This window comes from Dermacentor variabilis, chromosome 8, assembly GCF_050947875.1.
Source record: "Dermacentor variabilis isolate Ectoservices chromosome 8, ASM5094787v1, whole genome shotgun sequence".
NCBI lineage: Eukaryota > Metazoa > Arthropoda > Arachnida > Ixodida > Ixodidae > Dermacentor > Dermacentor variabilis.
This window is the reverse complement of record NC_134575.1, coordinates 165247073-165371260: the sequence shown is the minus strand read 5'-3', so window position 1 is coordinate 165371260 and position 124188 is coordinate 165247073. Positions and strand designations below refer to the sequence as shown.

At 47.6% G+C, this 124188-nt stretch overlaps 1 long non-coding RNA gene across 1 annotated transcript; it reads right to left on the bottom strand.

Annotated features, from left to right (window-relative positions):
• Positions 1-5863: 5863 nt before the first annotated feature.
• Positions 5864-67979, bottom strand: LOC142591661 (uncharacterized). The gene is made up of 3 exons (XR_012830481.1): positions 67809-67979; positions 34480-34660; positions 5864-6069 (listed from the first exon to the last, which is right to left on the bottom strand). It is a non-coding gene; the product is annotated as an uncharacterized LOC142591661 (long non-coding RNA).
• Positions 67980-124188: the final 56209 nt, after the last annotated feature.

The window sequence follows — 124188 nt, the reverse complement described above, 5'->3', positions numbered from 1 at the left end:
ACTGGCTTCTCACGGCAGCGCTGTACCAGATTAATGAGACCCGAGCGAGACAGCTTTTCACGCAACTTTGTGGAACAATCCAAAACTTCCTTTCCGTTTCGCATAAGCTTGTGCAATATTTCTGGGAAATTAACTAATGTGTCAGTGTAACCGCACATGTAAGTCCACAGGCCTGTGTGCCCCATCTTACCAAATAACACAAATCGGATACGCAGCCATTCCCGCAGATGGTATGATTTTAATCAGCGGCCGATTTTGAGGAGGCCGGTAGGGCGTTGCTGGTACCGCGTCGTCACGGCACAATTATAACAATTGGCCACGTCGACGTTATTACCGGTGTCGGTGCTATCAATATTGCCGCCTTCAGAGAAGCACGATTGAATACCGCGCAAGAGAAAAGTACAGTGTACACCACCGATGCCAAGCTGACATTTTAAAGGGCCGCGACGGAAAGTGCTTCTGTTGCGACTTCAGAACTCTTGGCCGTCGCGACCGAATGTTCCTGTTGCGACGTCAGAATTGCTGTCGTAACGCCAGAAATGTCTGTCGCAACTACAAAAACGTTAGGAACTTCTGTCGTACAACAGAAATTTCTGTAGTTGCAGCAGGAATTCCTGTTGTCTTTTTCAACTGGGCAGGACCGGGAATCGGTTTGAAATTCGCAGCTAGCATATCGCAGTTTGGTCTGTGAATGTTCCGAGGTGGTCGCGCAATTTCTGTAGAGCTTGATAATGGCCCCAATTTAGCACTAGGGGCTAAATTGTCAGGATGTCGAACAATAAAAAAGTTCCTCCCCAGTTCTATTCAAGCATTAAACTGGTATGCATGATACCATCCAGTGTGGTTGCCACAAAGCTCCAGATTAAACCAGCTTTTGAGCCAAACAGGCGACCCTATATGGTGCCACTGCGTCCAGTATAAGCCAGTTTAGTTGCGAACAGGGCCCCTGTTAAGACCCATTTCTGCGTGAACTGGTCGTGCCTATACCTGCTTGCATGCCAAACGGGACCCCGCTCAGACCTGTTCGTGTGTGAACTGGTCCTGTTTATACCTCTTTGCATGCCAAACGGGACCCCGTTCAGACCTGTTCGTGTGTAAACTGGTCCAGTTTATACCTGTTTGCATGCCAAACGGGACCCCGTTCAGACCTGTTCGTGTGTAAACTGGTCCTGTTTATACCTGTTTGTTGCTAAACAGGTCCCTGTTAAAACCAGTTTAAACCTGTATAACCCAGTTTGAATTTAAATAGGATTTTTCAATAGGGAAGGTCCAAAGTTCACAAGCGGAAGGCTGGACATATCCGAAATGGTAATGACAGTGTGAGGAAAAGCGACGTTGTACGAGAGCCGGACATCCGGATTAGGGGATACGATGCAGTCACCGTCTGGTACAGTTGGAAAGGGGGAGACACCTATGTAGGTAACGGCACGGTGCGGGAGGCGAATATAATCACTGGAACATAGCCGTATCGGAGCAATATCGGGAAGCTCAATAGCACCAGGTACATCGAGCTTCACAGCACCAGCAGAACAGTCTATCAAAGCGGAATGTGTAGACAGAAAATCAAGACCCACGATGAGGTCATGAGTGCCAGTGCTCCAGAAAATAAAATAAACAGAAGTATGATTTCCGGTGAAACTCACGCGAGCCGGACATATACCAATAATGGCTGGTGTTCCACCGTCGGCGACTTGGACCACATGCGACGAGGCAGGAGTAAGGACTTTCTTGAGACGATTCCGAAGCTGAGCATTCATCACACATACGTGCGCGCCAGTGTGAATCAGAGCCGTAACAGGTACACCATCCACGTTCACTTTAATAAGGTTCCGATGTGTGGGCATGGTCAGAAAATGATTTTTGCGCCGGGTCTGCTTGGCAGCATCACCTCCAGGTGCTGCACCCGTTAGTTTTCCGGAAGAGTGCGCCGGAAGAAGCTAGGGGACGGTTATCGACGAGATGGGAGAGATCGCGAGAAGCGGTGACGTGGCTAAGGAGAGCGGCTAGAGCGGGTAGGCAGAGGAGTGTCTCCAGAATTTAGTGGCTGTGTTTGCGGGGGAACCAATGAGCAGCTTGAGGGTCGTGGGATTGGAGGTAGGACCAGGGGGTTGAATTCCACGGACACTGGCAGTGACGTGAAATATGGCCGATACGGCCACAAGAGAACCACAGAGGTCTGTCGTCTTGAGTACGCCATTCTGCCGGGTTGTGATACGGCGTTGAGGCATTCATGCTGTGGGTGCGTATGAGTGCTGGGCTGAGTATAGTCAGGCCTATTAACTGAGCAGACGTTGGTCAAGCCAACGTTGGCCAATTCTTGCCGCACGACGGACTGGATCACGGTCGCCTGGCAATTCTCGGGGCCGTGTGTTGGGGTCGTGACAGGAGATGCGGCTTCTATTTAACGTCTGATGATATGTAGGATGTCATCAGAGCGATTGGGCGTGGGCAGACTGCGGGGGACTTCACAGGTGGACGTAGCCGCCGTGTCGGGAAGGCGGGGAAATGGCTGGACAATGCCGCGGCTTGTGCCGTCTTCAAACCACCGGCATTCGGTAATAATGGCGTGCACAGTCGAAAAATTCTTGAACACAAGGAGGCGGAAGGCATCATCTGCTATGCCCTTAATGACATGTGCAACTTTATCAAGTTCGGACATCTTCGGATCCTCCTTGCGGCACAGACCGAGCACATCCTGGATGTACGTGAGGTAGGATTCAGTGCACGTCTGGGCACGCGAAGCGAGGTCTTTTTCGGCGGCGCCCTGACGTCCAACAGGCTTGCGAAACAAATCTTTGAGCTTTTGTTCACAAATGTCCCAGCTGGTAAGTTCCTCTTCGTGGGTCTGAAACCAGATGCGTTCCGTGCCCGGGAGGTAATATCAAATTAGCGAGCATGATGGTTTTGTCCCAGTGGTTGCTGGCGCTCACCCGCTCATATAGCTGAAGCCAGTCTTCAACATCAGTGTCGTCGGTGCCAGAAAAGGTTCCTGGGTCGCGGGGTTGTGCTAGAATAACGGTGGGCGTGGGTGCCGACGAGCCTAAAGCGTCTTCACCTTAAGCTGGCATTGTAGATGCAGACAAGGAGCGCCCGCTGCGTAAATCCGTCTTGATAATGATCCCGCAACCCCCTCGCATAAAAATGTTACGGGTTAAAAACAGTGCGACGTGTATTTACAGGATATTTAAAATAATTGTAGCAGCAGACAATATGGTAGACAGCACGCGAAGTCCCGAGCGTCGTCTTCTTCCGACCAAGATGAAAACATCTTCTTCGTCAGCGTGTCACAATATCATGAGAAGCCAACAAACAATGACACCAATGACAACATAGGAAAAATTACTCGTGCTTGGTAAATAAAGAAACGATCAATCAATGGAAACGAAAGTGGGCGAAAAACAACTTGCCGCAGGTGGGGAACGATCCCACAACCTTCGCATTTCGCGTGCGATGCTCCAGAAATTAAGCCACCGCGGCCCCGTTTCGCCATCCCCTTTCTTGTGTATTTATGTTTCCTAGTAGAATCATGGGAGTGTTAGCCAGCGCCACCCCTCACAGACCTTGGCGGCGGACGTGGAATTTTTGAAAGGGGAGGCTATAGCTCACCCGGACTATAACGAAGGCTTGCACGAGTCTGACCGCCTCTGCTTCTTTGAAGCCTCTTCGTTGTTTTGTGGATAACGTACCATATTTGTTATGCTTTGTTGCAATGTTTCTAGCTTGAGTGATACCTTGGCGTTGTCTTTTATCCACATGCCTAGTATTCCGAGTTGATGTACCTCGGTGTCCGTACAATATTGGGCTTATTTTTGAGTCCTCCGTCCTCCTCGAGTACTTGGCTTTCACTCCAATATGTTCAAATTTTTCAGTGCTCATTTCATGCCTGCCTCTAAAGAAAAGTGTTCGGATTTCTTTATCGCCTTCTGCAGTGTGTCCTGGTTTCCCCGTTTGTGGCTCTGGTTGCTCATAGAGTGATTTCCTCTGCCTATATGGCAGTCCCCAGTTCGTGGTCCTCCCTGATAGTTACTGCCAATTTCTGCACACCTATATTTAAGAGGGGTGGGGATAGGATTGCGCCTGGCCGAGTTCCTTTGTTTGTTATTGAGATATGTGCGGATGTGCTTGGCCTATGCCTATCGTTTTCGTTCTGTCCTATAAGAAATATCTCATGTAATTATATACTCATTCTCTACATCCACTTTTCTCAAGTTCCTCGAGAATAGTGAGATAGGAGATGGTATGGAAAGCTTTTTTTTGTATAGCAATAGGATTATACTATTCGCGCCTCCATTTGATGGGTTGAATGTCTTCTCCTTTAATAGTATGAAGACCTTTTGCGGTGAAAAGTGTGATGAAAAGCCAGACGTGGAGTACGGAAAGACTCCCCAATCCTCAATATGCCTGCTAATGAGCGTTTGGGACTACGTTCTCGAAGTCGTTTAATGTGCACGAAGTGAGTGATACAGGTCGTAAATTTTGCATAATTTTGAGTTTTGCTGGTTTCGGTATGAGAATTATGTTAGCTTCCTTCCATTCACGTGCCACTGTACCAGGGTTCCATACGTTGTCATTAAAAAAGACCGTCCGTTGAGCGAATATGTTGTGATTTAGGTTGCGAATCCAAGTCTTTGGCACCATTTTGGGGCTATCGCGTTTGTTGTTTTATATGCCTCGGTATGTCCACGAAGCGGTGTCCGTACGTGATGTATCTAATGTCTGTTCTGTGTTAACATAAGCCTTCTTGAGGTGTTCTGTGAGTTCACCATTTGTTTCTTTGAACTTATTCCTTATTTCTTTCATGATGGTATTCACTACAGTCTTGGTGTTTGTGATCTTCATCACGCTTCTCAAGATAGCCTGTGTTCTTTTTTTTTTGTGGAGGGTACCCTGTAAGGAGTCACAGAAATGAAGGAACAAAAACTAGCAAAGAGAAAATTATCTCTCGAAGAATCTAAGCTAAAGAACGGTGCGCTCTTGTGTAAACCATAATTCTTCTCCACTAAATGCAGCTGGTGGCTTTAGTCTAGTTGTCCTCTTCCAATTTAACATATTGCCTATAATATTTCCATTCTGTTCTGGTTGTGCTGACTGAACAAAATCGGTATCTCTCTGTTTACATAGCATGCACGTTCCCTTCTATGCTCTGGCAGTTGCCCCAAAAGCACCCAAGGATGACAAGTGTTTCTTTATCTCTGCATTGACACAACGACCAACATACACAAGTTCACAAGACATTGGTAGCCATAATATTTGTCTGTTGAAAGTTGCCAAACATGAAAATTGCCTAGCCTTTGGAACACAGAATGCAACCTGTATTAGCACATAGCCTTCTTTGCACGGCAAGACAAACTCTGACCAGAAAGTTTCTTCAGAGAAATTATAACCTTACGAGCACCCAGTGGCATCACTTCGCATCCTGGCAGCCGGGACTAAAGCTCAGCCTGCGCCTCCCGTCTTCTTTCCTTGCCACTCCCTCATATTGTTTAATGCACACATTGTAGAGTGAATATAAATAATTTAAAAAGAACGCGCTGCAATCTTTGTCTGTAATTCAGCGTTTATATTTATCTTTTGTGCCCTACTAACAATGCAACTTGCCGTTTTGCTTGGGACTTTATTGCGTATTCAGCATTTTCTGCAGGTTCAGGCATTGAAATGCAAAATTTATTAGCGCTGCTGCATGAACATCTTGCTTTGTATATTTCGATGGTAGGTAAATAAATAGGAACCTGTGCTTTAAAGCATGTACCTTAATTGCCAAGATTCATTGCACCTGTTATATGAAACAGGTGATGAATTATATTGCGTTGACCATCACGCAGACTTCACAAATTATATTGAACATTTTTCTTTAAATCTTAGCATACAGTAATTGGCCCACCATTTACATCTGTGGTAATGGAGTAGCAATTTTCTTGAACTTCAGTATTGAACACAACCTTCGGGCTTTCTGCTCTTCAAGACATCTCTGCTCGTGGGAGCACAATGCTGAGCATGTATGTACAATATTTAGTGACAGGGTTAGCAGAATCAAGCAGACGATGCATTTGATGGTCAGCCTTGTTTATTCTGAAAATAGGAGGCGGTAGAGTGTTAGATTTGTAAGTTGTGTTCCCCAGATGCGTTTGTTTATCATAAGCAGCGCAGGGTGATGTCATTTTTCAGCGGCAATGCCGGTGTGTCTTATTTATTTTCCCGTTTTAAACTATAATGAACAACCGAAGATAATACAGAAAATGTGAAATAATAAATGCACAAAATATGCATATTGGAAAGAGTAGTTGCTTAGACTGGCTGCAGCAGTTATCTCTTGGACAAGCTGCACTCTTGGTCTATTAAAGTTATCTCCTTATAAATACCAAGAAAACAAAAGCCACATTTTCAGAGCTAGAAATCAAGCTCTTTCTTTAAGCGCTACTCATACCTTAGAAGAAAGTGCTTTAGAAGGCGCAAACACAGTCAATCTCCTGGGTTTAAATTTCAATCATTTTATGTTATGTGATGATCACACTGAGTACTTGGAGGGTAAGCTTGCCCGTGTACGGAATCATTATGAATATTTTTTTATTTATTGTACGTAAAAGCAAAGCTTGAGTTATATGAAGTATTATTTGAATTGCAATTGAGATATTGCATTTTGGTGTGAGGCAGTACTACACAGACAAGCATCATGTAGGTCTCGTTGATGCAGAACATTGCACCTAAAGCAGTTGCTGCCGTGTCTTACAGAACAAAAGCAGAATCACTGCATACCACCTCTTGCATCATGCGATTATCCAACACGTGTCCTTAGCATCCTTTCCAGCTACACAAATCACAAATTTAACGCGGCATAATATTATTACGATATTATCGAGCCATGTTCAAGGGACGAGCCACCGCGAGGACGACGGCGATGTGGGTCTGTGCTAATAACAGGTGGGACCCAACGCTCATGCTGGCTAATGTCATCTTTTATCTCGGTGGCACCCCACGCGTGTGGCACCAAACGCATGACGACGAGATAACCAGTTGGAACAGTTTTAAAGAAAAGCTCAGGAAACTGTTCGGAGACTCCATTGGGCGCAAGGCTGCCGCGAGAAAGGCTCTTGTGTCTCGTGTTCAGACATCTACAGAGCCGTAATCTTCATACTTCCTCGACGTCTTGGCTCTATGTCACAAAGCTGGCGATACTATGTCTGAAGCATATAAAGTGTCGCATGTCCTAAAATGCATCCCCGACGATGCTTTCAATTTGCTTGTTTTCGGCCAAGTCTCCACTATCGACGCCATCAAAAAAGAATGCCGTTGCCTGGAACCAGCTAAGAGCCGCCCTAACACACATCACATCATGCGGCTACCCAACACTGCTGCTACGTCGACATGTGAGGGTCGACCGCGTCAGACCACCCCCTATGACTGCCTAACCCGTAATGTCCGCCGCGACCTCGAGGCCGCCTGTTCGCCAGCTTTCTCCGGGACGCTTCCCAATCCACCGGCAACCACGATTGCGTTGATTCAGGCCATCGTCAGACAGGAATTTGAGAACGTGGGTCTCAACTCCGTGTGTTCATCGTCTCCACCCACGGTTCCCCAGTTCTCTAGCAGCCCTCCTCGTCCATGCAGTCCTTTTCTGCCATATCTCGCCGCAACCCGTCCGAATGGCGTACCTCTGATGGCAGGCCGATCTGCTTCCACTGGTCACGTCTCTCGTCACTGCCACAACGTATGGGCACCACCTCCTCGGACATACACAGCCGCTCATTCCCGCCCCTTTAGACCTTCTGTTCCCTACGGCACGTGCCATGAACGCACTGCCGCTGACGCTACTGCTCCGAGCCTTCGCTACAGCCGCTCGCCCTAACCTCGACGCCATCAGTCTCGTTCGCCCCTACCCCGTCGCTTCTCTCCGTCGCCTATCGCCTCCCGGATCCAGCCGGAAAACTAGGCACTGCAGCTTCTGTAGGTGAAGCTGCGTTTTCCACCCTGCCCTCAAATCCTCTGCTCACGTTACATACGAACCAAAACCTCCTTGACATTGACGATGATGGCTATCCTATCACGGCACTCATCGATACAGGTGCACATCTGTCTATTATGAGTGCAGCCATCCGACGACTCAACAAGCTGCTCATCCCAGCGTCGGCACGCGTCGTCCGCGTTGAGGGTGGCGGTATGTGCCTATCATCGGCATGTGTACGGGACGTGTTAGCATCGCCGGCCCCCACACTCCTTACCTCTTCACCGTGATTGCCCATTGCCCCCACTACCTCCTTCTCGGCCTCGATTTTCTCTACGCGCATTCTGCTCTTATTGACTGTTCTGCCAGTACCCTTCGCCTTGAGTTGCCGATTCTCGCAGAACCTTCTGACACACCCCAGTGCCGCCTACGCCCCACCGGCTTTATTCGCCTGCCGCCAAAGTCAACAGCCTATACTGAAGTATTGTCTTCCCCACCAGTTCCTCATGGCGAGTACCTCGTCACTCCTCTGCCCGACATTCCACTACAGTACGGCTTTACCGTGCTTCAGAGTATAATTACTGTTACTCCAAACCGCACTTTCATGCCTATCTTTAACCTTCAATTGGCAAAGCGAATTCTACCGGAAGGTATTTGCCTTACCAACGTTGATTGTCTCGGCGACCATCACGTGGCAACTTTATCGATCGATGCTTCTTGCGAGCTTAACAGGCACATCGTGCCAGCCTTGGCCGCCGATCCCAAGATACAGAAAATGGTTGCGACGGACCTGTCTACTGCACAGGCTGAAGACCTTTAATAAGTATCATGGTCCTACCGAGATATCTTCGACTTCGACGATCACCCTTTAGGCCAGACGCTCGCGGTCAAGCGTCGGATTTTTACTGGCGATGCTACTCCTATTCACCGACGACAGTATCGAGTTTCTGGGTCGTAACGCCGAGTAATTCAAAGTGAAGTGAACAAAATGCTAGATAAAAACATCCCTGAGCCTTCTTCGAGTTCCTGGGCGTAACCTGTAGTGTTGGTTAAGAAGAAGGATGGCACGTGGCGCTTCAGTGTAGACTACCGTCATCTGAACAACATTTCTAAGAAGGACGTCTACCCGCTCCCACGTATAGATGACACCTTCGACTGCCTCCACGGTTCCAGCTATTTCTCTTCTATTGATCATAGTTTTGGATACTGGCAGATTGCTGTTGATGATATGGACAGAGAAAAAAAACGCGTTCATCACACCTGATGGCCTATACCAATTTAAAGTAATGCTGTTTGGATTATGCAACGCCCCTGCCACCTTTGAGCGTATGATGAACTCCTTGCTCCGAGGTTTCAAATGGTCCACATATCTCTGCTACCTCGATGACGTCATCCTCTTCTCGCCCACGTTCAACACTCACCTTGAGCGTCTCACAGATATGCTTGTTGTATTTCGAAAGGCGAAGCTGGAACTTAACTCGTCCAAATGTCGTTTCGGCCGCCGCCAAATTACTGTTCTGGGCCACCTCGTTGACACTTCCTGAGTACAGCCTGATCCCGACAAAAGTTGCGCGGTCCGAGACTTTCCGGTTCTGAAGACAGCCACAGACGTTCGAAGTTTTGTAGGGCTATGCTCGTACTTTCGTCGTTTTGTTCAAGATTTTGCGGCAATTGCTAGACCCCTCATTAATCTTTTGAAGGAAGGCGTACAATTCTCGCGGGGTACTGCAGAAGCCGCCGCCTTCTCTCGTCTCGTCGCTCTTCTCTCCTCACCACCCTTCCTCGCCATCTTCGACCCTCATGCCCCTACAGAATTGCATACAGATGCTAGTGTTCATGACGTAGGTGCCTTCTTAGCCCAGGGTCAGCGTGGCCAGGATCGCGTTATTGCTTATGCGAGCCGCCTCCTCACACCATAGGAGCGCAACTGTTCCATTACGGAACGAGAATGCCTTGCTGTAATCTTGGCGGTTGCGAAGTTCCGTCCTTACCTTTACGGTCACCATTTTTCCGTAGTCACTGACCATCATGCTCTTTGCTGGCTCTCATCGCTAAAAGATCCTGCAGGCCGGTTCGGTCGATGGGCTTCGAGGCTACAAGAATTTTCATATTCCGTGGACTACAAGTCTGGCCGCTTGCACCAAGACGCTGACAGCTTGTAGCGTGAACCTGTTGACGACCCTGATTCCTCCAAAATTACCAGTGCTGCTTGCGTATTCTCTGTATCGTAGCTGCTTCATTTCGCCGACAAGCAACGCCGTGACGCCTACGTCAGAGCACTCATCGACCGTTTTGAACACTCTCAGGCCGATGTCACTCTACGCCTCTTCGTCCTCCGCGACGGTACTCTGTACCGTCGTAACCTTCATCCGGATGGCTCCGAGTTCCTACTTGTAATACCTGAACCTGAGCTCAACCGTTCTAGAGGAGCTTCACGACGCACCAACGGCAGGACACCTCTGCGTTTCTCGTACCTATAACCGTGTACGTCACCGTTTTTTGTGGCCGGGCCTTGCCCGGCCACAAAAACGTTACGTCGTTACGTAACGTTACGACGTTACGTCGCCGCTTGTAAACATTGCCAACGACGCAGAAAGCCTTCCCAGCTCCCCGCTGGTTACCTGCAACCGCTCGACATTCCTGCCGAGCCCTTTCGTCGCGTCGGCTTAGACCTTCTCGGCCCATTTCCGGAATCTACATCAGCAAACAAGTGGGTTGCAGTCGCGGCGGACTACGCTACCCGCTACGCCTTAACCCGCGCTCTTCCGACAAGTTGCGCAGCTGATGTTGCGGACTTCCTCCTGCATGATATCATTTTGATTCATGGTGCTCCCTGTCAATTGCTAACAGACCGTGGCCGTACGTTCTAAGCCAAAGTCATTAACGACATCATGCGTGCCTGCTCAATACAGCATCAATTTACCACCTCCTACTACCCTCAAAGGAACGGCCTCACTGAGCGTTTGAACTGCACCCTTACAGACACGCTATCTAAATATGTTTCGGATGACCTCCGTGACTGCGCCCAGGCTCTACCTTACATTACCTTTGCGTACAACTCTTCCCGTCTCGAAACTGCTGGCTTTTCGCCTTTTTACCTCTTGTATGCGCGTGAACCGACGCTACTACCGGACACTGTGCTTCCGTCCACCACCGCTTCAACTAGCGCTTATGCCCGTGATGCTATCGCCCATGGTGACCATGCTCGCCAACTTGCGCGCGCTCATCAACAATTCTCTCAAGGAAAACGAAAGGAACGCTACGACCTCCGTAACCATGATATCCATTTTGTGCCCGGCACCCTCGTGTTGCTTTGGTCACCATCGCGTAAAGTTGGCCTGCGTGAAAAACTGCTTTCCTGCTATACAGGCCCGTATCGCGTGCTCCGCCAAGTAGCCGATGTCCCCTATGAAATCGTTCTAGCCACGCCCACTACGTCCTCCGCTGTGACAACCAGTCACATTGTCCACCTCGCCCGACTCAAACCCTACAAGTCTCCACGCGCCTTGGATATTTAACAGCACCGTGACGGCGCTTTTGCCGCCGGAGGGTAGTATTACGATATCATCGAGCGATGCTCAAGGGTTACGCCACCGCGAGAACGACGACGAAGTGGGTCTGTGCCCATGGCGCGAGCGAGTGTCGGCCTGGCGGTCTGGCTCCAGCGTAAATAGCCTGTATATAGCTTCTTTCATCTGTATCTTTCCACACGCAACAATATATTTATCTTAAGTTGCAACTTCCACAACAACATTGACTGCTACCCTACACGAAACAACGAATACTGGCCTGTGTCTCACCCACGTACGAACTACGATCTTCAAGACTCTAAAATATACTTTGCTTTCTTTACTAAACAGGCCTGACTTAGCCTTAGCATAAAATTTCTTGTAACTTCCTTGGAGACATCTATCGTTACATTCAAATTTTGCGCATTGCGCTGCCACTATTTCTCTTTTATTTGAAATAAATGTCTACAATGAAATGGTATTCTATTTGTTTTATGGTTCATTTTATGCTGCATGGCGTGTTTTGTTTTTGAGTCTTCCTTCTAAATAGATTTGCTCTGTGTTGTCTGTTTTTTATGCGTGCCGCCGCAGCAATGTACACACGGAGGAAGGGAGCAACGTCAAGCTTAAATTAGTGACTTTTTCCCTTCTAAGCCGTTTACATGTGTATGCATGTCTGGAATAAAGACTCGGAATGAGGAAATGGAGCATGCAACAATGCAATGACTATTTTCCTTTTCAAGCTTTGCGAGGTGTCACAACATCATTCTATCTCCCATTATCACCACGATCAGCAGGTTATTACTGGCAAATGATAAACAAATATTCACAATATACCATCTAATAACAGCCTTGCTCAAGGTGAACAAGTGAATGATTTCATGGTAGGGGTGATTGGAACTCTGCTTCAATATTAATTGAACCAAATGCTATTTTGTTTCCGTCACCTAGGAAGAACTAGGAGAAATGGGCTTTGTCTTTTGGCGAAGATGCGTGTCTGCTCTTAAATGAATGGAGTTGCATTTGCCCATTCAGAATGAAAACAGCAGAAGTTAATAAGACATTCAAAAGATACTTCAACATTGGAGTGGTTGTTGCACTTGTGAAGGGCACCACAGCTCCCCTATCATTCCTGTTTATCGTTTCAAAGATGGTTGCTACCTTGGTTTAGGTATTTCACTCCTGCCTTATATTCCACTTCACATTATGTGTTCTTGTTGCCCCTGCCTTGAACCCGATCTTTTCTGTGCGTACATTTGGCCACATACAAAAGAATAACAGTCAAACCTAGATATAACGAACCTAAATATAACAGTATTCTCAGTATAACGAAGTATTTCCCATTTTTTAACCTCTTGTCCATAGAACACGGTGTATTTAGGACCTCAATATAACGTAGTGTGTTTGTATGTGATTTCACTATAAAGAAATTTCACTGACGCCACAAACTAATACCGAGGCAATAAAAGGAAACTTCTGCGGACGCAGATGGTCAAAGGATTGAATTACAAATGGCTGTTCGCAAATGCGCCTCTCAGCTCGCCCGCCGCGGAACACGAGCGAATGTTGAAGTGGAGCCGCACCAACTGCGTCCCAGCCCACCCGCGGTGTGATTTAGGTGCGAGTGAAAGCGTGCGAGGGTGAGAGGAAGATGTTGGCTTCACGGGTGCCGCTTTCCCGCGAGGGCAAATGGAAATAGGGGAGGGGAGCGAGGTCGCAGTAACGAGTGAAGGGGCAGGCGGAGTGGGAGGCAAGTTGGCGCGCCTCTCGGTTTCTTAGCCTAGCCCAATATGCGCGCATTTGGCCGCGGCGGCGCATGGCTGTGAGCGTGACTGAGTGCATGCGCAACCGCGCAGTCTGCTTTAGAGGTAATCTGCGGCGTGTGCAAAGAGTCGGCGCGCTGAAACGGGGTGGTATCATGTAAGCTATCTTCCCGAGCGCTTACTGTCGGAGGTTGCACTCCGAGACTTCTATTTACCTTGGTTTTACTTGCCTTTTTTTTTCCAACTACATTTTTTCAGTAAAATATTCGAAAAACTTATTCACCTTGGCTTTACAAAATGCAGCAAAAAATTTCGGATTGTATCACCTTCCCAATTTGGATTTCGTGAAGCATATTCAAGTGACCTCGCTTTGTCATCTTTAACTGAAATGCTAAAGAAAGCAATTGATGGAGGCTACTATGCATTTCTATGCAGGTGCAGCAGTGGCGTAGGGTAGAGCATCCGCCACGCGTGCTAGAGGACTGTGGTTCGAAAGCCGGTGCCGCGCTATCTTCCACTGGATTAAAAAAAATACCGCGTATTGATAAAATTGAATAAACAGGCCCGGAGAGCAGCCTCATCCCGTTGACCAAAACCGGTAACGCACTCCCTCACCAGAGCAGCATTGGCCATCCAGGTGCAGTACTTGGCCACAACCTCCTATATGAATACAACAATCAGGAGGAAGAAGAAGAAGTAGAAGAAATGTAGAAGTACCTCACATGAGCTCCGGCTTTTTCCTCTCACAGCGACCGTCAACCTATAGATTTCCTGGAAGTAACCATTGCCACTACTGCGGGAAGTCATCCGGACAACGAAGAGATCAACATCTGGGCAAGTGCTTCCATATCGATCCATAAAACGCCACATTTCGTGCCCGGTTCGCCGGCGGCCGCGTTAACCCTAACGCCAGTTCGGCAGCCCGGCATCTCTACCAACTCATCAAGCAGCCATGGAAATAGAAGTGGAGGGGACTGAAATCGCCCCAGAAGAACTAAATGAGGCAGGATGGCTCGCCGCCCATACGAACCTACAGCGAAGCAAACCAAGCCTTAACGAATCCAACGCCATACCGCGTACAAGAACTAATTCGGTAGCGCAGACGCCGTCGTCCCGTCCACGTCGGCAAGTGCCGAAGCCCCCACCGCTGCCGGAAGCGACTTCAAAGGGGTTCTCCGACCCCCTGACGGATTCAATACTGCCAGCTGGAGCTCTGCGCTCATCACCGACAACGTCATGAGAACGGCCGCTCTGGAAGCGGCGACGCAACTAGAAGACACGATCCGAATCAACACCAGCCAAAGTATTATTATTGTCAGCACACCAAGAGAAGACAACGCTATCAAGTACAGCCAAATCAAGGAGCTCAAATTACAAGAGAAGAGATTCAGCATGACTACCTACATTACGGCGCCCGAAAACTCGGCTAAAGGTATCATCCATGGGATTCCGGACTACGACACACAAGAAGACATTATTAGAAGTTTGGCGCGTAATACCCTCCGAGTCCTGCACGCCACGCGCATGGGCAAGACCTCCTCAGTTATCATCGTTTTTCAAGGTGAAGATGTACCACACTACGTAAACTACCGAAATACTACGTACTGATGCCTTCTGTACAAGAAGAAGATCGAAGTGTGTGGAATGTGCCGAAAAGTCGGCCACCGGGATGATGTGTGCCCCACCCCGAACGAAAAATGTTGTATCCGGTGCGGCAAACAAAACCCGCCAACGGACCATGATTGTGAAATAGCATGCGCTATCTGCAACGGCAACAATCTCTCCGGCTCAAAGCAATTCAAGAAGCGTTTCCAAATCCCCTGCATCATCCGACAACGACAGTGGCAGAAACTCTCTGTGGAAGAACAGAACCACCCCAACGAGGGCAGGCAAAGTAGATCGCGAGAACGCCGATCGACGCAGAACAGCCGAGAAACCAGTGCAAGCATTTTTTCCCGGAGGATCGAGCAGTAGGAGCCGATCTCGATCTTACCCGAGACTAAGCTCAACTCCGAGTGACGCCCACTCCGACGGGACGTCGCGGAACCGGTCGAGTTCCGGGAAACGAACGACCCTGACTAACAGCGCTCCACAGGTGAGCTGGGCTAACATGGTCTCTTCTCCCAATGCTCAGTATCCTAAGATGCATGCTCTCGAGGCAGAACTTCAACAATCGAGGCAGTTAATAGAACAACAGAGAACCGAAATAACTAAGCAGCGGGCACAAATCACCCGACTGCACTAAAGGCAACAGAAGCGCAGTCAGACGCCGCGCCCCACCATCTAATCCCTCCCACAACACCACAGCACCACCACAGAAACGTAAGGCAGAAGATCATACAGACAACTCTTCAGACATATTCCCAAGATTCGAGAAACTAGAACATATGATTACTGAACATGCCAACCAGATGCTTCAGCAACATCAGGAGAATGGTGACCACTTGCAACAAATAAGCGCACGTCTAGGAGCTCTGGAATCCAGAACCACCAACCTAGAGTCTCGGGTAGCCGCGACCGAAGCCAAAGTACTTCGCTGGGAGTCGAGAATTATATCCACGGCCTCCGGCTCCCTTAAGGGCGTTGCATCCAAACCCTATGACCGTCCATCCCTATGCGAAATCTCCAAACCGATCGCTGAACCCCCGCCACCTCAAGATGGCTCACACTCCTAACTACAAGATCTGGCAGTGGAACTGCCGTGGGTTTCGCCGCAAACGGGAAACCTTCAGCAGTTCCTTGGGGGTAAGGCGGCCCCGGATATCATTGCCCTTCAGGAGACGGGAGGCCACGCAAAATTGGCAGGGTACAAATCCCATAATGCTTTTGGGACGGATTCCACCACCGCTATTCTAGTTCACAGAAATCTAACAGCCATTAAACATGATATTGAAGAAGTCGACATAGACCACGTCTTTATTGAACTCATCCCTAAACGTAAGGAGGATGAAAGCATATTCCTTCTTAATGTCTATAGTAGCCCAAAGTGCCGATGTCACAAGTTCGGAACTCTATTCAGGAAGGCTCTCAGAATCTCCCAACAAAAGGCCATATTATTATTAGGTGACTTTAACGCTCCCCACACTGCATAGGGATACCGCACAGAGGTAGTCAAAGGTCGTAATCTTTGGCTAGAAGCCCAACAACAGGGACTGACTCTCATCACAGACCCCCAGACACCCACCCGTATCGGGAATAGTGTCTGTGTTGACACCACTCCCGACCTAACTTTGATCAAAAACATAGGCAACTATGATTGGACTAATACCGTGGAAAGCCTCGGTAGCGATCATTATATCATAGAAATCCACATTCAGGCGGGTCCACCCCGCAAGAAGGGCAAACGGGTTTCGCTCACGGAATGGGACCACTTTCGCCAGATTCGGGAGACAACCGCCACCGAGCATATAAACGATCTAGAGACCTAGATCGGGGATCTCAGAGATTGCGTGAAACGCACCACGAAGGAAATCCCTCAAGACGATGGTCTGGTCGAGGTGGATAGCCGCCTCCTACACTTGTGGGAAGCCAAAAAGAGCATGCAAACCCGCTGAAAAAAAAACTAAACCGTACACTCCGCTTGCGCATCGCGCAAATCAACATAGAAATCGAGGAATACGCTAACCAATTAACCAAAAACCAATGGAAAAAGGTGTGCGACAGCATGCAGGGACAACTCGGTCTAGCCAAAACGTGGAATCTACTCCGGTATCTTATGGACCCGGATAAGAGTAAATCCGAGCAGAGGAAATGCCTCAATAAGATCACTCACCAATACCAGGGCACGAACGACGAGCTCCTAACAGAGCTCAAAACCCGGTACATAGGCACAAATGCACAAATCCCCTAGAAGCCATACACTGGTCCGGAGAATCTTAACCTAGACGCACCCATCCTAGAGGCTGAAGTACGAGCCGTCTTGCTGAAACTCCAAACTAAATCTGCACCAGGCCCCGATGGCATAACAAATTAGACCCTCCTAAATCTAGACGACGTATCTATCACTGCCCTAACAGAGTAGTTCAACCGCGGTTGGGAAACAGGCTCTATCCCCTCGCAATGGAAGCATGCACAAATAATATTCATACCTAAACATGGCAAGAGACTGCAGCTCGAGAACTTACGCCCGATCTCTCTGACCTCATGCGTAGGAAAACTCATAGAGCACGTTATGGACGTCATACTCTGGAGTTTTGCAGGACGCGTAGCGCCACCTGCTGGTGCGAAGAGGCAGTAATTGAGTAGTGCGAAGCCCGACACTCTTGCTAGGTTGCTTATGCAGCTAGCGAGTGCGAAACAACGATTTAACTGGATTTTGGTCCATATTGCGAGTGTTTTGCGCATTTAACACCCAGACAGAGAGCTATAAATTTCTACGCTAGTCTGACACGCCGCCGAACTGCCATAAAGCGTTGCTGGCTCACTTTTCAGACTGATGGAGGAAGCGACGGCAACCGCGATACCTCCGCGCGCTATGAAGAAACGCAGCAATCGTCGCTACTGTTGTGTTGTAAATTGCCATGAACGTGAAGGACGGAATAACAACGTTCAGTTTTACCGATTTCCATCGCGATCGTATGAAGGGGAAAGGCGAGAGCGCTGGATACGGGCCGTTCAACCTGTTGGGTAATCGGATTACTTGCATTCCCCACAACACAGCGGCTCGCATGAGAAAGTGCGACAATTTTATTCTTCTGTAATTTTGCTGCGTAGCCCTGACGGAGGACCGTGGCAACCAAGCGAAAACTCAAGAATTTGCAGCCGCCACCTCGTTGGTAACGGAAAAAACAACGTTGCGAACCATCCTGCTTATGTGCCATCGATATCTCCACCTTTTAACAGACGTCCGCCTGCGCTTGACTCAACAAGTGGAACGGAGAGATTTGGCAGGTCAGCTTAACCAAACATTTTGGTTCGTTCATGAATTCAAAATCCTGTTCTAGAGCATCGTTGTATCGCGAGCTCATTTCTACTTTCGGTATTTTGTGTCGTGCGCCGATAGAACAAGCACGCTTCGCAATGTGCTGAGCCTGCTCCACTGCGTTTTTCAAATGTGAGCAATGAAGTTGCTGTAGGAGTACTGGACAAGTAATTGCGAAGTAACGCACGTGTGTAAAGAAAAAGATGTCACGTTAATTTACATTTATTTGTGCGCGCTTGTTGCTCGAAGCGTCTGCGAAAAGTCCACATTAAGGTACGAGCGATGTTGTAGCTCCTGCGAGAAAGAAAGATGCAGCGCGTAGGCACTGTAGGAAGCTTCTCTCGTTATGATCGCACGCTGTTTGCTGCCCCTGCCTTATAAAACGTTTTCTGTTTGCTGCCCTGGAAAAGGTTATGAAAAGATTTACTCTGTAAATAATTGCGAGATAAAACATTACGCTAAAATACATAAATGTATAAGATATACTTAAGTCTTGTGTTCAGGACACATTCAATATGAACCAATTTGAAATGCTTAGATTTTTATGCTGATATGCCTATAGACAAATCTGATACTATCTGTACTTGCGAGCTGCAGCACGCCGAAATAACACTTGAGACTTTATTTTATATTGTACACGTACATCGCCCTGCTGAGCTTCCTTTCCGAAGCGTGGATGAGCGGAAGACGCTTTCCAAGTCCTTGATTTTTAGGAAACCGTGCCTCAACACAAACGAAAGAGAAGAGTCCATTGTGGCCTATGCACCTTCGCTTGCGGACAGCTCTCCTTGCACTACTCAGTCCGCGCCAAGACTCCGATGGCGACTTCTAGCTGGTGACGGGTTTTTCCGCAGCGCCGCCTGGGCAGAGTCTGAGGTCTATGCTTAACCGCCTCCACAATTTTGCGGAGGACAACTTATTTCCGAACACCACAATTGGCTTTCGTACAAAACTTTCCACGCAAGACACCATGCTTCAGCTTAAACATCAAGTTCTGGACCACATACCCACGAATGGTACCCGGGCTGTCCTGGGCCTTGACCTTACAAAGGCCTTTGACAACGTAGCACATCAGGCTATACTAGAGAATCTGCAGTACCTAGGTGTGGGCCAGAGGACCTACATCTACATCAAAGATTTCCTCAGCCACCGCACATCGGAACTGAGAATAGGAGAACTACAATCGGACAAGATCCCTCTTGGAAGTCGTGGTACACCGCAGGGATCAGTCTTAACCCCCTTCCTCTTTAATTTAGCGATGATCCGATTACCGGAACAACTTAATCAGATTCCAGATCTACACCACAGTCTGTATGCCGACGACATCACCCTGTGGGTGGTTAAAGGTAGCGATGGAGATATAGAAACCACGCTGCAACAAGCTGACGACACAGTTGAAAAGTACGTTAGCGACAAAGGCCTCTTCTGCTCCCCGCAAACATCAGAACTCTTCCTAGTCAGAGCCCCTACAAACCGCAAATCGGACACTGTGCCACCCCCAGAAATCACTGTGCGAGCCGGAGGAGGCGCGATCCCGGTGGTGACCACCATTCGTGTACTCGGCCTCTTCACGCAAGCTCACGGGCGCAACGGCAACACAATTCATAAACTGGAAGCATGCGTTCAGCAGGCTATGCGACTCATTTCAAGAATTGCCAACCGACACTCTGGCATCAAAGAAGCCAACCTCATTAGGTTGGTACAAGCCTTCGTTCTCAGCCGCATCACCTACATCCCCCCCAACCTCTGCCTCAAAGCGGCTGAGAGAGAGAAAATAGAGGGAATTATCCGGAGGGCCTATAAACAGGCTCTTGGGCTACTTATAAGAACGGCCAACGTTAAATTGCTAGCCCTAGGTGTGCACAACACACTCGATGGACTTGTAGAAGCGCACCTTATATCTCAATACGAAAGGCTACCTCAGAGTGCCGCCGGGCGAAACATCCTCCAGACTCTCGGCATCAACTACGAGTCGATGCAAAGCATTAAAATAGACTTTCCTCACGATCCCAGGCGCCATTTCAAAATTAATCCATTCCCTAAAAACATGCACCCCGAATTCCACAAGGAAAGGAGGACCGAGCAGTCCAAAGCCCTACATCAGAAATTCCACGCCTTCAAAGACGTAGTCTATGTCGACGCAGCAGAATACATAGAACGCAACTGTATGTCCCTTGCTGTGGTGGACTCCTCAGGACAAATACGCGCTGGTGGTTCAATTCGCACCAGAAGCTCCGAAACAGCGGAAGAGGCGGCTATCACTCTGGCAATAGCCTCCACACATTGCCATTACATTATTAGCGATTCCAGAGCAGCAGTACGCAATTTTGCGAAAGGTCGGGTCTCGGCTCATGTAAAACACATAGTAGACACCAGCCAACACCCACTACCAATCCAGATCATTTGGGCACCAGCACACTCCTCCCTACCCGGCAACGATGCCGCCCACACCGCCGCTCGAGGACTCGCCAACCGAGCACCCGGACGGCTCACGCTAGGATCAGAGAGGGATTGCATGGTCAGTTACCAGGAAATAACTCAGCACTACAGGTTAGCCAGGGCAGTGTACCCGCCAGCACACAAATCGCTTAACAAGCGACAAGAAGTAGCTTGGAGACGCCTTCAGACGAAAACCTACCCCAACCCCGTAGTCTATCACTACTGCTACCCGGACCAATACCCTAATACATGTAAGCATTGTAAACAAAAAGCGGATCTATTCCATATTATGCGGTCGTGTCCAGCCGAAAATCACACAAATCACGAAATAAGTAATACTGAGCATTGGGAGGCGGTGATGCTCAGCTCCGACCCTGACCTACAGGCCAAGGTCATCGAGAGAGCTGAAGAAGCCGCCCGGGCCCAGGGGCTCGTAGCTGCCTAACAACAATGTCATCCGTCAATACCTTGTTTTTAAATAAAGTCTTTACTCACTCACTTACTCACAACAATGAAACCCCGGTCCTCAGTCCCTAGCAGCTGCGAAGCAACTGACAACGGCGGCGGCCAGACCTGTGACGCAGCAGAGGGTGCTAAAAATGTCTGGATCCGGACAGGCCGCCATTGAAATCTGAACCTGGCAATGTTTAACGCTAGAACGTTATCTAGTGAGGCGAGTCTAGCAGTGCTATTGGAGCAATTAGCGGGCAGTAAATGGGATTTAGTAGGGCTCAGTGAGGTTAGGAGGACAAAAGAAGCATATACAGTACTAACAAGCTGGCACGTCCACTGCTATCGGGGATTAGAGGAGAGACGAGAACTAGGAGTCGGATTCCTGATTAATAAGGACCCAGCTGGTAACATACTGGAATTCTATAGCATTAACGAGAGTGTGGCAGGTCTTGTTGCTTAACCTAATAAGACGCGAAATTAAAGGACGTACAGGTCTACGCCCCTACATCCAGTCATGATGACCGGGAAGTCAAAAGCCTTTATGAAGACGTGGAATCAGCGATGCGCAAAGTCCAAACTAAGACACTATAGTGATGGGCGACATCAATGCCAGAGTAGGCAAGAAGCAGGCTGGAGAAAAGTCAGTAGGGAAATATGGCATAGGCTCTAGGAATAGCAGGGGAGAGTTCTTAGTATAGTTTGCAGAACGAAATATTATGCGGATAATGAATACTTTCTTCCGCAAGCGCGATAGCCGAAAGCGGACGTGGAGGAGCCCGAATGGCGAGACAGGAAATGAAATAGACCTCATACTCTGTGCTAACCATAGCATCATATAACATGTGGACGTGCTCGGCAAGGTGCGCTGCAGTGACCATAGGATGGTATGAACTCGAATTAGCCTAGGCTTTAGGAGGGAACGGAAGAAACTAGTACACAAGATGCCGTTCAATGAGTTCGAGGTAAGATGAAAAGTAGAGGAATTGCGGATCAAACTACAGAAGAGGTATTCGGCTTTAACTCAGGAAGAGGGCCGTAGCTTTGAAGCAATGAACAAAAACCTTATGGGCATCACTAAGGTGTGTGCAATGGAAAATGGTGGTAAGGATACCAGTACGCTATCGCAAGAGACCAAATATCTGATTAAGAAACACCAATGTATGAAAGTACCTAGCCCTACAGCTAGAACAGAACTGGCAGAACTTTCCAAGTTATTCAACAAGCGTAACACATTTGACATAAGGAAGTATAATTTGGAAAGAATTGAACATGCTCTCAGGAACGGAGGAAGCCTAAAAGCAGTTCAGAAGAAACAAGAATCAGATGTATGCTTTACGAGACAAAGCCGGCATTATCATTACTAATATGGTTAGGATAATTCAAGTGGCTGAGGAGTTCTATAGAGATTTGTGCAATACAAGTAGCAGCCACGACGATAATTGAAGCGGAGATATTCAAGAGGAATTTGACATCCCACAAGTAACGCCGGAAGAACTAAAGAAAGCCTTGGGGGCTATGCAAAGGGGGAAGGCAACCGGGGAGGATCAGGAAACAGCAGATTTGTTGAAGGACGGTGGGCAGATTGTTTAGAAAAACTGGCCACCCTGTATACGCAATGCCTCATTACCTCGAAGGTTGAAGAACGCCAACATAATCTTAATCCATAAGAAAGTGGATGCCAAAGACTTGGAGAAATATAGACCGATCAGCTTACTGTCCGTTGCCTACACAGTAGTTCCTGAGAATCAGGAACACCTTAGACTTCTGTCAACCAAACGGCCAGGCATGATTTCGTAAAGGCTACTCAACAATGGACAATATTCACGCTATAAATCAGGTGATAGAGAAATGTGCGGAATATAACCAACCCTTATACATAGCTTTCCTTGATTACAAGAAAGCGTTTGATTCTGTCGAAACCTCAGCAGTCATGGAGGCATTACGGAATCAGGCTGTAGACGAGCCGTATGTAAAAATACTGAAATATATCTCTAGAGGCTCCACAGCCACCGAAGTCCTCCGTAAGGAGAGCAACAAAATCCCAATAAAGAAGGGTGTCAGGCAGGGAGATTCGATGTCTCCAATGTTATTGGGGAGATTGCGATAACTTGCGATTCGCTGATGATATTGCCTTGCTTAGTAATTCAGGGGACCAATTGCAATGCATGCTCACTGACCTGGAGAGGCAAGGCAGAAGGGTGGGTATAAAAATTAATCTGCAGGAAATTAAAAGAATGTTTAACAGTATCGGAAGAGACCAGCAGTTTACGATACGTAGCGAGGCACTGGAAGTGGTAGGGGAATACATTTACTTAAGGCTGGTAGTGACCGCGGCTCCTGATCATGAGACTGCAATAATCAGAATAATAAGAATTGGCTGGGGTGAGTTTAGCAGGCATTCTCAGATCATGAACAGCAGGTTGCCATTATCCCTCAAGAGAAAAGTGTATAACAGCTGTGTCTTACGAGTACACACGTACGGGGCAGAAATCTGGAGGCTTACGAATAGGGTTCTACTTAAATTGAGGACGACGCAACGAGCTATGGAAAGAAGAATGATGGGTGCAACGTTAAGGGATAAGAAAAGAGGAGATTGGGCGAGGGAACAAACGCAAGGTAATGACACCTTAGTTGAAATCAAGAAAAAGAAATGGCCATTGCCAGGGCCATGTAAGGAAGTTAGGTGGGCGGATGATATTAGCACATGATTAGCACATGACCGGAGTAGTTGGAGAAGTATGGGAGAGGGCTTTGCCCTGGGCCGTAGCTAGGCTGATGATGATGATGACTGGTGATCTGTAGATCTCACCAAAGCATTCGACACTATAAATAACCACATTTTTTGTGCAGCTTGACGCAATAAGCATAGTTGGTCCCACACTCTCCTTACCAAAAATTACTTGCTCAACGGAAGTCATGTTGTTTGTCTGTTAGGTAATAAATCTAGACCTAATGTAACAAGTATAGGAGCACCCAAGGTTCCATTCTGGGCCCTCTTCTTTCATAATCAATAAATTATTTGCGAACTTCCACTACGACTTCAGAACGCTTACATTATGCAGACGACGCAACAATTGTTAACACGGATATTTGCTTACAATCTCTGTTAACCCTGTTAACAGCACGTCCAAGGCGCGCTGGAGCGTTGCAGGCGCAGATCACAGCCCGAATGGCATGACCTTGAACTCGTAGAGGCCGTCTGGCGTGATGAAGGAGTTCTATTCGCGATCTCACTCCTGGATTTCTGTTTGCCAGTAGCCAGACTTGAGATTCATCGACGAGACATATTTAGAGTTACAGAGCCGTTCCAATGCGCTATCTATAACGTGGGAGGGGGCATATGTCCTTCTTAGTGATCTTGCTCAGTCGACGATAATCGGCGCAGAAACGTAGGGTTCCGTCGTTTTTCTTCCCCAAGACAACACAAGATACCCATGGGCTTCTCGACGGCTGGGTGGTGTGGTCGCGCTGCATTTCATCGACTTGTCTTATATCTTCACGTTCTCGCGTCGAAACTCGTTAAGGGCTCTGGCGGAGTGGTCGAGCACACTCTTCGGTTATTATGCGGTGCTTCGCGACTGGTGGTCATCGGGCCCCCGATGACGTCAAAAGGCCGTCTTTATATCGTCGGAGAAGGCTCCTGAGCTGTAGCTGCTTGCTCATGGGGAGACTTGGATTAATGTGGAAGTCTTCTTCGGAAAGTATGGTCGTCGCGGTAGATGCGGCAGATTCCGTGAGGACAAAGGCACTGCTGGTTTGCACAATTTCCTCGGTGTACGCGGTTATCGAGCCTTTGCTAATGTGCTTCAAATCCTGACTGAAAATATTTAGCATCACTTCCGCTTTCCCTCCGTGGAGTCGAGCGATCCCTCTTACGACGCAGTATTCTGGGTCGAGCAGTAGACGTTCGTCGCCCTCGATGACGCCTTCTATGTCAGCGGTTGGTTTGGTGCCTAAGGAAATAAAAATGGTGCGAGGTGAGATGCTCCTTTGGTCTTCGAGCACACTCCAGGCGTGGCAACTACGAAAGCTCTCCGGGAGTATCGCTCCATCTTCCGCAGCGTTATCAACATCGGCTTCAGGTTGATGATTTGCACCGTGTTGGTTAAAGAAGTACATGCCGAGAATGACATCGCATGAAAAGTGTTGGAGGATAACGAAGGTAGCAGGGTAGATCCGGTCATGAAGGGTAAATCGTGCCGTGCAGATTCCAGTCGCCATTATGAGGTGTCCTCCAGCGGTCCGAATTTGAGGGCATTCCCATGCAGACTTAATTTTTGCAACTGGGCGGCGATAGGTCCACTCATGCCGGAGTAATCCGCTCCTGTGTCTACTAAAGTTGTGACTGCGTGGCCATCGAGAAGCACGTAGAGGTCGGTGGTTCTTTGTCTTGCGTTACAGTTAGGTCTTAGTGTCCGATCATGGCTGCGTCGTGTTGACTTGTGGCTTGTACGTGACGTCATCAGGTCATCGTTCGCCAGCGTATTCTTAGCTCCCAGACTTCACCGGGATGGCGTCATTTGTTGTTATTTCTTCGACGTAGTCACTTCGGCGTCTACGTCGGCGGTGGTGGATTATCGTCAGTTCGATGAACAGCAACCGCACCTCCATCGGTTGCTGCTATTCGTTTTCCTGGTATGCGCTCACTGAGCGGTCCTGGGCTGAGCCTGTGTATGGACGGCGCTGCGGCGACAGGTAGCGGCCTGGTGACGGCGAACGGGACGGTCGTCGAGGGTTCCACTGAGTAGCGGCGAGGTAGTCGGCCATGTCACGAGGGAATCCACCTTCTCGGAGGCGCTGTGCGTTGACTGCGAACGCTCGCAGTCCTAAGTTGCGGTATGGGCACGGGTGGTAAAGATGGCCGGCTCCGTCGCAATGGTAGCAGAGCGGGATGTGGTCAGGGGTGCGACAAATGTCCGTCTTCGTCGCGTAGCTGCGCTGGGCAACGGGTGGGTGGGCTGGCGGCGGTGGTGGTGTACCACGAAATTGCGGCGTTAAAGGGCCCTGGCGCGGACGCGGAGGAGGACCTTGACGGAGGGCAAATGCGGTAAAGGCCATCGCTCCCGGCTGGGCCTGCCGTGATTGGGGTTGTAGCTCAGGAGCTTCAAGCGATCGCTGAACCTCTTCTTTGACAATTTCGGCTATTGAGGACACTTGAGGCTGCGATGAAGGGAACAGCTTCTGAAGCTCCTCCCGCGCCATTACTCTGATAGTCTCGCGCAGGTCGTCGGTGGCCAGTGATTGAACTCCGGCGGACTTTGTTGAGTCCGTGCGGCGGCCGAATTGCCGGTTCCGCATTTACACTACCGTCTCGAAGCTCGTGGCCTCGCAAAGAAACTCGTCAACGGTCATCGGTGGGCTAAGTGCCATTCCTGCGAAAAGTTCTTTTCACACCACGCATGAGTAGGCGGAATTTCTTCTCTTCAGACATTTCCGGGTCGACGTGGCGGTATCGACGGGCCATCTCCTCCGTGAAGATCGCGATCGTCTCATTGAGCAGCTGCGCTCTGGTTTCTAGTAGATCTTGCGCTCGCTCTTTACGCACGACGCTTGTAAATGTCTTCAGGAAGCCGCTTCGGAACAGCTCCCACTTCGTTCATGTGGCTTCTCGATTCTTGAACCACGTCCTGGCGGCATCTTCCAATGCAAAAAAGGCATGACGCAGCTTGTCTTCACTGTTCTAGCTGGTAAATGTAGTGACCCCCTCGTACATCTCAGGCCAGCTTTCCGGATCTTCAAATGTTGACCGCGGAAGGCTGCAGGCTCCATGGGCTGCTTCAGCACGATGGGGGACGCCAGGGCCGCCTTTGGAGTTCACGTGGCGACGATCTTTCTGGTCGTCTCAGGCAAAAGTCCGTGCTCCGGGGGCAGCCCTTGCAGCCTGCGCCTGCCTGGCTGATACTTGGCGACGTTGCTGTTGCCTTTCGCGATCGGGCTTGGGTAACAGCTTTGAAGGGGCGTCAGGCACATGAACGCAAAGCACCTCCACCAGATGTCATGTGGTAGTGACCGTAAAGATCATAGTAGCAATACTGTGAAAGACGAAACTAGCTTTATTTTGCGAACCTGTGCCTTCAAAAAAAAAGGCTACACTCAAAGAACGGTGACAGGGGCGAACAAAGTCGGGGATCATCGAAATGTGATCTGCGTGGCGACCGCGTCAGCTTTTATACATTAGCCATCGAACGTTCCACAGTAATCGCTGGTGCCCGCGTGTCGTCCAGAAAGTTATACACGATTCGCGTCGCGCATACATGCAATAAATAAATAAATAAATAAATAAATAAAACAAGATTACAGAATTTTCGGTGCTAACAGAAAGCGGGTGGAAGCCATGATAACATTCCAGAAATTTCTTATACATGCAGGCGCATGGTGCGCTGAGCGATACCACTTGTGAGACAGTAAAAAGCGCTCACCCGTAATATATAAACGAGTTCACGTGTAATTATTATTCAAGGAAATCAACAATCAGCTTCATCTGCTCATCATCACTCAATCCAGCTTAGTTAATACTGACTTGACAACGTTTGCGCATAATCAGAATTTCATTTTACCCTCTGTTCATACCAACTATGGCAAACAAACATACTTCACCAGAATCCGCCTCTGGAATACCATATCACCAGCAATCAGAAGCTCTCCATAAAATGGCTAATTCAAAACATAACTGAAAACTTTCCTCACACCCATGCCATATTCCGTATTATTGTGGTTATTTCTTTTTGTTGTCCTGCTCCATATCATACCTGCCTGTACACAACCTTTTCTTGATGAAGCATCTCATCAGGGGCTCTATTACGTTCCTGATAATGGATGTGACTTCTGTAGATTTTCTTTATTCGTTCGATTTTAGTATTTTTCACCTTGTAACCATCAGAGAACTACTTATGAGTGCGGGATTACATTTGCTTTTTACCTTCTTTAATTATGGCGTTTGGTTCCTTTGATTGTTGCTCTTTGTTTCTTTTTTTGGCTTCGATAGATCTTATTGTTTGATTTCGCGACTGGTGTTTGCTGCTTTAACTAATTTTCCTACATTCACTACCATAGGAGGTCCCCATTCACTGTCTGACTAAGGGCCCTCCTGGACAAACTTGTGTAACTCATTTCATGCCTAAATAAAACCACTTCTGAATCTGCATAATTTCGAGTTATGGTGACCCGTTGGAACGAGAGGCAGACGAAGCATTAGCTCTCCGACACCGGCGCTTTTTATTATAGCGTCATGCGAGTGCGGTCGACGATATCATCCGTTTGGGCGGATTGCGCATGAAAGCGTGGTTGGCTTCACTTAATCTCTACCGTCAATGTGAAGATATCGTCTGTGTGGCATAATGCCATGAAATTTGTCACTGACTCCCTAAATTGTCAAAAGCAATTATTGTCTCATTAAAATTTGCCTTTTACGTCTGTCTGTTCGGAAAATTCTGTGGCCCCTTTCCGAGTAAGAAAACTCAATCGGTGACTGTACTTGCATAAAAGGCCAAATTTCATCATCAGCATCATCAGCCTGGTTACGCCCACTGCAGGGGAAAGGCCTCTCCTATTTTTCTCCAACAACCCCGTTGATGTACTAATTGTGGCCATGTCGTCCCTGCAAACTTCTTCATTTCATCCGCCCAACTAACTTTCTGCCGCCCCCTGCTACGCTTCCCTTCCCTTGGAATCCAGTCCGTAACCCTTAATGACCATCGGTTATCTTCCCTCCTCATTACATGTCCTGCCCATGCCCATTTATTTATCTTGATTTCAACTAAGATGTCATTAACTCGCGTTTGTTCGCTCACCCAATCTGCTCTTTTCTGATCCCCTAATGTTACACCTATCATTCTTTCCATAGCTTGGTGCGTCGTCCTCAATTAAAGTAGGACCCTTTTCGTAAGCCTCCAGGTTTCTGCCCCGTAGGTGAGTACTAGTAAGACACAGCTATAATACACTTTTCTCTTGAGGGATAATGGCAACCTGCTCTTCAGGATCTGAGAATGCCTGCCAAATGCACCCCAGCCCATTCTTATTCTTCTGAATATTGCCGTCTCATGATCCGGATCCGCTGTCACTACCTGCCCGAAGTAGATGTATTACCTTACCACTTCAAGTGCCTCGCTACCTATTGTAAATTGCTGTTCTCTTCCGAGACTGTTAAAATTACTTTAGTTTTCTGCAGATTAATTTTAGACCCACTCTTCTGCTTTGCCTCTCCAGGTCAGTGAGCATGTATTGCAATTGGTCCCCTGAGTTACTAAGCAAGGCAATATCATCAGCGAATCGCAAGTTACTAAGGTTTTCTCCATTAACTTTTATCCCCAATTCTTCCCAATCCAGGTCTCTGAATACCTCCTGTAAACGAGCTGTGAATAGCATTGGAGAGATGGTATCTCCCTGCCTGACGCCTTTCTTTATTGGGATTTTGTTGCTTTCTTTATGGAGGACTACGGTGGCTGTGGAGCCGCTATAGATATCTTTCAGTATTTTTACATACGGCTCGTCTACACCCTGATTCCGTAATGCCTCCATGATTGCTGAGGTTTCGACAGAATCAAACGCTTTCTCGTAATCAATGAAAGCTATATATAAGGGTTGGTTATATTCTGCACATTTCTCTATCACCTGATTGACAGTGTGAATATGGTCTATTGTTGAGTAGCCTTTACAGAATCCTGCCTGGTCCTTTGCTTGGCAGAAGTTTAAGGTGTTCCTGATTCTATTTGCGATTACCTTAGTAAATAGTTTGTAGGCAACTGACAGTAATCTGATCGGTCTATAATTTTTCAAGTCTTTGGCGTCTCCTTTCTTATGGATTAGGATTATGTTAGCGTTCGTCCAAGATTCCGGTACGCTCGAGGTCAAGAGGCATTGCATATAATGGGTGGCCAGTTTTTCTAGGACAATCTGCCCACCATCCTTCAACAAATCTGCTCTTACCTTACCCTCTCCTGCTGTCTTCCCCCTTTGCATGCCTCCCAAGGCTTTCTTTACTTCTTCCGGCGTTACTAGTGGGATTTTGAATTCCTCTATGCTATTCTCTCTTCCATTATCGCCGTGGATACCACTGGTACTGTATAAATCTCTATAGAACTCCTCAGCCACTTGAACTATCTTCTCCATATTAGCAATGATATTGCCGGCTGACTGTAAGCATCGACGCATCTCTTAAAGCATACATCTGATTCTTGCCAATTTCAAGTCTCTTCTTCAATGCTTTTAGCCTTCCTCCGTTCCTGAGAGCATGTTCAATTCTATCCATATTATACTTCCTTATGTCAGCTGTCTTACGCTTGTTGATTAACTTAGAAAGTTCTGCCACTTCAATTCTAGCTGTAGGGTTAGAGGCTTTCATACATTGGCGTTTCTTGATCAGATCTTTCGTCTCCTGCGATAGCTTACTGGTATCCTGTCTAACGGAGTTACCACAGACTTCTATTGCACACTCTTTAATGATTCCCACAAGATTGTCGTTCATTGGTTCAACACTAAGGTCGGTCCTCTTCCTGAGTTAAAGCCGAATACCTGTTCTGCAGCTTGATCTGGAATTGCTCGATTTTCCCCCTTACCGCTAACTCATTCAACGGCTTCTTATGTACCAGTTTCTTCCGTTCCCTCCTCAGGTCTAGGCTAATTCGAGTTCTTACCATTCTATGGTCACCGAGGTGGTCACCTATGGTCGCCTTACCATCCTATGATCACCTATGGTCACCGAGCCATCGAGGTGGGCTCGGTGGCTGCGCCACGACACTGTCGTCTAACCCAGTGGTTTTCGCCATGCAGATGATCGCCGCTGCCCTTCTGCACGTGCTGCTGCCTGCACTGGCGGCTGCTTGTTCTCGGACCCCCTCGGAGCATGTTCCATTTTGCCACCGGTTTTCGGATCAGCGAGGCGCTGCACATGACTGAGCCTTTCCGGCTACCTATGTACGGCCAGCACAGTAATAGAATCTCGATTCATCGTGGGCTCCTGCATCGACATCGACGCTCTCCAGCTCGTCGACTATAAAAGACAGCCTAACGCTCCTGCCGCTCTGTGGGCTCGGTGGCTGCGCCATGATACTGTCGTCTAACCCGCTGGTTTTCGCCATGCAGGTTGGTACAAGGCACAGCCTTTTTGCTAAGAGGTGTAGCGACTATTGTCTGGAGCAGCTTCGGAGCCCCCATTGCTGCCTTGCTCTTATGGGTGAATGTGGGGAAGGGATTCGCCGCTTACTAATACTCTCTGGCGACATTGAAACTATCCCGGGACCCGACACGAACGTTGTACTGAAAGAATTGCAGAAGATTTCAGCCAGTCAGAATACACTTATTAGTGAAGTTCAAGACTTAAATAGCCAGATTTTAAACACAGATAAGATTCTAATGGACTTGAACAAACGAATGACCGAACTGGAACATCATTACCAGGCCATGATACCACTTCAAAATGAATTAGAAGCTGTCAAATATGCCGCTTGCTCAAACTGCCAGCGTGATATCCGGCATCGAAAATAGCCTAGACGATGCAGACAACCGGTCCCGAAGGAATAATTTAATTTTCCGTGGCCTTCCTGATACTAACCGAAAAGAACCCTTCGCACAATCAGAAAAGCTGATCATTAATGAAATCACGGATATCATGAAGGTAAACCTTGAGTCCAAAGATATCGAACGTACTCATCGCCTTGGACACTATTCACCTAACCGACACCGTCCCATCATTATCAAATTCGCGTCATATAAAACGAAAGAATCGGTCCTGTCTAACGGCCGCAAACTGAAAGGCACAAACTATAGGGTCAGCGAAGATTTTTCACTCGTAGTTCGGAACGTCCGAAAACATCTTATCGCCTACGCCAAAAGTCAATCTATGCCTTCTTCCATGCGTTTCAAAACGCTCGTTATGGGTTTCCAGCGCTATGAAAATGACGATTTGACCAAATCAGTTAAAAATATTCAGTAGCAATCATTGCACGAACTCGTGCAGTTATTAACCGCCCCTTCCGCCGCTAAGAAAAACCTTTCCCTATCTATCGTTTACACTAATGCCCGCCGTTTCATTCCCAAGCGTGACGCAATATCAAATCTCGTGACGTCATTTAACAGCAACTTGCTAGTTCTAACGGAAACGTGGCTCACAAGTGAAATTAAGGACGATGAAGTAGTCCAAGACTTGCCAAACTTCGATGTTTATCGCTGCGACCGTCAAGGGGCAAATAAGAAAGAAATAAGGTTGGAAAATAAGAAAAACAGACTTTTTTGTAGTGCCAAGCTGAAACCAACCCCAATTTCATGGGATAAATATTACGCCGCTGAGAGTGAATACTTACGTGCTGTCCGCAATGCCAAATGGTCTTTTGTCAATAATGACTTACCTAAAATGTTAACAGACAATCCCAAGAAATTTTGGAAAGTTACCCACCCAAGTAACACACACACTGTAACTCTTGTTGATGATATGAGTGAAATCATGCCTGAAACTGAGTGCGCACTTATATTTAACAACGCATTTTCGTCAGTATTTTCTAATGATAATAACGTTCCATTGACTAATTCCCCTGCAACATTGCTTCTAGCATGCCAAGCGTGGTGTTTTAGCCTGATGGTGTTTTGCGCATAATTGAAAACCTTAAACTTTCATCCTCAGCAGGTATAGATCGTATAAACTCTAAACTGCTAAAAAATACAAAACATATTTCCTCATCATCTTTGTGTCTTATACTCTCGCAGTCACTTTCTACAGTTTTTATGCCTCACGAATGGAAGGTGGGGAAGGTCATTCCCATCTACAAGTCTGGTAATAAGAAAGCAGCGCTAAATTATCGACCCATCTCTCTAACTAGCCTTCCTTGCAAAATTATGGTACACGTCATCTACTCCCTGATCATAAATCATTTGCATGCGAATAAATTTTTTCATTCGGCGCAGCATGGGTTCCGCAAGGCTTTCTCTACCGAAACGCAAATAGCTCTGCTTCTACACGACTTACATGTAAACCTTGACTCTAACCAACAAACTGACGCTATTTTTCTGGACCATGAAAAGGCCTTTGACAAAGTTCCTCACCGTCACTTACTACTAAAGCTTTCTTCTTTGAACTTACACAGTGACGTACTCAAATGGCTCGAAGCATTCCTTACTGATCGCTACCAATTCGTTTCTGTGAATGTCTAATCATCCGCTCTTCTCCCTGTAATTTCTGGAGTCGCTCAGGGATCAGTTCTCGGTCCTCTACTTTTTTAAATTTATATTATTGATTTACCCCAACGCGAATCTTGTAAGATGCGAATTTTCGCCGATGACTGCGTGATTTACCATCAAGTTTCTAATGCTACTGATGAAAGCACCTTACAACAAAGTCTTAACAACGTGCAGTCTTGGAGTGAAAATTGGCTCTGACTCTTAATCCCAACAAATGTAAACATATATATTTTACCCGTCGCCGTAAATCTTTCCTGTCCTCCTATACAAAAGTAAACGTTCTCTTAGAATCAGTAGAATCATTTAAGTACTTGGGCGTCACACTTTCTCGTGATCTCAGTTGGGGTACGCATGTTTCCAACATACTTTCATCAGCTAACCGAACTTTTGGCTTCATGAGAAGACACTTGCGTGACGCCCTACAGAACGTAAAACTCCTAGCTTTCAAATCCCTTATCAGACCGAAAGTTGAATACGCATCACCCATCTGGAATCCATATCAAGTCTATCTAGTTAATGAGCTCGAGTCCTTTCAAAACCGCGTCGTCAGATACATCCACTCATCCTACTCATACGACGTAAGCGTATCATCCTTAAGAACAAAATCTGATCTACAGCCCCTTGCACGTCACCGCGCTACTAGCAGCCTTTGCCTCTTTCATAAGTTATTCTACAGTTCCTTATTTCACGAGCGATATATCACACCACCCGCAAGCATATCGCTACGAACTGGGCACCCATTACAAGTATTACGCCCACGCTCACACACAACTACCTTTTCCTCGCCTTTTTTTTCCCGCACAGCATCAGATTGGAACGCCCTTCCCCACCACGTCGTTGCAATCACTTGCCCTACATCGTTTTTCGAAAATGTGTCTTTGTTGGCTAATCAATAACCTGCTTTTTCACGCGTTATTTTTGTTTTTATGCACTTGCGAAAATTCAGCTTCCATATACACTTTTTTCTGTATACCTGTGTTTATATTTGAATTATCAAGTGTATCCAACCCTTATGTAATACCCCTAGCATAATACCAGTATAACACCAGTATAAACACCAGTATAAAAGACCAAAGGGAAAAAACTTTGACATAACAAAGTGAGTGCACGGACGGTACACAAACAATAAACACGATTTCAATAAACAGGTGAAGGCAGTACTGCCTCATCTCGTTCTCACCTTTGGCTCCCCTGTTTGCCGCATAATATACTATTCAATATAATACAGCCTTTATTGCGTATAAAGAAAAACAAAATACAAATAGCAGGCTGCGTATTAGTACTCACTGTTTAGTGCAGTGCTCGCTAACCACAAATCACGCACTGACAATGAGGTGTATATATCAGCATTGGAGTGTTCTTTTCAGTTCCAACTTTGTGGCTCATGGGATGGCGGTGTTTCCATAAGGCTGGATCCAGCGCCAAAGGGTCACCAATGAACTGCAGTTTCCTACAGGGGCATGGACACCTGCATGAATAAAGGTTTCTATTTTTTACGAACTTCAAGTGCACGGTTTTTTTTACCAATCTTCTAAGTCACGGACACAGGCGTACGTTATCATTTTCATTCCATAAAGAGGTGTAAAGATCGAGAAAAGCTATTGAACGTGTATCAGTTTATCCGCCGTCACTGAACAGAGGGCTCGAGTGCGTCATAATGCTGTTCCATACTGTGTACTTCTCCGCAATGCAGCAGTGTTATGAGGTTAACAATACGCACAAAGTGGCGGTGAAGCATACCAAAGGTGTAAAGGGGCCATTGTCACTGTGTCATACTCGCGGCGCTTGCTATCACGTCTCCTCTCACAGTACAAACACAGAGGCGCCTAATAAACGGACTGTCACGCCATCAGAGATATTACTGAGCTAGCTGTGGTGATTTGAGCGCTTGTTTCACAAACATAGCACGCCCCATATACAAGATTGTAACGGGAATTGAGTACGCCTTCCTAGATTATATACGAGCCCGCACACGCCTCAGACGAACTACGAATCAGCATCACGTAGTCGAGTGGTGTTGCTTGACAGCTTTGACAAGGGTCTATAAACCGCTATGAAATATTACACGGCTACGTGTTTGAATATGTTTCAATTTATGGAAGCGTCGGCACGGCGTAACGCTTTACCAGTGTTGTTGTACAGCTGTCACAATGATCTACGGGTAATAAAGTGCTTAACGAGGGCCAGTTTTAACGCTTTAGCGTTAAGGAGCTCGTGTCATAGAAAATTCGGTGTTGGCATCAGACGTTATTTCGGCAAACCACACATAACCAGGCTCTCCATGTGGCGCAAAGAACTTACTGAAGTAATTGTATCTTTCAAGCTAAGACACGTAGGAAAATAGTAAAGTACGACCTACACACAACTTACAGACATGATAGCTCTAGAATTGTAATTTTGTTATACGAGAAAACATAATTATGTTACGCCAAAACTCAAACAAACCCCTTTTCCAGCGTTTCGACAAGCATAGACCGGCGCGAGCGTTTGCCGGTAAAAATTACGGCTACATACGCTGCAGTTGCTGGGAAACGTCAGAAGCACTCAGGGATATTTCACCGCTATCACGTCCCACTCTTAAAGGCGAAGCTTAAGCGTCCTCTAAATTTGTCACTTTCACATGCAAAGAGCTGGACTTTTAAACTGTTTCCGTTCTTGCGCGAACCTCCTAAATTGTGCGGTACGCTCAACGACACAATGACCAGTGCATCGGCACGAAGTAATGCTTTGTCTTTAATGCAACCCGAGAACACATCTCACTTTTAAACGTATCCCCCTGCGACTATCAGAATTTCATATGCTACCGCCGCCATAAAACACAACAAACTCACCTCTGGCACGGCTTCTTTGCCGCGCCAGCCACGCATTTTGTCGATAATGTGCTGCCAGCTAGGCTACGGCCGAAAGGAGCAAACAACGTTCTCAACCTCGTAGTACCTTAGCAAAGACAAAGCTCAAGGACCGAAAGACCGCACATTTATCTCTCGTAACCAGAGCTCCTTACGCACGTAAATAAAGTGCAGGTAAATCCAATTTTGTTGTGCGCGTGCACGGAGCGGCGCGAGAGAACATCGAGGCTCCCTGCCAAACTCAGGCTCTTAGCGGCCTCTGTTGACCAATTCCGCAATCCCCACCCTGAAACTTCGCTTGCTTACGAAAAGGTGGCAAACCGGGCCTTGCCACTAGAGTGTTGAACGGCAACTTTCTTTCCCGTTTTCCTTCCGGTTCAACTGCGGAAGGAGAAAAAAATAAAGGTTCATAGTTATACGGACCGCTTGAAGTTCATTTGCGTAACTGGACAATAATTACAGAGAAACGCATAAATTCCAAAAATGTCAGCGCTGTATAATAAAAGGACTGTGGACCCCATGTACTCAATAGCTACAAAAGAACGGCGCAGATTGAAAACAAATTCTTGAAATAATCTGTAGAGAAGTTCCAGTGAGATATGATAATTTATTGAGGAAGTGCCCATACTCCTCTAGCCTGCTGCTCTGCGGAGGAAATGATATTTGAGGAAAGGATGCGTCTAAGAATTGACACTGAAGATAGAGTTGTTGGTTGTTGCGATCACTGACGTGCGAATCCTAACATAGAAACAGGGCGGCATTTTATTGCCTCAGCAGCAGTGGAAGCTGACCGTACTGCCACATTGAGCGTCCGGCTAGCAAGTGTGTTTTTCAAGCCGCGCAGACTGCCTTTTGTAGCTTTCGTGTCAGCGGCAGTAGACGGTGCCGCTGCGGTGGCGTTGTTCCTTAAAGGGACACTAAACTGAAAAATGATTTCTTCTGCATCTAGAACACAAAAAACACCACGCTTACAACGATAAGGGGTTTGGTAAGCCAGAAAAAGCGCAAGAACGAAATACGGAGGGCGACCCCTACTTAAGTTTCCGCACCTGGTGGCTGTAACGTCTTGGATTTTGATGGCATCTTCTAGGGCCTACTAAATATATATAGCGGTACACATTGACTACATTGTGTTCTAAAGGAACCAAATATCAAACATGGAAAGTTTCGGGAACCTTTACTCAGCCAACGCGGCCCACATGCGAAAACATACTTTGGAATACCTGACGTCACGCTGACGTACCGACGCTGGGGTTTCGGCGCGATATTCAAAGACTGATTCTTCGACCTTCATTTTCTCATCTAATAATCAAACTATTTTTTAAATGACTGCCTTATTGTTCTTAAACAATATTTAATTAGTCTAAACTGATTTGTTTCGCTTTGGTGTCCCTTTAACGACCGCGCAGTGCAGCACGCAGCCGTGCTTCGCCGGCGCGGACCATGGCGAGGTATAGGCTGCATAGAAATGTTGCGGATAGCGCGCCGCCACATCACCCACTTCCCCCTCCCGCGTAGTAGAAAGCCCTCAGGGCTTGTAAAAATTCATGAAGCGAAGCCAATGTCCATGGCGTCTTGTGACTGGAGCGGGTTGCGATGTCCGCTGTTGTGGATGCATGCCTGAGGGCGCGCTGGGATTTCCTGGTTCCTCAGAAGTGTAACCTAAGCTCGTTTCAGCCGGTCAATAGAGACGAGGACGTCCTTACAGTTCACGTGCAGGATGGAAATTTTTGTAGCCGCGATGGACAACCCGGCAGGGTCCGTTTTAAAGCGGCTGGAAATGCCGGCGGACTGTGTCTTCGCTGAGGGAAGGATGTGTGCTGTTGCCAGCACCCTAATAGCGGAGGGCGTAGGCTTGCAGTGATGCCCTGCAGGTGAAGGGCGGAGAGCGGTGCTAGTGCGTCGCAGCCGGCCGACGAAATCGGTGGGATCTGGTGTGGCGGTGTTGGACAGTAGTGCACTGAGCAATTCATCTGGGAGATGGAGGTTCCTGTGGGCCCAGCCTAGCCTTGCGGGCGTAGCCTGAATGTCCGGCTTGAAGGTGGCACGAAGACTTAGGGTGACGCCTGGGATAGCCTCAAGCGAGGCTGAGGTCCCGGTGGCCCATGGTGGCTGGTTTGAGTTGTTCGTGGAAGCGCTCGATCATCCCATTGGCACAAGGGTGGTAACTGGTGGTCCTCAAGTGATGGTGAGTAGCCCGAGTAGCCTGTAATGTTGAGATTCAAACAGTCGTCTTTGATCGGTTTTGACGCGCCGAGAGGAGCCGAAGCAAGAGATCCAGCAAGTGAAGAAGGCCGACGTGAGGTCTTCCGCGGTGATTCTCTCGAGGGGCCCTGCCTCGGGCCATCGAGTATTGATCGATGGCAGTGAGGCAGTAGCGAAAAGGTCCGGCTGGGTGAACGTTTTTATGATGTCGATGTGGGCGTGCTGAAACCGGCCAGAGGGCTGAGGGAATGCTCCGAGCTGAGAAGTGTCGTGCCCGGTGACTTTGGCACTTTGACATTAGATGCAGATGCGTGCCTAGGTGCAGCAGTCATGTTGCATATAGGGCCAGACGTAGCGGTCGGCCACAAGGCATGTAGAGGCATGGATGCCGGGATGGCTCAGGTTGTGCAGCCGATTGAAGAGGCCGCGGCGATCGGACGGGGGCGCGTAGTGACCAGCTTGTCCAGCGGACAATGTGCAGTAGATAGCGGTTGCCGAACGAGGTATGGGGACTTGTACCAGCGGCAGCGAATACACACCCTTAAGAAGTTCCTGCGGAATGGCGTACGCTGTTTGAGCCTTAGCGAGGACGTCAGCTGTTATCGGCGAAACGCTCATAGCTGACAGAAGTAAAAGCGAGTCGGCGACCACGTTGACCATCCCGCTAACATACTGGATGTCTTTGGTAAACTTCACAATGAAGGAGAGCTCGTTGTGCCACACCGCCGGAAGATTGTCACGGTGGTGCCAGAAGGCGTAGGTTAGAGGTTTCTGGTAGTAAATTGTGCAGTGCTGTGCTTCGAGAATGTGTCGAAAGTGCTGATCTACTTCGGTATACGGCAGGAAGCACTCTGTAGCGAGCTGCCAATTTTGTCTACGTGGAAGTCGTAATTCTGTTGGTGGAGCTGGCCGAGGACAGAAACGTCTTCCGATTGTAGAGTTTCTCGAACAATCGACGCATCTGCTATAAAGCTACTGCATCGCATCCAAGACGGCACTTTGGCAGCAGCAGTGTTCGGAAGAGCGTTTGCCTAAATGCTCCTGCATACTGTTACAGGTTAGTGGCTTTTTTAAGGGGGGTGTTATTGTGTTGCTGCCACTGCTGCTGCCAAAGGAGCGAACCTTGTTTATGTCAGTATGGAGTGTGTTGAGTGTGAACAAGAAATCTTGGATCCCAAAGAGAGTATATCTTGCATGACTTGTAAGCTTTCGTACCATGTAGGAAGCTGCGCAGGAGTGTCGGAGGCAACAATAAAATCTAAGAAATCAACCTACCAGAAATGGAAATGCCCGAAATGTAGGCTACCAACCTCACATGTTAACCAGGATGAGAAAGAAAAAGCACCGTTGACCGTAGAAGATATGTTGGTCGTACTTCAGGAGATTAACCGAAAACTTGATGTTTTGTTGCCACTGAAAGAAACTGTCGATGGAATTGAGCAATCGGTGCAGTTTTTGTCCGAACAGATGACAGACCTGTTGACGCGCACAGAACAAAATGAGCGAGATATTAAAGCAATCCAGACTAGGCTCGCAAAAACAGAAATGAACAAAGAGCAGCTTGAATCGCTCAGTGTCCAACTCGATGACCTCGAGTGGCGCAACCGGAAACTGAACTTAGAAATTCATGGTGTACCACAAACGGAAGACGAAAATCTTTTGTCCAAACTTAATGCTTTGGCCGGTGAAAGTGGATTGCCCCAGCTATCAGAACACGACATCACGGCAATTCATCGATTGCCGGCAAAGCGTGACAAAGTGCCTGGCATCATCTGCCGTTTCGCGAGACAGAGCATGAGGGACAAATGGTGGGCTAGCAGGCGGGAGTTGACCACTGCGGATGCCAATGTTCACATGTTGGAAAACCTGACCAGGCGAAATCGAGAACTGCTGAGGGAAGTGAAAGAATGGGCAAAAACAAATCAGTACAAGTATGTCTGGCACAGCAACGGCAAGATTCTGATAAGAAAGACTGATGGCGCGTCAGCAATGCTAGTGCAGCACTCTTGCGACCTTGGCAAGCTGCAATAAGAAGGGAGAATTGATTTTTTATTTTTGTTTCCTGCCAAAAATGCAGACTGTAACAGAAAAGAATTATCTACTCCCAGAGAACTTCAAAGATTACCTTGGCCCGGTTTTCCAGACGTCATTCAAATGTCTTCATATCAATGCTCGATCTGTCAGACGTAAAGAAGCATATTTCGACACTTTCTTTCAACAACTAAATGTTCCCATTGACGCTATCATGATCAGCGAAACTTGGTCTACAAGTGATTATGATGTCTTTCGAATTCCTGGTTATGAGACATTTTTTCTGAATCGTTACGCTGGTATTGGTGGTGGCGTATCCATATCATTTAAGAAGAAGTGGCGGCCTGAAATATTAGAGCGATTCACAGTTTCTGTGAAAGAATATGAAATCTTAACTATGTGTTTGAACAACACTATTTTTGCAGTGTGCTATCGTCCACCAAAGGGTTGCGTAGCCATATTCTTGAATTTTCTTGAAAGCCTGATTTCATTTGCAACCAGTCAGCATTTAAACATTGTCCTTGGTGGTGACCTAAACATTAATATGTTATCGGTTGATGCATCCCAAATGAGTTTAGATTTATTGCTTAGAACACATGGACTTCTGAATGCAATCAAAATGCCAACGCGTGTTACGATCACGTCTTCATCGCTGATCGATTTGTTTATCACTAACCATGACCCTAGTATGATCACATCTGGAGTAATAATTTCTGACATCAGCGATCACTTGCCAATATTTATGTGTGTTAAAAACATGTCTAAAAAGAAACGTAGTTCAACATATTCTTTCCAACTTATATCTGAAAAAACACTGTCGACATTTAGAAACTCGGTAGAAAAGAACAACTGGAGGCCTGTCCTTTTAGAAAATGACGCCAATAATGCTTACGAGGCATTCTTAGGTATTCTGAAGCCGATTTACGAGGCCTGTTTCCCAATATTAACAAAAAAACAAAGGCGTCACAGTCGCAAACCATGGGTCACACCGGAGTTGGTGGCAAAGATAAACACAAAGAACATCCTATATCATAAGTTTATTAAATCGAGAGCTGAATGTGATCTGACAGCGTTTAAAAAATATCGAAACCGCTTGAATACTGAGCTCAAGAAAGCCAGAAACGCCTATTACACAAATCAATTCACGTCAACTTGTGGTCGTGTCGACATTATGTGGAAGCGGCTAAACGCAATTTTGGGGAGAAACAGCAAATCAGGTGAATTAAATATGCTAAATATCGATGGTGTAAGTATAACTGGAAAAGAATTAGCAGATACGTTTAATACGCACTTTATTTGCGCTTCTAGAAATCAAGTCCCACATAACAATCTCAGTGATGTCGTTCATATAAGCGACACTATATTTCTCAAACCGGTTGAAGAAGCAGATGTAATGACAGCCTTCCACGAACTAAACAATAGCACATCCATTGATATTGATGGCCTCCAGATAAAGCCTATACGGTATATTTTTGACCTTATTTTACCATACATCACGCATATCTTAAACCTTTGTGTCAGTACCGCTGTATTTCCTCGTAAAATGCAGATTGCACGTGTAACAGTTATCTTTAAAAAGGGTGATAAAAACCAGCTCGGGAATTACAGGCCAATATCTATCTTACCCGTGTTTTCTAAGCTACTAGAAAAAGTAATACTTAAAAACTTTTTGCAGTTTGAAGAAAAACACAAAATTATAACAGCAGCTCAGTATGGCTTCCGTAAGCACCGCTCTACTGAACTTGCACTATTAGATCAACGAGAATATATATTGAACGAACTCGAACATAATAGGATAGTCATTGGTATTTTTCTTGATTTTTCGAAGGCATTCGACTTATTAAACCATACAATACTTCTTCGTAAACTTGAGCGTTGTGGCTTCCGCGGCCATGCACTATCGCTTGTGCAGTCATACCTCATGGATCGCAAACAGGCAGTAGCAATAAATGGTCTCCTCTCAGATATGCAATCTGTTGGCTGTGGCGTTCCACAAGGTAGCATTTTGGGTCCATTTCTGTTTAATCTTTACATCAATGACATTGTACATGCAACTCCATTCGTTAAATTTATCATCTATGCTGACGACACCAGTATTTTTCTTGCCGGAGATAATGCAGCCGAACTCACAGATACTGCAAACAATGCACTGAGGCAAATAGAAAACTGGAGTAGCAGAAATGCGTTGCGAATTAACACAGCAAAGACTAAAGTCGTTGTTTTCAGAGGTAGAAACAAGAAGGTCCGTCTCACTAAGAATATATTCCTTCAGTCCGTACCCTTAGAAGTTGTGCCTTCATTTAAAACATTAGGTATATTATTTATTGAAAGAATGTCATGGGATGATCATGTTAGCTTTGTAACAAATAAATGTTCACGTATTATTGGTCTTCTTTACAAGAACCGTGAGATACTACCGCGAAATGTAATGCTAATGCTATATAATTCATTGATACAATCGCATTTCAGCTATTGCCATTTAACCTGGGGTGCAACAACAGCAGGCAATCTTCAGAAACTACACTTGTTACAGAAAAAATTTCTAAGAATTGTTGAAAATGTTCCGCATACCTACCATACGGCCGCACTTTTCTTAAAGTATAACTTACTACCAATTACTAAACTTTATGACTATCGTCTGAGCAAGTGTGTGAAAAACGAGGTGTTGAAGAACATATCTTTTCTATCAAAATTAGCTGGTTTAGAAAAACGAGATGCAATGTACAGCACAAGAAACATAGCACAATGGAACGTAAAAACATACAGAACTTTCTATGGTAATCAAACATTAGAAAATAAACTACCACGACTTCTTAACAAACTCGCACAAAACGATATTGATCTCCAAAACACAACACGCCACAAACTGTTCGAGTATTTTTTACACTACACCTAACCTTTTTTTTTTTTTTTTTTTTTTTTTCTGTGATTTGTCTACCCAATTCTTCTTTCTTTCACCATCATTGTAAGTTTTCTTTCCAGCCAGGACAATGCTGTTGATTTTATGCTGACTACTGTAACCGGATAACAACTCTGCTATATGTATTTTTTTTTTTTTTTTTTTCCTTTGTTATCTGTATTTCCTGTATTTTCTTTTCTTTTTCGTGTGTGTGAAAAAAAGGAAAAGGGGAAAAAAAAAAGGGGAAAGAAAAACAACCACTGTATTGCTGTCAAAGTGGGGGCCCGTGGCCTTGTCAAGCTGTCCAACGGCAGCTTTTACTACGGGTCCCCGCCATCATCTGTACCATGGTGGCAAAATAAAATTTGAATTTGAATTTGAATTTGAATTTGAAGGGACGCCAGGTGTTGCCTACGCGTTGCATAAGGAAGGTGCCAAAAGCGAAGCTGGAGAAGTCCGTTAAAGGGGTAATGAAGGCAGTTTTCGGGGTATTGTGCGGATTGACTGGTATATGGATGTAGGCTTTCACCAAGCCTAGCACGGAGAAGACGTGGCAGCCATGTAAGTATGCGGTGGGCGAAGTCTCCGGTATGTGGTGGACGGGGTACCTTTCGGCGATGGTGTGGACGCATAGCGCACGGCATTTCCCACAGGGTTTCCACCCTTCGGTCTTCTTCAGGACAAGGTGAAGCGGCGAGGCCCACGGGCATGCGGAGGGGCGGGCGATTCATTCGCGGAGCATCGCTTTGAACTGTGTTTTGGCGATGCCCAGTCGGTCTTGAAGAATGTGACGAGTACGGAAGAAAACCGGAGGGCCTAGAGTGGTCCGGCCGTAGTGTACAGTGTTGTATCGCACATCCCGTGGCAGCCCCGTGCGACGCGTCACACTGAGAAATTCGACGGGAATGACGTGGTATGGTGAAGTAATTTCGACCCAGAATTGTTAATGCTGGGCTGGTGGGTGGTCGTGCGCAGGCCTAGCGAAGGAAGCCCCATTATCCTGCTGATGAATCAGTCGCGGTAGCAGTCCGGAAGGAGGTTGCAGTGTGCCAAAAAGTCTGAGTCGAAGATTCGCGCAATCACGTAGGCGATGCAGAAGTTGCAATGGAAGTCCCAGCGTAGGATTATTACTTGGATGTGCCGACGGAGCGAGCCGAATGTCTTCAAAGTGGACCGGTTTGCCACGATGTGCTCGAAAGACGTAAATCGAGGGGACCTTGAAGATGAGCTTGAGGATAACAGTTAGTGTCAGAGCCGCAGTCGGCAAGGAACCGCTGCCATGTGATTTGATTGGTGACGAAGATGCGGTGGCCTCTAGGTTGGCAGTTCGCAGCCGTGCCTACGAGCTGCCGCTGGCGTTTAATTGATGTCCTGCGGAACAGGGTGGTCCACATTGTCCGGCACTGTCCCCGAAGCATCGATGGTAGTAGCATCGGCCGGTTTGACCAGGCTGCTGCGTTTAGCCGATTTTACAGTAACGGCTCTTTGCGCGGCAGTGGGGGCGCGTAGGGGGGCGCTGATCCAGGCACCGTTGAATGGAGTTTTGCTGTCAGCTGATATCTTCGGTTTGGTACGCAAGTGGTGTGGTATCCAGCGGTGCGGAGACGCCCTGGACGCGGGCGACGCGGCGGCAAAGAGATCTTGATGACGCGGTCGATGATCTCGGCAAGCTTGTCTTAGGTAGCGTAAGCTGGGCGTGCAGAATGGTCTGGACGTGTGGTGGCAATCGTGGAAGCTATAGTGTTCGCAGGAGAGAATCGTGCCATTGCGTGTTGTCCGCAAGAACATGCATGTAGGGGAGGAACTGCGAAGGTTTGGAGTTGTCCGGACTCTATAATTTGTCGCACTTTCTCGTCTTCCGACAGTCATAGGCGGCGGGCGAGTTCACTCGTGACGCGCTGATAAAGGTTTGCCACTGGTGGGTTGGCGAGGATATCCAGACCTCGTTGGCGTAGCGGATTTCCACGTGGGTGACGACGTAATCCCAACGCATTCGGTCTTGGGTGATTGGCGCCAGGGAGAAGGGGCGTCACTTGCGCCAACCATACCTAAGGCGTGTCCGTCCAAAAGGGCGAAAGCTTGACGGCGACACGGCAGACGCCAAGCGAAGCAGCGTCCGGGATGCCGACTGCAAGGGTTCTGACGTCTTCAGCGGTGCCAGTAGGCATGGTCCGTGTTGCGTTGGCGTAGCTAGGATGCTGGTGCATGGCATCATTGAGTTGGTACTGCTGCTCCTTAAGCTGCTGCTGTTGATTTTGGATCATCTCCTGCTGTTTCTTCAGCTGCCTTTGGATTAGTTCGATCTGTTGTTGAAGGGCCTCCTGGTCGTCCATGGCGATTCGTTATGTCCGTCGTCCGGGTCACTAAAGAGGGATGTTGCATTAACTGAGTAACGAATCGCAACATACAAAGAGCAGGGCAATTTTTTGCCTCAGCAGCATTAGTAGGTGGTCCTACTGGCGCCTCGCACTTCCAGTTAGCAAGTGTGTTTTTCAAGCCACGCATGCTGCTCTTATTACCTTCCGTTTCGCTGGCGCTAGGCGGTGCCGTTGATGTGGCGGTATTCTTTATCGGCAGCGCAGTGCAGCACGCAACCGTGGTTCGCCAGGTTGGACTATGATGAGGCGCAGGCGGCGCAGAAATCTTGCCGAGAGCATTTCACCACATGGTGTAAAATTCTAATATATTAGGTTTCAGTAGTTTTCCGCAGCGCTCTAGACCAATCACCAATCAGGAGGGTGAGGACATCGCAAGTTTTCTTTGAGTGCCCTGTCGACTGTTAACGGTGACCGCTGCAGGACGGATAACCGCCGCAAACGGATGCTGTGCACGTCCCATTCCACACCCGCTTTGGCAGCGGTAGAACAATCGCTCGTTACTCACTCCCAGACAACGAAAAAGTAGGCGTCTTTAAGCAATTTGAACATACGGAGGTGTAGCAGGTTTGCGGAGGGGGCGGTAGCGCTGAATTCAGAACGGGCACTCGGCTAGTGTGTCGCCCAGGATGGGGATGTTATCTTTCGATATCTTTAGTAAACAACCGCTTGTACACGGTATGCTCTCTGTGTGAGTAAGTGCGGCCATTTTACATTCAGAGCTCACACATATTTATCACACTCCTTCGGAAATGATGCTGCGTTATTGAGCGCCGACTGTTTCGTACTTTCGTGTAACAGGTCAGCTTAGAACGATACCACACAAGCCAGTTTGCGGACGCCATTGTCGCGAAGGAGAAAACTCTACCCAGGAGGGAGTCCTCCGCGTTGTTCAGGCTGTGCCGACTTAAGTATGAGTTTATACACACTGCTAGAACAATTTATTTTTTGGACTTCTTGAAATGCAAGTTATTGTCTTATCGGCTGCGTTGTGCTATTTTTTATGTTGTTCGCATGTTTTATTTCGAAGAAGTCGAGAACATCATTTTCAGACCCACAGTACAAATTGTAAATAACGAAGCAAAACGCGCAGACAATCGTAGGTGCGATCAACGGAGAAGCTTCTAGTGACTGCTGCGGCCACTGGATAAAGAACAACTTCTGGCCTGTCGCGTCAGGCGGGTCGCAATGGCAGCCAACGTGACAGCCGTAGTTGCATTCTCGGCCGCTTAGCTGGGTCAAACGGCGCTAGTGTTCGGGGATAGGATGTGTCGGCTTCCACGGGCGACGGCGTTCGAAGCGCGTTCCTGACGCAACGCCCATCCCAGACAACAGTCCTTGATGGTGGCGCCACGGCAGAAGACAGCATTTTCAATGCACACGGTAGTTCGCACCTTTTAACCCGACAGCATTAAGGAGCTCGTGTCGCAGAAAAGTCGGTGTCGTCGGCGTCGGTGTCGGCGTCGGCGGCGTTGGCCATGAGCGATAAATCCCAGTCGGCACTTCATGAATAAAAAACAACTTGCAAGATGGGCTGCGTGGGAATCGAACCAGGGTCTCCGGAGTGTGAGACGGAGACGTTACCACTGAGCCACGAGTTCCAAGATTTGAAGCGGTACAAAAGCGCCTCTAGTGAACGCGGTGTTGCCTTAGAAACGAGCTGTTTCTAAGGCTCAGGCGTGCGTCGCTTGCTCAGGCGCACATTTCGTTGTCGCGCCGAACGCTGCGTTGCTCGACGCTCACCGCGTCCGATGCGGGGCGCGTAGTCGCTGCGCCGTAGCCCATTGTCTTACACCCCTTGGCGGGTCGACGGGAACGCTGTCGCGTTCCACTCTTGAAGGCGCAGCATAAGCGTCCTCCAATTTTTTTTTGTATCCGGCGGACGTTATATATTTTAAATTGTGGAATTTTACTTGCCAAAACCATGATCTGATCATGAGGCACTCCGTAGTGAAATACTCCCGAAATTTTGACCACCTGGTGTCCCTTAATGTGCACCTAAATTTAGGTAGACAGGTGTTTTCGCATTTCGCCTCCATTAAAATGCGGCCGCCATGACTGTGATTCAATCCCGCAACCTCGTGCCTTGCAGCCCAACACCGTACCAACTAAGCGACCACAGCAGGTCCGGTGGCCTTGCAACTGCCGACTAGAGAACTTGTTAAGTCCCTTTAGTCAAGCATAGGGTTATGAGATGTGGCACTATATCTCGCTGACCAATAATCTGACCTTGCAGGTCTCATAGCCTTGACTATGCTGCAAAGAATTACTGAAACGCCGTATTTATATACGTTAAAAAAATTACCTGTGGGCCTAGTTAATGCATACTTGACAAATATTCTTAAGGCGCCAACAAGAGACATGGCACAAAAGGAAGGTCCTACACAGGACAGCTGCCACTTCCACTGTATATTCGACAATGTCCACGTGAAATATACATGAAAGTCTCGAATACGCACCACGTTTCAGTGGTTTTCTCTGCGCCCAACAAACTATACCGACTTTCTCCTTGCATAGCCACAGCTGCTGAAACGAACGAGGTTGCTGAAAGAATAATCTTTAGCCCTATCTAAGCTGCACCAGTAGGGTTGTCTATGCTGTTCCTTTGAACTGTGGAAAAATCTATAAAGGTCAAACAGGAAGGTGTGTGAATGACCAATTTAGAGTGCACGCCTTGAATAATAAAAAGACGGAGCGTTTGGCAGATCACGTGAACAGTTGCGCAATATGTGAGGGCTTATTTTGTAACGCACGCTCCTAGTAAAAGCCACAGTGAACAGGCCCGCTTGATACAGGAAGCACATCACATAAGAGGGGCGAATGTTCTATCAATGAGTTTGCGTTAGGTATGTATACAAAAGAGTATTCTTTGCGGCGCATATGAAGTAGTGAGACATTTGTTATTTACATATCATATCTTGTATTTCTTCCATAAACACATCTACCTATGTGCCCTTCTCATATATGTTTCATGTCGACGTTGTCGAATAAACAGTTGAAAGTAGCCCCAGTCCTATGTATGGCATTCTTTTTGTCCGGTGTCTCTTGTTTGCACCTAAAAGATATTTGTTATTTTTGCGCGTGCTTGTCCTAATGACCAACTCATAGACAACGTTTACTGAAAATTCAGAGGCAAATATTTGGTTGACTAAATTCAGAAGGCTATAAAATGTCGGGCAGTACCAGTAACATTTGTTTTCCTCAACTGCCTTGCGAAATAATTTGCACCAAAAAGGGGCATTGTGAATATGGGCAGTGGGTTCATATTTACATCAAGCGTTTCCACTAGAATCACTCATAAGAAAAACTGTCAGATAATTCTGATGCTTAGAATTATGATACTGAAGGCGGCCCACCAATGCCAAAGGCTAAAGTTTCCCTAAGGCGAATAATAATGGGAATTGGCCTGATACCTGCGAGCTGGGCACACTTTTCCAAAAGGAATATTTCTTGTTATAGCGGGCAAGACACATCTATATATCGCTGTTTGAGATGCCACAACGGAACGGGAGTCAACGATTCGCCCCCGCATAAACCTCAGAGCCTTTATCCAGCACTGGTTTAACAACATAACCAGTCTACCCGCAGCTATACGTCCCGCAATGTTTCATTGGTTGAAGAGGTGAAGTAGCAGCCGTGGAAGAAAACGGGAATGGGAAAGTTCGTAGAATTTATATGTGAAACGTCTTCCTCCGCTCAATTTTAACTTGTCCTATGCTAGTTCCCATTTTCTCGCAACACAGCCCAGCGCGTCATCAGCAGCGGTTCATCAATACTCTTTTATTATAAATAAAACTTTTGTAACAAACCGCTGTAGCAGTAAAAAAGCCTTCAGATTGAAATGTATATCCGCGAATGTACATTCACCTTGCGGATGTACATGCAAGAAGCAATATATTGTTACGCAGGAAGACGCAGACGAAAAGCTATGTACAAGTATATTTACAAGAAAATACGCTGCGCTTGGCCAAGAGGCAACAGCCCGCGCTAGCTTCTAATCGTCGTCGTCGTCTTCTTACTGCTCGGCGCTTTGTCATTGGAAATACTATCCCGTAGCACTACCCCCGGCGGCCAAAGCGCCGCGCCGGAGCGACTAAAGGCCGGAGTCTGAAGCAGTGTAGTAGGTCTTGAGCCTACTGACGTGCACGACATTACTACATGCCAGAGTAGATGACGAGGTTTAGCTCACAGGAGCAATTTCGTACGTCTCAGGCGTCACCTGGCGCAGCACGCGGTAGGGCCCTGTGTATCGCGAAAGGAGCTTTTCTGAAAGTCCGTCGTGAAGAGAGGGTGACCACAGGAGCACGAGTGCACCAGGTGAAAACTGTACATCACGGTGACGGGCGTTGTACTGACGCTGCTGCGTGGTTTGCGAGTCCGTCAGTCGAGCACGGGTAAGCTGGCGTGCATGGTAGGCGAGGGCGATGACGTCGCGCGCATACTCGGTTGTTGAGATCGCATCAGGATGAAGTACCGTGTCAAGGGGCAAGGTTGGTTCGCGACCGTAGAGTAGATAAAATGGAGAAAATCTGGCGGTGTCGTGCTGGGAAGAATTATAAGCAAATGTGACGTAAGGAAGGGCAACGTCCCAGTCGTTGTGGTCCTTGGAAACGTGCTTCGACAGCATGTTGGTAAGAGTACAGTTTAACCGCTCTGTCAGGCCATTGGTTTGAGGATGGTATGAGGTAGTCAGCTTGTGTTGAATAGAGCAGGAACGCACAATATCGGCGATAACTTTCGAGAGGAAGTTAGGACCACGGTCAGTAAGCAGCTGTCGCAGGGCGCCATGCACTAAGATAATGTCATGCAAGAGAAAGTCCGCGACGTCAGTGGCGCAACTGGTAGGGAGAGCCCGCGTGATAGCGTATCGGGTGGCGTAATCAGTTGCGACGGCTACCCATTTGTTCACAGAGGATGACGTGGGAAAGCGACCGAGGAGGTCTAATCCAACACGAAAAACGGTTCCACAGCGACGGTGATCGGCTGGAGACGACCGGAAGGTAGCACCTGAGGTGTTTTCTGACGCTGGCAGGGATCACAGGCAGCAACATAGCGTCGGATGGAGCGAGCGAGACCAGGCCAATAGAAGCGGCGGCGGACGCGGTCGTACGTGCGGGTTACCCCAAGATGCCCTGCAGTGAGTGCGTCATGCATCTCAAAGAGCACAGTCTGTCGTAGATGTTTTGGCACGACAAGAAGAAGATCAGGGCCATCAGGGAGGAAGTTCCTTCGGTACACGATGCCGCCCTGGATAACATATCGGCGAACGGATACGTCGGAAGGTGTAGAGCGCAGACGCTCGATGAGTACTCGCAGCGATAGGTCTCGGTACTGCTCATCGGCGATGTTAGAGAAGGCAGACACAGAGAAAATGCCGTCGGCGGTACTACTGTCGTCGTGTCAGGCTCGTCTACCGGGTAGCGAGACAGGCAGTCAGCGTCCTTGTGTAGTCGGCCAGATTAGTAGGTGACAGAGAGCGAATATTCTTGGAGGCGTAAGGCCCAGTGACCAAGTCTTCCTGTAGGGTTTTCAATCAGTATAACCAGCAAAGCGCGTGATGGTCTCTGACAACGGAATAGGGTCGGCCATATAAGTACGGGGGGAACTTCGCAACCGCCCAAACTAGTGCCAGACACTCACGCTCAGTGATGAAATAGTTGCGCTCCGCGGGCGAGAGGAACCTGCTGGCGTAAGCGATAACACGGTCGTGGCCACGCTGGCGTTGTGCCAGTACTGCGCCAATTCCGTGACCGCTGGCATCAGTACGGACTTCGGTAGGCGCAGAAGGATCGAAATGGGCCAGAACGGGAAGAAGGTCCATTAGAAGCGAGAATGGAGAGGCCTCGTTATCGCCCCGCTGCAAAGGGGCGTCTTTTTTCAACAGCTCGGTTAGTGGTCGTGCTATGGCCGCGAAATTTTTCACGAAACGGCGGAAGTACGAGCAAAGGCTGATGAAGCTGCGCACATCCTTGACACACTTTGGAACAGGGAAGTGCGTAACAGCATGAACCTTGCCTGGGTCCGGTTGCACTCCGTTCGCGTCAACGCGATGTCCAAGGATGGTAATCTGGCGACGGCCGAATCGGTCCTTCGATGCGTTGAGTTGCAGACTGGCTCGCCGAAAAACGTCCAGGACTGCTGAGAGGCGCTCAAGGTGCGTAGCGAATGTTGGGGAGAATACTATAACGTCGTCCAAGTAGCACAGGCACGTGGACCATTTGAAACCGCAATGAAGGGAGTTCATCATGCGTTCAAAAGTGGCAGGAGCGTTACATAGACCGAACGGCATCACTTTGAATTGATAAAGACCGTCGGGTGTTACAAAGGCGGTCTTCTCGCGGTCGAGATCGTCCATGGCAATCTGCCAATAACCGCAGCGAAGGTCAATAGAGGAGAAATAGCGAGCACCGTGGAGGCAGTCAAGGGCGTCATCAATCCGAGGTAAGGGATACACGTCCTTTTTGGTAACCCTGTTAAGGTGCCGATAATCCGCGCAAAAGCGCCATGAGCCATCCTTCCTTTTTACCAGCACAACAGGTGACGCCCATGGACTACATGACGGTTCAATAATGTTCTTGGCAAGCATTTTGGCAACTTCGATGTGAATAACTTGACGCTCAGCGGTGATACTCGATACGGGCGGCGATGAATAGGAGGGGCATCGCTGGTAATAAAGCGATGTTTGACAGCTGTTGTTTGGGCCAAACGACGATCGTTAAAGTCAAAAATTTCTTGGTAGGAAATCAGAACGCGGTAGAGCACATGAGCGTGCTCGGAAGGCATGACGGGTGCAATCATTTTTTGTAAGTTGGCGATGGTACAAGTTGCCGACTGCGACGGTAGAGGAGGATCGGCTGAAATGTCGTATACTGAAATCGATGCTACAGAAGCGTGGCAGTTTGGGCGTCATAACTGTTTAAGGCTAGTAGCGCCGCTCAGGACTAGCAAAAAAGGAAAGAGGTAGGGGTGAGGTAGCGCTCACCCTGTTTTCCGCTCCCTTTGATCACCCCTACCTCTTTCCTTTTTTGCTCTTCCTGAGCGGCGCTACTAGCCTTAAACAGCGATGCTACAGAGTCATCCTCGAATGAGTAAAGTTGCGCCAGAGACATTCCGCGTGGCAGCACTTGTGCTGTCAAGCCAAAATTGACCACTGGCAGGTTGACGCAATTCGCCGTAATAGATAAAACTGTGCGAGATACTGTGATACCGTGTGTAAGGAGGACGTCTGGCATAGGAGCCGCGATGTAGTGACCGTCGGGGACTGGTGGGGATGACACGAAGTCAGCGTAAGTCAGTGCCGAAGGTGGCAAGCGAACGAAGTCGACAGAACTGAGGCGAGTTGGGTGTTGTTCAGCGGGATCCAGAACATGCAGGTCGAGGCGGAGAGTACTGGCGGAGCAATCGATGAGAGCACAATGTGCGGAGAGGAAGTCTAAGCCGAGGATGATGCCGTGGGGACAGTGAGCGATGACTGTGAATAGCACGATTGTTGAGCGATCGGCGAAGGAGACGCGGGCGGTACACATACCAATTACGGGGGCTGTTCCGCCATCGGCGACACGGACAACAGGAGTCGTGGCGGGCGTGATAATTTTCTTGAGCCGGTTACGGAGGTCAGCGCTCATTACGGACAAATGCGCCCCAGTGTCTATGAGTGGAGACACAGAAACACCGTCGACTTGCACGTCAAGAAGGTTCAGATGAGTGGGCAACGTCAGTAGAGAATTTGGCGGCGTAGGGAGCAATGCAGCGTCACCTCGAGGCGCTGCATCGTCTAGTTTTCTGGCTGGGAGCGGCGTCCGAAGGGAGTCGGCGAATAGGAGCGACGGGACTGGGGAGACCGAGATTGTCGTCGTTGGGGCGAAGACGAACGAGAATAGGAGCAGCTCGGTGCAGGAGAATCAGCGGCGGCATTATCGGAGCGTGCGGCATAGGGACGAGAAGGGCCACCTGGGGGGCGAGAGTAGGCAGTTAAGTAGGCCGGGTCGGGGAACTCCAGCGACAGCGACAGTGCCGAGAAATGTGCCCGATTCGATGGCAGTGGAAATAAATGGGCTTGTCGTCAGCAGTGCTCCATTCAGATGGGTTGCGGAAACGTGGTGGGTAAGAAGATGCGGGCCGGGGCGGAATCGAAGAAGCCGGGCGGGTATAAGGGCGATGGACCGAGCAGATGGCGTTAAGACCCATGCTTTCGAACTCCGGGCAAACAACTGCCTGGATCAGTGAAACCGTGACTGCAGATGCGTTGGTGGGGCTGGAGTCGAAGGCAGCCGGATAGGCGGCCTCGATCTCACGCTGGACGATCCTGGTAACATCGGCAGTGTTGTTGGGACGAGGACTGTCGGCACAGGAAGATGTCGCTGGGGTGTTGGGCAGATGGGCAAAATGCTGGTCAATACGTCGGCTTTTAGCGAGTTCCAGGCGGCGGCACTCTTTTATAACAGCATCCACCGTCGCTACGTTGTTGCAAACGAGCAAGTTGAAGACGTCATCGGCAATGCCTTTGAGGATGTGGGCAACCTTGTCGGACTCAGTCATGTGGGCGTCAACTTTGCGGCACAGAGCCAAGATGTCCGGAATGTACGTGACATAGGGCTCTGTTGACGTCTGCACACGGCCGGAAAGCGCCTTCTGCGCGGGAAGTTGGTGACCGCAGGGGTTGCCGAACAAGTCTCGAAGCTGTGCCTTAAGTGAATCCCAACTAGTGAGCTCATCTTCGTGCGTGCGATACCAAACTGTACGTGTGCCACCGAGGTAAAAGACTAAGTTGGCAAGCATAATAGTAGGGTCCCACCGGTTATTGCGGCAGACGTGTTCATACAGGCGGATCCAGTCATCGACGTCTTCCCCATCTGTGCCCGAGAATACGCCAGGATCACGGGAAGCGGGGAGAGTGATGTAGCTCGTCGAGGTGGCAGCAGGTGTCCGAGCCGGTGGAGTCGGGTTGTCGTCGCCGGGAGCCATGAAGGAAGGCTCGACGCACCGTCCACTGCGAAGCTCCGTGATGAGGTACGGGGAACGTCCACCTCCACCAGATATGTTACGTAGGAAGACGCAGACGAAAAGCTATGTACAAGTATGTTTACAAGAAAATACGCTGCGCTTGGCCAAGAGGCAACAGCCCGCGCTAGCTTCTAATCGTCGTCATCGTCTCCTTACTGCTCGGCTCTTCATCATTGGAAATACTATCCCGTAGCAATATCATTTATAATACACCTATTTCAACTTGTACGAATAAATGTCACCACAGAGATAGGAAGTGATCCTTTACTTCGACAGCGAAACATACGTCCAAAAGAAAAAAAAGAGCCATTTCAGAGATTTACGAGTACACTGCTGACATTTCTACCTCCAGATGGGATACGTTTAAAGCTATGCTATTTATTGCCGCTTCTAAAATCGCAAGAAGATGTGTATTTACAAATGAGTTAGCAACATTCAGGCACAAGTGGAGGCAATACATAGATGAAAAACTCCATAAAATGTGGCCAGCATGAACCGAAAACAGTTCCATTTTTTTCAAGTTTCACTCCAGATGAAAAAAGAAAACTCAGTGCTCTTCCCCTCCCCGAAGAAGGATGCCCAGCAAAGCTGTGTATGTGGGCCACTTTATGGAGAATGGGAAAGGAGCAAGCCTCAAAGCAGTGAAGAAGAAATCAGGAATAGGCAAGAATCAGATGTATGTGTTAAGAGATAAAGCCGGCAATATCATTACTAATCTATCATTACTAATCGGCTTGTGGCACGGCAGTACCACAAGAATGCAGACGTCTAACCCGCTGTCCTTCATGCAGTTTGCTGTCAGCATACTCCTTATCGGTGGCAATGCGCACACCGGGCTGCTGCCGGAGGTGATCAGCGGAACGCACATCAACAACACCGCTTTCCACTCACCAGATTGCTCCTACCATCCGTGCTGGAACAACTGGCCACGTGGTTCGACGACCGACGCGCCCTGCTGGACACGTCGGTCGTCGTCTATACAACCGTCTATATATGGTCTTTCTTCACTGCCGGGAGCAATTGGGCACGGCAGTACCACAAGAATGCAGACGTCTAACCCACTGTCCTTCTTCATGCAGGTGAGGAGGCGTCACGATAAGTGTTTTAGGTCTAGTAACCCCTTCTTGTTGGTGCTGCCGTGCCCGCGGCTTGTTGTTGGTGCTGCCGTGCCCGCGGCTTGTTGTTGCAGTTGCCGATGTTGTATTGTTTTTATGGAAACTTATTTTAGTAGCTGGGGATGTAGAGGAGAATCCAGGCCCCGAGTTATCCAAATTGCCAAGCAACTAAAAGATATTGCAACCGATATAAAAGATATCAAAGAACATCGGCTAACCGAAATTGAAAAGAAGATAGACGCCCTCTCCGAACTTGAAGAAAAGGTAAACTCATACAAAAAGAACATATCGCAGTTGGAAAAAGCTTTTAAGATTAGAAAACAGGGTTGATGATTTAGAAAACCAAAGCAGAAGATCAAATCTTATTGTTTACGGACTTCCCGAGGATGAGGGCGAAAACAGCTCTACATTGGAACACAGTGTCAATCAAACAATCATCAAGGAAATCCTTGGGTTGGAGCCAGTTGCCATCGAACGAATACATCGCTTAGGCAGGCCGAATAAAGATAAAAACAGACCAATCATCTTAAAGCTACTTGACTCAAGTAACAAGCCAGCGATACTGAAAAAAGGCTATAAATTCAAGAACATTAAGTACTCTATAGGTGAAGACTTCAGTCGTAGAGTGAGGGAAAAGTGAAGAAAACTCTGGGAAAGCACTAAATCAAACAGTGAGAAAGGTGAAAAAGTATGCCTATTCTTTGATAAACTGCACATAAACGACAGCGTGTTTGTCTGGGATGACGAAAAAAATATGGGAGTCGCAGTTCAGAAAAATGCCGAAAGAAGTCGACCAGTAACTCGAAGCCACAAACATTCACAGAAATAACACTGCTAAATGTGAACGCGAGAAGTATTGTAAATAAAACTGAAGCATTAGAAAAAACCTGTTACTCGAGCACAGCCCTGACGTTGTTGCTATTACTGAAACATGGCTTTCACCAGAAATATACAGCCACGAGATAGCAACCCCAAATTACTCAGTTATCCGTAAAGATCGACCAACTCGAGGCGATGGCGTAGCTCTGCTTATTAAGAAGTCCTTACCCTTTGTATTGATACCCGTCGTTCGAAATGTGGAGGCTGTGTTCTGAAGGATTATGTGTGATGATTTTGCTATACTTACTGATTGCTTTTACAGAAGTCGTCTTTCTGGTCACGAAAGTATTACTGTACAGGAGTTTGTGCAGAAGCATGCTAGCAACCGAGTTATTCTTATGAGAGACTTCAATTTACCTGATATTGACTGGAATACTATGCACCACACTTCACTCTCATCAAATTTGCTTATTCATTTGATGCTAAATTTCGGGCTTTATAAAGTTGTAACCTCTCCTACGCGAACACAAGGAACAAGCGATAGCATCCCAGATTTAATATTGATTAGTGACAACTTCTCCCTTGATCTACTGAACACGGAGATCATAAACGGTATCTCAGACCACAACATACCAAAATGCCAGCTGCCCCTCGGATGCACTGCACCAGCCAAAACTACTGAAATTATTGTCCCTAATTTTGAAAAAGCAGATGATTCCTCTATACTAACCTATTTAGCGCATGAATACCAAGAATTTTACGAAACTCCAAATGATAGTTCTGTTCACGTCAATGATCTCTCGCTTCATATCAAGCGTATAGTATCGCACTGCATGCGTCATTACATCCAGAAAAAAAGTAAAAAATCAAACAAAAAAATCCTTGGATAACACGCGATACAATTCACGTCAAGCGCAGAATAAAACGCTTGCGCCGTAAGATGAAAAAGAACGGCGCAAGTTCACAAACAAATTCGCAACTCTCCCGCGCTGCCGACGAACTCAAGTTAAAAACCAAGCTTGCAAAGCATGTATATTTCAATGAAACATTGCCTAACTTTATCAATCACAACCCTAATCGTTTTTGGAAGTTTTTTTCGAGCACGCCCCGCAGAGACAATAGATCGTCCACGCGACGAAAAACTGGCACTCGCTGATAAACTTAACCAACACTTTCAATCAGTCTTTACTAAAGATAACGACACAATTCCGTATTTGCCACCGCCATCATTCCACACTATTGACACATTAACAATAAACGACTCCGGAATATTTGAGCAGTTACTTGAGTTAGACGTGAAGAAATCAAACGGTCCCGATAACATTCCCAACGAGTTCTTGAAAAGATATGCTGAATGCAACAGCAAATATCTTGGCCTTATTTTCCGGAAGTCACTTTCGACGTCAGACCTACCTGAAAATTGTAATATTGCAAAAATTGTACCGCTTCATAGGTCAGGCGATACTAACCTGCCATCTAACTACAGACCAATTTCGCTTACCAGTAAATCATCCAAAATTTTGGAACGCATTATTCTCAAACACTTAACCACACATTTCGAAGAACATATTCTAGTAGATGTTCAACACGGTTTTAGAAGAGGCTTATCGACAGTCACTCAGCTAACAGAGGTCATACACGATCTTGCTTTAAGTATTAATAATCATAATCAAACTGACCTACTTTCACTAGATTTCAGTAAAGCGTTTGATTCTGTGTGCCATACTAAACTAACTGCAAAAATTACAGATGAAATTGGCAATGGACCCATTACTGCAAGAATAAAAAACTCTTTATCTCACCGATCACAATTTGTCGTCATCGAAAACATCCCATCTGTTCCGGTGTCTGTCACATCAGGGATCCCACAGGGCTCAGTAATAGGTCCGCTGTTATTTTTACTTTTTATCAATGACACTACAAATAACATTGATTTTAAAATGAAACTGTTCGCAGACGACTGTATAATATACAGAGAAATACGTAATCACCAGGATCAAGTTATGCTCAATAATGCACTAGCAAAAATAACTGAATGGTGTGATAACTGGCAAATGACCATTAATACAAACAAAACGGTTTGCATGACAGTGACGAAAAAAAAGTACCCATCGCTTTTCCCCTACACACTTAACGGCAGCCTCGTAACTGGAGTCCAACAGCATAAGTATCTTAGTTTAACAATAAAGTCCAACCTTAACTGGACACCACATATTAACAACAGTACTTCTTGTGCATTACGAAAACTTTTCTTTCACAAAAGGTGTCTGTGGTTGGCACCAACTACCGTCAAACCTTTAACTTACATCACATTTGTGAAACCTGTCCTTGAGTATGCTAGTGTCTTCTGGTTCCCGTACACTAAAACAAATATATCTAAACTGGAGAGGATCCAGAGAAAGGCAATTAGATTTATCCACCGAAAATACCGGCGCAGTGATTCCCCTACTTTTCTTCTAACACAGTCAGGGCTTGCAAATTTGGCTGTACGAGCAAAACGAGCTCGTCTAAAATTTCTGCATCAAATATTACACAGCCGACTAAAAATAAATGCCTCTGCATACGTTACCTTTTCTATATCCCGCATACTTCTTCATAATCATGCATATACACTAAACGAGTTTTTTGTAACAACGATACTTTTCAGTATTCCTTTTTCCTTTTTCCCCTGTGTTGTTCGCGAGTGGAATAACCTAGATGCATCTGCAACTAACCCAGTTTCGCGGTTTGATTTTGTTAAGTTATTAGAAGATGAAATAAGTAGTTAGGAAAGAATAGTTCTTATGCATATATAATCGTCAGAACTCCAATTTTCTGAACTCTTGCTAAACATTGACCTCCTTTGTTTCTTTCTTTATTTTTATAACATTGTAATAATCCTTACGTACATGTAACTTGAAGTGTACTATTTCTGTGAGCTGCTCTTGTTATTCATAATATTAGGGTTATAAAATTGAGCATTGAACATGTTTGATGTATTCCATTTACATGTTTTCATGATCTTACCATTCGGTATATAAAACATGAATTGTATGTACAATCATATGCCCACCTCCTATGGTCTCGATATGAGACTGGCAGTATTGTCAATAAAGTGAAATGAAATACAAATGAGATAGTTCAAGTGGCTGAGGAGTTCTATAAACATATATACAGCACCAGTGGCACCCACGACGAAAATTGAAGAGAGAATAGTGTAGAGGAATTTGACATCGCACAAGTAACGCCGGAAGAAGTAAAGAAAGCCTTGAAAGCTGTGCAAAGGGAGAAGGCAGCTGGCAAGGATCAGGTAACAGGAGATTTGTTGGAGGATGCTAGGCAGACTGTTCTAGAAAAACTGGCCACCCTGTATACGCAATGCCTCATGACCTCGAGCGTACCGGAATCTTGGAAGAACGCCAACATAACCTTAATCCATTATAAAGGTTACGCCAAAGACTTTAAAAATTATAGACCGATCAGCTTACTGTCCATTGCCTACAAAGTATCGAACTGACGAAGTATTCCGGAAGAAGAAAATTCCGGTATGACTGCAAGGAGATTGCGGCACTTGCCGTGACCGCTTGTGGGATTGCACGACGCTGTGGGCGAGCAGGCTTGGCATCCAAATGGAAGTGGCGGCAATGGGGTGATTATCGCAAGCACGACCTCCAGGACAAAAAAAAAAGGCAGCCTTTCAGCCATGTTGTTGTAGCTAGTCCCATGCCCACTCAAACATAAGTGCACTCAAGCACAGATTCTAAAGCTGGTCATCGTTGAGAAATGCTTGATCTCTTGCCAAACTGTTGAACATTATCTTTTTTTTCTCCACACTGTTTCAAACCCAGCTTATACGCTTTCTCGATTAAGGTGCTCAACCATCTGATGTATTATTTATCATCAGTAGCGTAGATTCACAAGTAATTGTGATTCAGGCACACTGGAATCCGTACACATAATGCTGGAATTGAAGAAATGTTCATACAGTAGCAGCAGAAACAGGTGTCGTGTTTGTTTGCCCTTAGGGCAGTGTTAGCCGACTGTATGCTCTGAATTTACTGTCATATATCTAGCTTGTCATAGTTTAACATCGTCGTCTTGTTAAAGCTATTGTTACTATTCCAGGTCGTTTCGATAGCCTTTTTTATTGATACAAACACAAATAATGCTTAACATATTCAGTCGCAAGAATAGCAAGAACAATTCTTTTGCCTTTAGAAAAGGGTGTTTTGCTACGCATATGTAGCATCAAATGAACAACAGCTGCCTGCTCAATTGATGATTGGAGAAGCGTGAATTTGGCCGCAGGAAACTTGAATTTTATGTAATGTACGATAGCTATTTTTATTGTATTGCCCCTATAAACGCATGCCTGATTACATTCGTTTAAGAATATTCTACAATAGTGTATTCAAGGTGGGACAGCAGTGCCCCTACGCACACTGCAACTGTAATGACTTAGTAGTTTAACTGCAAAAAATTTGCTTATTCAACGATAGCGTAGCGTGACAGCGGTGGCAAGTTAAGGTCTGCCCAAAGTCCAAAACAAAACATGCCAAAATGACAAGTTTACACGCAGCGCAAGCGCATTTCCTAATGTGTGTCCACCTACGTATATTTATTTGATTGCATATTGTGAACTGCAGCTTACACATAGCAGATGAAACGTAAATAGGCACATCACGTCAACTGCATCATTTTTACACTCGGGGGAAGTCACCAAGCCGAAAGTCAAGCGTCTGTCAAACACAGAAGAATGGAGTGCACGTTGGCGTTGCTGATATAGAATTATATTTTTACGCTTTTACCTCAACGTCAACCAAATTGGCCCGTCCGCAAACACGATGGCGCACAACAGTGAAATCTAGAAGAGGCATTGTTTATCCAGAGAGCGAAAGATGCGTTTTTCATGTACTCTTATATGCCGCCTTCTAAGGCACATTTTCTTTTTCTAAAAGAGTGAGCCTAAAACGCTGTTTTAATATAAATGCTTTATACCCAGCTCGACATTGATTACATTGCTGTCACTGCAGGCCTTCTAGACAACAGTACAAAAAGTTGGCTCAAATGTATGCCGAGATTTATCGACGTTCGGCGCAACGAAAAAAACCAGAAAAGCGCGGACATGCATTCTCTTCCAAAATGTAGGATCGATTTTTTCTTCGTACGAGGAGGGGTAAACATGGAAAGGTCAAAGAACCTAAATGCAATTTTTCACCGGTAAGTGAACAGAAGCCAGAAGCGTCGCCCCCGTTGTGCGCCCCGTACGGACTCAACGCTTGCCTCTTATATCTGTTCACGCTTACGACACACACGTGCAGAGCTGGTGTACTTTTTTTATGCAATTATATGTGAAGACGCGCTCTTTTAGCGTGTGCGAGCTCTTTAAATGTCTTCGCACCTCTACTTATGTCTCTACTGCTATTTCTTGACAAACGAGATCTGCGACAAGCTGTGCTCTTTGCCGCGTGACATCTCCTGTGCGAGGGGACTCTACTCTTGTCTTGTTTCCAGCTCCGCTTTCAACCGCTAGTCTAAAGAAATTGGATGTGTCGCTTTCAATGATGCAGCCGGAGTCGATGGAAACATGCACAAAGGTTTAAAAAAGGCACTTCCTTATGCGAGTGCCTGTGAAAATAAAGTGTGTTTATTACTATGACAACCACAACAACTCACTTCATCTAACCCTCAAGACTTGATCATCGTTACCAAACCTAACTTAGTAAATTCTTTAACTTCCTTCACCAGAGTATGCGATAAGTGTTTCTTGCATTTTTTGTAAGAAGACGTCATTAAACAAGATGTAATTTTAAAAGATGTAATTACATGTAAGAAAATCAATATAATATTTATCAGAAATTAGGCGAGCGGCGATCCCACTGCAAATAACAATAAGCTTGCAGTATTCGCTGACCACTGTATAGCAGAAGATTTCAGCCATACGTGGAAGAGAATTAGGAGTTGTTTATAAGCAGAGCCAGGTCAGTTGTCGCTAAATATGTGCAAATGCGTAGATTTTCCGGAAAGAAAAACTCTCCTTGGTTTTCCACGACATTATAAAGAGTGTCAAACAAGAAGAAACGTCTTTTCTGTTTTTCAAAACGCACTCAAACATCTACTGGTGGGAGCGATTATTAAGGCGAAACCTTAGATGGCTCATAGGTCCAAAAGTCCGACGATCATCAGGCATTACGGCACCACACTTCAAGCGCATGCGCCAGTAAGCCATCAATTTCTTTATCACTAAAATATCTCCATTATCTGTGTTCGCATTGAACGGACATCCTTCTGAATAATCAATGTGGCAACAAAAGTGTCTGCGTGTAGTTCTCCCGGTTTTGTTCATATTTCCGGAGGAATGTGCTCGTGCTTATGGCGTTTGGAGGAGTATAAGTATGCTTACATGAACTGGAAATACATGTCTTGTTGAAAGTTAGCGCTGTGTGTTTGTCTAACTTGCCTTTGCGCGCCTCATTCCACCTGGGCTACAAAAGAAAAGACGGCACCATATTGTCACGTTGTAGTGACGATGAAGAAAACCGTCTCAAAATTCTGAAAGACGACGGTCTCTTTTTATTGAGTGAACCTATGCCAACAAAAGCATGCTACTCGGAACTCGGAACAATAGCGGGGAACGCAGTCGGCGACCCTCGAAATCTTGTATGCTGGGCAAGTGCATCAGCTTCTATACATGAGTCATCGGAGTTTCTGCAGCAATCGCTGGTGCCCTCGTGTCTTCCAGAAAGTACTACAAAATTCTAGGCGCGCATACAATCAGATTACGTAAGCGTTTGTGACAACAGACAGCGATAGAACCATGGACAACATTCCAGTAAGGGCCAGTTATGAAGACGCATCTTGCACTGAGCGGAAACTTTAAGTTGTTAGTGGGTCAGATGCAGTCCCCGCCTACAGGATAAATTAGTACACGTGTCAATAGACAGGGTGCCTCAGCTAACTTCAGCCTGAGTTCAAAATATCCACATGCAACGTAGCTGGGCAGAACAAAAGTAATGTTGGTTGTCGTCGCTTGGAAATACCCATATTATTTTTAATTTGGCATAATTGAAAAAAATAGTCTTAATTATTTATTCAACTTCTGAAGTGATATTATTATATGAAGAGTGTGAGGGAATTGTAGAGCGACATGTAATACTCCCTCTACACCTTTCTGTTCCTCAGTACGGGCTACATAAAATTGTTTTTCCGAGAGTGAAGGAAGTCCACGAATACACGCTAAGTGTCTCGAATGGCCAGTCGCAGACAAATTTTTGTTTATTCGCGGACTTCTTTCATGCTCGCAAAAACACTTTTATGTAGCACGTATTCAGCAACAAAAACCTGCCTCGGGAGTTTTTCATGTGGCACAATTTTGTCGTTGACACTTTTAGTCTGATTATGTTATTTCATAAGTTGTTCAATAAATACTAGTTTTCTATTTAGGCGGAATTAAAAAAAAGAGCATTGTGGGCAGCTGCAAGTGACGACAAACATTACATTTGTTCTGCTCAGCCACGTGGCATGGCAGTTGTATATTTTTTGTCTGCTTAAAATTAGCGGGGCACCCTGTACACAAGCCTATGCAGCTACCACCGTCGATTTAGGTGTTAAAGAATTTCGTTCATTGAACCCTCGTATGTGTGCTAATCGTTTTCAGAGGCTTGTCACGACCATTTTAACGCGCCATTAATTATGCAGAGCCAGTGGTGATATCCTGGCGACTGTAAAAAAGAATAAGAGAAAACAAGTGACGGGAAGTAAGAACAAATTGAATGAGAATGTCAAAGTAATTTGCTGCATGTCTCGTCGGCCCGCACCGTTCCGCCTTCGTCCTCTTCAGCGTATGCTAAACTGACTGTCACCTATTTTTAGTGGGCTGCATGTTTATGGTACCACGTTATAAAAAAGCAAAGGGCGTTTTTTTAAATACTTATCTGCCGACATCACTTTGTCCTAGCGTATCCAAATTTTGGAGCACTGCTCAAATAAAAAAGGAAACGTATCTCTTACAGACAGCGATAGTAAAACCATGATCATACCAGAATGTTGCATCGTCCTAAATTATACCTTTGCAAAATAATTTCCTGACTGCTAGGTTGATATTTCCCGTAAATGCGCTAAAATGGTTACTTCCTATGGATCAGCTTGTTGTCAATTTTGCGGGGATTCAGCGTATTATCGCCTTCCTGTGGTATCGACAAAATGGAATCGACATTTTTTTAGGAATACTGCTATCTACTGCTCCATATCTTTTATGCACCTTTGAACACAACCTATAGAGTGTTCGAATTGTCTGACAGATTAGAAGATAGGAGAGGTGGTCCGTCTGTCGAAATCAAGTAGCCCTCATGCTCCTCTCAAAAACAAACCCATTTCACTGGATAGCGTACATTGTAAAACCGCTGATCACGTAGTATTTTGCAAACTCGTTTCATTTCTAGAATCCAACTCTTCCTTCACTTCCTATCAGCACAAGTCTCGCAACGATTACTCTTCCGAAACGCAGCTGATATCGTTTATCCTAAATATTTCTTCCTCTTTATTTAAGGCCAAATTAGTCACTGCATTTTTTGTACATTTTGCAAAAGCGTTTGACACGTTGTCTTGTCATTTACTGCTTCTTACACTTGGTACTTTCAATGCTGACTGTATTCTCCTGAAACGGATGGAATGTTTTCTTATCAACAGCGGCCAGTCTGTAACAGCCAATAATACTGCATCCCCGCACTCTGTTCAAGTCAGGTTTTCTTCAAAGCTCCTTCTTGGGACCATTCCTATTCCGAATTTATATTAATAGTAGGTAATTAATAGTTGTATTGAGTTTTTTGCCGACGATTGCCTTCTGTAGCGTGAAATAAATAATCGGCCTGATAACTTTATTCTTCCGGCTGATCTAGATAACCTCTAGCTGTCGTTCACAACGGTTAAAGTTTTTAAGTGCCACAAAATGCTAAATTATGGCTGGCTCACGTCGCTCAAACTCAACGACTCTTTTCGGATCCATTATCCATGAAACCAACCTTGAGCTCCGGACTTCCTACAAAGATCTCGGAATCCAGCTAAAGAATAACCCTTCGCGGCATGCACACACTGAACACATCATCAACAAAGAAAACATTTCCCTTGGCTACATACGCAGGGATTATTCAAAATAATAATAATAATAATAACAACATACTATACAAAACACTAATCAGACACAAGCTACAGTATGCGTCATCAGTTGGTGAGCCCGGTCAAGAAGCCCCCCCCCCCCCATCCTTTAGCAGATAACATTGAAACATTGAGCCAGTTCAGAACAGGTCAGCACGTTTCATCCTTGCAAATATTCCGGGGCAGCTAGCATTTCTTTCACGAAATAAGACCGTGGACTTATTAATTTGGAGCTTCCAAGGAAGATTTCCATCTCTGCCTCTTCCATAAAATCCTTTACCAGAACAGCTGAGTTAAACAATAATTAATTTCAGAACATTCGTGCATGTCGTCGCATCTTTATCAAGTCTTTAATTTTTTTCATTACGTTCTGTCGCACAAATGTTTTCCCAGATTCTTTTCTGCCAAAGACCAGTGCCGAGTGCAACCACCTTCCCCACTCTGTTGCCTGCATCGAGGACGTATAATCATTGAAGACTGCAAAAACTGAATATATCTTTATTTTACCGTTCTAAATACTACTAACTGTTTGAACTTGCTGTAACATTATTGTTTGTTATATCCACCCCTCTTGGACGTCTTTATGTGCTCTGAGGCTATTGTAAATAAATAATTATAAAGGTCAATAAAGTCGAAGTATTGCCCCAAAGTTGAGGCATCAATTGCGATAGCAGTTAGTAGACAGCTGTGCGAAGCGAGAATAGTATATTTATGGGCCGAATATATTTGTAAACATTCGCTAAATAAATTAACAAGCATGGCTTCGTGCGCGCACAAGCAAAGGCAAACACGTCCTACTGGATAACGGCGCAAACTCGCTGTCAACACGCTGCCGTGAGGAAGCACCGCAGCAGCAGCGAGCAAAGTGACCTTCCTGCTGCCTCTCGCTCCAACGCGGACAAACCGGCGAAAACACACCACGTACGAAGCTACAAGCCCTCGGTGCACCTACAGCGGGTATTACTACAGCAAATTGCCGCGCGACTTGCCACTCGAGGCAATTAGCGTGTATTCACGGGCTACTTTCAAGGTTGAAATAACATTTTTATGCAGCACGTGTTGAGGAACAGAAAGCTGTATTGGGAGTTCATCTTGTTGCGCTACAAATTTCTCATTGACACTTTTCATCTAAATTTATTATTTGAGAATTTGATTTAAAAATTAACAGTATTTTTGCTTTAAGGCGAAATACAAAAAAAATAATTTGGGTCTCATAAGTGATGACAAACATGATTATTTAGCTCAGTCCATCTGCGTGGCATTTGCATATTTTAAATCTTGGTGCATAATAGTTATGACACCTGTATATGCAGTGTGATGGGTTAAAGGTAGATTATTAGTAAAGGCTAGTAACTCAGTTCCACAGAAAAATAACTTCAAGAACTCATGTTTGGTTCTCGTCAACAAATTATTGCTATGAAAAATTTGGATTTACGAGGCCCACCCATTGTGTGGTGACTACGGAATAATTTTGACCCCCTGAGGTTCTCTAAGGTACGTCTTAATAGAGTAAACGGGCCTTTTTGGATTTTGCTGCAATTTAAATACGGCCGCCGTGGTTGAGATTTCATTCTGCGGCCTCCTGTTTAGCAACTCAAAAACATAGCCACATTGCAACCACGCGCTTGCGTCATGGCGGAGGCGGCTTGGCCATGACGCTAACCAGGACCCTGTTCTGCGTACTGCTGGGCATTTTCGAGTAGGGCGCATCAAGAGCCCCGAGTAGCTACACATTCTGCGAAAATATTGGTATCGTCAGCGTTTATCCACTTCGTCCGGAATACCCCACCGGACAGATTCCGCAGTGGTCACCCACTGGCGACCTAGCTCTGCTAGTGACACCACTTGGCAATCGCGGCGTTACGTCATTAGGGGACAACGCTTTCAAAAAACACCTCCCCGATTCGTCTTCTGTGGCCACGGCGGATGCGCCTTGGCCATGACGTGAAACTAGACTCTGTTCTGCGTACTGCAGGGCATTTTCAATTTCAGCGCATCAGCAGCAACGAGCTGCTACACATGCTGGGCAAATAATGGTATCGTCGGCGTTTATCAACATCCTCCGGATTACTCCGCCGGCCACACTCAACAATGGTCACTCCCGGGCGACCTAGCTCTGCTAGCGAAACCACTTGGCAATCATGGCGTGACGTTTTCTGGGAACACCGCTATAAAAGAAGAACCTTACCGATTAAGCTTCCGTTGGCACGGTGGACGAGACTTGGCCATGACGCTAACAAATACTCTGTTCTGCGTGCTACAGGTGAATTCTCAGAGTAGTTCATTACGAAGCCACTGTTTTGGCATTATTGTCCTGCGGTGCCCCGGAAGTGCCTCGACCTTGCCTATGAATGTCTTTTTTTATACAAGTTGCTGCTCTTCGGGGACGTTGAAACAAATTCAGGTGCCACGCAGAAAGAAATGTTTGAACTGTTGCTTGAAGGTCAAACTGTAATCCGCAACAATATTTCAGAAACGAAACAACTACGTGACGTCGACACGTTGACAAGTGACCTTCAACAGATGTTCGCTCGAACTGACAAAAGGTTGTCTGGGCCTTCTCTGGCTCAAGATGATAAGGTAAAACTACCGTAACTAAAGCCTAGAATACACTTTATTAGCTTTCCGACAAAAAAAACTAATTACCTGGAAGACAAAAACAGGTGATTAAACATAATTATTCCTCGTATTTCTGAATGCCCCGAGGAAACGGAAGCGAATCGAAAGGGCAACGTTGTTACAGAAATTGTGAGGGATAAATTAAATGTACCATGCGAATCTATCGGCCGCATTCACAGGCGTGGCCGTCAGGGCAGAAAACGCCCGGTCATCATCTATCTGCAAATTTCTAACAAAAACAAGCTGATATTCGAAAACTGCATCAAGCTTAAAAGATGAGGCATGTTTATTCAAAATGACTACTCGCAGGCGATACCGAAGAAAGGAAAGCTTTTGCTGGAAAATGCGATAGCTGATAAACTGCACGGTAAAGAGTACACTTACTACATGACCAACTAACCATTGATCAAGATATTTTCTTCTGGCATGAGGCAAGAAACATGTGTGTCAAGATAGTGAACCAACATTCCCAGGAACCAAAGACATGACACCCCTGCAAATAATGTTACAACCACTTAAATCCGCTAAAACGCTCGTAGCATAATCAACAACACAGAACCTCTTCAGATTGCCCTTCTAGATTAAGCCGCACATATAGCCGTTATAATTTGGCGCGGTTGCGGACTGAAATAGGCGACGAGAATGTTTTCCCACATAGTTATCATGTTTTCCCTAAGGATTGGCTTTCCAGGGGAGGTGACGTGGCAGTCTTTATTAAAACCACGTAGATGGAAGACATTCCCGACCTCGAATGTTTATGCATAAAAATGTCGGGATAACTAAAAACCTCGCCATAAGTTTTTTACTGTGTGCCATACATAGACTTCCTGTTTCCGATTCTGAGTATTAAGTCAAGGTGGAAAAGCACGTGTCAGAATTGCAGAGAAACAAACTGCTACTTATAAGGGGCCTTAACTTGTCAGGAGTAAATGGGAGCGCCTTGAATCACTTTCCCACAACAGCAATCATTTAAACAGTATACTTAACATATCATAACCCATGACGTATTCCATACAGTTCAGGAATCAACACGCGCGCGAGGAAATTCCTACTTTATATTGGATTTGGTATTTTTTTACCTAGACTGTTACTTGGATGCACTATTCAAGTTGTGGAAGGAATTTCTGATCACTTGCTTGTCAGTGTTTGCTTCTACACTGCTGCTTTTGTCAAATCGAAAAACCCTGTAAAACGTTCTTTCAAAGACAACTCCCGTGCCGACGAAGCACCCATTATAGAATATTTGAAAACATGCCTTAATGATTTTGCTGACAATGATGTTAACATACTTCAGGACCGTTTCAAATATATTTTGTCATTACTACATAGATAAGTTTATGCCGAGCAAACGAAAGCTAATTCGCGGACAGGCGCCGTGAATGACACATTAACTAATCCACCTGAAGCGAAATATAAAACGTTAAAGGAACGGTGCATGTATATTGGTCCTCTAAATGAACTAAACAAAAACTTGAACAGGCCGTTTGCTGTTCGAAAGAATACTACATTAATACTGTGCTGCCGAATTTCATTCCTTTTAATAAAGAAGGAAGACATTGTTTGCATTGTGTTTTCATCCTTTGGAATCGGCACTTACCGATTAACCCATCACCCTATCTATCCTGTTTAACATCAAGGCGTACTCGCCGCATCATCCTAATTCGCTTACACTGTATTTTGCGCGAACAGATTTCTTCAAGTTTTCCTTTTTTTCTTCGTACTAAAACCGATTGCAATGATTCTTTATTGCCTTTTGTAACACTTTTATACTTTTTATTGTAACTACGTTTATCTTTGTTTATCCTTGTTTATCTTTTTACCCACCCTGCTTGAACCTGTACAAGGTTCGAAGTATTGAATAAATAAATAAATAAATAAATAAATGAGTTAATAAATAAATAAACCAAAGAAATTTAAAAGGTAGGTGAGCATAATGTGGTCCCTATTTTTTTCATCTGGTGGAATTGAGCGGCACAGGCCGGTATTTACTCAGATCGGATGGTGATCGACATTCTGCACGGGAATCACCTGGTCCATCAACCTGTAATTTAGGAACGATGCTTGACAAAACGACTAGGAAAATATACAGCCTTAAATTATGGAAAAGTATTCTACCATGTTTTTTTGAACTTGGATGTGATGTCATGGTTGCAACCTTAGGAGGAAACTCAATTCCCTGAGCATTTCACAAATGTTGACTGAGCATTTAAAGATGTGCTCAAAACAGCCCGTGTGTGTATGTGTGTGTTCGTGCGTGCGTGCGTGCACGCGCGCGCGCGCGTGTGTTGTGTGTGTTGTGTGTGTGCGTGCGTGTGTGTTGAGCCTGTTGCCTAGCATAAATATTCTTCAGGAGAACAAGCTTCGTTGTCACTTCTATCAAATTTTCCGGCATATGAGCCATTTTTGTATAACTGTGCAATTAAGGTGTGTTGGAAGAAATTCATGTAAAAAATCATAGACGACTGCGATACTCCCTAATCCAAAAAGTGAGCGCAACTCTGTACTTGTTTTCATTTCGCGATATATTAGTAGGCGCGCACAACCTGCCTCGTGCGGCACTTCGCGAACTGAGCGAAGTGTGGCGTGACTGTCTCTCCAATCGGGAGATCGCGAGAGCCAGGGCATGGGTGACGAGGCATCGCGATTCACAGCCGCCGCCGCCGCCACCGACACACCTTCCAGACGACGCGCGCTTCTCTGGCGCCGTATCGTAGCCATCGCCGCAGCACTACGCTTTCCGTCTCACGCTTGCGACACATCTTAGGCTTTCCACCTCATTGTTCGGCTTTGCCAGCCTCTTCGCTTTCCTCCTCGCGTCTTTCATCCAGCGCTGCGGTCCGCGCTCGCTTTCATCCTTCGCTGCGCTCGTTCGCTCGGTCACGGCGAAGTACAACCCCGACGGTCGCCGCAGGAACGACGGCCTAAGAGCTGCGCTTTCAAATGATGAACGCAGATCATTGTTGATAGCAAGTAAATCATCTTTTTTGAAGTTTCTGATCACCTTAAAAGGAAAGTTGGTGTATGTCCGGATAAGCCAGGCCGCGAGTTGACGTTAACAAAGTAACAAGGCAAGTTAATGATGATGTCAGAACGGTCCAAAAGGGATGCCGTTGTCGAAGTAATACGTGTTGGAAACTGTACAAGCTTGATAGTACAATGCTGACACACACGAGTAAAAAAGGATGTGCTTGAGATGACGCCGGTAGGAAAAAAAAGCGATTTTGCCATTCAATACCAGGGAAATTTAAACTACCGAAAGTTAGGATCGTTGTCTTTCGCAACGTATCATGCTAATTCACTTAGGCTGTCATGGAGGACATGACATAAATTTTGGAGGCATAGCTGGAGGTCGATAGCAAACGACTGTGGTAATGTTTTTAAGGTTGTTCTAGTTCAGCACCCTATGAACGCAAATTATGTGGTAAGCGGAAGAAAGCAGTAAATTTCATTTATTGACTCTACTACCATGACGCCCTGACCTATCACGATGAAACACTTCGTACCTTTTCTCGCATTTGAACCTAGCACTATTAGGCACATTGGCCGAAAGCAATGTCTCTGTTACAGCAATAATATAGGCGTTAGCATCATTGATCAAGGTACAGAATGCAACAAATTTCGACAACCGGCCGCAAATATTTGTATGCAAAAGAACAATGCTAAACGTCGCACAGTAACAATCAGCGACTCATTTGAATCACCAGCTTTTCGCAGTTCACCACAAGCGACCCGAGCGAAGAGTGCATTCTGGGGAATTTCCTGTATTAACTTTCTCAGGAGGTCCGCATTCAAGAGCTTTTTCAAGTTCCTTTCATGCCTGTGGCATTTCCCGCTGGCAATGCGCCTCTTATGAAATATGGTATCAAAGTGAAAGAATTGAAGGAAGTGGAAAAAAAATACCGTCGTGGTACTTATTTCCATTTAAACTACGCTCTCTTAGACGGTCATTAAGATATTGTCGTAAAACACGTTGTGGGGCTAGTTGGTGCATAACTTACAAAAGAATAAGCGCCAAAATTGACGACACACAAGAAGGAATACAGACAGGACAAGGCGCTACTTGCAACTGCTTATTGAAATGACAAGTGGCTGATTATATAGCCATGGGGAGAGGAGAACGAAAAAGAGGGACACTGAATAGGTGAATGCGCACGTGCGAGAATACTGAAGATATAGGGAATCACGCTTAATCTAAATATAAAACTTATCTAAAAACATGCTTTCATTCGTTTATATATTCAAAGACGGGGTACTGACACAGTTGTCCCCTCTTTTCTTAATCTCGTTGGCCTCCAATAATTCACGGGCAACAGAATCTTTACTTTTATACATAATTGTCGTATCATGAAGCCTCGCTTCACATACCCGTTCATCCTCATTTCCGCAGGCCTTGCAATGAAGCGGCAAGTTAGAACCATATCCATTTTTCAATGAAAGCTTATGCTCCCGCAGGCGTTCATTATTACATCGGCCAGTTTGGCCGCTATACTCTTTTCCACACTTCAGTGGAATGTGGTATACTACCCCTTGTTCACACTTAACAAAAGGGTTCGTATGTTTAATAGAACACCCTACTTCTTTAGAGTCATCCGGACCAATCAAGCGGCACAAAGTAGCAAGCTTTCGCGGCGCGGAAAAAACCACAGGAATTTTGTATTTCACGGCGACGTGTTTCAGATTATGCGCCACTTTTTGAGAATATGGAATCACCACCGCTTTAGCTTTCTTTTCGACTGTAAGACCTTCTTCACTTCTTTTTCTTTCTTTTTTCAGTTTATTCAATAACGCCTCCGAAACTGCGCTTAAAACCAAGCAAGGAAAGCCAGCCTTTCTCAACTTCAAAATCTGGTCGTCAAAGCTTGCTTGTGCCTTATGACAGCAAGATTTTTTCAGCGCGGATTCGAGGCACATAGTAGCAATTGCTCGTTTAACAGACTTGGAGTGTGTAGACTCATACGGCAACACCTCCTTGCGGGCACGGGGTCGGTACATCCAGCAGGAGCCTTCGTCAGTAAGGGTTATGTCAAGATCTAAAAACTGCAAGCTGTTATCCTTGGCTAGTTCGAAAGTAAAAGCTAAGCCTTTTCCATGCTGTTTAAAATCAGTTAAAATGCCCTGCACAGTATGCGAGTAAGTCATGGAAGATCGTTCCGTCAGTAAAATTAAAAAATCGTCAACATACCTAAAAACCTTGAGCACTTTGCCTCCGTCAAACACCTTTGATAGCGCTCTGTCGATGCCCGCAAGGAAAATGTTGCAAAGTACGGGAGCCACGCACGAGCCAATACAAATTCTTTTCCGTTGCACATAAAAGTGGCCTTGAAAACACACAACTGTTGAGCACAAATAAAACTCCAAGAGTGCCATAAAGTTATCCATGGAAATTCCTGCGCTATTCTGAAAGGATACCTGCCCGTTCATCTCAATGCAGCTGAGGACGGCAGCTAACAATTCTTTTTGCGGTATAGAATAAAATGGTCAACAACATCTATTGAAGACAAGCATCCTATCGAATGGGACTCACGTAAAAAGGCTATGATGTCAAAACTATTATTTACCATGAATTCAGATGTATTCAGATGCGATGTTCAGATGTATTGTGAGTGAAAGAGCTTCCTGGCAAAACAACGTTAGCCGCTACCTTCTAAAGTAGCTTAACACGTTGGTTATAGATGACCCATTCATGGTAAAGAATAGTTTTGACGTCATAGCCTTTTTACGTGAGTCCCATTCGATAGGATGCTTGTTTTCAATAGATGTTGTTGACCTTTTTTATTCTATACCGCAAAAAGAATTGTTAGCTGCCGTCCTGAGCTGCATTGAGATGAACGGGCAGGTATCCTTTCAGAATACCGCAGGAATTTCCATGGATAACTTTATGGCACTCTTGGAGTTTTATTTGTGCTCAACAGTAGTGTGTTTTCAAGGCCACTTTTATGTGCAAAGGAAAGGAATTTGTATTGGCTCGTGCGTGGCTCCCGTACTTTGCAACATTTTCCTTGCGGGCATCGACAGAGCGCTATCCAAGGAGTTTGACGGAGGCAAAGTGCTCAAGGTTTTTAGGTATGTTGACGATTTTTTAATTTTACTGACGGAACGATCTTCCATGACTTACTCGCATACTGTGCAGGGCATTTTAACTGATTTTAAACAGCAAGGAAAAGGCATAGCTTTTACTTTCGAGCTAGCCAAGGATAACAGCTTGCAGTTTTTAGATCTTGACATAACCCTTACTGACGAAGGCTCCTGCTGGATGTACCGACCCCGTGCCCGCAAGGAGGTGTTGCCGTATGAGTCTGCGCACTCCAAGACTGTTAAACGAGCAATTGCTACTATGTGTCTCGAATCCGCGCTGAAAAAATCTTGCTGTCATAAGGCAGAAGCAAGCTTTGACGACCAGATTTTGAAGTTGAGAAAGGCTGGCTTTCCTTGCTTGGTTTTAAGCGCAGTTTCGGAGGCGTTATTGAAGAAACTGAAAAAAGAAAGAAAAAGAAGTGAAGAAGGTCAAACAGTCGAAAAGAAAGCTAAAGCGGTGGTGATTCCATATTCTCATAAAGTGGCGAATAATCTGAAATACGTCGCCGTGGAATACAAAATTCCTGTGCTTTTTTCCGCGCCGCGAAAGCTTGCTACTTTGTGCCGCTTGATTGGTCCGGATGACTCTAAAGAAGTAGGGTGTTCTATTAAACATACGAACCCTTTTGTTAAGTGTGAACAAGGGGTAGTATACCACATTCCACTGAAGTGTGGAAAAGAGTATATCGGCCAAACTGGCCGATGTAATAATGAACGCCTGCGGGAGCATAAGCTTTCATTGAAAAATGGATATGGTTCTAACTTGCCGCTTCATTGCAAGGCCTGCGAAAATGAGGATGAACGGGTATGTGAAGCGAGGCTTCATGATAGGACAATCATGTATAAAAGTAAAGATTCTGTTGCCCGTGAATTATTGGAGGCCAACGAGATTAAGAAAAGAGGGGACAACTGTGTCAGTACCCCGTCTTTGAATATATACACGAATGAAAGCATGTTTTTAGATAAGTTTTATATTTAGATTGAGCGTGATTCCCTATATCTTCAGTGTTCTCGCACGTGCGCATTCACCTATGCAGTGTCCCTCTTTTTGTTCTCCTCTCCCCATGGCTATATAATCAGCCACTTGTCATTTCAATAAACAGTTGCAAGTAGCGCCTTGTCCTGTCTGTATTCCTTCTTGTGTGTCGTCAATTTTGGCGCTTATTCTATTGTAAGATATTGTCATATGACTTATGACTTATGCAATGCGCCTCTTATGACATATGGTATCCAAGTTAAAGAATTGAAGCAAGTGGAAAAAAATACCGTCGTGGCACTTATTTCCATTTAAACTACGCTCTCTTAGACGGTCATTAAGATATTGTGCCGTTTCTCCGATGTATCTTCTGCCATACTAAATGACAGTTCGTACACCTTCATCTAGAAGTGTCATTAATCACTGGGTGGCCGATTCAGCTGCCTATGATGATGCATTTTATTTATTTATTTTTATTGTAAAATGCGCCTAAATGTGCCGAAAGGGTATTACATTACAGGGGTATTAGGAGCTTCAGTAAAAACATTTAACTGGCTAGGCACCGTGCAGCGTGGGTCGACATTGAAAGAAAATAAAATTTTACTGACATACCAGAACACAAAATAACTAAAACTAGTCAATGCATTAGACAAGTATCGGCCAATGTGCGCGAAAAATTTATTCCTATGTAGAGGAACCAAACACGTGTAATCCACGCTCCATGTTTATGAATTGTGCCTACACAGAGCTAAGATAAAACCGGAGGAAATCTAAGCAGCCTTGTAGGGATAAACAAGCTGAGTTTGGAAACGTAACTGTGCTTCTTTGTTGATATGATGCACCACCATGAGTTATCTCATGTTTACCCTGTCACAAATTGTGGCATATTCATCTCAAAAGAGACAAAAGAGTGCAAAGAAACAAGCGAAGTCGCAAGTTACCCATACGACTATTCTACATGGGCTGAAACTACATAATTAAGTACTAGTCACGTATTTTAGAAATTTGAAAGTTACGGCCGTCTCTACGTTCAGTCAGCCACAGAAGGGAAATGCTCTATGAATACTACGAATTTTATGAAACCGCGATCTCAGACTTCAGGCCATTAGCTTTAAAATAATACACAGCTGTTTCGCACAAGCAGTTTTCCATTTGAATAAATATGCCGTAATGAAAGAGCCCTTGGTTCAGTGCCAGGGGTCCAGTTAAAGTACTGCATTGATGTTGGGAATGCCCGAGCTTGAGAAAAAAAGCACGGAATAGCCTATAATACAAATAATATCAATGAGATATATTACCTGAACATAGTACACGTCATTAATCATCGTCATAATTTTATTACGTGTAGATTTTATGCAATTTACATAAAATATTTTCGGCCCCTTTACAGCCACGTCCCATTAAATTCACAGAACCCATAAGACCACTACAAATTCATTACCACAAGCACGGCGCTCTTTGGCCATAACTGGCTCTTGCGCCATTAAACCTCAAACATCATCATCAGATATATTATCACACTGACATGGTTTGTTTTAGGTGAAGGCCCTTTATCGACATTAGCCTATAGAATTTGTTCATTGCAGATATTAGTATATTTTCTTTCCAATAATCTGGACCACAACCTTAAGGCTTCGGAGGCACATGTCTTGTTTCAGAGACCTTTGCAAACAATATCATTCCGAATTCTGTCAAGCCCGCCTGATGTGTTCAGCATTGCACACAGAATGCTGCATCATTTTCCTGTATAGTTTCTACTATTGCCTTTATGATCGTGCGCTCAAGCAGAGATTTTACAGCAGTCTTACGAATGCTAAGATTTGACTCTGTGATCGTATCGCTGAAGCACTCAACTGCATGACCACTTGTAAAACCTTAAGAAAACACGTGCCTGCACCTCTTTGTCGCCCATATTGAATGAAAGATGGCTAAATTGCTGAATCGTGGCTGTTTGAACCACGTGAAGGGCAGATCATGAAAACCCAACAAACAAAGAAAAATGGATAGAATTTATTGATAGGAAAGACAGAGAGGTCGACCTGAGCTAGTGCGCTCTAGTCTGCTACTCTGCACTGGGGAAGAGGGAAGGGGAGTGAAAGTATTGGAATGGATGATGATGATAAGAGAAGTGGTGAGTGCTTATGTACATGAGAAAGTTGCCTCGCTAGAGCCGCTCGTCGAGCTTGGTGTGCTGCAGGAACTTCAACAATACTTTTGTTGCACGCATTGAAATTGCAGTGTCAGGCCATGGGCCGAGGATAGCTTCCTCCGAGAGTAGTTGCCTGCCAACGCTGGCTAAGAAACTGTCTAACGTCCTTCGCTCCAGCATATATGCTGGGCAGTCGCACAACAAACAAACACACTAAACAACAAACAAAGACGCTAAAGATAACATAGGGGAAACTACTTGTACTTACCAATTGAATTAAGGAACTGATAAATGAATGGCAATGAAAGCGGATGAAATTATGGTTGCCGGAGGTGGGGAACAATCCCATTTCTTCGCATTACGCGTGTGATGCACTAACCGATCGAACTTCCGCGGTGCCTTTCCTTCAACCACTTTCTTGGGTCATCATCATCATCATCAGCCTGGTTACGCCCACTGCAGGACAAAGGCCTCTCCCATACTTCTCCAACAACCCCGGTCATGTACTAATTGTGGCCATGCCATGCCTGCAAACTTCTTAATCTCCTCCGCCCACCTAACTTTCTGCCGCCCCTTGCTACGCTTCCCTTCCCTTGGGATCCAGTCCGTAACTCTTAATGACCATCCGTTATCTTCCCTCCTCATTACATGTCCTGCCCATGCCCATTTCTTTTTCTTAATTTCAACTAAGATGCCATTAACTCGCGTTTGTTCCCTCACCAAATCTGCTCTTTTCTTATCCCTTAACGTTATACCTATCATTCTTCTTTCCATAGCTCGTTGCGTCGTCCTCAATTTGAGTAGAACCCTTTTCGTAAGCCTCCAGGTTTCTGCCCCATAGGTGAGTACTGGTAAGACACAGCTGTTATATACTTTTCTCTTGAGGGATAATAGCAACCTGCTGTTCATGATCTGAGAATACCTGCCAAACGCACCCCAGCCCATTCTTATTCTTCTGATTATTTCCGTCTCATGATCCGGATCCGCCGTCACTACCTGCCCTAAGTAGATGTATTCCCTTACGACTTCGAGTGCCTCGCTGCCTATTGTAAATTGCTGTTCTCTTCCGAGACTGTTAAGCATTACTTTAGTTTTCTGCAGATTAATTTTTAGACCCACTCTTCTGCTTTGCCTCTCCAGGTCAGTGGGCATGCATTGCAATTGGTCCCCTGAGTAACTAAGCATGGCAATATCATCAGCGAATCGCAAGTTACTAAGGTATTCTCCATTAACTTTTATCCCCAATTCTTCCCAATCCAGGTCTCTGAATACCTCCTGTAAACACGCTGTGAATAGGATTGGAGATATCGTATCTCCCTGCCTGACGCCTTTCTTTATTGGGATTTTGTTGCTTGCTTTATGGAGGACAACGGTGGCTGTGGAGCCGCTATAGATATCTTTCAGTATTTTTACATACGGCTCGTCTACACCCTAATTCCGTAATGCCTCTATGACTACTGAGGTTTCGATAGAATCAAACGCTTTTTCGTAATGAATGAATGCTATATATAAGGTTTGGTTATATTCCGCACATTTCTCTATCACCTGATTGATAGTGTGAATATGACCTATTGTTGAGTAGCCTTTACGGAATCCTGCCTGGTCTTTTGCTTGACAGAAGTCTAAGGTGTTCCTGATTCTATTTGCGATTACCTTAGTAAATAGTTTGTAGGCAACGGACAGTAAGCTGATCGGTCTATAATTTTTCAAGTCTTTGGCGTCCCCTTTCTTATGGATTAGGATTATTTTAGCGTTCTTCCAAGATTCCGGTACGCTTGAGGTCATGAGGCATTGCGTATACAGGGTGGCCAGTTTCTCTAGAACAATCTGTCCACCATCCTTCAACAAATGTGTTGTTACCTGATCCTGCCCAGCTGCCTTCCCCCTTTGCATATCTCCCAAGGCATTCTTTACTTCTTCCGGCGTTACCTTTGGTATTTCGAATTCCTCTGGACTAATTTCTCTTCCAATATCGTCAAGGGTGCCACTGGTACTGTATAAATCTCTATAGAAATCCTCAGCCACTTGTACTATCTCATCCATATTAGTAATGATATTGCCGGCTTTGTCTCTCAACGCATACATCTGATTCTTGCCAATTCCTAGTTTCTTCTTCACTGTTTTTAGGCTTCCTCCGTTCCTGAGAGCATGTTCAATTCTAGCCATATTATACTTCCTTATGTCAGCTGTCTTACGCTTGTTGATTAACTTCGAAAGTTCTGCCAGTTCTATTCTAGCTGTAGGGTTAGAGGCTTTCATGCACTGGCGTTTCTAGATCAGATCTTTCGTCTCCTGCGATAGCTTACTGGTATCCTGTCTAGCGGTGTTACCACCACCTTCTATTGCACACTCCTTAATGATGCCCACAAGATTGTCGTTCATTGCTTCAACACTAAGGTCCTCTTCGGGAGTTAAAGCCGAATACCTGTTCTGTAGCTTGATCTGGAATTCCTCTATTTTCCCTCTTACCGCTTTCTTGGGTATTTATGTGTTATTACTAGAACTGACCTTGGGGGCGTTAGCCAGCGCCACCGCTCACAAACCATGGCGGCCGAAGTGAAACATGCTTTCTGCCGCAAGTGTCACGAGTAGGAGATTTTCTGAGTGAAGGCACCTGGCCAATAAAACTCGCAAATGCTACCTGAAGGCTTTAATCTTGCTGGATTCAAGACCTCGGTATGAATCAACGAGAACATAGGGGGTTAACCAAGGGGCCCTATTTTTATTAATCATATCATGAGAAGCCAACAAAGACACCAGGAATAACATAGGGGATACTACTTGTACTTAATATTTGAATTAAATAAATGCTAAATGATTGGCCATGAATGTGGACGAAAAAATGGCTTGCCGTAGGTGAGAAATAGCCCCACTTTTTCGCATTACGCCTGCGCTTCTCTAAGCAATCGAGCTACCGCGGCGCGGTTTCTTCATGCACTTTCATGAGTACATGGGTATTTATGTGCTGCTGCAAGAACTAACCTTGACAGAGTTAGCCAGCGTCTCCACTGACAAGCGATGGCGGCGGTTGTGGAACATCCTTTCTGCCGCAGGCGTCACGCGTCGTGATCTTTCTGGGCGAAGGCAACTGGGCAATAAAATCAGAACATCCTACCTGAAGGCACCAGTCTTGCCCGATTCGATGCCCTCGCTTTGGAAGAACGAGAAGAACAGGGTTAACCGAGAGGCCCGATTTTCGTTAATGATATCATGAGAAGCCAACAAACAAGGACGCTAAGTATAACATAGGAGAAAGTACTTGTATTTACTCATTCAAATGAATAAATGATAAATGAATTGTATGGAAAGTAGGTGAGAAAATCTTGCCGCTGGTAGGGAAATTCGAATTACCCTACCAGCGAATTACCCTAATTCGAATTACCGTACCTCTTCGAATTACCCGTGTGATGCTCATTTTGAGCAACGGCGGCTCCGTTTCCTCAACCACTTTCTTTGGTATTTATGTGTTACTACTAGAAATAACCATAAAAGTGCTAGCAAGCGCCACCACTCGCAAACCGTGGCGGCGGATGTGGAAATGTTGCGCTGTTATTGATCAGTTGCCTTCACCCAGAAATATCACGTACTCGTGACGCCTACGGCAGAAAGGATGTTCCACATCCGCCGCCATAGTTTGTTAGTGGTGGCGCTGCCTAACACTCGCATCGTTAGTTCTTGTGGATGGATGGAATAACTTTAATGATAGATCCTGCGTGGTGCGGGGCCCAAGGCCTGATAAAGCGGGCTATTCCCACGTTGGGACCGGGAGTTGCAACTCCGTGGCGGCATCATGGACTCGCTGGACAGCCCAGAGCTGCTCCGCCAGGTCCATACTGCGTAATGCTTCCTGTAGCCTGGCGGAGTCTGGATTCTTCTTTGCGTGGGTCCGAGCACACGACCAGAGCAGGTGATATACGTCTAGTGTGCTATGGCAATTTTCGCAATATGATCTTGTGTATAGGTCAGGCATGTAGTGATGTAGTCTGTTCTGCGCTGGGTACGAGTTGGTTTGAAGCATACTGAACGTGAATGGTTGAGGCCTGGTGAGCTCATTGTGAGGTATGCTGTATATACTGCGGTCTAGACAAAAGTAATTTGTGATCTGGTTATAAGTGGAGGGAGATTTCCGATTATCGCTGGGATGGTCACGACCAGAACAGGTGGCGTCGCGGTGGGTTAGGTCTCGCGCGCTCCTATGAGCCATCTCATTTAGATTGGGAGGGGCATCCTCGATCTCTCCGAGGTGTGCCGGGAACCCGCAGATGGTGTGATGCTGCAGCTGTGCGGATCTATTGATTATTTGTAGTGCATTGCTTCTAATGGCTCCTTTCAGAAAGGCTTTGACGGCCGAGCGTGAATCGCTGTAGAGGTAGGTGGTGGTCGGGTCTGTGAGCGGGAGAGCGATGGCGACCTGTTCGGCTATCTCGGACTTGTTCTTCATTGTGAGAGCGTTTGTGACTTGCCCTTGCTTATTGACCGTGGTGGCAACGAAAGCCTTCCCGGACGGGTACTGTGCCGCGTCTACGAAACAGGCTAGGATCTTCTTATCACGTATACTGTACAGGATGAACGACCCACACACCAGCCTTCTGGGTTGATGGTACGCGGGACTCATGTTCCGCGGGAGTGGGAGGACCATGTAGGAGTTGCGTGTGTCCGTTGGAACGCTTTGGTATACATTCTCGATTGCTGTGGTGTCATGACCTAGTTTGGCTAGGATTTCTCTACCCGGTTTGGTTTCAGATAGTCTTGTCAATTGAGCCTGTTCTTAAGCTTCGGCGATTTCTTTAAGTGTATTGTGCATCCCCAGTTGCAGCAGTGGCTCTGCCTCGGTGTTCTTGGGGATTCCCAACGCTAGTTTGACTATTTTTCTCAGTTGTACATTGAATGTTTCTTTCTCCGCTACCTTCCATCTGTGCATGGCCGCCTCGTACGTGAAGTGGCATCGCGCAAAGGCGTGTGTTAACTTGAGAAGATTTTGTTCCTTAGGGCCGTGTTGTCTGTTTGCGTCGCGTCGTATGAGATTCAAGACATTATTCGACTTTGTCACGATCTTCTCCACTGTCGCGGCGTTACAGCCATTGCTCTCAATGAGCATCTCGATGACTATGATTTTGCTGACGTATGGAATGGTTCCTCCGCCTTTTTTTCTGAGAGTAATGGCCGTGGGTGTCTCTGATTTCGCTCTTTGGCTTGGGACCGCTTCTCGACGGTTTGTAGACGAGGAGCCCCGACTTCGCAGGCGAACATCGCAGGCCTGTGGGAGCGAGGTATTCCTCAATCGCGTCGATCGCTTGCTGTAGAGCGTTCTCAATTGATCCCAGGCTACCTCCGGGGATCCAGAGCATTACGTCATCTGCGTATATGGTGTATTTGGCGTTGAAGATTTGATCCAGTCTCATGCCTAAGCCGGCTAGCGCAAAGTTAAAAAGCGTTACAGAGATGACAGAACCTTGCGGGGTGCCCTTGTCGTCGAGTTGTATTTCTGAGACTTGATTTCCCCTAGGGAGAGGGTTGCCGTTCAGTCGCTCAGGAACAATTTTGTATAAGCGTAGTCTCGTGCCAAGGTCGAGGTTGGAGATCGTGTCCAATAAGTAGTGATGGGACAAATTATCGAAGGCCTTTTCGAGGTCTAGCTCTAGGATTACTCTCAAATCTCTCGTGTCTGCGTCAATGATCTAATGCTTGAGGAGCTTCATGGCGTCTTTTGTGGATAGCCCGGGTCTAAAGCTGATCATTGTTGCGGGGAAGCTATTTTTTTCTTCGAGAAGTTCCGAGAGCCTGTTTAGGACCACGTGCTCGGCTACCTTGCCGACGCAAGACGTCAGCGAGACCGACCTGAGGTTACTGATGTTGAGCGCCTTGCCAGGCTTTGGGATGCGCACGATGAGGGCCGTTTTCCAGTCCTCCGGTAGTGCTCCGTTCCTCCAGATTTTGGTGATTTCCTCTGAAACTAAATTACGTCTGTGAATAAAGAAAGCCAATGTGCGGAATGCGAGCGTGATTAAATTTGTTTTCGGGGAAGACACGTTTGGTGTAGTTGATGACACCGAACGCATAGTGCTTAAGCGAAGCGCAGCATAAACGTGAAAGAGGGTGGGTGAGAAATATTCAGCTGCAACGTATTTTTACTGTTGCGGCACTTGTACGTAGGTTCAGTAACACATGCAAGTTCTGGAAACAATAACAGATAATTCGTCTTATTCTAATTAGGCAGATACACCCTATCGCAGTCTGAGCAGTCAGATGTGGGCACGTCAGTTTTGGCCAGGTCCGCTGCGCTGCAGCCACTGTGACTAACAGACCACCTTTATTTGCCATCCAGGTGCTGCTTCCACTTGTTGTGCACAGCGTCTATAATATCTGCCATCAAGCCCGTGACAGTGCTTCTTTGCACTAAGTGACGCAGTTTCCCTCCTGTAAATTGCCTCTGTTCGTTCATCAAGCGGCGCCCTCAAGATTTGTGGACAGTCCTTGTAAATCCAGGACTGCGGCATAGTCAACGACGGCAAGTTCAACGCCAGCATTTAGGCGCTGGTGTCCATGGGACCGCTTCAGTGGACACGTGAGCCGCTTTCCAGCGAAAATGACTAACAGGCCGCCTTTGTTTGCCAATCAGATGCCGCTTCCACTAGTGGCGAGCAGCATCTACAATATCTGCCATCCAGCCCGTGACAGTGAACATTGCACCAAGTAACGCTCTTTACCTCCTGTCAATTGCCTCCGTTCGTTCATCAAGCAAAGCCCTCAAGATTTCTGAACAGTCATTATCACTCCATGGCTGCTGCGGACTCGCCATCGACAGCAAGTTCAACGCCAGTATTTAAGCGCTGGTGTCCGTTTGACCGCTTCAGTGGGCACGTGAGCAGGGTTGCAGCGACAATGACTAACACTCCGCCTTTGTTTGCCATCCAGAGCTGCTTCCGCGTGTGCGGCACAGCATCTACAATATCAGCCATCCAGCTCGTGACGGTGCTTCTTTGCACCAAGTGACGCTGCTTTCCTCCTGTGAATTGCCTCTGTTCGTACCTCTAGTGGCGCCCTCAAAATTTGTGAACTCTCCTAATCACTCCTGGACTGCGCCATGGTCATCGACAGCAAGTTCAACTCCAGTATTTAAGCGCTAGTGTGCGTTGGACCGCTTCAGTGGGTACGTGAGCCGGGTTGCAACGACAATGACAAACAGTCCGCCTTTGTTTGCCATCCCGGAGCTGCTTCCACTTCTGGCGCATATCAGCTACAATGTCAGCTATCCAGCCCGTGACATTGCTTTTTTGAACCAAGTGACGCTCTTTACCTCCTCTCAATTTACTCCGCTTCGTTCATCAAGCGGCTCCCTCCAGATTTGTGAACAGTCCTTATCACTCCAGGACTGCGGCATGGTCATCGACAGCAAGTTCAACTCCAGTATTTAAGCGCTAGTGCGCGTTGGACCGCTTCAGTGGGTACGTGAGCCGGGTTGCAACGACAATGACAAACAGTCCGCCTTTGTTTGCCATCCCGGAGCTGCTTCCACTTCTGGCGCATATCAGCTACAATGTCAGCTATCCAGCCCGTGACATTGCTTTTTTGAACCAAGTGACGCTCTTTACCTCCTCTCAATTTACTCCGCTTCGTTCATCAAGCGGCTCCCTCCAGATTTGTGAACAGTCCTTATCACTCCAGGACTGCGGCATGGTCATCGACAGCAAGTTGAACACCAGTATTGAAGCGCTGGGGTCCGTTGGACTGCTTCAGTGGGCACGTGAGCACGGTTTCAGCGACAATGACCAAGAGTCCGCCATTGTTTGCCATCCAGGAGCTGCTTCCACTCGTGGCGCACAGCATCTACAATATCTGCTATGCAGCCAGTGACAGTGCTTCTTTGCACCAAGTGACAGCGCTTTCGTCCTGTCAGTTGCCTCTGTTCTTTCATCAAGCGGCGCCCTCAACATTTTGAACATTCCTAATCACTCCAGGACTGCGGCATGGTCTTCGACAGCAAGTTAAACGCGAGTGTTTAAGCGCTGGTGTCGGTGGGACGGCTTCATTTGACACGTGAGCAGCGTTGCAGCGACAATAACACACTGGCGTTATTTCCCATCCACCTGCAGCTTCCACTTGTCGCGCACAGCATCTACAATATGTGCCGTCCGGCCCGTGACAGTGCTTCTTTGCACCAAGTGACGCTCTTTACCTCCAGTCAATGGCCTCCATTCGTTCATCACGCGGAGCCCTCAAGATTTGTGAACAGTCCTTATCACTGCAGGACGGCGGCATGGCCATCGACAGCAAGTTCAATGCCAGTATTTAGGCGCTGGTGTCCATTGGGCCGCTTCTGTGGGCACGTGAGCAGGGATGCAGCGACAATGAGTAACAGTCCGCCTTTGTTTGCCATCCAGGAGCTGCTTCCACTTGTGGTTCACAGCATCTACAATAACTGCCATCCAGCCCGTGACAGTATTTCTTTGCCGCAAGTGACGCAGTTTCCTCCTGTCAGTTGCCCCTGTTCGTTACTCAAGTGGCGCGCTCAAAATTTGTGAACTCTCCTAATCACTTCTTGTCTGCGGATAGGTCTTCGACAGCAAGTTGATGATGATGACGATGATGTGTGGTGTTTTGTGGCGCAAGGGCCGACAGCAAGTTCAATGCCAGTATTTAAGCGCTAGTGTCCGGGGGACCGCTTCAGTGGGCACGTGATCCGCGTTGCAGCTACAAAGGCTAACCTTTGTTAGACTTACCTTTGTTAGCCATCCAGGTGCTGCATCCACTTGTGGCGTGCAGCATCTAAAAGATGTGCCATCCGGCCAGTGAAAGTGCTTCTTTGCACCAAGTGACGCTTTTTACCTCCAGTCAATGGCCTCGCTTCGTTCATCACGCGGCGCCCTCAAGATTTGTAAAGAGTCCTTATCACCCCAGGACTGCGGCATGGTCATCAACAGCAAGTTCAACGGCAGTATTTAAGTGCTGGTGTCCGTTGGGTCGCTTCAGTGGGCACATGAGCACGGTTGCAGCGACAATGACTAACAGTCCGCCTTTATTTCCCATCCAGGAGCTGCTTCCACTTTTGGCGCACAGCATCTACAATAAGTGCCATCCAGCCCGTGACAGTGCTTTTTGGACAAAGTGACGTAGTTTTCCTTTTGTCAGTTGCCTCTGTTCGTTCATCAAGCTGCACCCTCATGATTTGTGAACAGTCCTAATCTCTCCTGGACTGCGGCATGGTCATCGACAGCAAGTTAAACGCGAGTGTTCAAGCGCTGGTGTCCGTGGGACGGCTTTAGTGGATACGCGAGTAGTGTTGCAGCGTCAATAACACTACGCCTTTATTTGCCATTCAAGATCTGCTTCTACTTGTGGCGCACAGCATCTACAACATCTGCCATCCAGCCCGTGACAGTGCTTCTTTGCACCAAGTGACGCTCTTTACCTCCTGTCAATTGCCTCCGTTCGTACATCCAGCGGCGCCCTCCAGATTTCTGAACAGTTGTTATCACTCCAGGACTGCGGCATGGCCATCGACAGCAAGTTCAATGCCAGTATTTAGGCGCTGGTGTCCGTTGGGCCACTACAGTGGGCACCTGAGCAGGGTTGAGTGACACTGACTAAAAGTTCGCCTGTGTTTGCCATCCAGCAGCTGCTTCCACTTGTGGCGCACAGCATCTACAATAACTGCATTCCAGCCCGTGACAGTGTTTGTTTGCACCAAGTGACGCAGTTTCCTCCTGTCAGTTGCCCCTGTTCGTTACTCAAGTGGCGCGCTCAAAATTTGTGAACTCTCCTAATCACTTCTTGTCTGCGGATAGGTCTTCGACAGCAAGTTGATGATGATGACGATGATGTGTGGTGTTTTGTGGCGCAAGGGCCGACAGCAAGTTCAACGCCAGTATTTAAGCGCTAGTGTCCGGGGGACTGCTTCAGTGGGCACGTGATCCGCGTTGCAGCTACAAAGACTAACCTTTGTTAGACTGACCTTTGTTAGCCATCCAGGTGCGGCATCCACTTGTGGCGTGCAGCATCTAGAATATCTTCCATCCAGTCCGTGACAGTGCTTCTTTGCCGCAAGTGACGCAGTTTTTCTCCTGTCAATTGCCTCTCTTCGTTCCTCAAGTGGCGCCCTCAAAATTTGTGAACGATCCTAATCACTCTTGGACTGCGGCATGGTCATCGACAGCAAGTGCAAGGCCGGTATTTAAGCGCTAGTGTCCATGAGACAGCTTCAGTGGGCACGTGATCCGCGTTGCAGCGACGATGACTAACGCACCGCCTTTGTTTGTCATCCAGGTGCTGCATGCACTTGTGGCACACATCATCTACAATATCTGCCATCCAGCTCGTGATAGTGCTTCTTTGCACCAAGTGATACTCTTTACCTCCAGTCAATGGCCTCCGTTCGTTCATCGCGCGGCGCCCTCAAGATTTGTGAACAGTCCTTATCACTCCAGTGCGACATGGTCATCGACAGCAAGTTCAACGCCAGTATTTAAGCGCTGGTGTCCGTTGCACCTCTACAGTGGGCACGTGAGCACGGTTTCAGTGACAATGACCAACAGTCCGCCATTGTTTGCCATCCAGGAGCTGCTTCCACTTGTGGGGCACAGCATCTGCAATATCTGCCATGCAGCCAGTGAAAGTGCTTCTTTGCACCAAGTGACACCGCTTTCGTTCTGTCAGTTGCCTCTGTTCGTTCATCAAGCGGCGCCCTCAACATTTCGAACACTCCTAATCACTTCAGGACTGTAGCATGGTCTTCGACAGCAAGTTAAACGCGAGTGTTTAAGCGCGGGTCTCTGTGGGACGGCTTCAGTTGACACGTGAGCAGCGTTGCAGCGACAATAACACACTGCCGTTATTTTTATCCACCTGCTGCTTCCACTTGTGGCACACAGCCTCTACAATAACTGCCATCCAGCCCGTGACAGTGCTTCTTTGCACCGTGACGCTCTTTACATCCAGTCAACTGCCTCCGCTTGTTCATCAAGGGGCGCCCTCCTGATTTGTGAACAGTCCTTATCACTCCAAGACTGGGGCATGGTCATCGACAGCAAATTCAACTCCAGTATTTAAGCGCTGCTGTCCGCGAGACCGCTTCAGCGGGCACGCGAGCAGCGTTGCCGCGACAATGAATAACAGTCCGCCTTTCTTTGCCATCTAGGTGCTGCTTCCAATCGTGGCGCCCAGCATCTACAATATCCGCCATCGAGCCCGTAACAGCGCTTCTTTGCCGCAAGTGGCGCAGTTTTTCTCCTGTCAATTGCCTCTGTTCGTTCCTCAAGTGGCGCCCTTAAAATTTGTGAACTCTCCTAATCACTCCTGGACTGCGGCATGGTCATCGACAGCAAGTTCAAGACCAGTATTTAAGCGCAAGTGTCCATGGGACCGCTTCAGTGGGCACGTGATCCGCGTTGCAGCGACGATGACTAACGCACCTCCTTTGCCATCGAGGTGCTGCATGCACTTTAGGTACACATCATCTACAATATCTGCCATCCGGCCCATGACAGGGCTTCTTCGCACCAAGTGACGCTCTTTACCTCCCGTCAATGGCCTTCGTTCGTTCATCAAGCGGCACCCTCAAGATTTGTGAACAGTCCTTATCACCCCAGGACTGCGGCATGGTCATCGACACCAAGTGCAATGCCAGTATTTAACTGCTGGCGTCCGTTTGAGCGCTTCAGTGGGCACGTGAGCAGGGTTGCAGCGACAACGACTAACACTTCGCCTTTCCTTGCCATCTAGTTGCTGCTTCCACTTGTGGCACACAGCATCTACAGTATCTGTTATCCAGCACGTGACAGAACTTCTCTGCACCAAGTGACACTCTTTACCTCCTGTCACTTGCCTCTGTTCGTTCATCAAGCGGCGCCCTCAAGATTTCTGAACAGTCCTTATCACTCCAGGAATGCAGCATGGTCATCGACAGCAAGTTCAACGCCAGTATTTAAGCGCTGGTGTCCGTTGGACTGCTTCAGTGGGTACGTGAGCAGCGTTTCAGCTACAATGACAAACAGTCCGCCTTTTTTTGTTATCCCGGAGCTGCTTCAACTTCCGGCGCAAATATATCTGCAGTATCTGCCATCCAGCCCGTGACAGTGCTTCTTTGCACCAAGTGACGCTCTTTACATCCTATCAATTGCCTACATTCGTTGATAAAGCGGCGCCCTTCAGATTTGTGAACAGTCCTCATCACTCCAGGACTGCGGCATGGTCATCGACAGCAAGTTGAACGCCAGGATTGAAGCGCTGGTGTCCTTTGGACCGCTTCGATGGGCACGTCAGCAGTGTTGCAGCGACAATGACTAACAATCCGCCTTTGTTTGCCATCTAGGAGCTGCTTCCATTTGTGGCTCACAGCATCTACAATATCTGCCATGGAGCCCGTGCCAGTACTTCTGTGCACCAAGTGACGATCATTACCCCCCGTAAATATTTTCCGTTCGTTCCTAAAGCGGCGATCTCAAGATTTCTGAAAAGTCCTTATCACTCCAGGACTGCGCCACGGTCATCAACTGCAAGTTCCACGCAAGTATTTTGGGGCTGGTGTCCGTGGGACCGCTTCAGTGGGAACGTGAGCAGCTTTGCAGCCACAATGACTAACACATCGCCTTTGCTTGCCATCCAGGTGCTGCTTGCACTTGTGGCGCAAAGCATCTACAATATCTGGCATCCAACCCGTGACATTGCTTCTTTGTCCTAAGTGACGCCCTTTACCTCCAGGCAATTGCCTCCGTTCGTTCATCAAGCGGCACCCTCATTATGTGTGAACAGTCCTGATCACTCCAGGACGGCGGTATGGTCATCGACAGCAAGTTCAATGCCGGTATTTAAGCGCTGGTCTCCGTGCGACCACTTCAGTGGGCCCGTGAGCAGCGTTGCAGCGACAAAGACTAACACTCCGGCTTTGTTTGCCATGCCGGAGCTGCATCCACTTGTGGCGCACAGCATCTACAATATCTGCCATCCAGCCCGTGAGAGTGCTTTTTGGACCAAGTGACGCAGTTTTCCTTTTGTCAATTGCCTCTGTTCGTTCATCAAGCGGCGCCCTCAAGATTTGTGAACACTCCTAATCCCTCCTGGACTGCTGCATGGTCATCGACAGCAAGTTAAACGCGAGTGTTTAAGCGCTGGTGTCCGGGGGACGGCTTCAGTGGACACGTGAGCAGCGTTGCAGCGACAGTAACACACCGTCTTTGTTTCCCATCCAGCTGCTGCTTCCACTTGTGGCGCACAGCATCTACAATATGTGCCATCCGGCCCGTGACAGTGCTTCTTTGCACCAAGCTACGCTCTGTACCTCCAGTCAATAGCATCCTTTCGTTCATCAAGCGGCGCCCTCAAGATTTGTGAACAGTCTTTATCACCCCATGACTTAGGCATGCTCATCGACAGCAAGTTCAACGCGAGTATTTAAGTGCTGGTGTCTGTTGGCCCGCTTCAGTGGGCACGTGGCTGGGGTTCCTGCGACAATGACTAACACTCCGTCTTTGTTTGCCATCCAGGAGCTGCTTCCATTTCTGGCGCGCAGCATGTACAATATCTGCCATCCAACCCGTGCCAGTGCTTCTTCGCACCAGGTAACACTCATTACCTCCTGTAAATATTTTCCGTTCGTTCCTAAAGCGGCGATCTCAAGATTTCTGAACAGTCCTTATCACTCCAGGACTGCAGCACGGTCATCGAATGCAAGTTACACGCCAGTATATAGGCGCCGGTGCCCGTGGGACCCCTTCAGTGGAAACGTGAGCGGTATTGCATCGACAATTACTAACACTTCGCCTTTGCTTGCCATCTAGTTGCTGCTTCCACTTGTGGCACACAGCATCTACAATATCTGTTATCCAGCACGTGACAGAACTTCTCTGCAATAAGTGACACTCTTTACCTCCTGTCACTAGCCTCCGTTCGTTCATCAAGCGGCGCCCTCAAGATTTCTGAACAGTCCTTATCACTCCAGGAATGCAGCATGGTCATCGACAGCAAGTTCAACGCCAGTATTTAAGCGCTGGTGTCCGTTGGACTGCTTCAGTGGGTACGTCAGCAGCGTTGCAGCTACAATGACAAACAGTCCGCCTTTATTTGTTATCCCGGAGCTGCTTCAACTTCCGGCGCAAAGATATCTGCAATATCTGCCATCTAGCCCGTGACAGTGCTTCTTTGCACCAAGTGACGCTCTTTACATCCTATCAATTGCCTACATTCGTTGATAAAGCGGCGCCCTTCAGATTTGTGAACAGTCCTCATCACTCCAGGACTGCGGCATGGTCATCGACAGCAAGTTGAACGCCAGGATTGAAGCGCTGGTGTCCTTTGGACCGCTTCAGTGGGCACGTCAGCAGTGTTGCAGCGACAATGACTAACAATCTGCCTTTGTTTGCCATCTAGGAGCTGCTTCCATTCGTGGCTCACATCATCTACAATATCTGCCATCGAGCCCGTGCCAGTACTTCTGTGCACCAAGTGACGCTCATTACCCCCGGTAAATATTTTCCGTTCGTTCCTAAAGCGGCTATCTCAAGATTTCTGAAAAGTCCTTATCACTCCAGGACTGCGCCACGGTCATCAACTGCAAGTTCCACGCAAGTTGTTTGGGGCTGGTGTCCGTGGTTTCTTGCGAAGAAAATTAACTGCAGCACCATCCTACGTGAAACTAACAGCATATAGAACTTTATTAAGGCCAATTCTTGAGTATGGTAGCATAGTGTGGAACCCGCACCAGAAAGGACTCTCACAGAAATTAGAAAGCATTCAAAATAAAGCGTTGCGATTTATTTACCATAAGTATTCTCGACACGAAAGCGTAAGTGCTCTTAGAAGCCAGGCAGCACTGCCTACCCTTGTTTGTCGGCGTCGTGTGGCTGCCATTAAATTTCTTTTTATGCTATGTAATGACAAAATTAATATAGACAAGCGAGATTACGTGCAGCCACCACACCGACACTCCAATAGAGCCTGTCATAATAAACACATCAGGCAATATCCGACACAGTGCGACACGTTCAGTTATTCATATTTCCCATGGGCAATTGAAATCTGGAATTCGTTACCAAAGGAAATTGTAGAGTCAGATTCTGTGGATGGCTTTGTCGCAAAATTGGAGTCATATTTTGGCTGTTCATGAAAGTAGTTGAGCGCATAGTTTAAAGGTAATGCGTTGGTTGATTGACTGGACACTAGTGTACGTGTGATTGCATTTCAAATGTAAATATTGCAATGTGCTGAGTAGTGGTGTTATATAGATCCACAATAACTACAAGAATATTATACGACAAATATTGCAATTGTTTTGAGTACCTTTTCCCTGATTCATGTGAAACAAAAAAAAGGGGTGTCTTGCGTTGTATACCAGTGCTGTTGTATGGCATTTTTTTTGCTTTATATATTTTTTTGTTTTTCTTTTTTCCTGTTTTTCCCATGCTCGTGTGTGTATATTGTACAATCCACTTCCTGTTTGGGCCTGTGCAAAGGCCTACAGTATTGTTAAATAAATAAAAAAAATAAATAAATAAATATTTTCCGTTCGTTCATAAAGCGGCGATCTCATGATTTCTGAACAGTCCTTATCACTCCAGGAATGCGGCATGGTCATCGAGAGCAAGTTCAACGCCAGTATTCAGGTGCTTGTGTCCGTTGGACCGCATCAGTGGGCACGTGAGCAGGGTTGCAGCGACAATGATTAACACTACGTCTTTGTTTGCCATCCAGGAGCTGCTTCCATTTGTGGCGCGCAGCATCTACAATATCTGCCATCCAGCCCGTGCCAGTACTTCTGTGCACCAAGTGACGCTCATTACCTCCTGTAAATATTTTCCGTTCGTTCCTAAAGCGGCGATCTCAAGAATGCTGAAAAGTCCTTATCACTCCAGGACTGCGCCACGTTCATCGACAGCAACTTCCACGCAAGTATTTTGGCGGTGGTGTCCGTGGGACCGCTTCAGTGGAAACGTGAGCGGCGTTGCAGCCACTATGACTAACACATCGCTTTGCTTGCCATCTAGTTGCTGCTTCCACTGGTGGCACACAGCATCTACAATATCTGTTATCCAGCCCGTGACATTGCTTCTTTGTCCCAAGTGACGCAATTTTTCTCTTGTCAATTGCCTCTGTTTATTCAACAAGCGGCGCCTTCAAGATTTGTGAACAGTCCTGATCACTCCAGGAATGCGGCATGTTCATCTAGAAAACGTTGAACGCCAGTATTTACGCGCTGGTTTCCCTTAGACCGCTTCAGTGGGCACGTGAGCAGCGTTGCAGCGACAATAACACACCGCCTGTGTTTGCCATCCAGGTGCTGCTTCCACTTCTGGCGCACAGCATCTACAATATCTGGCATACAGCCCGTGGCATTGCTTCTTTGTTCCAAGTACGCTTTCTACCTCTTGTCAATTGCCTCCGTTCGTTCATCAAGCGGCACCCTCAGGATGTGTGAACAGTCCTTATCACTCCAGGACGGCGGCATGCTCATCGACAGCAAGTTCAAGACCAGTATTTAAGCGCAAGTGTCCATGGGACCGCTTCAGTGGGCACGTGATCCGCGTTGCAGCGACGATGACTAACGCACCTCCTTTGCCATCGAGGTGCTGCATGCACTTGTGGTACACATCATCTACAATATCTGCCATCCGGCCCATGACAGGGCTTCTTCGCACCAAGTGACGCTCTTTACCTCCCGTCAATGGCCTTCGTTCGTTCATCAAGCGGCACCCTCAAGATTTGTGAACAGTCCTTATCACCCCAGGACTGCGGCATGGTCATCGACACCAAGTGCAATGCCAGTATTTAACTGCTGGCGTCCGTTTGAGCGCTTCAGTGGGCACGTGAGCAGGGTTGCAGCGACAACGACTAACACTTCGCCTTTCCTTGCCATCTAGTTGCTGCTTCCACTTGTGGCACACAGCATCTACAGTATCTGTTATCCAGCACGTGACAGAACTTCTCTGCACCAAGTGACACTCTTTACCTCCTGTCACTTGCCTCTGTTCGTTCATCAAGCGGCGCCCTCAAGATTTCTGAACAGTCCTTATCACTCCAGGAATGCAGCATGGTCATCGACAGCAAGTTCAACGCCAGTATTTAAGCGCTGGTGTCCGTTGGACTGCTTCAGTGGGTACGTGAGCAGCGTTGCAGCTACAATGACAAACAGTCCGCCTTTATTTGTTATCCCGGAGCTGCTTCAACTTCCGGCGCAAATATATCTGCAGTATCTGCCATCCAGCCCGTGACAGTGCTTCTTTGCACCAAGTGACGCTCTTTACATCCTATCAATTGCCTACATTCGTTGATAAAGCGGCGCCCTTCAGATTTGTGAACAGTCCTCATCACTCCAGGACTGCGGCATGGTCATCGACAGCAAGTTGAACGCCAGGATTGAAGCGCTGGTGTCCTTTGGACCGCTTCGATGGGCACGTCAGCAGTGTTGCAGCCACAAACTAACAATCCGCCTTTGTTTGCCATCTAGGAGCTGCTTCCATTTGTGGCTCACAGCATCTACAATATCTGCCATGGAGCCCGTGCCAGTACTTCTGTGCACCAAGTGACGATCATTACCCCCCGTAAATATTTTCCGTTCGTTCCTAAAGCGGCGATCTCAAGATTTCTGAAAAGTCCTTATCACTCCAGGACTGCGCCACGGTCATCAACTGCAAGTTCCACGCAAGTATTTTGGGGCTGGTGTCCGTGGGACCGCTTCAGTGGGAACGTGAGCAGCTTTGCAGCCACAATGACTAACACATCGCCTTTGCTTGCCATCCAGGTGCTGCTTGCACTTGTGGGGCAAAGCATCTACAATATCTGGCATCCAACCCGTGACATTGCTTCTTTGTCCTAAGTGACGCCCTTTACCTCCAGGCAATTGCCTCCGTTCGTTCATCAAGCGGCACCCTCATTATGTGTGAACAGTCCTGATCGCTCCAGGACGGCGGTATGGTCATCGACAGCAAGTTCAATGCCGGTATTTAAGGGCTGGTCTCCGTGCGACCACTTCAGTGGGCCCGTGAGCAGCGTTGCAGCGACAAAGACTAACACTCCGGCTTTGTTTGCCATGCCGGAGCTGCATCCACTTGTGGCGCACAGCATCTACAATATCTGCCATCCAGCCCGTGAGAGTGCTTTTTGGACCAAGTGACGCAGTTTTCCTTTTGTCAATTGCCTCTGTTCGTTCATCAAGCGGCGCCCTCAAGATTTGTGAACACTCCTAATCCCTCCTGGACTGCTGCATGGTCATCGACAGCAAGTTAAACGCGAGTGTTTAAGCGCTGCTGTCCGGGGGACGGCTTCAGTGGACACGTGAGCAGCGTTGCAGCGACAGTAACACACCGTCTTTGTTTCCCATCCAGCTGCTGCTTCCACTTGTGGCGCACAGCATCTACAATATGTGCCATCCGGCCCGTGACCGTGCTTCTTTGCACCAAGCTACGCTCTGTACCTCCAGTCAATAGCATCCTTTCGTTCATCAAGCGGCGCCCTCAAGATTTGTGAACAGTCTTTATCACCCCATGACTTAGGCATGCTCATCGACAGCAAGTTCAACGCGAGTATTTAAGTGCTGGTGTCTGTTGGCCCGCTTCAGTGGGCACGTGGCTGGGGTTCCTGCGACAATGACTAACACTCCGTCTTTGTTTGCCATCCAGGAGCTGCTTCCATTTCTGGCGCGCAGCATGTACAATATCTGCCATCCAACCCGTGCCAGTGCTTCTTCGCACCAGGTAACACTCATTACCTCCTGTAAATATTTTCCGTTCGTTCCTAAAGCGGCGATCTCAAGATTTCTGAACAGTCCTTATCACTCCAGGACTGCAGCACGGTCATCGAATGCAAGTTACACGCCAGTATATAGGCGCCGGTGCCCGTGGGACCACTTCAGTGGAAACGTGAGCGGTATTGCATCGACAATTACTAACACTTCGCCTTTGCTTGCCATCTAGTTGCTGCTTCCACTTGTGGCACACAGCATCTACAATATCTGTTATCCAGCACGTGACAGAACTTCTCTGCACCAAGTGACACTCTTTACCTCCTGTCACTAGCCTCCGTTCGTTCATCAAGCGGCGCCCTCAAGATTTCTGAACAGTCCTTATCACTCCAGGAATGCAGCATGGTCATCGACAGCAAGTTCAACGCCAGTATTTAAGCGCTGGTGTCCGTTGGACTGCTTCAGTGGGTACGTCAGCAGCGTTGCAGCTACAATGACAAACAGTCCGCCTTTATTTGTTATCCCGGAGCTGCTTCAACTTCCGGCGCAAAGATATCTGCAATATCTGCCATCCAGCCCGTGACAGTGCTTCTTTGCACCAAGTGACGCTCTTTACATCCTATCAATTGCCTACATTCGTTGATCAAGCGGCGCCCTTCAGATTTGTGAACAGTCCTCATCACTCCAGGACTGCGGCATGGTCATCGACAGCAAGTTGAACGCCAGGATTGAAGCGCTGGTGTCCTTTGGACCGCTTCAGTGGGCACGTCAGCAGTGTTGCAGCGACAATGACTAACAATCTGCCTTTGTTTGCCATCTAGGAGCTGCTTCCATTCGTGGCTCACATCATCTACAATATCTGCCATCGAGCCCGTGCCAGTACTTCTGTGCACCAAGTGACGCTCATTACCCCCGGTAAATATTTTCCGTTCGTTCCTAAAGCGGCTATCTCAAGATTTCTGAAAAGTCCTTATCACTCCAGGACTGCGCCACGGTCATCAACTGCAAGTTCCACGCAAGTTGTTTGGGGCTGGTGTCCGTGGTTTCTTGCGAAGAAAATTAACTGCAGCACCATCCTACGTGAAACTAACAGCATATAGAACTTTATTAAGGCCAATTCTTGAGTATGGTAGCATAGTGTGGAACCCGCACCAGAAAGGACTCTCACAGAAATTAGAAAGCATTCAAAATAAAGCGTTGCGATTTATTTACCATAAGTATTCTCGACACGAAAGCGTAAGTGCTCTTAGAAGCCAGGCAGCACTGCCTACCCTTGTTTGTCGGCGTCGTGTGGCTGCCATTAAATTTCTTTTTATGCTATGTAATGACAAAATTAATATAGACAAGCGAGATTACGTGCAGCCACCACACCGACACTCCAATAGAGCCTGTCATAATAAACACATCAGGCAATATCCGACACAGTGCGACACGTTCAGTTATTCATATTTCCCATGGGCAATTGAAATCTGGAATTCGTTACCAAAGGAAATTGTAGAGTCAGATTCTGTGGATGGCTTTGTAGCAAAATTGGAGTCATATTTTGGCTGTTCATGAAAGTAGTTGAGCGCATAGTTTAAAGGTAATGCGTTGGTTGATTGACTGGACACTAGTGTACGTGTGATTGCATTTCAAATGTAAATATTGCAATGTGCTGAGTAGTGGTGTTATATAGATCCACAATAACTACAAGAATATTATACGACAAATATTGCAATTGTTTTGAGTACCTTTTCCCTGATTCATGTGAAACAAAAAAAAGGGGTGTCTTGCGTTGTATACCAGTGCTGTTTTATGGCATTTTTTTTGCTTTATATATTTTTTTGTTTTTCTTTTTTCCTGTTTTTCCCATGCTCGTGTGTGTATATTGTACAATCCACTTCCTGTTTGGGCCTGTGCAAAGGCCTACAGTATTGTTAAATAAATAAAAAAAATAAATAAATAAATATTTTCCGTTCGTTCATAAAGCGGCGATCTCATGATTTCTGAACAGTCCTTATCACTCCAGGAATGCGGCATGGTCATCGAGAGCAAGTTCAACGCCAGTATTCAGGTGCTTGTGTCCGTTGGACCGCATCAGTGGGCACGTGAGCAGGGTTGCAGCGACAATGATTAACACTACGTCTTTGTTTGCCATCCAGGAGCTGCTTCCATTTGTGGCGCGCAGCATCTACAATATCTGCCATCCAGCCCGTGCCAGTACTTCTGTGCACCAAGTGACGCTCATTACCTCCTGTAAATATTTTCCGTTCGTTCCTAAAGCGGCGATCTCAAGAATGCTGAAAAGTCCTTATCACTCCAGGACTGCGCCACGTTCATCGACAGCAACTTCCACGCAAGTATTTTGGCGGTGGTGTCCGTGGGACCGCTTCAGTGGAAACGTGAGCGGCGTTGCAGCCACTATGACTAACACATCGCTTTGCTTGCCATCTAGTTGCTGCTTCCACTGGTGGCACACAGCATCTACAATATCTGTTATCCAGCCCGTGACATTGCTTCTTTGTCCCAAGTGACGCAATTTTTCTCTTGTCAATTGCCTCTGTTTATTCAACAAGCGGCGCCTTCAAGATTTGTGAACAGTCCTGATCACTCCAGGAATGCGGCATGTTCATCTAGAAAACGTTGAACGCCAGTATTTACGCGCTGGTTTCCCTTAGACCGCTTCAGTGGGCACGTGAGCAGCGTTGCAGCGACAATAACACACCGCCTGTGTTTGCCATCCAGGTGCTGCTTCCACTTCTGGCGCACAGCATCTACAATATCTGGCATACAGCCCGTGGCATTGCTTCTTTGTTCCAAGTACGCTTTCTACCTCTTGTCAATTGCCTCCGTTCGTTCATCAAGCGGCACCCTCAGGATGTGTGAACAGTCCTTATCACTCCAGGACGGCGGCATGGTCATCGACAGCAAGTTCAATGCCGGTATTTGCGTGCTGGTCTCGTTGGGACCACTTCAGTGGGCGCGTGAGCAGCGTTGCAGCGTCATTGACTAACACTCCGCCTTTGTTTGCCATCCCGGAGCTGCTTCCACTTGTGGCGCAACGCATCTACAATATCTGCCATCCAGCCCGTGACTGTGGTTTTTGGACCAAGTGACGCACTTTTCCTATTGTCAATTGCCTCTGTTCGTTCATCAAGCGGCGCCCTCATGGTTTGTGAACCCTCCTAATCTCTCCTGTACTGCGGCATGGTCATCGACAGCAAGTTAAACGCGAGTGTTCAAGCGCTGGTGTCCGTGGGACGGCTACAGTGGACACCCGAGCAGCGTTGCAGCGACAGTAACACTACGCCTTTGTTTGCCATCGAAGAGCTGCTTCTACTTGTGGCCCACAGTATCTACAATATCTGCCATCCAGCCTGTGACAGTGCTTCTTTGCACTAAGTGACGCTCTTTACCTCCAGTTCCTGTCAATTGCCTCCGTTCATTCATGAAGCGGCGCCCTCCAGATTTCTGAACAGTCCTTATCAATCCAGGATTGCGTCATGGTCATCAACAGCAAGTTCAATGCCAGTATTTAGGCGCTGCTGTCCACTGGGCCGCTACAGTGGGCACGTGAGCAGGGTTGCAGCGACAATGACTTAAAGTTCGCCTTTGTTTGCCATCCAGCAGCTGCTTCCACTTGTGGCGCACAGCATCTACAATAACTGTCATCCAGCCCGTGACAGTGCTTGTTTGCACCAAGTGACGCCATTTACCTCCTGTCAATTGCCTCCGTTCTTTCATCAAGCGGCGCCCTCCAGATTTGTGAACAGTCCTTATCACTCCAGGACTGCGGCATGGTCATCGAGAGCAAATTCAACGCCAGTATTTAAGCGCTAGTGTCCGCTGGACCGCTTCGGTGCGCACGTGAGCAGCGTTGCAGCGACAATGACTTACAATCCGCCTATGTTTGCCATCCAGGTGCTGCTTCCACTTGAGGCGCACAGCATCTACAATATCTTCCATGTAGCCCGTGACAGTGCTTCTTTGCACCAAGTGACACAGCTATCCTCCTGTAAGTTGCCTCTGTTCGTTCATCAAGCGGCGCCCTCAATATTTGTGAACACTCCAAATCACTCCAGGACCTGAGGCATGGTCTTCGACAGCAAGGTAAACTCGATTGTTTAAGCGCTGGTGTCCGTGGGGCGGCTTCAGTGGACACGTGAGTAGCGTCGCAGCGAAAATAACAAACCACCTTAGTTTCTCATCCAGCTGCTGCTTCCACTTGTGGTGCACAGCATCTACAATATCGGCCATCCGGCCCGTGACAGTGCTTCTTTCCACCCAGTGACGCTCTTTACCTCCAGTCAATGGCCTCTGTTAGTTCATGAAGCGGCGCCCTTAAGATTGCTTAGCAGTCCTTATCCCTCCAGGACTGCGGCATGGTCAGCGACAGCAAGTTCAACGCCAGTATTTGAGTGCTGTTGACCATTGGACCGCTTCAGTGGGCACGTGAGCAGGGCTGCAGCGACAATGACTAACACTCCGCCTTTGTTTGCCATCCGGGAGCTGCTTCCACTTGTGGCGCACAGCATCTACAATATCTGCCATCCAGCCCATGCCAGTGCTTTTTGGACCAAGTGACGCAGTTTTCCTTTTCTCAATTGCCTCTGTTCGTTCATCAAGTGGCGCCCTCAAGATTTGTGAACACTCCTAATCCGTCCTGGACTGCGGCACGCTCATCGACAGTAAGTTAAACGCGAGTGTTTAAGCGCTGGTGTCCGTTTGACGGCTTCAGTGGACACGTGAGCAGCGTTGCAGCGAGAGTAACACACCGTCTTTGTTTCCCACCCAGCTGCTGGTTCCACTTGTGGCGCACATCATTTACAATATGTGCCATCCGGCCAGTGACAGTGCTTCTTTGCACCAAGTGACGCTCTTTGCCTCCAGTCAATGGCCTCCTTTCGTTCATCAAGCGGCGCCCTCAATATTTCTGAACAGTTTTATCACCCCATGTCTACGGCATGGTCATCGACAGCATGTTCAACGCGAGTATTTAGGTGCTGGTGTCTGTTGGCCCGCTTCAGTGGGCACGTGACTTGGGTTGCACCGTCAATGACTAACACTCCGCCTTTGTTTGCCGTCCAGGAGCTCCTTCCACATGTGGCGCACAGCATCTAGAATATCTGCCATCCAGCCCGTGCCAGTGCTTCTTTGCCCCAAGTGACGCTCTTTACATCTTCTCAATTGCCTCCATTCGTTCATCAAGCGGCGCCCTCCAGATTTGCGAACAGTCCTTATGACTCCAGGAATGCGGCATGGTCATCGACAGCAAGTTCAACGTCAGTATTTAAGCGCTGCTGTCCGTTGGACTGCTTCAGTGGGTACGTGAGCAGGGTTGCAGCGACAATGACAAACAGTCCGCCTTTTTTTGCCATTCCGGAGCTGCTTCAACTTCTGACGCACAGCATCTACAATATGTGCCATCCAGCCCGTCACAGTGCTTTTTTGTACCATGTGACCCTCTTTGCCTCAAGTCAACGGCCTCCGTTCGTTCCTCAAGCGGCGCCCTCTAGATTTGTGAACAGTCCTTATCACCCCAGGACTGCGGCATGGTCATCGACAGCAAGTTGAACGACAGTATTTAGGTGCTTGTGTCCGTTGGACCGCTTCAGTGGGCACTTGAGCAGGGTTGCAGCGACAATGACTAACACTCCGTCTTTGTTTGCCATCCAGGAGCTGCTTGCACTTGTGGCGCACAGCATCTACAATATTTGCCATCCAGCCCGTGCGAGTACTTCTGTGCACCAAGTTACGCTCCTTACGTCCTGTAAATATTGCCGCCAGATGTCACGAGCCAGGGCTGAAAAAAAAGAAGTTGGGACTGGAACACGCGCTCAGCTAGAGACGGGCGCTGAAGTAGAAGAGGTAGAAGCTGAGGACGCCGGCTTAGATTATTACACGCCATCTTGTACAACCGCCTCCCTCGCCGACGCCGGGTACATCGTCTATTGTCTTTTCGTGACAAAACTGGTGGAGGTGCGGGGTACGGTTTGTCCGATGCCACAAACCCCTCCTGGTTGCAGGAGTACCATCCCTATCCTAGTGGACACCCCTGTTCACCGGGCAAGCAGGAGAATCCGAGGATTGCCTCCGGAGCTTGATCATCTCTCCGCAACAACATCGACGCCCCCACAAACCAGTATGGAAGGAACGTCGACGTCCCTACCGACCATTAGGCAAGGTACGGCCACAACGGCAACGCAGTATCTGCTGCAGAATCTCCGAGTGCCGAATGTGTTCCACGGAGATATCTTCGAGGATGTAGAAGACTGGTTGGTCCTGTTTGAGCGCGTTGCCGAGATAAATGAATGGAGCGACGTGGCGAAGATAAGGAACGTCTACTTCAGCTTGGAGGACGGTGCCAGCACTTGGTACGAGAACCGAGAAGGGCTCATCAAATCGTGGCTTGATTTCCGTCGTGCCTTGCTGGACACCTACACCAATGCTGATCGCCGCGAACAAGCCGAACGGGCGTTACAATCCCGCATTCATCTGCCGAACGAGAGCGTGACGTCGTACGTGGAGGATATGACGCGCCTCTTCCGTCGGGTGGACCCAAACATATCCGAGGAAAAGAAGCTGCGCCATCTAATGCAGGGAGTTGAGGAACAGCTATTTGCTGGCCTTGTTCGAAGCCCGCCGAAGACCGTGGCTGAATTCCTAACTGAAGCCGCCACGATCGAAAAGATGTTACACCAGCGCTCAACTTTCTATGACAGGCAATTGAACCCAAATTCACCTTCGGACCAGCGCTCAGCTCCGTATGACAGGCACGCGAACGCTGCTTCACTGATGGACGCGATTGCCTTTAGAAACGTGGACGTTCTCCGAGATCTTATCCGCTCTGTGGTTCGTCATGAGCTTCAACGGCTCACCTGCCCGCCTCAGCCCACGCTAGGTTCCATTTCTGCCTTTGTGAGCAACGAAGTGCCGCAAGCGATCCAGTGTCCCGTTCCTAACAACAATGCGCGGCCTGTGACAGCACAGATGCAGCGGCCATCGTATGCGGAAGTTGTGAGGCGAGTCCCTGTCCAAGCTCCGACCCATTTCGACCCCGCCACGTCTTACGTCGCGGCATACGTCCCGCCGCTCCCATCTGTGCAACCAATCCAACGTATGGAGGATCGTCGCCGACCCGAAAGGAAATCTGACGTCTGGCGTACCCCGGACAGAAGGCCTCTGTGCTATCATTGTGGAGAAGCCGGTCACATATACCGCGAGTGCCCATACCGCCGACTCGGACTGCAAGGTTTTGCCGCGGATTCACCAAGGCCCAGATATGGTGAAAGGCCTAGGGCGATTGAAGAATTGAAAAAAAAGAAGTTGGGACTGGCACACGCGCTCAGCAAGAGACGGGCGCTGAAGTAGAAGTAGAAGCTGAGGACGCCGGCTTAGATTATTACACGCCAACTTGTACAGCCGCCTCCCTCGCCGATGCCGGGCACATCGTCTATTGTCTTTTCGTGATAATATTTTACGTTCGTTGCTAATGCGGTGATCTCAAGATTTCTGAAAAGTCCTTATCACTCCAGGACTGCGCCACGGTCATCGACAGCAAGGTCCACGCAAGTATGTTGGGGCTGGTGTGCATGGGACCCCTTCAGTGCGAATGTGAGCAGGATTGCAGCCACAATGACTAACACATCGCCTTTGCTTGACATCTAATTGCTGCTTCCACTGGTGGCAAACAGCATCTAATATATCTGGTATCCAGCCAGTGACATTGCTTCTTTGTCCCAAGTGACCCAATTTTCCTCTTGTCAATTGCCTCTGTTTATTCAACAAGCGGCGCCTTCAAGATTTGGCGACCTCCAGATCACTCCAGCAGGGCGGCATGGTCATCGATAGCAAGTTCAACGCAAGCATTTAAGCGCTGGTGTCCGTTGTACCACCTCTCTGGCCACGTGAGCAGGGTTGCAGCGACAATGACTAACAATCCGCCTTTTTTTGCCATCCAGGAGCACGTGAGCAGCGTAGCAGCGACAATGACTAACACACCAACTTTGTTTGCCATCCAGGCGCTGCTTCCACTTGTGGCGCACAGCATCTACAATATCTGCCGTCCAGCCCGTGACAGTGCTTCTTTTCACCAAGTGACGCCATTTACCTGCTGTCAATTGCCTCCGTACGTTCATCAAGCCTCGCCCTCAAGATTTCTGAACAGTCCTCATCACTCCAGGACTGTGGCATGGTCATCGACAGCAAGTTCAACGCCAGTATTTAAGCGCTGGTGTCCGTGGGACAGCTTCAGCGGGCCCGTGAGCTGCGTTGCAGCTACAAAGACTAACAGTCCGCGTTTGTTTGCCATCTGGGTGCTGCTTCCACTTGTGGCACACACCATCTAATATATCTGCCATCCAGCCCATGACAGTGCTACTTTTCGCCAAGATACGCTATTTACCTCTTGTCAATTGCCTCCGTTCGTTCATCAAGCCGCGCCCTTAAGACTTGTGAACAGTCCTTATCACTCGCGGTTTGTGGCATGGTCATCGACAGAAGTTCAGCGCCAGTATTCAAGCGCTGGTGTCCGTTGGAGCGCTTATGTGGGCACGTGAGCAGCTTTGCAGTGACAATGACTGATAGTCCGCCTTTGTTTGCCATCCAGGAGCTGCTTCTACTTGTGGCGCACAGCATATACAATATCTGCCATCCAGCCCGTGAAAGTGTTTCTTTGCACCAAGTGACGCTCTTTACCTCCTGTTAGTTGCCTCCGTTCGTTCTCCAAGCGGCGCCCTCTAGGTTTGTGAACAGTCCTAATAACTCTAGAACTGCGGCTTGGTCATCGACAGCAAGTTCAACGTCAGTATTTAAGTGCTGGTGTCCGTGGGACAGCTTCAGTGGGCCCGTGAGCTGCGTTGCAGCGAGAATGACTAACAGTCCGCCTTTGTTTGCCATGTAGGTGGTGCCTCCACTTGTGCAGCACAGCATCTACAATATCTGCTATCCAGCCCGTGACAGTGCTTTTTGCACCAAGTGACGCAGATTTCCTTTTGTGAATTGCCGCTGTTCGTTCACCAAGCGGCGCCCTCAAGATTTGTGAACACTAATAATCCTTGCTGAAGTGCGGCATGGTTATCGACAGCAAGTTAAACGCGAGTGTTTAAGCGCTGGTGTCCGTGGGACGGCTTCAGTGGACACGTGAGCAGCGTTGCAGCGGCAATAACACACCGCATTTGTTTCCCATCCACCTGCTGCTTCTACTTGTAGCTCACAGCATCTACAATATCTGTTATCCTGCCCGTGACATTGCTTCTTTTCCCCAAGTGACGCAATTTCCCTCTTTTCAATTGCCTCTGTTCGTTCATCAAGCGGCACCCTCAGGATTTGTGAATAGTCCTTATCACTCCAGGACTGTGGCATGGTCATCGACAGCAAGTTCAACGCCAGTATTTAAGAGCTGGTCAACGTCGGACCACTTATGTGGGCACGTGAGCAGCGTTGCAGCGACAATGACTAACACACCACCTTTGTTTGCCATCCAAGTGCTGCTTCCGCTTGTGGAGCACAACATCTACAATATCTGCCACGCAGCCCGTGACAGTGGTTTTTGGACCAAGGGACGCAGTTTTGCTTTTGTGAATTGCATCCGTTCGTTCATCAAGTGGCGCCCTCCAGATTTATGAACCATCCTTATCTCTCCACGACTGCGGCATGGTCATCGAGAGAAAATTCAACGCCAGTACTTAAGCGCTTGTGCCCGCGGGACCGCTTCAGTGGGCACGTGAGCAGCGTTGCAGCGACAATGACTAACATTCCGCCTTTGTTTGCCATCCAGGAGCTGCTTCCACTTTTGGCGCACAGTATCTACAATATCTGCCATCCTGCCCGTGACAGTGCTTCTTTACACCAAGTGACCCTCTTTACCTCCTGTCAATTGCATCCGTTCGTTCATCAAGCGGCGCCCTCAAGATTTCTGAACAGTCTTTAGCGCTCCTGCAATGAGGCATGGTCATCAACAGGAAGTTGAACGCCAGTATTTAGGCGCTGGTGTTCGTTGCACCGCCACTGTGGGCACGTGAGCCCGGTTGCAGCGACAATGACCAACAGCCCGCCATTGTTTGCGATCCAGGAGCTGCTTCCCCTTGTGGCGCACAGCATCTACAATAGCTGCCATTCAGCCGGTGATAGTGCTTCTTTGCACCATGTGACACAGCTTTCCTCCTGTCAGTTGCCTGTGTTCGCATATCAAGCGGCGACCTCAAGATTTGTGAGCACTCCTAATCACTCCTGGACTGCGGCATGGTCATCGACAGCAAGTTCAACGCCAAGCGCTAGTGTCCGTGCGACCGCTTCGGTGGTCGCGTGAGCAGAGTTGCAGCGACAATGACTAACAACCCGCCTTTCTTTGCCATCCAGGTGCTGCTTCCATTTTAGACGCACAGCATCTACAATTTCTGCCATGAAGCCAGTGACATGTGCTTCTTGGCACTAAGTGTTCTTTCATCAAGCGGCGCCCTCAACATTTGGGAACAATCCTAATCACTCAAGGACCTGCGGCATGGTCTTCGACAGCAAGATAAACTCGATTGTTTAAGCGCTGGTGTCCGTGGCGCTGCTTCAGTGGACACGTGAGCAGCGTCGCAGCGACAATAACAAACCACCTTTGTTTCCCATCCAGCTGCTGCTTCCACTTGTCGCGCATAGCATCTACAATATGGGCCATCCTGCCAGTGACAGTGCTTCTTTCCACCCAGTGACAATCTTTACCTCCAATCAATGACCTCAGTTCGTTCATCAAGCGGCGCCCTTAAGATTTGTGAACAGTCCTTATCACTCCAGGACTGCGGCATGGTCATCGATAGCAAGTTCAACGCCAGTATTTGAGTGCTGTTGACCATTGCACCGCTTCAGTGGGCGCATGAGCAGGGTTGCAGCGACAATGACTAACAATCCGCCCTTGTTTACCATCCAGGAGCTGCTTCCACTTGTGGCAAACAGCATCTACAATATCTGCCATGCAGCCAATGACAGTGCTTCTTTGCACCAATTGACGCTCTTTACCCCCTGCCAATTGCCTCCATTCGTTCATCAAGCGGCGCCCTCCCGATTTGTTCACAGTCCTTATCCCTCCAGCACTGCGGCATGGTCATCGACAGCAAGTTCAATGCCAGTATTTAAGCGCTTGTGTCCGTTGGGCCGCTTCAGTGGGCACGTGAGCAGGGTTGCAGTGACAATGACGAAGAGTCCGCCTTTCTTTGCCATCCAGGAGCTGCTTCCACTTGTGGAGCACAGCATCTACAATATCTGCCATCCAGCCCTTGACAGTGCTTCTTTTCACCAAGTGACGCTCTTTACCTTCTGTCGTTTGCCTCCATTCGTTGATCAAGCCACGCCGTCAAGATTTCTGAACAGTCCTTATCACTCCAGGATTGCGGCATGGTCATCGATAGCATGTTCAACGCCAAGCGCTAGTGTCCGTGCGACCGCTTTAGTGGGCACGTGAGCAGCGGTGCACCGACAATAAATAACAGACCACCTTTATAAAGACGGCGCCGAATAAAACCACACAAACAACACGGCGCCGTCTTTGTAATCATGCTTAATCAACTAGCCCACCAACACATGCTCAGACCAGCTTTGTTTGCCATCCAGATGCTGCTTCCACATGTGGAGCACAGCATCTACCATACCTACCATCCAACCCGCAGTTTTCTTCCCGTCAATAGGCTCTGTTCGTTCCTTAAGTGGCGCCCTCAAGATTTGTGAACAGTCCTTATCACTCTTTCACTGTGGCATGGCCATGAACAGTACCTTCAACGCAAGTATTTAAGCGCTGGTGTCCATGGAACCGCTTCAGTGGGCGCGTGAGCTGCGTTGCAGTGACAATGACTAACAGTCAGCCTTTGTTTGCCATCCGGCAGGTGCTTCCACTTGTGGTGCACAGCATCTACAGTATCTGCCATCCAGCCCATGACATTGCTTCTTTGCACCAAGTGACGCTCTTTACCTCCTGTCAGTTGCCTCTGATCGTTCATCAAGCGGCGCCTTCCAGATTTGTCAACAGTCCTTATCACTCCAGGACTGCGGCATTGTCATCGACAGCAAGTTCAACGCCAGTATTTAGGTGCTGGTGTCAAGGAACCGCTTCAGTGGGCCCGTGAGCTGCGTTGCAGTGACAATGACTAACAGTCGCCTTTGTTTGCCATCCAGGAGCTGCTTTCACTTGTGGCTCACAGCATCTACTATATCTGCCATCCAGCCCTCGTCAGTGCTTCTTTGCACCAAGTGACACTCTTTACCTCCTATCAATGGCCTCTGTTCGTTCCTCAAGCGGCGCCGTCAAGTGTTCTGAACAGTCCTTATCACTCCAGGACTGCGGCATAGTCATCGACAGCAAGTTCAACGCTAGTATTTGGCGCTGGTGTCCGTTGGACCGCTTCAGTGGGCACGTGAGCCTCGTTGCAGCGACAATGACTACCACACCGCCTTCGTTTGCCATCGAGATGCTGCATCCACTTGTGGTGCACATCATTTACAATATCTGCCATGCAGCCCGTGACAGCGCACCTTTGCACCAAGTGACACTCTTTACATCCTGACAATGGCCTCCGTTCGTTCGATAGGCGGCGCCCTCAAGATTTGTGAACACTCCTAATAACTCCTGGACTGCGGCACTTTCATCGACAGCAAGTTCCACGCCAGTATTTAGGCGTTTGTGTCCGCGGGACCGCTTCAGTGGGCACGTGAGCAGCGGTGCCGCGACAATGACGCAGTTTTCCTTTTGTCAATTGCATCTGTTCGTTGATCAAGCGGCGCACTCAAGAGTTGTGAATACTCCTAATCCCTTCTGGACTGCGCATGGTCATCGACAGCAAGTTAAACGCGAGTGTTTAAGCGGTGGTGTCCGTGGGACCGCTTCAGTGGACACGTGAGCAGCGTTGCATCGATAATAAGGCACCGCCTTTGTTTCCCATCCACCTGCTGCTTGCACTTGTGGCGCACAGCATCTAAAATATGTGCCATCCGGTCCGTGACAGTGTTCCTTTGCGTGACAGTGTTCATCAAGCCGAGCCCTCAACATTTGTGAACAGTCCTTATCACCCTAGGACTGCGGCATAGTCATCGACAGCAAGTTCATTGCCAGTATTTAAGCGCTGGTGTCCATTGGGCCGCTTCAGTGGGCACGTGAGCATCGTTGCAGCAACAATGACTAACAGTCCGCCTTTGTTTGCAATCCAGGAGCTGCTTTCACTTGTGGTGCACAGCATCAGCAATACCTGCCATCCAGGCCGTGACAGTGCTCTTTGCACCAAGTGACGCTCTTTACCTCCAGTCAATTGCCTCTGTTCGTTCACCAAGCGGCACCCTCAGGATTCGTGAACAGTCCTCATCACTCCAGGACTGCGGCATTGTCAACGACAGCAAGTTCAACAGCAGTATTTAAGAGCTGGTCTCCGTGGGACCAGTTCAGTGGGCACGTGGGCAGCGTTGCAGCGACAATGACTAACACACCACCTTTGTTTGCCATCCTGGTGCTGCTTCCGCTTGTGGAGCACAACATCTACAATATCTGCAATCCAGCCCGTGACAGTGCTTTTTGGACCAAATGACGCAGTTTTGCTTTTGTTGATTGCCCCCGTACGTTCATCAAGCGGCGCCCTCCAGATTTGTTAACCGTCCTTATCACTCCAGGACTGCGGCATGGTCATCGAGAGCAAATTCAACGCCAGTATTTAAGCGCTGGCGTCCGCGGGACCGCTTCAGTGGGAACGTGAGCAGCGTTGCTGCGTCAAAACTAACATTCCGCCTTTGTTTGCCATCCACGAGCTGACAGTATTGTCCGTTCGTTCCTAAAGCGGCGACCACAAAATTTCTGAACAGTCTTTATCACTCCTGGACTGCAGCACGGTCATCGACAGCAAGTACCACGCCCGTATTTAGGCGCTGGTGTCCGTGGGACCGCTACAGTGGGCACGTGAGCAGCGTTGCAGCCACAATGACTGACAAATCGCCTTTGCTTGCCATCCAGGTGCTGCTTCCACTTGTGGCACACTGCATCTACAATATCTGTTATCCAGCCCCTCACAGTGCTTTTTGCACCAAGTGACGCAGTTTTCCCTTTCTCAATTGCCTCTATTCGTTCAACAGGCGGCCTCAATATTTGTAAACACTCCTTATCCCTCCTGGACTGCGGCATGGTCTTCGACAGCAAGTTAAACGCGAGTGTTTAAGCGCTGGTGTCTCTGGGGCGGCTTCAGTGGAAACGTGAGCAGCGTCGCAGCGACAATAACAAACAGCCCTTGTTTCCCATACAGCTGCTGCTTCCACTTGTGGCGCACAGCATCTACAATATCTGCCATCGAGCCCGTGAAAGAGTTTCTTTGCACCAAGTGACGCTCTTTACCTCCTGTCAGTTGCCTCCGTTCGTTCATCAAGCGGCGCCCTCAAGGTTTGTGAACAGTCCTTATCACTGCAGCAGGGAGGCATGGTCATCGACAGCAAGTTCAATGCCAGAATTTAAGCGCTGGTGTTCGTCGTACCACCTCTGTGGGCCCGTGAGGAAGGTTGCAGCGACAATGACTAACAATCCGCCTTTGTTTGCCATCCAGGAGCTGCTTGCACTTGTGGCGCACAGCATCTACAATATCTGTCATGCAGCCCGTGACAGTGCGTCTTTTCACCAAGTGACGCTTTTTACCTCCTGTCAATTGCGTCCATACGTTCATCAAGCCTCGCCCTCAAGATTTCTGAACAGTCCTCATCACTCCACGACAGCGGCATGGTCATCGACAGCATGTTCAACGCCAGTATTCAAGCGCTGGTGTCCGTCGGAGCGCTTCAGTGGGCCCGTGAGCAGCTTTGCAGTGACAATGACTGATAGTCCGCCTTTGTTTGCGAAACAGGAGCTGCTTCCACTTGTGGCGCACAGCATCTACAATATCTGCCATCCAGCCCGTGAAAGTATTTCTATGCACCAAGTGACGCTCTTTACCTCTTGTCAATTGCCACCGTTCCTTCATCAAGCGGCCCCCCCCCCAAGATTTCTGAACAGCCCTTATCACTCCAGGACTTCGGCACGGTCGTCGACAGCAAGTTCAACGCCAGTATTTAAGCGCTGATGTCCGCGGGACCGCTTCTGTGAGCACGTGAGCAGCGTTGCAACGACAAGGAATAACACACCAGCTTTGTTTGCCATCTAGGTGCTACTTCTACTTGTGGCGCACAGCATCTACAATATCTGCCATCCAGCCCGTGAAAGTGTTTCTTTTCACCAAGTGACGCTCTTTACCTCATTTCAGTTGCCTCCGTTCGTTCATCAAGCGGCGCCCTCAAGGTTTGTGAACAGTCCTTTTCACTCTAGGACTGCGGCTTGGTAATCGACAGCAAGTTCAACGTCAATATTTAAGTGCTGCTGTCCGCGGGACCGCATCAGTGGGCACGTGAGCAGCGTTGCAGCGACAATGACTAACACACCAACTTTGTTTGCCATCTAGGTAGTGCTTCCACTTGTGGCGCATAGCATCTACAATATCTGCCATCCAGCCCGTGAAAGTGTTTCTTTTCACCAAGTGACGCTCTTTACCTCCTGTCAGTTGCCTCCGTTCGTTCATCAAGCGGCGCCCTCAAGGTTTGTGAACAGTCCTCATCACTCTAGGACTGCGGCTTGGTCATGGACAGCAAGTTCAACGTCAATATTTAAGCGCTGCTGTCCGCGGGACCGCTTCAGCGCGTCCGTGAGCAGCTTTGCAGTGACAATGACTGATTGTCGGCCTTTGTTTGCCATCCAGGATCTGCTTCCACTTGTGGCGCACAGCATCTACAATATCTGCCATCCAGCCCGTGACAGTGCTTCTTTTCACCAAGTGACGCTCTTAACCTCCTGTCAATTGCCTCCGTACGTTCATGAAGCCGCGCCCTCAAGATTTCTGAACAGTCCTTATAACTTCAGGACAGCGGCATGGTCATCGACAGCATTTTCAACGCCAGTATTTAAGCGCTGGTGTCCGCGGGACCTCTTCAGTGGCCACGTGAGCAGCGTTGCAGCGACAATGAATAACACACTTCCTTTGTTTGCCATCCAGGTCTGCTTGCACTTGTGGCGCACATCATCTACAATATCTGCCATCCAGCCCGTGATAGTGCTTCTTTGCACCAAGTGACGCTCATTACCTCCTTTCAATATTTTCCGTTCGTTCCAAAAGCGGCGACCTCAAGATTTCTGAACAGTCCTTATCACTCCATGACTGCGGCACGGTCGTCGACAGCAAGTTCCACGCCAGTATGTAGGCGCTGGTGTCGGTGGGACCGCTTCAGTGGGCACGTGAGCAGAGTTGCAGCCACAATGACTAACAAATCGCCTTTGCTTGCCATCCGGTGCTGCTTCCACCTGTGGCACACTGCATCTACAATATCTGTTATCCAGCCCGTGACATTGCTTCTTTGCCCCAAGTGACCCAATTTTCCTCCTCTCAATTGCCTCCGTTCGTTCATCAAGCCGCGCCCTCAAGATTTCTCAACAGTCCTTATCACTACAGGACTGCGGCATGGTCATCGACAGCAACTTCAACGCCAGTATTTGGGCGCTAGTGTCCGCGGGACCGCTTTAGTGGGCACGTGAGCAGCGTTGCAGGGACAATGAATAACACATCACCTTTTTTTGCCAACCAGGTTGCTGCTTCCCCTTGTGGCCACAGCATCTACAATATCTGCCATCCAGCCCCTGACAGTGCTTCTTTGCACCAAGTCAGTCTTTATCACTCCATGAGTGCGGCATGGTCATCGACAGCAACTTCAATGCTAGTATTTAAGCGCTGGTGTCCTTGGGACTGCTTCAGTGGGCCCGTGAGCAGCGTTGCAGCGACAATGACTAACAGTCCACCTTTGTTTGCCATCAAGGTGCTGCTTCCACTTGTGGCACACAGCATCTACAATATCTGCCATCCAGCCCGTGAAAGTGTTTCTTTTCACCAAGTGACGCTCTTTACCTCATGTCAGTTGCCTCCGTTCGTTCATCAAGCGGCGCCCTCAAGGTTTGTGAACAGTCCTTTTCACTCCAGGACTGCGGCTTGGTAGTCGACAGCAAGTTCAACGCCAGTATTTAAGCGCTTGCGTCCGCGGGACCTCTTCAGTGGCCACGTGAGCAGCGTTGCAGCGACAATGAATAACACATCACCTTTTTTTGCCATCCAGGTTGCTGCTTCCACTTGTGGACCACAGCATCTACAATATCTGCCATCCAGCCCCTGGCAGTGCTTCTTTGCACCAAGTCAGTCTTTATCACTCCATGAGTGCGGCATGGTCATCGACAGCAAGTTCGCGCCAGTATTTAAGCGCTGGTGTCCGTGGACCGCTTCAGAGGGCACATGAGCAGGGTTGCAGCGACAATGGCTAACAGTTCGCCTTTTTTGGCATCCAGCAGCTGCTTCCACTTGTGGCTCAATGCATCTACAATATCTGCGATCCAGCCCGTCAGAGTGATTTTTTGCGCCAAGTGACGCTCTTTACCTCCTGTAAATTGCTTCCGTTCGTACATCAAGCCGCGGCCTCAAGATTTCTGAACAGTCCTTATCACTCCAGGAGTGCGGCTGGGTCATCGGCAGCAAGTTCAACGCCAGTATTTAAGCGCTACTTTCCGTTGGACCGCCTTCAGTACGTACGTGAGCAGGGTTTCAGCTACAATGACTAACAATCCGCCTTTTTTTGCCATCCTGGTTGCTGCTTCCACTTGTGGAGCACAGCATCTGTAATATCTGCCATCCAGCCCCTGACAATGCTTCTTTGCACCAAGTAAGTCTTTATCACTCCATGAGTGCGGCATGGTCATCGACAGCAACTTCAATGCTAGTATTTAAGCGCTGGCGTCCGTGGGACTGCTTCAGTGGGCCCGTGAGCAGCGTTGCAGCGACAATGACTAACAGTCCGCCTTTGTTTGCCATCTAGGTGCTGCTTCCACTTGTGGTGCACAGCATCTACAATATCTGCCATCCAGCCCGTAAAGTGTTCCTTTTCACCAAGTGACGCTCTTTACCTCATGTCAGTTGCCTCCGTTCGTTCATCAAGCGGCGCCCTCAAGGTTTGTGAACAGTCCTTTTCTCTCCAGGACTGCGGCTTGGTAGTCGACAGCAAGTTCAACGTCAATATTTAAGTACTGCTGTCCGCGGGACCGCATCAGTGGGCACGTGAGCAACGTTGCAGCGACAATGACTAACACACCAACTTTGTTTGACATCTAGGTAGTGCTTCCACTTGTGGCGCACAGCATCTACAATATCTGCCATCCAGCCCATGAAAGTACTTCTTTGCACCAAGTGACGCTCTTTACCTCTTGTCAATTGCCTCCGTTCGTTCATCAAGCGGCGCCCTCAAGGTTTGTGAACAGTCCTTATCACTCCCGGTTTGTGGCATGGTCATCGACAGCAAGTTCAACATCAGTATTTAAGCGCTGGTGTCCGTGTGACAGCTTCAGTGGGCCCGTGAGCTGCGTTGCAGCGAGAATGACTAACAATCCGCCTTTGTTTGCCATCTAGGTGGTGCTTCCACTTGTGGCACACAGTATCTATAATATCTGCCATCCAGCCCGTGACAGTGCTTCTTTTCACCAAGTGACGCTCTTTACCTCCTGTCAATTGCCTCCGTACGTTCATCAAGCCGCGCCCTCAAGATTTTTGAACAGTCCTTATCACTCCAGGACAGTGGCATGGTCATCGACAGCATTTTCAATGCCAGTATTTAAGCGCTTGCGTCCGCGGGACCTCTTCAGTGGCCACGTGAGCAGCGTTGCAGTGACAATGAATAACACACTTCCTTTGTTTGCCATCCAGGTCTGCTTCCACTTGTGGCGCACATCATCTACAATATCTGCCATCCAGCCCGTGACACTGCTTCCTTGCCCCAACTGACGCACATTACCTCCTGTCAATATTTTCCGTTCGTTCCAAAAGCGGCGACCTCAAGATTTCTGAACAGTCCATATCACTCCATGACTGCGGCACGGTCATCGACAGCAAGTTCCACGCCAGTATTTAGGCGCTGGTGTCGGAGGGACCGCTTCAGTGGGCACGTGAGCAAAGTTGCAGCCACAATGACTAACAAATCGCCTTTTCTTGCCATACGGTGCTGCTTCCACCTGTGGCACACTGCATCTACAATATCTGTTATCCAGCCCGTGACATTGCTTCTTTGCCCCAAGTGACGCAATTTTCCTCCTGTCAATTGCCTCCGTTCGTTCAGCAATCCGCGCCCACAAGATTTCTGAACAGTCCTTATCACTAGGGGACTGCGGCATGGTCATCGACAGCAACTTCAACGCCAGTATTTGGGCGATAGTGTCCGCGGGACCGCTTTAGTGGGCACGTGAGCAGCGTTGCAGCGACAATGAATAACACATCACCTTTTTTTTGCCATCCAGGTTGCTGCTTCCACTTGTGGACCACAGCATCTACAATATCTGCCATCCAGCCCCTGGCAGTGCTTCTTTGCACCAAGTCAGTCTTTCTCACTCCATGAGTGCGGCATGGTCATCGACAGCAAGTTCGCGCCAGTATTTAAGCGCTGGTGTCCGTGGACCCCTTCAGAGGGCACGTGAGCAGAGTTGCAGCGACAATGGCTAACTGTTCGCCTTTTTTGGCATCCAGCAGCTGCTTCCACTTGTGGCTCAATGCATCTACAATATCTGCCATCAAGCCCGTGAGAGTGGTTTTTTGCGCCAAGTGACGCTCTTTACCTCCTGTAAATTGCTTCCGTTCGTACATCAAGCCGCGCCCTCAAGATTTCTGAACAGTCCTTATCACTCCATGAGTGCGGCATGGTCATCGGCAGCAAGTTAAACGCCAGTATTTAAGCGCTGCTTTCCGATGGACCGCCTTCAGTACGTACGTGAGCAGGGTTGCAGCGACAATGACTAACACACCACCTTTGTTTGCCATCCAGGTGCTGCTTCCACATGTGGAGCACAGCATCTACAATACCTGCCATCCAGCCTGTGACAGTGCTTCTTTGCCCCAAGTGACGCTGTTTTCTTACTGTCAGTTGCCTCTGTTCGTTCCTCAAGTGGCGCCGCCAAGATTTCTGAACAGTCCTTATCACTCCAGGTCTGCGGCATCGTCATCGACAGCAACTTCAACGCTAGTATTTAAGCGCTGGTGTCCGTGGGACTGCTTCAGTGGGCCCGTGAGCAGCGTTGCAGCGACAATGACTAACAGTCCGCCTTTGTTTGCCATCTAGGTGCTGCTTCCACTTGTGGCGGACAGCATCTACAATATCTACCATCCAGCCCGTGACAGTGCTTCTTTTCACCAAGTGACGCTGTTCACCTTCTGTCAATTTATTTATTTATTTATTTATTTATTTATTCAAATACCCTAAAGGCCCTCTTGGAGAGGGTATTACATAGGGGCGGGGGGCACACGAAACACACTAATAAGAATATGCGAAAAAATGTAAGAATAAACAATTCAGCAAACATAGTAAGAACACCACAAAATACTCATACACCAATATTGGAAGTGGAATAAAGTTCGAAATAAAGATAAGAATGAAGTGGGAAAATTGATACACCGGGGGCTCAAGGATAACACAAGAAGAGAAAAAACTGCAATACGATGTCAAACAAGATGCAAAGGTAATAAATTATCCCTGAAAAAACATAGCTAACACCAAAGACGCACAGAGACGTCAAATTCTGATATGAGTCCACAGCATTTGATGAAATTGACCGGTGTTAACTTCAGTGGCAATATCAGATGGTAGGTTGTTCCAGTCAGCTATGGTTTTGGGTATGAATGATTGTGCGTAATGGGTCGAGTGGCAAGCTGGGCGTTTGACTTTGCAGGGTGATCACGGCGAGGAAAAATTACAGGGGGTGACTGAAAGATGTCGTCGCCCAAACGATCATGATGATAAAGTTTGTGAAAGAGAGATAGGCGGGCGTGTTTCCGTCGTAGTGATAGCGGAGGCAGTGCGGCACGAATTTTAAACATGTAACACTGGAATACGGAGAAAAATCTTTAAAAAATGTAGCGTGCAGACGGCTTTGCAGGGATTCAATGTTACGTATAATGTAGTCTTGGCTCGGGTCCCAGATGGCACATGCATACTCAATTTTAGGCCTTTATAACGTGGTGTACGCGAGTTTCTTTAGGTGTGAAGGCGCTTGCTTTAGTCCGTATTTCATGATTCCGAAAGTACGGTTAGCAGATGCAAGAGTAACGTTGATGTGATGATACCATGTTAGATCCGATTGCAAGTTGATTCCTAAGTATTTGTACGTGGTAGTAAGTTCGACAACATTGTTACCTATAAAGTATGAAGTTGAAATACGGGAAGAGGAGTGCGTAAATGACATGCACTTAGTTTTAGTATGATTTAGGGTCATTTGCCAGTCTGAACACCATCTGTTTATTGCGTTGAGGTCTGACTGCAATGCTTGATGGTCGGTGTCAGTAGAAATGGTACGTGTAGCGAAGAGAGACGCTAGTGGGTTCAGCGCTGCTGGCGCTAAACGGTAGTGGGTCGAGCGCTCCGGCTCAGCAACGGCTCTCGTGCTTAGAAGCTGTGACTGCCCTGCCCGTCGACGTTGCGCTGCTCCGAGCTCTGCCTAATAAACACCTTTAGAATTGGTGGAGTGTGCGGAGTACCCTCAGACGATCATCCTGGAACTCCGGTCTCGTACCCTACCATCTACCATGCCCCAAGACGCCTCCCAGCAAACGCCTCCTCCTGCACTCGCTGCGTGTCCCGGGGTGCCTCGTCATCGCCACCCTCCTATCTACACTGAAGCGGACGACACTGACGTGGACAAATGGCTCATAGCGTACGACAGGGTAGGCGAACATAACAAGTGGGACGAAGCGGCCAAACTGAGCCATGTTCTGTTCTACCTCGCTGGAGTTGCCAGCTTGTGGTATAAAAACCATCAAGCAGAGTTCCACACATGGTCGGAATTTAAGATTTCACTCACCGATGTATTTGGTCGCCCTGCTGTTCGCAAGCTGCGTGCCGAGCAACGTTTGCGAGAACGAGCTCAACAGCCAGGCGAAACGTTCACCAGCTATATCGAAGATGTCCTGGACCTATGCAGGAAAGTCGATTCGACCATGGCGGAGTCTGATCGAATCCGAATTCTGTTAAAGGCGTCGTGAGCAGCGTTGCAGCGACAATGAATAACACACTTCCTTTCATTGCCATCCAGGTCTGCTTCCACTTGCGGCGCACGACTCAATGTCACCACCTAAGAGCAAACGACGCCGCAGGTAAAAAGCAGCGGAACTAAAACGCTTGCAACAATCGGGTGGCCACGACACCGCAACAAGACAGACATTGTTATCACGAAAGGCGTACGAATCCTGGTAGCTAACCTGTACAAATGAAAACGGTGAGAACAACATCGCAACTGCGGTAGCGTGGCCCGACGTGTCCAAGATGTTGGCGCCCTTTTCACACTGCGGATCAGCTCACAATGTTCCATGTTGCCAAACAAAGGGTGCTCCGGTTTCCAGAAGTGGCGGTGTAGGTAGCGGCCGGCTCGAGGATAGGACGCACTGTTTTATTCCAAGGGCGGCGGGCCTAGTTGATGCGACAGCACACAATCCGTCCTTTATCTTGAAGAGCCGAGTCGAAGCAATAGGCGTCAGCAGACCAAGCCCAGTAACCAGCACCTGCACTAATGCAAACGGTGAGAACAACATAGCAACTGCGGAGGCGTGGGCCCGTGGCATTGCCTCCATTCGTCGATCAAGCCGCTCCCTCAAGATTTCTGAACAGTCCTCATCACTCCAGGAGTGCGGCATGGTCATCGACAGCAAGTTCAATGCCAGTATTTAAGCGCTAGTATTCGTGCCACCGCTTTAGTGGACACGTGAGCCGCGTTGCAGCTTCAATGACTAACACACCAACTTTGTTTGCAATCCAGGATATGCTTCCACTTGTGGCGCACAGCATCTACAATACCTGCCATCCAGCCTGTGGCAGTGCTCCTTGCACCAAGTGACGCTCATTACCTCCTGTCAATATTTTCTGTTCTTTCCTAAAGCGGCAACCTCAAGATTTCTAAGCACTCCTTATCACTCCAGGACTGCGGCACAGTCTTCGACAGCAAGTTCCACGAAAGTGTTCAGGCGCTGGTGTCCGTGGGACTGCTTAAGTAGGCACGTGAGCAGCGTTGCACCCACAATCACTAACAAATCCCCTTTCCTTACCATCCGGAGCTGCTTCCACTTGTGGCACACTGCATCTACAATATCTGTTATCAAGCCCATGACCTTGCTTCATTGCCCCAAGTGACGCAATTTTGCTCCTATCAATTGCCTCTGTTCGTTCATCAAGCGGCGCCCTCAAGATTTGTGAACAGTCCTTATCACTCCAGGACTGCGGCGTGGTCATCGAGAGAAAGTTTAACGCCAGCATTAACCCGCTGGTGTCCCTCAGACCGCTTCAGTGGGCACGTGAGCAGTGGTGCTGCGACAATGAATAACAGACCACCTTTACAAAGACGGCGCCGAATAAAACAATACAAACAACACGGCGCCGCTTTGTAATCATGCTTAACCAACTAGCCCACCAACACATGCTCAGACCACCTTTGTTTGCCGTCTCGGGGCTGCATCCACTTGTGGCGCACATCATCTACAATATCTGCCATCCAGCCCGTGAAAATGCTTCTTTGCACCAAGTGACACTCTTTAACTCCTGTCAATTGCCTCCGTTCGTTCATCACGTGGCGCCCTCAAGATTCCTGAACTGTCCTTATCACTCCAGGAGTGCGGCATTGTCATCGAGAGCAAGTTCAACGCCAGTATTTAGGCGCTGGTGTCCGTTGGACCCCTCCAGTGGGCACGTAAGCAGGGTTGCAGCGGCAATGACTAACAGTTCGCCTTTGCCATCCAGGAGCTGCTTCCACTTGTGGCTCACAGCATCTACAATATCTGCCATCCAGACCGTGACACTGCTTCTTTGCCCCAAGTGGCGCAGTTTTCCTCCTATCAATTGCCTACGCTCGTTCCTCAAGTGGCGCCCTCAAGATTTGTGAGCTCTCCTAATCACTCCTGGACTTTGGCATAGTTCATGACAGAGACTTCAACGCCAGTACTTAGGCGCTGGTGTCCGTTCGACCCCTTCAGCGGGCACGTCAGCCGCGTTTCAAGGAGAATGACTAACACACCACCTTTGTTTGCCATCCAGGCGCTGCATCCACTTGTGGCGCACATCATCTACAACATCTGCCATCCAGGCCGTGACAGTGCTTCTTTGCACCAAGTGACCGTCTTCACTGCCTGTCAATTGCCTCCGTTCGTTCATCAAGCGGCGCCCTCAAGATTTCTGAACAGTCCTTATCGCTCCAGGACTGCGGCATGGTCATCGACAGCAACTTCAACGCCAGTATTTAAGCGCTGATGTCCGCGGGACCGCTTCAGAGGGCACGTGAGCAGCGTTGCAGCGACGATGAATAACACACTACCTTTGTTTGCCATCCAGGTTGCTGCTTCCACTTGTGGAGCACAGCATCTATAATATCTGCCATCGAGCCCGAGACAGTGCTTCTTTGCACCAAGTGACGCTCTTTACCTCCTGTAAATTGCCTTCGTTCGTTCCAGTGGCTTAGCCAGAAATTTCTTTCGTGGGGGGCTCACTTTGCAGCTCGGCCTCCTCCTTATAGAATTAGCCGAGGGATAATATATATATATATATCACGTAACAGAAGATTTGTTGAGGGATGGTGGGCAGATTGTTCTAGAGAAACTGCCCACCCTGTATAAGCAATGCCTCATGACTTCGAGCGTACCGGAATCTTGGAAAAACGCTAAAATTATTCTAATCCATAAGAAAGGGGACGCCAAAGACTTGAAGAATTATAGACCGATGAGCTTACTGTCGGTTGCCTGCAAAGTATTTACTTAGGTAATTGCAAATAGAATCAGGAACACCTTAGACTTCCGTCAACCAAAGGACCAGGCAGTATTCCGTAAAGGCTACTCAACAATAGACCGTATTCACACTATCGATCAGGTGATAGAAAAATGTGCGGAATATACCCAACCTTTACATATATCTTTCATTGATTACGAGAAAGCGTTTGATTCAGTCGAAACCTCAGCAGTCATGGAGGCATTGCGGAATCAGTGTGTAGACGAGCCGTATGTAAATATACTGAAAGGTATCTATAGCGGCTCCACAGCCACCGTAGTCCTCCATAAAGCAAGCAACCAAATCCCAATAAAGAAAATCGTCAGGCAGGGAGATACGATCTCTCCAATGCTATTCACAGCGTGTTTACAGGAGGTATTCAGAGACCTAGATTGGGAACAATTGGGGATAAGAGTTAATGGAGAATACCTTAGTAACTTGCGATTCACTGGTGATATTGTCTTGCTTAGTAACTCCGGGGAACAGCTTCAATGCATTCTCACTGACCTGGAGAGGCAAAGCCAAAGGGTGGGTCTAAAAATTAATTTGCAGAAAACTAAAGTAATGTTTAACTGTCTCGGAAGAGAACAGCAGTTTACGATAGGTAGTGAGGCACTAGAAGTGGTAAGGGAATACATCTACTTAGGACAGGTAGTGACGGCGGATCCGGATCATGAGACTGGAATAATCAGAAGAATTAGAATGGGCTGGGGCGCGTTTGACAGGCATTCTCAGATCATGAACAGCAGGTTGCCATTATCCCTCAAGAACAAAGTTTATAACAGCTGTGTCTTACCGGTACTCACGTACAGGGAGAAACCTGGAGGCTTACGAAAAGGGTTCTACTTAAATTGAGGACGACGCAACGAGCTATGGAAAGAAGAATGATAGGTGTAACGTTAAGGGTAAGAAAAGAGCTGATTGGGTGAGGGAACAAACGCGAGTTAGTGATATCTTAGTCGAAAGCAAGAAAAAGAAATGGGCATGGGCAGGACACGTAATAAGGAGGGAAGATAACCGATGGTCATTAAGAGTTACGGAATGGATTCCAAGGGAAGGGAAGCGTAGCAGAGGGCGGCAGAAAGTTGGTGGGCGGAGGAGATTAAGAAGTTTGCAGGTACAAAATGGCCACAATTAGTACATGACCGGGGTAGTTGGAGAATTATGGGAGTGAGCTTTGCCCTGCAGTGGGCGTAACCAGGCTGATGAAGATGATGATATATGTGTATGTGTGTGTGTGTGCGTGTGTGTGTCATTCAGCATCCTTGTTTGCATTTTCGTACATATGCAACGACCAGGGGAAAATCTCAATGACGCTGTCCTTTGTTAGAATGTATTGCGCAGGAGCAGCTGTCACCGGTTGTCTATTGCGAGTAATTGTCCGAAATTATAGTCGCAACAGAGAGCACTTATAAAAAGCAGGAGTTTTGCAAAATATACGAGGGCGAGTCAAATGAAAATGAGCCAATGCGAATACATGACAAATGGGGTACTTCATTTAAATGTTGTCACCGTGAGTATTTAGACACTTGTCATACTAACGAGTCGCGTAATTCCTGTCTCATAAAACTCCTTGGGTTGCTGCCTCAAAAATCTGTAACTGACTAAACGTCATCTTCCGACACGAATCTGGTTCCCTTAAGCAGTTTTTTTTTTTCAAATTTTACCAAATGTGGAAGACGCAAGGCAACAGGTCTGGGCTGCATGAGGGATGTTGCAGCGTTTCCCACTTGAACTTTGCCAGTTTTGCATTAACCACATCAGCGACGCGGGAACGGCAATGTCGTGAAGCAAGATGTTCCCGATGCTCAATGTTCCACGTCGTTTGCTCTTGATTGCGACACGCAGCCGATCTGACCTTTCTCAATATCTGGAACGATTTAGAATCTCTCCAGGTTTAGACAATTCGATCAATAATGGCCCCTAACAATCTAAAAAGAAGTCAATATTTTCCGGCAGAAATGACGGCCTTCGTTTTTCTTGGGAGTGGTGAACTCAAATGCTTCCACTGTAAGCTTTGCCGTAGTGTTTCAGGCTACTAGTAGCGGCACCATGAGTCATCCCCAGTCACAATTGCAGACAAAAAGTCGTCACCCTCATCTGGGGTTCTTTGACGACCCCTTAAATCTAAGTACACGGGTGTTTTCGCATTTTGCCTCCATCTAAATGCAGCTGCCGTAACCGGGATTTATCCCGCGACCTCGTGCTCAGCAGCCCAACACCATAGCCACCGAGAAACCACGGCCTTTTTAATTGTGTTGGGGGTGATTACACGGTGGCTTTGGCCCGGCCATGGATCGTCTTTGTAACTTTCATGTCCTTCTTTGAACAGTTTTCTACAGCGCTTCATAGTGGCCAATGAAACGCAATGTTCGACGCATACGGCGGCCATACGGCGAATAATTTCTTTTTTGGGAAACATCTTCATTTGTCAAAAAACTCACGACACGAAGCTGTTCAATTCTTGGAGTGTTCATTATGTCACGCAACCATGTTGAACCAAGTGTATGACAGCTTTAAAAACATTTAACCTCACCTCTGTATGTCACTTGTAAATGAGATGTGTATGTGCTACGCGCATGCCTCGAAAATAATGAACCGCACCATTATTGCGCGGGACGGGTTGTCTGACTTTCATTTGACTCGCTTTTGTACAATAGATTAGAAATGCGAAGATACAATGGAATATGCAAATGTGAAGATACAGCTTGATACAGGGCAAAAAATTGTCACTGGAAGCAAAGTTCACTGCGCATATACACAAAACATCGCAAGAAGATGTTTAAATAAACGTATAAGTCTCCAATATATCTACGTACCTAAGAAAAATTCACTATATATAATGAGTCAAACAAGGCAAATAAACAGGTTGCGCAACCACAGATTCACAGATCACAGCACCCCCCCTCCCTCCACTCCCAAAATGTATCGTGTGTGACGGAAGGCTGCGCGCTTCCTCCCCGCTTTTCTCCCTTGCGAACACAAGACTGAACCACCATCGTCGGCTCACCCCCTGCCTCTTACCCCCCCACGCTTTCACTCGCACATAGAGCATGCTGCGCGCGGTCACGATGTTGTCGCCCTTGGCCTTTATTTATACGGCACATGAGGGCAACGGCAGGAATGCGTCTGGAGTCTTCATATAGCTGCTATCGCAATAATAAAATAGTATCCGGCATCTGAAGCGTCCCGTGGCCCATTACTTTCCGTAAAAGAATTAACAATATCGAACTTCCCCCATGCGACAATTCGCTGCGCCG